This window comes from Corvus moneduloides, chromosome 5 (genome assembly GCF_009650955.1).
Source record: "Corvus moneduloides isolate bCorMon1 chromosome 5, bCorMon1.pri, whole genome shotgun sequence".
Classification (NCBI taxonomy): domain Eukaryota; kingdom Metazoa; phylum Chordata; class Aves; order Passeriformes; family Corvidae; genus Corvus; species Corvus moneduloides.
In genome coordinates, this window is record NC_045480.1 from 5,256,614 (window position 1) to 5,361,847 (window position 105,234).

General features: G+C 45.8%; 3 protein-coding genes across 4 annotated transcripts; 1 reads left to right on the forward strand and 2 right to left on the reverse strand.

Annotated features, from left to right (window-relative positions):
* Window positions 1-3,943: 3,943 nt before the first annotated feature.
* Window positions 3,944-21,633, reverse strand: RPIA (ribose 5-phosphate isomerase A). The gene is made up of 9 exons (XM_032109393.1): window positions 21,386-21,633; window positions 15,577-15,637; window positions 13,468-13,523; window positions 9,606-9,665; window positions 8,671-8,735; window positions 8,269-8,337; window positions 7,627-7,768; window positions 7,031-7,130; window positions 3,944-5,147 (listed from the first exon to the last, which is right to left on the reverse strand). The coding sequence occupies exons 1-9, from the start codon at window positions 21,566-21,568 to the stop codon at window positions 5,050-5,052; spliced, it is 834 nt and encodes a 277-aa protein (XP_031965284.1). The 5' UTR covers window positions 21,569-21,633; the 3' UTR covers window positions 3,944-5,049.
* A 6,734-nt stretch (window positions 21,634-28,367) lies between these two features.
* EIF2AK3 (eukaryotic translation initiation factor 2 alpha kinase 3) lies at window positions 28,368-78,169 on the forward strand. The gene is made up of 17 exons (XM_032109143.1): window positions 28,368-28,725; window positions 35,463-35,592; window positions 57,389-57,583; window positions 59,227-59,357; window positions 61,059-61,293; window positions 61,548-61,710; window positions 62,592-62,729; window positions 63,224-63,346; window positions 63,897-64,117; window positions 64,446-64,558; window positions 65,596-65,718; window positions 66,944-67,093; window positions 68,114-68,882; window positions 72,843-73,010; window positions 73,542-73,643; window positions 75,841-75,903; window positions 76,981-78,169. Exons 1-17 carry the CDS (start codon window positions 28,463-28,465, stop codon window positions 77,155-77,157), a joined length of 3,264 nt encoding a protein of 1,087 aa, XP_031965034.1. The 5' UTR covers window positions 28,368-28,462; the 3' UTR covers window positions 77,158-78,169.
* Window positions 77,391-92,534, reverse strand: LOC116444079 (octopamine receptor-like). 2 transcript variants are annotated; one of them, XM_032109144.1, is made up of 7 exons: window positions 92,231-92,534; window positions 91,286-91,548; window positions 86,225-86,346; window positions 85,835-86,108; window positions 82,535-82,711; window positions 79,535-81,341; window positions 77,391-77,484 (listed from the first exon to the last, which is right to left on the reverse strand). In XM_032109144.1, the coding sequence occupies exons 3-6, from the start codon at window positions 86,241-86,243 to the stop codon at window positions 80,669-80,671; spliced, it is 1,143 nt and encodes a 380-aa protein (XP_031965035.1). In that variant the 5' UTR covers window positions 86,244-86,346; window positions 91,286-91,548; window positions 92,231-92,534; the 3' UTR covers window positions 77,391-77,484; window positions 79,535-80,668. The 2 variants fall into 2 exon arrangements, with proteins under 2 accessions (XP_031965035.1, XP_031965036.1); XM_032109145.1 differs by lacking the exon at window positions 86,225-86,346.
* Between the last annotated feature and the right edge of the window lie 12,700 nt (window positions 92,535-105,234).

Consider the following 105,234-nt stretch of genomic DNA (forward strand, 5'->3'; position numbering starts at 1 on the left):
GGCAGCAAATCCACAGGAAAAACATAGAGCCCGAGCAAAAACACTCAGCACAGCCCCAAAGCCCCAGCCAGGGTCAGCAGGTGTTGCTTCAGCTCTCGAATAAGGATGAAAGAAACATTTCATAAATGATAAACCACAGCTCACAGCTGACCTGCAGAGAAACCTGCAAATACTCTGTCAGAACAGTGGTGGTCTGTGGCAAAGAGGCTGAGTTTTCCCAAGGTGCTCATATACAGCAGATCAGACCCTGAAAGCCATCTCAGCAAACAGAAACTGGGACTATCTGCTTGCTCTTCGATTAGACAAGATTTTGGCACATTACTTATGAGCTGTACTTACGGATTTGACTCTTCACTGATGTGGTCCAGCTCTCACTAAGTTTTGTATAAAAGTAAAGGAAAGAATGATAATCTCCTCTTCTAATACTCTTTTAAGGGTTACAGGAAGGCAGGACTGTCTTTTCCTTTCCAGCAATAAATTAAGATAGTAATAAAAGCATCCCAGTGTACCATCTAGATTTACAGCAGGGTTTTTCAATTTCATTTGCCATTGCCAAATACATTACATTGGGATTAAACTGTACAGGTTATTAAATACTGATTACAAGAAGACAGTGTGCTGTGGCAGGCAAATAACTTGCAAGTTACTGAAATTAAGGCTTTGAAAATGTTTTAAGGGAATTAATGTTTAATTAGAGGTTTTGATCTATAAGGAATTCTAGCAATAGCTTCAGTAAGAGATTACACAAACCTGTGAGACATTTATAAGTAGAAAGGATACTTGATGTAGTATTTTCTTTAATTAATCCTGCACTGAAAGACCACCACGAGGGAATTTAGAGTTTGGTGCACAATAAAAAAGATCATTCCAGTTAGCAGGCACTTCAGCTTCTTTGGGGCTTTTTTTGCATGATCAAATTCATGTGCATGTATTTTTAACAATATGGCATGAGATGAACTTTGAATTTAGTGTGATAAAAAATATTTCTAATTCAATATCCCTGAGTGAACTTGAATATTGAATATTGAATCTTGGGAGGTTTACAGATCTGAGGTATTTGGCTCAATAGCCGCTTTTGTTCTTCTGCTGAATTTCATCTTTCTGTTACTGACTTCCAGAAACAACATAAATCAGCAGAAGCATTTTGCTTTCCAGCATGATTGATGGTTTTATCTTTCACTCACACATTCTCGTACAAAGTCTCCTCTTTTCACTAAAAAAATAGTTTATGTAATTTCCTGTAGTCAAACCAAGCCACTGCTCCTTTACTGTTTTGCTCACTACATTTACTCTCAATGATCTGACATGATTTTCACAAGACTAGAAGTGTCATTAAGGAAGTGTAAGAGGTGTTTGTATTGGTAGGTGTAAAAATACAAACTGAAAAGTCTCATGCTCTGAAAAAACCCCCCCTGGTCTCAGCTACCAGAGTTATGGAGTTACAGGGATGATAAAACTCCTGTTAAAGTTACTGGAAGGGGAAATGAATAAACTTCACAAGTTCTCAGTACAAAAACCTGGCAGTTTTAGGTCTTTTAAGTTCATCTTCAGTCTGAAATGCATCACCTTTCTGCTGATGTACTGAGTGAAATAAAACTGCAAAGACATTTTTTGAGGATTCAAAAGGCTGGATAAATTTGAAAAATCACTTTGAAAATTAGGACATCTTTCCTTTTCCTCCATTCCTGGTGCAGCTGGACCAAAGACACTGTCATTACACAATTTTTTGTTAAATCCACACAGATAAAAAATTAATCTGGCTTTATGTTTAAAAGATATTAATACATATTACAGCTTACTAATATTCCTCACAGCTAATTTTTATCACTGGTGATGCTATGCTGATTTTTTCCTCATCACTTTAGCTGTAATAGTTTGGTTTAATACCCAGAGCACACATCTTCTATGCTGCCTGCTTAATTATTTTCACCTCTTTTTATGTCACATTTCTCAGATCAGTAATTATGTCAGAACATAAATCCCATCCTACACTGACTATAATAACTTGACAGATAGTAATATTTTCTATATAACATGGAACAAGGTGAGTTGGTTTAACAAAACACAATTTCTTTCTAGTTAGTTTAATTAATTCATCTTAATTATTTAACCTATTAACCACAGGTTAATTAAATTGAATCTGATGCACTCTCTTACTATATTTATATTGCTTTTTTTTTTTTCTGAATGGGACTAGTGTTTTATTACCTCTGTTGCTCATTAATTTTAGCGCTGCTGTTGCTCTTTCATGAAACGTTTGTTTCCTCCAGGGCCAAGTTAATCCATAATTCAGTGCTAATGGTAAATCTCTGTGCATTACCCACTCTGCACAACCTGAAAGGCAACGTGGTGGGGCTGGACCACAGCAGGTAACAGAACCCACTGCAGGAATGCACCCTAAATAGCCACAACCAGCCTGCCTTGGGTGTAAAAGGACACCTCCTTCCACCTGTTTTTGATAGCATTTTTTTCCCAATGCCATTTCTAAAAATATATCCCTGCTTTTCTTCCCAAGGTGGAAGGGAGAAGCATGGAATAGACCTGGCAGCCCCCTCTCTAAAGGCTTCCAAAGGCTCTTTAAAGAGCCCTTTGAACAGTGAAACCAGCCAAGGTGGTAAAATCAAGTTCAACAAACAAGCCCAGGAGCTCTTGGGAGCTGCTTCTACCCCAGGAAGTGACAGGGAGCTGCAATGCCTGCCCTCAGCTGGAGATCTACCATGGCATGATCATCTATAAACTGTTACCTCTCCAAAAATACATGTAATAATGGTGATAGCCTAGAAAAGCAAGGACCAGGGATTAGAAATACCCCTGCTGCCTGTACACTTCACTTTCTTCAAACAAGCTCGTGACAAGGCAGCTGAGCATCAGTGTAAGCGGGCAGTGTTGGTGGCAGGGCAGGGCCAGGGCACAAAGCCACCCCAGGAAGGGATGGACTCCCTGCACCACACCTGAACGTGCTGGCAGATGAAGATGAGGGTGGTCATGACAGATGAGGGAGCCTGGCAGCCTCCAAGGGAAAGGACATGACCATTCCTAGGAGCCCCTTCAGTCAAACCCCGTCTACTGGCTCAGCAAATGTGAGCTGGGGGAGCTTGCACAAGGGTTCAGACACCACATTTTCTCCAGCATTTCAGGGATTTTAATTCCACACAGACATTTTAATTCCAGCTGTGTGGTACAGTGCACACTGTGCCCAAGACCCACTCAAAGTCCCACCCCAGCAGGGGAATCTGCTGCAAAAGCCCCCATGAGATCAACCTGCACCCCAAGTACTCAGAGCAGCTCCGGAATCAGACCTGCCCATCTTCAGGCTTAGACCTAAGGAGCCCCTGCTAAGCACAGAGCTGAATGAGATCACAGCTGGTCCAGGGCCAGAAAGTAATGGTGCAGTAATGGGTTTATTGGCTTTTTGAGAAGGAGCTGTTTGATTTCAGACAGAGGAGAGTCAACAGAAGCACTCGCTCCCGCTAATCTCATTTCCAGCAGCACGCTGAGTGAGAAGGCACTTGGGCACAAAGCTGTGCTCGATTGCTCTCTGTTTATCCAGGATTACATTAGGAGCCCAAAAGCATCTGAAAACAGCCCCTGGCCAGGGCTAGGGCTTTGCAAATGGCTTCTGCAACACCAGGCTTGCGGGAAAAGAAATCCCAGTGTTTCCAGCAAGCTGCTGGCGGTTTGCTCAGTACAAGAGCTGGATTTAGATGCACAGGTTTTAGACATGCAAATTGAAGACAGTGTCTGTTGAGGAAAGCACTGCAGATAAGTGTTGACCAGACAATCTGGTTAATTTTAAATAAGCAAAAAGAAATCAAATGCAGAAAGGTGGATTTGGCCTGAGTGAGGGATTTTTGCAAGAGGGAAATTAGCAGAAGTTGGTCTGACCATGATCTGCCCCATTATCCACAAAATAAGTTACTTTGAGAACAAAATTACCACCAAGTCTGGTATAACAGCTCTTTATTTCAGAGTCTAAAACACAAGGAGAGGGCTTGCATTTCGACATCAGAACCATGCAAAGCACCTATACACCAAAAATGAGATGTTAAACGAGTGTCTCTCTCCTGCTACACGTGAAAAATTTAGGCAGGAAGACTCCATTTTCCTGTGCGTTCTGCTCTATCCTTCCACAAATCAACCAGCCGTGAGGGGCGATAATTAACCTTCATTCCAAATCAGATCATTTGCCACTGAACACTATTCCATACTGCCCTAAGCTGCTAAAATATGCTCCTGTAAACTTCATCAAGCACCCAGTTCTGCTCTTGGTCTACAAGGACAAAGTCCCAAACATCTCCAGCTACAGGATAGACTTTAATCAGAGGTACTGAATTAACTGAGAGCAGAGTTTGGCTCAAAGGATTAATGTCTCCTCCATACAGAAGCCCAGAAAAGGCCTTTATTAGTGTCCCAGAGAGGGGGATGTAGAGACCACCCTAGGCTCAGAGAATTGTCATGTGCACAGAGGACAACCAGACATCCTGAACTATTAAAAAACAGTGGTATAGAAAAATAAAAGGCATAAAATACTGAACCAAAAAGGTTCCAAATAAGGCATCAGCAGGTCCCAACTGGATGTGCTCCTGTGACATACATCACCCTCCCAGCCAGGACAGTTAGGAATGATGCATTAGGATTGTATTTCTGACCTCCATCGTTAAGCACTATGAGCAACCAGAAGGGTTCAAGTTCTCTTCAAGAAAAAGAAAAAAACCTTCCAAACACAAAACCAGGGAGTACTGTTTCTGGTAAGTATTTCTTAGAAAACAAAATAAAAACGTTAAAGCAATTCATTGAAACGACTCATTAAAAAAAGACAACATTCCTGTAAAGTAAAAATATATATATAGAAATAGAATCTATTTTTTTTTGTTTGTTTGTTCATTTGTTTGTTTTTGTTTTTTGTTTTTTTTAAAAAAAGACATTCAGTATCACGTCAGCGGATTCGGATGGGCTTTCCCGCGGGTCTCCTGCGACAGCCGCTGCTCCTTAAGGCAAAACATCAGGTTGGCACCATCACAACAGCTGAGTCCCCGTGGCAGGGCCCTGTCAGCAGGGCTGCTTCTCCCGCATGCTGACGGAGCCGTCCTCCATCCCAAAATACACCACCTCAGCCATGTCGACGAACAGCCCCGTCTCCACCACGCCTGCGGAACGAGAGGTCACTGGTTACTGCCAGAGCCACCCCTGCGCTCGTGTCCTCTGCTCTGCCTGTGGTTTTGCTCAATAAAAACCACCAGTGCCTCCATCACAGGTTTGGAGAAGTGTCCAACCTGTATCAGCCAAACTCGGAGCTTCTGGGAAGTCTTTGCCATGCAGCCACTCCCAGCAAAAACTCTCCAGAGACTGAGAAACAACTCCCAAAGCTCCCGCGACGTTCATGCTGCCCCAGCCACCACTATTGCACCAACACAATCATGAGAAAAGCATTTTCTACCATCTGATGACCCATGGGAGCAGGAGGAAGCTACAGACACCCACAGGATTAGGGACTACTTCCTTTGCCTTTAAACTCATCTAAAAGACTATCCTGTAAGAGATCACCTGGATAACACTTGTTCAAATGTTAAGATTCAGCAGCTCTGGTACTGCCTCTGCAATTTGTAGCCCTTTTGCATATGTACTTTTGGCTGCATTTAATTATGGGGTGCTCCTAACTTCACAGTGATCACTGAGACACAGCCAGAGGCCAGGAAGGCGGATAGAAATGGAGGACAAGGGCTACCACAAGCACAAGGTGGCCAAAACCCTTCTACTGGTACTGCATTTAGGCTTTAACAGCCTCACATTTAGGCTCATCCACTTCTGGGTGGGGAAGAAGCTCTTCTTCCCTGAGCAGATCCATTTCTGAGCAGCAAACAGTGCTGGGACCACGCCCACAGGATGGAACAGGTCCCATCATTTACCATTCCTTTCTAAACCAAAAACAATGCAGGGAAGAAGTTCCTGGTGTGCAGAGTAACCAGGCACTGTCTGCCTCTTGCACAGAAGCAGCTCCAATAATAGAGACATTTGTACAGCCAAGGGCAGCAAGTGGATTAGGATATGGAGCACTGCACCAGGGGCAGCCCAGACCAGCAGTGGTCACCAGAGATCCCTTGCAACCCCAACAATTCTGTGATTCTGTGATAAGAACTACAGAGGGAAGCAAAACCACTGACCAGAAACAACTAGAAGTTCCTGGTGACTCTTCACCCAGCCTCTGCCTGGTCTGGTGTTTCAGTTGTGGAGCCAGGACAATATATGGCTGCTTTGTGGGGACATTGGGGTTTGTGCAACAAGATCCCAACCTGTTCCTGCATGCTCTGGCAACACATGAGCAGTCAGTGAAGGCAGCTGTGTTATGGACTCCACGGGCAGGCTTTGCCAAGACAACCAGAGAGACATCCAGATGCTGCTTCCCTGAAGTTCAGAGAGATCCAGTGACCCTGGGCAGACCTGGATGGTCCAGAGGCAGCTCTGGCCTGGGCAGCAGGTCTCATGCAAGGCAGGAGTCCTAACTCATTCAGCAGAGTCCTTGCAGAGAGGCTGCTTTGTTTGCAAATAGAGCACTCAGCACTGCTACTCGAGGCCAGCAAGAGCTTGGGTACTTTATCCTCACAGCAAGGTGAACATGGAGGGCCTCCCAATGGGAATGGAATGCAGGGCTGTAAGCACCTTCTGGAAAATACCACAGCACAGTGCAAACCCTCCCTCCACCAGTGTTTCCACTAAAAGTCACTCTATAAATGAGCACAAGGAGAGTAAGGAAGAGGACAGGACTGTTGTGTCTAATGGAAAGCAGTGTCAACATCAACCAGGATCACCCCAGGTTTTCACCGCCATATGAAAAAGCCACATGGGCACAGTTGTACCAATTGAGCTGACTTATCTCTTGAGTAGAAACAAATGTAGGGACCTGCAGGAGGAGAGCAAATACACACACACTACATTTCCTCATCTCTAGGGGAGAGCTGCCACAGTCCAGGTTACTTGTCACACACCAAGCCTTAGCCAGCTTTTGTGGTTTTTAAAAAATCACAGACATCACCTGGTATCATTTTTATAGCGCTGTTCACTTCACGCCACTCATGAACCTTGTCAAACTTCCAGTCCAGGATGAAGTTCCCATTGTCTGTCACCACAGGGCCCTGGAAGCAAACCCAGTTGTCATGACATAAGCCCCATGTCTCCTGATCCCAGCCAGGGATTGGCACAGCCCTCACTGGGACCAGCTGTCCCTGCTGCAGTGGTTTAGAGTCATCCTTCAAGTAAATTGGGGCAGTCCCCACAATAAACCTGTCAGTGAAACCATCATCCCTACCTCGGGCCCTGTTTGGCACCACAGACTGCCCTGCAGCCCCCCAACAGCCCCAAGAGCAGCAGGTCAGACCCAGGCTGGCAATCCCTCTGCTCCCTGCTCCGGGATGTTTCTTCAGGGGTCATGGCCAGAGAGGCTTTCAATGAGCAGCAGCCTGAACCCCTAAATACCCAACTGAGTAACTGTAGTAAGGAGGAGTTACACAAGATGCCACTCATGGGAGTGAAAGCCCAGATTTCACTAGATGAAGGGCCAGACCTCTGGTGCTCCCTTTGCCCACGTTCAGACGGTTCCTCAGGGGAAGCAGGCCTGCCAGGGACACTCACTGCTTTGTTAACAGCCATCCGCAGCTCCACAACACCGCCGAATTTTTTGGTCAGGGCTCTGGTGACAGGGACATAAGCCATGGGGATGACCTCGATGGGAACCCCCTTCTTCCACTGCTCCCCAAGGTTGTCAGATTTTTTCCTGAGGGCACAGTTTGAGGTGGGATTAGTGTTGGACATTACACTGCTGACACCACTGACGTCACCCCAGGCCCTTTGAAAACCCCTCAGGCACAAGGCTCAGGAGGACACAGGGTCAGTCCATGTGTGCCCATTGCAGCAAGAGCCATACACGATGCTCTATCCAGTCACAAGCCCTGTTTTGACATGTTTTGGACAAGCAGAACAAGAGTTGTTTTTTCCACAGCCCCATGGCTGGAAAATTTATCCCATGCTGACACTCACTGAGCTCAAAGAGCAGAACTGCCACTGCCCCACAAGCTCTGCTGACTCCCAAGCAGGCCTGCTGAGTTAAAAATTAAGCAAAAAAGATAAATTGAATTGCTGGAGTACTGGGAGCCAGGCTCATTTCCACCCATTCCTGCTCTCCTGTAACCATTGGAATGACAATAATGGCCTAACACAGCACTATCTGAAACCTCCCATGGAGGAAAAAGGTATAATGAACAGTAATATCTTCACCTGTAATCAGCAATAACAATGAAGCACTTTGCAAATCCTGCAACTATCTTCTCCTGTGTCAAGCAGCCACTGCAAGGGGGAAAAAATAAAGACAAAACCAGAAAACATCAGACTGCTCCCCACTGTGCCTAATGGCCTTGAAGTCCAGTCCTCTCCATCATGTTCTTGCTGGTTTTGGTGCTGGCATTGCCCCACACCTTATCCTCCTTATCCTCACCCCTCACTTTGTGCCCCTTGTCCCTGGCAGCCTTGGCCAGGAGCCATCTCCCCTTGTGGGTGCACACACAGCCCTGCACAGGATCCTCTCCAGCTCACCCCAGAGACACCCACAGCCACACAAGGATGCTCAGAGCCCCCACCACCAGCTCTGGGACAGACAGACAGACAGACAGCAAGGCTCACCCGCCACCTTTGATAAGGTTGAGGTCAGAGTCCACCTCATCTGCTCCATCGATGGCAACATCAAGCTGTGGGAAGAGGAGAAAATTGGTGTGGAAACCCCTCCTGTGCAGCATCCAGGCCCTGCTCCTGGTGCAGCTCCAGGGGTGGTGGGTCCCAAGCAGCAGTCACAAATGTCACCAGAGCAGGGAGCACCTTGGTGCCAGCCTGAGCAGAGCGTCTGATGGGCCACCCAAGGATACCCTGAGACCACCCAAGCCCCTCTAAAAACCACAGGCATGTGAAAGCAGGAGGAAGAGAAACCCAAACCAACTGCTGGCCTGAAAGGCACATCTCCTTTATCCTCTGGTGTCATTTAAGGACCAGCGTGCAGGGTTTTCCTAGGAAAAATCTTTGACAGTTCAGCAATATCCCTGCCTCAGGCCTCATCTTGGAAGAGATGCCAAGCACCTGGAGGCAACAAAACCAAGCAGCCTTCTTGCCATCTAAAAGGACAAGAACTAGGAGAGAACTTGGGGGAAAAATAAACTAAACCTGTTAAAATCATAGAATCATTAAGGTTAGAAAAGGCCTCTAAGATCATTGAGTCCAACCACTCAACAAACCCTGCCAGGTCCCCACTAAACCATGTCCCTAAGCATCACATCTACATGTTTTTTGAACACTTCCAGGGATGCTGATTCCACCACTGCCCTGGGCAGCCTGTTCCAGTGCTTGACCAACCTTTCAGTGAAGAAATTTTTCCTAATATCCAATCTAAACCTCCTGTAGCAAAACTTGAGGCCATTTCCTGTTGTCCTAACTCAAATTCTCACTCCTGTTCTGCAGTGTGGCTGCCCAAACTCAGCCTCAGGGGAGGACAAAGGAGCCTGGACACTTTCTGAATGACCAGCTGAGAGGAAGGTCAGGTGAGGTCTCAGCTCCATGGTCCCACTTACCTCTGGATTTCGGTCCAAGTCACTCAGTGTTAAGCCGTTCTGCAGGATCAGCTGACGGGCCTGTGCACCAAGAAGACAACAAACACCAGTTACCAGTGGCAGGAAAGGAAAACAGACTCATGGTGTCACTCTCTAGCTGCAGCAAGGACGGAGCCTCCCTGGGAGAGCTCCACTGCTCCACTCTGAGCTGGTGGAGAGGCTGCAGTGGGAACACACAGCAAGGAGAAATTGATGTTTCCAGAGCAGAGCAGTTTAATCAAAAGGAAATCCTGCTGCTGATTTAAACTAAAATGCTCAGACGGTGCAACAGGACTCCTGGGTTTGGGTCTCTCCATACTAAATAGCAGGAGGCCTCATCAGCTTGGTGGGAATCACTTGCATCAAGCAGATATGGAATTTTAAATCCTACATTGTTTCAGCTTGGACATCATTCTCCCTCACACCCATCCAGCCCTTCTTATCTCCTTCAGTTGAAAAATGGGACCAAGAAAATTAAATATTTACACCACAGCAATGCGGAACTAACAAAGAAAATATTTTTCATATTGGAAGTAAGCTAAAAAATAAACAAACAAAAGCATAACTCGTGGGAAAAGTGTGGGAAGCTGCTGAAACAGCTACTTGGTGGCTCCGATCTACATTTCCTGCAGTGGCCGTGTTTCCCTCTAGTGGTAACGCAACACAGGGCACCCAGAGCTGCCCTTGGCTCAGTCCCTCAGCTTAAACAGGGAGTCACAGAATCGTCTAGGCAGATTTAGTAACATGAAGTCCAGCCATTAACCCAGCACTGCCCAGGCCACCAGGTCCCCAAGTGCCACATGTCTTTTACATCCCTGCAGGGATGGTGACTCCACCACTGCCCTGGGCAGCCTGTTCAGTGCTCGAACACCTTCTCAGTTTCCTTAATATCCAATCTAAACCTCTCCTGGCACAACTTGGGGCCATTTCCTCTTGTCCTGTTATTTGCTGCTTGGAAGAAGAGACCAACCCCCACGTGGCTGCACCCTCCTGTCAGGGAGTTGTAGAGAGCAATAAGGTTCCCCCTGAGCCTCCTCTCCTCCAGGCTGAGCCCCCCCAGCTCCTCATCACACCTGTGCTCCAGACCCTTCCCCAGCTCTGCTCCCTTCTCTGGACACACTCCAGACCCTCAGTGGCTCTCTTGTCCTGAGGGGCCCAGAACTGGACACAGCACTCAAGGTGTGACCTCACCAGTGCCCAGCACAAGGGGACAATCACTGCCCTGGTCCTGCAGCCACACTATTGCTGACACAGGCAGGGGCCGATGGCCTTGCCCACCTGGGCACATCTTGCTTGGCTCATGTTCAGCCACTATTGATCAGCACCCCCAGGTCCTTTTCTGCTTGGCCACTTTTCAGCCACTCAGCCACAGCCTGGAGTTCTGCAGGAGGCTGTTGTGCCCAAAGTGCAGACCCAGCACTTGTCCTTGTTGAACCTCAGAACCACTGGCCCTGGTCCATCCATCCAGCCTGTCCAGATCCCCTGCAGAGCCTTCCGGCCCTCCAGCAAATCAACACTCCCACCCAGCTTGGTGTCATCTGCAGAATCTCTAACTGGTTGAATTTTCTATGTTACAAATCATCATTTGAGCGATATTCCCTCCTTGTACAGACTCTGCTCGAGTCCAAACTTGCTACCAGGCTGCAGCTAGACCAAGAAACCCCAGTGCAATAGCCTGGATCAGCTGATTCCCCTGAATTCTACCCACTAACACTAACACAGTGCATCAGCCACAGGTATTGGCAGCCCAGAAACATTAGAATTAGCAGGTGGCACTCCTGGCAATGAGATATGACTTGAATAGTTTATCATGGCATTTCATAGCATGCAGTTTTAACACCCATGGGCTGTGGGGCCCTAAGGACCCACAAAATGTAAGGAATAAAAATCAGTGGGCTGGCATTCATCACATGGTGCCCACGTAAGGCGATTTCAGGGATCTGGGAAATGGAAAGCATTGAGAAACACTGTGCTGCACATGCAGGCCAGACCCTGAACAGGCTTAGAGTCAGCGGTGTGGCAACGAGGTGGCTTGGCTCTCTCCAGGCTCTGCTTGCAAGGCAATGGGAGCAGTGGGAACCAAAAGCAGATCTCCCATAACTGAGGGAAAAGTGGTGGTAACTGCACAGCACTTGGCAGGAACAGCCCCACTCCGTGGGACTCTCAGCACATGGCCTGGTGAAAAGAGACAACGCAAACGCCAGGGGACAGATACTTACCCTGATCTAGCTTTACTCATGGTGTTGGATTAATGACCTGACAACAGGGAAGGGAGGAGTATAAAAGCCCACTGAAACCAACTCTTCCTTGCCAGTGACCTCAGGCAGCCATCTACACCTGTGCATAGTGAAAATAAAATGCTGTTTTGCTGGCCTGGGAACACGCCACTCAGAACTGGTTGAGGTCTAAGAGACTGCAAAAGATACAAGGCAGCCCTGTGTTGGGAATTTTGGCTCCTGCAAGTGTATGATCTCTCTCTTCCCTTTAACAGCAACCTTTTTGTTTTACTGGTAAGAAACTCGGTGATGTTAAATGAACTATGACAACATTTCAGGGCAGGACAGGCTCCAGCCCATGCTCACTACAAGAGCTTCATCAATATTTTCTTTAAGAACTAATGACTGAACTCAGAGCACTTCTCCTAGATTCAAAGGGGACATGGCATTTCAGGATGGGAACCATTTTAGACTTTAGATCAAAGACAGACTCTCACCACAGTCTATATAAGCAATGGAAGTACTGATATAGGTTAATTTTTTATCTTTTTTCACTTTCTGGCCTTTGCAGCACCTTGCATTGTACCCCAGCTGGCCACTGGCTGTTTGCAACAGCTAGGAAGAGAGAGCCCTGTCACCCCCACACTTAAACAACTGCAGGGCAAGAGGATGTTAAGTTTTCCTAAGATTTTAGGATAATTCAGGTTGGTCTCTATCCAACCTCCAGGTCAAAGCAGGGTCAGCTCCAAGGTTGCTCAGGGCTTTACCCACCCAGTCCCTGAAAACCTCACAGGACAGGCTCTGCCCCTCCTGCCATGCTGCCTGACTGTCCTCATGGTGACAAGGTTGTGACAAAAGTACAGTCCCCAGGTCCACACCAGGACCATGAGAAGAACACATGCCCAATTCAGTATTGCCACCCAGCCTTGAAAAACCCTCAGGTGATCCCCATCACGTCACCTCTCCCTGCCCAGAGGGAGGGAACAGAGGCAAAGAGACCAAAGCCAATTGCCAAAGGCATGGGAGATGCTCAGAAGCTTCCCCAGCAGCTCTGTATTCCACCACCAAGCCAGGTTCTCCCTCTCCCTCCAGCCTCCTCAGCATCTAGCTTGGTATGAACCAATTCCTTCAAAGGCTGCACAGCAAACAAGAGGTTAAGCCAATTTCTCTTCTGCAATTTCTTATCGAATCCAGCTGATGCACTTGAAGTTCCCTCTGAAAACACAAGAGCTTGCTATTATTCTTTACAGCTGTCAGGGCTGATACAGACTCCAAGGAGACAAAGTGTCTCCAGTGAGCTTTGCATTATGAGTCTGGTTCACCACTAAGCAGCATTTTCCCACAACTGGGATCCAGAGAAAGCCCCACACCAACCCTGATACAACCAGCCTTACCACACTGGCTCAAAATATACTTCCCAGCCCTGAGCTCAGGTAAGGCTAACACAGCACCATCACCTTCTTTGTGAGGTCTATCTGCAGGGCTGCACCACGTCTGCTTTCACTGGTGGTTTTGGTTAATTCACACCACTGTGAACCACAGAGAGGCAAGGTGGCCTCCCACAGCCCAGGGAAGATCCCCTGCAGGAGTGTCTGGACTGGCAGGAAGCAAAGGAGGAAAGCACTTACCTGAAAGGATGTAGGGATGCAGACAATTGCCAGGTTCTCCTCCTTAACTCGCTCAGCTGCAGGAAAAAAGCAGAAGCCGTGGTTTGTTCATTGCACAAGGTAAAAACACAGCAACTTTCACTTTAAAAAAACCTCAGTTCAGAGCAGCCCCTCTGATTCACTGCAATTACTTGCTTGGCTTGCAAATAACTCAGTCACGCTCGAAATGCAAACAGGTGTCACTCTCCATAGGCTGAGGCTCAGTTTCAACAGTCAGAAATGTTTAAACACCCACTCCGGCCCAGCCCAAGCCACCATGAGCCATTAACCTTTACGTCTCCAGCAGCAGAGGAGCCCATCAGCAAATCCTCACCTGGGAAATCGGCCCCATCCCCTCTCTCACTCCATTAGACAGGATTTTGCTGCTCTCCATGTAAACACAGAGCTCCAGCAGCTGTCTGAAAGGTTTGCTGGTTTGTTGCCCTGGGGACATCACATTAATTTATTATAGAACATTTAAATATATGGCAGGGAAAGGACTAATAAAGTACAGTATTCCATTAAATGGAAGGAAATATTTCCTCCCCCAGGCTAACCTCAAATGACTAAGATCTCTTACTAAGGTATCATTATGGACAAAATGTTATTTTAGTAATTACAATACTCAGGCACAAGCCAACAGCCCAAGAGTCAGCAAGAGCTCCTGCACCAGAGCAAGCACATGAGCTACATGCTGCAAGGTAGCGCTGCTGCTGGAAGGATGGAACATGCAATCCATGAGGCTGGATGTTGTTACAAGCCACATCCCAGTTCTAAAGCAGTCAGGAGACATGAAAAGCCAGAATTTGCAGCCTGGAACAGCCACTCCTCTTCAAATACAATAGCCATTTATTTAGAGGCTGATTCTGTGCTCAAGGAGGGAGTGGTTGCAGTGCTGAGCCAAGCCCAGAAGGCTGAACAGCAGCTCCCAGACAATGAAGTGCATCACACACACAGTGTGGGGCCAGATGGGTGCCAAGGGGCAGCCCCAGCCCTGCCATGTCCCTGCACAGCGAAGGGCTGGGCTGTGATCAGAACTCAGCCTGCTCTGGGCTGCAGGACAGCTTTGCCTGAGGGAGCTAGAGGTCACCAGGGGACTCCCCAGACAGGCAGAGCCACCCAGGCAGGACACACTGAACTGTGCTGCCCAGGGAAGTGGTGGAATCTTCATACCTGGAAGTGCAGACGTAGCACTTGGGGTGTGGTTTGGTGGTGAACATGATGGTGCTGCATCGGATTTGAGGATCCTGGAAGTCTTTTCCAACCTTAATGATTCTGTGATTCCTCCTCTGTATCCAAGCAAGGCCCCCAAGGACAACAGGGCTGATCCTGCACTCCCAACCTACCATGGCCCCCACAGCTGCTCTGCATGCAAGGACATTCAAAGTTCAGCACCTCCACACACAGATCTAGGGCTGAGAGTGCCCTGCAAAGGAACTTTAAACTTCTGCACCCTCTGTAATGAGGCGTGACAATAATTACCCTCACACTCACTTTGCAAGACCGCATTTGCCTCACTCGAATATTTTGCTGAAATTTTCTCAATCACGCCCTGAGCAAATCCCTGCACCTGGAGCGAGCAGGTAAACCTGGCTGTGGGGTACATAAATAAAATCCAGCAGGATTTCACATTCCTCATTTTCATTACACCTCAGCAGGGCCCTCAGTGTGAATCACGTGGATGTGTGGAGCAAAAGGAGCCACAGGCAAACGGGTTAAAGGAAGCAGAGCAGCTGCATGGCCCCGAGCCACACAGCAAGTCAGCACTGGGCAGAGCTGGGCAAAGCTGGAACCAGACCAAGGAGCTCAGCTCCAGTTTGTGGTGGGTGCCAGTGGAGTGCTTTTCCTGGCTGTGTGGGGAGAACAGGTGGCAAATCATTACCTCCTCAGGACTCTCAGGCAATAAGTTTGGAGCCCAACACCCAGTTTTAACCCTCAGCTTCAAACAGGACATAGCAGTCAGTGAATAGACCTGAGGCACCAGCTTTAAGTCAGCATGCAGGTGATGTAGGGTGTTTTTTAAGTAGTTGGGGCAGATGGAAAAAGGGACTTTTTGTGGTGGAAGGGACAGGAAGGGGATTAGGACCGTACCTAATCGTTGCACCGCATGTACAATCGTAGATCCGCTTCCGATCCCAAGAACTTGATTGTTCTGCAAATCAAAGAGAGACAGAGCAATGCTGTTACTGGAGCCTCCAGATTGTCCACTTTCCCCAGTAAAATTGGCATTATAAACACATGCAAGAGGAGCCTTGTCCAGGGATGCACGTGGACACAAAATCTCAGCACTCCACAGGCAAGGAAGGGAACACACTGTGCCAGCGAGGGCATGGCCATGGTGTGCAGCCAAGGGATTTTAATCAACTCTCCCTCTCATTAAGGGACATGTGCTTACTAATTACCAGCACGGTCCGATCTCAGGGTGTTCCAAACACACTCACTGGTGGTTGCTGGCATTCCATGAAAGCTCTCCTGCCGGAAAGCTGTGAATTTCAGACAATACCACAGAGGAAGAAGGGGAAACAGCCTCAAGATAAAATCTCCCAAGGAAGCCACACAGTAAAAGGCTGGGTTTGCTGCCAACCATATCGTTAGTAAACAGCACAGATGCACCAGCAGCCAAAGCAGAGAGCACAGCAGCTGTTCCTGTGAATAATAAAAAATGTTTTCCAAAACAGAGTGTAAAACTGCCTATAGGAGAGTCCAGCAAAACTTGGAAGGTGGGTGAGCCTGGCAGCATGTGCTGAAGAGGATGAAATTTTAACCACAGCTCCATCCTGACCTTTCTTTGCATATTGTCTGGCTTAAGAAGGATGACTACCCTGTCACCCACAACACAGATACACTCCTAAAAGGTGCTGCAGGCTGGGGGTGGATGGGTGCACTTGTGTTACTTCTGCAAGACATCTTCTCTGCCATGTCAGTCTCTGTTTATCATCAACTCAGTTTCCCACCCCCTGTAAGTGACCTGCAGCCTTCTGCACTCCCCATTTTCAGTGTACTTCATTTTCTTTGGATGGGATCCAAAGCTTAAATTGACTTAAAGAGGCCCAGTATCACCACAGAGACTTCAGATGAGGAAGACTTGAAGACAACCAGAGATGCAGGCACGGAGCTTTTGCGCATTATCTCTTGGATATTAGACAGATCTGGAGCTCTTTCCTCATGTGCAGCAAATCCAGAGTTCAGCAGCTGTGGAAAAAGCCACACCTGCAGCACTTCAACCAGCTAAAATCTTGCTGTCACGCAAGTTCACCTGGAAAGGTGCAGCTGAAGACATGTCACACTCCGCTGGGATTAGTCATTTCTCTTGCTTCTGCAGGTTAAAAGCTTAAAGAAAACAGAAGTTCTCCAAAACCAGAGGCTCAGCTTACATCCCAGCCCTCACTAACCACGGTGACTCTGCAAAAGCTGGGGAGACCAACAGGTCACTGCTGCACACCTGCAACGTGGCCAGCAGAAACCCAACAGCTCCTGAGGTTTCTCAGTGTCACCCACCCAGCAGGCAGAGCCAGGCAAGGCCAGCCAAGGAAGGGGCAAGCAAAGCTGTGCAGAGGCTGGCAGGACATGGGCAGTACCAGTGTTCCCAAAAGACTTGTTTCAACCCGGGAAGAGGCAGTTTCGTCTCTTTGCCCTCATTTCTGTAGGGTGGGACACTTTCTTGGAGCAGCTGGGTACCCTAAAGGGATGGGGAAAGCCTCAGCATCAGCCACTTCACTATAATGAAGCAGAAAGAGCTCACAAGGGTCCCAGCCCATCCGTTTATCAGTGATTAGAGGTGAAGTAGCACTTTAAGTCAGTCTAAACTGGTGTTGTCACAGCCCCTGCCTTACCATGGCTCCCACCTCTCCCTCCTCAGCTCCAACCCCAGCCAGACCAGGGGCAAAACCAACCATAAAACATCCACTTTTAAAAACAGGGGCAGGGCAAACACTGGTAAGAAGCAGAGCACTGAGGAGCGGCACCTCATACAAAAAAAATTACGTTTCAGGTTGTTTACCAAAAGCCCACCAAACAAAACCAAGGCACTGAGCAACAGCACAGCTGAGGACCCACGTATGGGTGAAGTGGGCAGTGACCACAGCACTTTCTCAGCCAACCCAAGGGCCTAAAGACACTGCCCAGCATTACAGAAGCCAACATGGCAGCACACATGGAGCAGTATCAGCAGCACACAGCGACTGGCCAGTCCAACCTAAGTTTACAAGGTTACAGAGCAAAGAGCTCCAGCTAAAAGTAGTAAATAAATACAGAGCAAAGCCCAAAGTTTGCTCAGTCCTCTCTGGGGCAGCAGGACATAGCGCTCCCACCTGTATTTTCATTGCTAACAGAGACGCTCACAGGGCCCGCCTTCAGAGGTGTTGTATAAACGCAAAGCCAGCTCTCCCCAAGCAGCTTACAGCTCTAAAACCCCAAGCCCTGTGCCAGCCCCGCTGCCCCAAGCTGTCACAGCCCCACAGTGCACGGCCTCTGAGGTTGGTCACCTCAGTGTCCACTCCAGGACTGGGGAACTCTGCTTCTGCAGCTGCCTGGGGACAAGTGCTGTGGGTAAACACACCAATCTAGCTTTAAATAAAAAAAAAAAAAAGAAAAAAAAAAGGGAGAAACAAGTTCTCCTCTCCTAATCCCCCCTCCCACCTGTAGGTGTGCATCTGCCACACAAGGAGCTCCTGTGCTGGCACAGGCAGGGGTGGGTGTGAAGGAGGACGCCAAGCGAGGAGCCTCACCCAGTACCAGTCCCAAGCCCCCAGTGCCATGGATTTATGGCAGAGTTAAGCAAAAGCGATTTGTCCAGCAGAACCAACCCCTGAAGCCAGTGGTGTCTCCCACACATCCCTGCTGTGCAAGGGAAGCCTTAGCTTAGCTTTTAGAGATAACCCTCCTTCCTCCTGAGAGCTCTAACGAGCAAACAAGAACGTATCCATTACAAACAGCAGCTGCCCCCCGACAGTACAAACTGACAGCTGAGAACATTCAGCTCTTGGGCAGTGACTCTGAGCTGCTTCTTGTTCCTTGAAGCCAACTTGCACGAGCATAATACCCCAGACACTGCCTAATTTATTTAAACAGCATCACAAGCTGGACATTGAACTTTAGTCAGCTGGGACACAGCCAGAAACATTATCCTAAGTTTGCCTGGCCACAAAATAGCATAAAAGCCAGCTATTTCACTATAAAAGTCCAAAAGTACTGATTTTACCCCAAATCAAAGGAGCAGCCAGTTATGGTAACTCACAGTAACAGTGGTGTCTTGGCTCTACACCTTGTGAGACAAGTCCTTCCTCCCACAAACCCTCAATGCACAGTTTTGGGCTTGACTTGGGTAAGAAAGAGGATTTTTATGGAACTGCCAGAGCCCCCAGGCTCCCCCATCTCACAGACTTTTGGTCGTGGTGGCCAGGCAGGGGGTGGGTCTCAGGCAGGTACAGACTGCTCCTAGGAAAGGGGCTGCAAAACAAGCCAAACTTTCATGGGACATAAGGGAAGCCATCAGCAACCGAACATCAAAACACTAACCCAGCAAGGGGGGAGCAGGAAGGGAAAGGGATTTTTTTTTCTCCCCTAACTGCTAATATCTACTTTCTTAACAGCAACTTCTCACCCCGATTTCACCACTGCTGTTGCGAAAGGGCTGGCACAGCAAACACTGCGATAAACCCCTGCGTGACTGTAACCGTTGCTCTTCCAAATGCTTGTGATCAGGCTGTGCCAAACTTCAAGCAGCTCCAACCCTATCTGACACTGAAAGGGTTGATTCAAGCCCCTGGCTGCATTTCCCCCCCTGCAGAGGACAAGACAGAACCCCTGGTCAGGGGCTGTTGTTCCTTGCTTGGGTGGTCAGAAATAGGGTGCAGCAGCAGCAGCACATCCCGGACTTGGAGAAAGGAGCAGGACATGGCATTAGCCTGAACTCCCACCACAGCCCAGCTCACAGCAGGGTGCACAGTGGAAGTTTGGAGGTGCAAGACATTACCCCAGATTCGGCGTACACAGTGCTGAGCTGAACGAGGCATGGAGCTGCTGCCAGGGAGGTACACACTGGGGAAGGAAAAGCAGTTTTCTTCCTTCTCCCCAGCTAAAGGAGTGAAGTCCAAAGTGAAGGAGAAAGAGGCTCAGCAGGACCCATCTGTGCACCCAGGGTCCCTCTTTGCACCCAGAACTGTCTGTGCTCCGAGTGGAGGGTGTATTCTCAGTGCCCCCCACTGCAGCCATGAACCTCGGGGCTGCTCCATGCACTGCAGAAGTCCGTGCCACCTGAAGCCCATCACGCCCTGGAAAGTTCCATACAACCCATGGCCATTCCATGCACTTGGGAGTCCTGGCACCCCACAGCCTGTCCCTGCACCTGGAGCTGCCTCACACACCCCTGGGTCTGTCTGTGCACTGGAAGGCTCCGTGCACCCCTTGGCCGCTGTGTTTTGTGGGGTCCCGGCACTTTAGAGTTGCTCCGTGCACCCCAGGGTCCGTCCATGTACCCGGGATTCCGTGTATCCCATGGCCCCTCTGTGCATTGCAGGTTCCCAGCACCCCAAATCCTGTCCCTGCACCCGGAGCTGCTCCATGAACCGCAGGGTCCATCCGTGCCCTGGGAGAGTCCGCGGCCGCTCTGTGCTTTAAGGTGTCCCTGCACCCCAGAATCGCTCCATGCATCCCAGGGTTCGTCCATGCACCGGGGGACTCTGCACACCCCGTGGCAGAAGCGGCCACGGGGAGTCCCGGCACCCCAGAGCCACTCTGTGTGCTGGAGGATCCGTGCTTCCCGGATCCTGTCCATGCCCTGGGAAGCTCCGTGTACTTCACTGCCACTCCGTGTACTGGGGGGTCCCGGCACCCCAGAGCCTGTCCCTGCAATCCAGAGCCGCTCCGCGCACCCCGAGCTCCGTCCGTGCCCCGGGAGACTCCGTGCACACCGTGGCCGCTCCCCTAAATTAGGGCGTCCCTGCAACCCCAGGTCGCTCTGTGCTTTGTGGAATCCCGACACCCCGGAGTCGCTCCGTGCACACCAGGGTCGTCCGTGCACCGGGGGACTCCGTGCAACTCACGGCTACCTCGTGCACTCAGAGTCCCAGCACCCCAGAGCCCGTCCGTGCGCCCGGAGCCGCTCCACGCAGCCCGGGACCCGTCCGTGCCTCTGGAGACTCCGCGCACCGTGTGTCCGCTCCGTGCATTAGGGGGGTCTCTGCACCCCAGAGTTGCCCCGTGCACCCCAAGTTCCGTCCGGGGATTAGGGGGTCTCTGCACCCCGACCTCCGTCCGTACACCGGGGAATTCCACGCACCCCGTGGCCCCTCGTGCACTGGAGGGTCCGGGCACCCCACGAGCCTGTCCCTGCACTCCGGGATCTCTCTGGGTACTGGAGGTTCCGTGCACTCCAGAGCCGCTCCATGCGCTGGGAAGCTCCGTGCACCCCACGGCCGCTCCGTGTACTGGGGGGTCCCGGCACTCCACAGCCTGTCCCGGCACCCCGGAGCCGCTCCGTGTACTGGGGTTTCCCGGCACCCCAGAGCCTGTCCCGGCACCCCGGAGCCGCTCCCGTGTACTGGGGTCTCCCGGCACTCCACAGCCTGTCCCGGCACCCCGGAGCCGCTCCGTGCACTTGGATGCTCCGTGCACTCCATGGCCACTGCATGCATTGGGGGACCCCAGCACCCTGCAGCCGCTCTACGCTTTGGGAGGTCCCTGCACCCGGAGCTTCTCTGTGCTTTGGGGGGTCCCTGCACCCCGGAGCTTCTCTGTGCTTTGGGGCGTCCCTGCACCCCGGAGCCCCTCCGCGCACTCCGGGTCCGTCCGTGCTCCCGGAGGCTCCGCGCACCCCGCGGCCGCTCCGCGCACCCCGCGGCCGCTCCGCGCACCTGGGCTCAGAGCCCCCCGCGCCCCGCAGCACCCCGGGCTGCCTCACCTGGACGTGCTTGTCCACGGCGGCGAAGGCGGCCCGTTTCTTGGCCTCCTCTGCCATGGTGCCGCCGAGCCGCCCGCGGGAGAAGCCGCGCCGCGCCGCCGCCCGCCCCGTTCGGACCCTCCCCGGCGGCCGGGCAGCCAGGGGCGTGCTGCGGAGCAGGGCGAGCCGGCCGGGGAGCCGCATGCCGGCGCGGCCCGCCCCCGGGGGGCTTTTCCTCACGGGCTGCAGGCCTGGGCCGTGCCGGCTCCCTCTCCTCCTCCGCCTCCGCCTCCTCCTCCTTCTCCTCCGCCGGAAGGCTGGGACTTGTAGTGCTGCGAGCGGCGAACTACAGCTCCCACAATGCCCGACAGTCCCCGGAGCAACTTGTTGCATCAATGTATATACATGTATAAGTACCGAGAGATCGGGTTTGCCAGGGCTGGAAGGGTGGAAGCATTTCCGCAAAGAGCAGAGGGATGCGCGGTGTCCCGCCTGGAAGTGCTGGGGGAAGAGGGAGGATGGCGGGGGGAGCCCCTGGAGGAGGCCAGGCAATGCACTGAGCTCGGGGAGTTACTGTAACTCTGGCCGGGCTGCCGCAGGTTTTGAGGAAGAGCCTTTCTTGGACTTTCACTCAAACTGTGTAGCACGATCTCCCTCGAAAGTAGCAACATGGACATGAAATATGCCACGGGTTCTCTGAGCGCATCGTATCAACTAGCACTTAGTCCTTACCCCACCCTGCAGGAAGGTCGGGACAAAACCCCATGGAGGTCTCCCGTCCTGAAGCACGTGCCTTTTTCTATTTGCCATAGTTTTTCCCTCTACCTTGAGTTGATTTCAGTTGTTTCTGAAACAAATTAGAGAGACAGAACAACCTTGAAGTCCCCCTACATGGGCATTTTCACTCCTGTGAGACACATTAGGACCATTCACAGGTAACTCAGCTTCTCTCCAGGCTGCAATCCCACAAAGGTGGATGAGAACTGCAGGTGCTTGCTCCAAGGTCACGCCACAATTCGTAGAGAATAATCTTTGTATTTGCACAACAGAAAAGCTGCCGCTGACTTCTCTTTTTAAATTCTGTTTATGACTGGCTTGCTTTGCTGCCAACCTCTGCGATTCTGCTGTGATTTTCAAGGACTAGAAACATTCCCCTTTGTTTTCCCTGGGCCGGCACATCAGTCCTTGAACAATGGGGTGGGATTTCAACAAAGACTCTATTATCATTGCCCGGGCTTATCTCAGCGCGGTAAGGCCTTACCTTTCTGTACAGAGCAGGTGACTCGATGTTTAGAGCAGCACGTGGTTCTATGCAGTGGTTCAGTGGTTTCTGCCAGCTGACAACGATTTTTCCTGCAAGTTACCCATTTTGAACTGTAAATACATACGTCTAGTGGGATGTATATTCAGAGAGAATCAGACCAAAGCACTGTGTTCCTCCATGATGCAAGAAGGGTAAAACTGAAGGAACAGCTGACTGATTGTGGGGAGACATTACAAGAGCTTGTAGTGACAGGACAAGGGGGAATGGCTTCAAACTGAGAGTAGGTTGAGATTAAATATTAGGAAAAATAATTTGCTGTAAGGGTGGTGAACTGGAACAGGTTACCCAGAGAAGCTGTGGCTGCCCCATCCCTAGAAGAGTTGGAACGAGCTCCGGGCAACCTGGTCTAGTGGAAGGTGTCCCTGCCCATGGCAGGGGGTTGAAACAAGATGATCTTTAAGGTCTCTTCCAACCCAGGCCACTCTATGATTCTATGATTATTCTGTTCAGTATCCTAAGTATTTGACTGATACCTGAAATGAGGAACAGTCACTAGGGTTTTATGTTGACTCAGGAAGCCCACCCTGGGCTTCTCTCAAATCCCACTCCCAAAAGTGGGGAGTGTTAGCACAGAAGTGTGGGGTGATAAACCTGTTGTACTCTTACAGCAACGGCTGATAGCTTTGGCTTGAAACACATCTTGCAGTGCCTGGGGAAACACAAACATTCCCACTTCTAGATAATGACCTTTCTGTCAGCAATTTACCTGGATCTGTTGGTGTGTTACAGCTCCAGCGAAAGCAGGAAATCTTTCATTTATGGTGCGCTGAACCTTGCCTGTGCACAAAAAAACTGGTATTGGACATTTTAGAAACTGATCTGAGAATTTCAGCAGCAACCAGCTCTGTTTGCAAACAGCTCAAAGTCCTTTTGTACAAGCCTGGTTTTGTCCCATGTCAAAGCTTCTCCAGAAGCCAGCTCTCACCCTCTGTGCTTCAGTCCAAGGAGGTGTTTGAACCTGCTTTGAACAGACATTCTGCCTGTCAAACGGTGGTAACTGCGAGGTGTTAACCCAAACAAAAACCACGCTGAGGAACAGAGCAGCTCAGCCCTTTCAGGCCGTCAGGGCAACTGAGTGACTTCGGGTGCTGAATTCTGCATCTGAGGCTGAAATTACATGGTAGGAAAATTACATGGTAGCTGAGATAACAGCTTGCTTTTGACAAAAAGGGAAGAGCCTGCTTTTCACTCTCTTCAGCCACCATCCACTCAGCCTGGGTACAGAGTTTATGCATTCCCATGACCCTGTGCTGATTCGCCTTGCCACACAGGCAAGAAAAGGCAGTTTGTTCTTGCCAGGTGAGCGAGGTTGAACTGGGTCAGCCCAACTTAATATATCTCTCTGAAAGGGAGTTTCATAACTGGCTTAAGCTGCCCTGGTCTAAAACAGAAAAAAAAAAATAAAAAAAAGGACCATTCCCATCTTATGATCCATCTCTTGCCAAGTTTTCCTGCTACTTCCGTGTGTTGGCAGAGAGCTGTTGTTTCGGAAAGGTAAAGCAGCCAAAAAAATCAAGCTCAGTTTTCCTTGACCTTCCCTGAGGAAGGCAGCAAGATCAGTCAGTTGAGAGAAGGAAGGCTGTGGGACCATCTTCCATGGCAGACTTAACTCAGCCTAAACCAGCTAGAAAACCAACCTGAGTGAAATCCTGGCAAAGGCACAGCCCCTCTGGGTGTCAGATGTATTGATCCAATTAACTGTACTAATCTCTCATTTCATTAGGCATGAAACAGCTAAAATCCAAGACCCATGAAAGTAAAACTTCACCAACACACTGGAGAAACCAAGTGGAAGACTGAGAATTTCCCAGACAAACTCCCTTTCTGGTTGGCAGCAGCACTCCAAGCCTGTCACATCCCTGCAATTTACATTCCCGCGACCTAAATTTTTATCCTGCAAACTCCAGTTCGGTGACATTTCCTCTGAATAACACCTGCCTCCCTGCTTGTCTCTGGTTTGATCTGTCGGGTAAAGAATTACTTGGTTTTGTTCTGCTTGTGAGAAGGCATCAGCAGGGGTGCCGGTATGCTTATTACAACCTATGCAGCTTTTGGAAGGTCTGGATTCTCCTGGAAAAGGGAGGCGCTAGGAACGGCCCTGGGCACGGGGCAGCCACGAGGTGGCACGCTGGGCTTTTCACTGCCGCGCCTCCCTCTTCCAGGAGCAAGTTATTCGGGAAAAGCAGGCAGATCTTCAGTGGAGTTATGTAAAACACCATTCCTGTTAGCATCCATCCATCCTGCAAGAACAGGCTTTGATTTCCACATAAGTGGCTAGTCAGATTCAAAGTTATTGTCATATGACTGAAATAGATCTCTTATGTCAGTCAGTCAAAACAGAATGGAGGATGTGAGTCATGCTTTGCAAAAAGCAGGAAGTTTGGTTTTGTTGGCACAAATTTTTATTACTGAGAGAAAATTACAGAGCTGTATTGCCACGTTTGTCATAAGGATTCGAGAATAACGTTGTCCGTCCCTTGGAGAAATGTTTCCAAAACAAGAGAAATAAGAGCTTTTACGTTCTGATTACTATTCATTATTCCTCAGTACCACGGAACCTAGGAGGAGTCTAGAAGATAACGTGTACCCTGGTGAAAACTGCCAGATCCTCCCCAAAATAAAAGGCTGCAATTGGAAGGCTGATAATCTGGGGCGGGGTGTGGGAGGGAACTCGAGAAAATGAGGTCATGCTCATGGGTGTGAGAGGGACACTTGCACGAGGTGGTTGTTTTGCCTTAAGGGTAATAAACCTTCACGAACCAGCACAAAGGTAAAAGCGCAAGACTAGTCGTGACACATCTCGATATTCTGGAACTTTCTGAGGTGTGTGGTTACTGTGTATCTGTCTCCGAGTCCCTCAAATAACTGGTGGGACAAGAGATAAGTTACTGTAAAAAGCGTGGTGAGGAATTAGCTTTTCTTCATAGTCTAGAAATATAACGGAGTTTTATAATTTAACTAAATTTTCCCTTCAACGTGACTGTTCAAAACATCACCATGCAAGAAAAATGAATTTTAATGGAGACAGGTGCAGGGGAGGGCAAGTTAGAGCAGACAGCCAAATATGTAAGGGAAGAATAAAAGCCTTTGGCTTGGTTTGCCTAGAGAAACAAGGAATTTGATTACTCTTTATAAACATATGAATGGGTAGACACTCAAGAGAGAGGAGTTATCTAAATAAAGAAAATAGTAGCACAAGACCATATGGGTACAGTAATAAAATGTCATTTAAGTTACTAAAAACGACATCCACCATTTGGCATGTGGCACAAGGTAAATTCTTTTGGACTTTGTTATAACGAAGGAAGTAAAAAAACCCAAACAAAGATCCCTGGATTGCAATTCAGTGTTTGGCTGGGGAGCAGTTCATGACCTGAGTTTGCATACATCTGTTGCTCTAAGAGAGCTGTATTTCCAACTCATCAGAAAATAAAGAGTGCGAGCAGAAAGAAAAAATATAGGTAGATGTCTAAAAATGACAATTATGAGCTCTTTTTAAAGAATTCATTGGGCGATCAAAGAGCAATAGCTTCAAAATCAAGAGAGAAAAAAACATTGACAACTCTTGTTTTATTAGTGGGCTGGAAAGTGTGAGTAAAATTTAAAAAGAAATAGCCAAAATGGATAAAGCAGGAAATAAGAAAGTGTTGGTATAAATGAGAAGCTGTGAGAAGCAGAGTAGTTATTGGAAGTGAAGCACATCAAAGGAAATCCATAGCTGGCAAGGCTAAATCCCAGAAAACCCTAGTAGTGAATGGTACAGGCCCATTACTAGATGGACATGATTAAAATGTCAATAACACTGCAGAAGTGTTCATTGAACATTTATGACCTATGTTTGTAAAGAAGCAGGAAGATATGTGGGGGGAAGGTCACTTAACAGTGATGTGATTAATTTCAGTGCATTAGTGACCAATGGAGCTCTTGTGTTCCAGGGGTGACTGTGGCCCAGGAGGTTGGAAACAGCTGACTGCAGAGACCCCTTGTCTGTTGGCATTCTTCTTCAGTGAACCTTGATAGACCAGGGCAATTCTAGGAGGCTAAAATAGTGCCAGGTTGGTGCCTGCCTTCAGGAAAGGCAGCTGCATGATATGTAGTAAATGTAGATTTAATAACATTAGATCTATGGATAATGTTCTGGATAAATACCAAAAAAGGGCGTTATGTCACTCATTAAAGAATTAGTAACGCCGGTCAGAGGTCTAATAGAAATCTCATTTCATGCTTCTAAAAGACAACAAATAATTCAATTTCCTCCAAAAGGTGTAATAAACTTTTAAAAGCATTTTTACTTAGAACTGCACAATATTTTAATTAAACAGAATAATGAAGCATTAGTGAAGAATACATTAAACACTGGTCACAGAGTTTATTTTTTTATAAGTGGTTATACATCACTGTTGAATAAGGCTACTTCTAACAGGACCCTTCAGGATCATGTGTGCTGCACTACACACATACGTAATCAATATTTTCATTAGTCATTTGGAAGTAAATATAAAATCAGCCCTAATCCAATTTGCAGATGACATCCTCCTCAGTCGGGTGGTACCATCAGGATGACAAGGACCGTTGCTCAAAATATGGTAAACCGGGTCTGGAAAAAACTGGCGGAAAACTAACCCTGAAGGGAGCAATGATATATCATATGTATCATTTATATAATATGTATCATTTATATCAAGTATACCATAAACAGAGACTCACAGAATGACTCGGGTTGGAAGGGACCTTAAAGACCATCTCGTTCCAGCCGCTGCCATGGGCAGGGACACCTTCCATTAGACCAGGTTGCTCAGGACCCCATCCAACCTGGCCTGGAACACTTCCAGGGACGGGACATTCACAATTTCCCTGGACAAATCCGCGAGTACACGGAGGGAATGAGTTTAATGTACCACAGACGGCTTCTGGGGCTGCCACGACACCTGGCCGAAGTGCTGGGGCTGCCGGTCATGGGGCTGTGTGTGCTGGGGTGGGTGGGCACAGGTGTGGGGTCACCTGGGGTGAGGTCCCTTGGGGTAAGCACCGGGCTGATTTTGGTATCAGGGGCTGGGTTACCTGTACCGCCCAAAACAGCCCGGGGGGCACCACCGAATGACAGAACCAATTCTGCTGGACAAGACCCCTGAGCTGAGTCCCCTCTCTGTCCGAACACCGCCAGGACACTCATCCCACGTCCACTCTTCCCTCACTGCCCCGGGCGCTCACGCCCTCACCTCCCGGTTCCCGCCCGACGAGCCCATTCCGCTCCGGGCTGGGGGGAGCCACTTCCCGCCCCCCTCCCCAGTGGTGCGCGCCCCTAGCCCCGCCCTGCCGGCGCCGAGGAACAGCCACGTCTCCAGCCCGGCCGAGGAAGGGGCGGGGCCGCACCACCCGCGCGCCAGCTGACAGCCAATCGGCGAGCGGCCCGGTGAATCATGCGCTCGGCGATTGGCCGGCGCGGCGGTAGAGGAGGGGGAGAGAGCGGCGTGGCTCCGATTGGCCCGGCGGGCTCTGTTGACAAACACCCGGCTCCTCCCCGCCCCTCGCCGCCGGGCGCGCCAATCAGAAGGAAGCGGCGGGCTGAGCGGCGTGGCGGCGAACCAATGGGATGCGTGTCCGCCTCGCAGGGGCGGGTGCGCGCGGGGTGCCGGTACGTGGCGGGCGGGCGTGGCGCGGCGGGCAGGGCTGCGCGCGCGGCGGGCGCCCATTCTGTGGCGGCGACAGCGGCGACAGCGACAGCGGCGTTCATGTCCTAACGGGTGGCGGCGGCGGGCGAGCCGGGCCCCTCCATGCGGGGGCCGCGGGGCCGCAGCGCTCTGGCCGCCTTCGCGTTTTTGGTGCTGCTGAGGGTGGTGGCGGGCGGCCCGGAGCCGCCGCCGAGCGATGCCGCGGCTGTGGAGGCCGCGTTCGGGCTGGGGGCGGCCGCCGCTCCCGCCGCTTTGCCCGCTGGTTCCGCGGACGTGACAGTGGAGGACGATGAGGGCGGTGTGGCCCCCGCGGCGCCCGGAGAGCAGGAGACTGAGGGCAGCGGAGAGGCCCGGACCGGCAGCAGGTGAGCGGGGCAAGGCGGTGACTGGGGTGGGGATCAGTGCCTGGGTGAGAGGGGGGGGTCGGTGTCTGGGGTGAAGGTCATGCCTGGGCTGGCTGGGGAGAGTGTCGGTGACTGGGATGGCTGTCGGGGACTGGCGCTCCTCAGGGGTGTCTGTGGCTGGGTGGGGGTCAGTGACTGATTGGGATGTCGGTGTGGGGCGGCTGAGGTGGGGTCAGCCCCTGGGGAGGCTGAGGGGTGTTGGGGATCAGTGTTTGGGTCTGGTTAGGGGGGAGTATCAGTGGTTGGGATGGGGGTCAGTGTCTGGGACTGTTGAAGGGTGTCCGTGACTGGGGTGGGGGTCAGTGGTCTGAGCGTGGAGATGCTGGGGAGGGGGCTGGAGTCCGGTGTGGGGGTGCTGGGCGAGGGTCAGTGCCTCAGGGGAGAAGGGTGCAGTGTCCAGGGTCGTTGTCTGGGGGTGCTGGGGGGGGACACCACTGTGTCTAGGCTGGGAATCAGCAGCTGCGGGTGTTGGGGAGGGGGGCAGTGCGTGGGAAAAGGGCTGCAGGGTCCCGGGGGTCGTGTGTGGGGAAGGGACCGTGCGGGAGTGGGCTTGGACGGGAATAGCGGTGGGATGGGTCGGGAGTGTTGGAGTGGGAAGAGTGGAGAGGGGAGGAGGCAGAGTTGCGCTGTAGGGTTATCGTAGATAGACTGGTGCTTGGGAAAGGGGTGAAATAAGGGTGTTGCACGCTGGTGCGTGGGGCTGGACTGCGGGACACGCAGGGAAGTGTCCCAGGACCGGAGCAGAGGTGCAGGGAGAAGGGGTGGAAGAGATGAGTCCCGTGATGGGGCTGGAGTAGCGCTACAGGGATGGACAGGCTGGACCGAGGGGGAGGCAGTGACAATGAGGAAAGGGAACTTCGGGACCTCACCAGCGCTGAGGTGCTTGTTCTTTACGCGGTTGTTAGCAAGGAGAAAGGGCGTCTTAGTTCTTAGACAAACAAGCTGCCGGATGTCACGCTATGTGACATCTGGCCCGTCTGCTTACCCTGGTAATACCACGTCTCGATCCCTTCCCTGCCTTGGTCCCAGGTGGCAGTTCTGTGCCTGCGGGAAGGAGACCCTAAAGCACTGCATCTATAGTCTAAACTCTTCCCAACACCTGCAGTTCACAGTTGTTCAGAGCACTTTGTCCTTTCTGTCATCTTTTTGTTTTAAAGAAAATGCAGTTCCCCCGTGTACTTAACTGTCTGTTCAGCACAGACACTGGGGTGTGCCTGAGGGGAAGCCAAACATGCAAGACAAATTGATGAACAAGTTTCAGAATATAACAAGGGGAAATAAAATACTTAATAACTGTGTGTGGCAAAAGGAAGACTTAGATGAATGACTCAAGTGCAGAAATGTTACTGAGCTGATTCCAGTCTGTTTCTGAATTGGCTGAGAATGATGAGGTGATAAACCACAGAGAGTTTAAAGGAAGAACAGCATGACTAAATGCCTGCTGTATTTGAAAACCTGAAAATGAATATCCCAAAGCTTGTTATTAATATGCCCAAGCATTCACTTAAAACAAGAAACTGGCTGATAACTTGGCATCCTGTTTTCTTTGAAGGCAGTCTCACCAGTTAGCAACAGGATCATTCCTTTGTGTATCAGGTGATCAAAATACCACCTGGTTTATTGCAATTCTACTGTATTCAAATTTTAATAGGACCCTCATTTATTTAGCCTTCCAAATTTTTAAAAATACATTTTCTGTTTGCATTCTAGAGCTAAGTAGAATACACTAAAGATGTTCAATGTAGTAAATTAAGCCTGAGATTAAATGTAGCTTCTCTGTAATTGATTAGTATGTAGGAACAGATTTGCTGTCATCAAATAAAAATAGAATGGCTGCCTGGCCATAGTGTTTGCCTGCATTTCTTTATTTTTTAATCTGTGTTTCTGAGAGCTCTACTCATTGCAGCTAATTGTTCTTCAGCAATACCCATGCAATATAGAGGTCAATATAATATGGAAAAAAAAGAACAAAACCAAAACCCCAACTGTCTTTGCTGTAGGCAAATGAATATAATCATCTTGGTTTGAAGGTTTTTTTTTGTTGTTTTCCTAGAGGAAAATAGGAGGGTTGGTGATTTACTGTGCTCTTTGCCTATAAACATGCAGGGTTTGCTGTTGGAATAGCTGCTTAGAGTTCAAGTTTAACAAACAGCTGTATTTGCAATATCCCAGGTGGCTTTTGAGGGTTGAAGGTATTAGTTTTGGTGGCTCTTTTAAACTAAAACAGGAATGGTGGTAAATGTTCAAAGATGATGATAAGTTCTGCTTTGTTTTTCTAACAAAAACTACTTATTTGAATAAATGCAAAGTTTTGGTGCAGTGAAAGGGTGTAGATGACCTAAAGAAGTGTTCTTCCTCTGTCCTGTTTGCAACTTCCCTTGCTGTCTTAGCCCTTTTGTTTGTAGGTAAATCATACTTTCACTTCTGTAAGGTGCAACAGAGCTATGCTCAGGCCTCTTGGTCTCAGAAAGTGGGCTGTGTTCATTATGGGATACTAACAAAGGTCTTAAGGCCCAGGACTGGCCTTTTGTCAATGCATATGGAAGTTTGCAGTAGATATTTTGCATAATTTCAAGGGGGAACATTATCACTGCCCTTGAATAACAAGTTCCTGTCTGTGAGCAAAAGAGGGTAGGAACTGGTAAGAAAACATTTTCATTCAGCCATAGAGACTGTTTGTAGGTGGTTGGGGTCAGGGAAGTGTGTCCAGATGTGTTTTTGTGGTGACAAAGTGCAAATAAAATCTGACTATACAACATTAGCTTGTTCTCTGCCAGCTGCTCTGATTACTGATGTCTGTGTATGCTCCATGAACTGGCCCCTTGCTTTAGTCCCGCTGTTGGCCATCTGTAAGGGCCCAGAAGGGATTTTCTTCTCCTCCATCCTTTGGTTCACAATATATTGTGGACCAGCAGCTCCAAGCAAGAAGTGCAGGTCTTTGTTTTACCAATGTTCATTTCTCAGGTGCCTGGGTGATGGATCCTGGGATTTAAGTGACCGCCTAATTTTGAGTAATTTGTTTTTGTATCTTTTTTTTGTTCTGGTCCAGGCTAGTGGAGACTAACGAATTATGATTTTGTGGTGTTGATCGTTGAGGGGTTTTTTTTTCCTTCTTTAGTATCTCTGTGATGTGATTCACTCCCTAGTATAGTCTGTGGTTTACTGTCAACAGGTATTGACACAGCCTTTATGCTGTTTGTCTCTATCCTCCTCACTTCCTTGGTGTTATAGTTGTGACTTTTGACCTTGAGATGGGTAATATTTTGTGTTTTCCCTTCTCAGAGGGGAATCTGGTTTGGTAGTGTTCTCAGAAAACTCGTGTGTTCCTGGAGGCTGGCTTCTTCGGTTGACGTAGTCTTTCAGCTTTACCCCAATCAGGAAGGGATGTTGGTAAAACCAGTGAAAAGGTGTTGTTTTTCAGAGAATAAAAGAGTTTGTCAGGCCTAACCAAAACAGAAACTGAGTCAGGAATTCCGTTTTGTTTCGGTTCGTCAATCAGTTGGCCCAAAGATGCATCAAAAATATTGTTTTTTCAGTATAATGTGATGGAATCACAGGAATTGAAGCCCTGACATCTTGAGCCAGGAAAGGCTGGCAAACAGGTGGCTGAAAGGACTCTCTCTTTTCTAGAACCATGGCTGTATTCTGCTGGTGTTTCTAAGAATTTGATGTAAGAATGGCATAATACACTGCAGTAAACCCACAGTGGCATTATGGGCTGACAAAAAGCAAGTCTCCTGTCTGTTTGTTTTTAAGCTCTGAAATATTTTCTTGAAGTAGTTGCCTAAATTGCCTTTATCCTAATGTGTTAATTTAGTGCTTGATTAGACTACCTGAGCAATGGAAAGATCTCTTGTCACCACTTCATGCTCTCAGTACACAAAGCTGCCAGCACTGGAATCTCACAGAGAAAGGGAGTGGAAAATCTGATGGTGGGAAAGTATAGCACTATTGAGGGTTTTGGGCACAAATTTCAGATCTTACACCAATTAGAGTTCAAGTGATGGGGTTTTAATTCACTGGAGTCCATCAGAGAAGAGGAGAACAGGTATTAAGATTTTAATTCACAGACAAATAGAGTAGGTAATGAAGGATTTTATCAGAAGAGTAAGGAATTTTAACTCTGTTTTTCTGATGTGTGGTATTATTGCTGAAGAGCAAAATGAAGTTTGAACCATTAATGTGGCTATTTAGTTGAAAATTAATCACTTATTAAAAAAGCAGAGAGAAATGGATGTTTTTTGTACACCTGGTTCCAGTTCTAAAGGTAGCCACATGTAAGATTTAGATATAGCTGGGCTGGTCCTGTTCCTCTGTCTCATGGAAGTGTTTGCTCAGTGAGTGAAACAAAGTCCATTCTACAGCCGTGGATGAACCAAGGGGACAAACCCAGAGTGCCACTGCACCCAGGAAAAGCCAGGATTTTTACAGTGTGCAGAAGTGGCTGGTTAAACCAGCTTCTCCAAGTGTGTGCTGCTGGCACAAAGGTTCCCCACACTCCCCTCCTCTTTCCTAAGCAGCTGTACTTGAACCTGAAGTGCGGTTACAGCACGATTTGCGTGACTGGAGGTCAGGGTGCAGGTACAGATTCCAAAACCGCTGTCTTGAGTGGCGGTGGAGAGGCTTAAATAATGAGGTAACTCCTAAGGAAGACTGAGGTTTGCATCTGCTGGGGAAAGATAATACAGAAATGTAAGATACAGAGGCATGAAACGTTTGTTACTTGAGGGAGAAGTCAAACAGGAGGAATTAGATAAAGGAAAACAATGGGAGTACATGGGAAGAAAACATTTCACAGTGCGATTTTAGGATTTGTCTTCTCTGCAGTATTGCTGCCAAAATTCCCTTCATTCTAGCTGCATTTCTACCTCTTTTTATAACCTAGTTGTCAGGAGGATCAACATAAAATTTAAGTAGACCCACTTGGAATAATATTTTGTTATGCAATGCTAGAGGGTTTCAGATAAATTGCTTTACCATAAAGCAAACAGATTGTGTTAAATATGTGTCCAAGGCCTTTAGTGTGTGAGCACTTGTTTACAGTATTGAGAATAGTCAATCTCCTGCAATCTGGTTTATTATTAACCCAGTCTTCATTTCTGTACAGTTGGAAAAAGTGTTTGTACTCAGCTTATAAAAACTTATGTCTTCTGCTGTGCAAATATTTGCACAATTGGTATTTTTCCAACAGTTTCTTAAACTTAGCTTTTGGAGGAATGTGATGCTTGGCCACCTTCAGAAGCAGGAGCTGCTATGGCATTTTTGGAACAGGTTAAAGATATCTTTATTTTTCTTTTTATTAGTAGTGTAGTGCTATAAGCATTATAAAATCCTATAAATTGTGTGGGTTACTTTTACATGTAAAACTGCCATGTTTTACATGACCTTTGTTAGAGGTGATGTAATGAGCCACCCTCCCTCAACATGTTTTTAGATCATGATTTCAGTTTTTCCCTCCTTAAAGCAAACTAATAACCCCATCCTTTCCTCCATGTTACTACACTGTTAACTTTGGACAAGTGAATATATTTGCCTTGAGTTCTACACAATAATTTATTGTCCCTTATTATTTAAAGTAAATTAATATACATGTGTGTGTGTGCATTACCAGCCCCCTGCCCTTTCACCTTCACCTGAAACTGGTTAATCTCCCCATCAGTTTATTTGCACAGTTCCTTATTCTCATTGAAACCAGTCACTATAAAGGTCCTTCTGGGTCACTAGATTCAACCCCCCTCAGTGCAAGCAGCCTGTAAAGTGATTCAAGTTCTACTCCCTCTGCCTTTGAAGATTGGTGAGCTGCTGCAAGCCAAACTGACAACACAATCCCAGCTTTTTCAGGTCAGAGAGAAACAATCTTCAAGGAAAAAAAAAGGCCCTTCAGAAATGCCTTGTCAGTGCTTTGTCTCTGATGTGTTGTTTATTTTATTTGTTTGTTTATTTTAATGCTGGAGCTCTAGCCCAACCAGAAATGTTTATTCTACTTGTACAGCTCTGTAAGAAACAAGATTTACTGAAATTGAGGCACTTCAGGCACTGTAGAAATCAGCAGCCAGCCTGCCATGGCCCTGTGTCCCCAGACATCAGGCTACTTAAAGCCTAAGCTGCAAAACCCAGTTTCCTTGCTTTGTGGTCTGCAGGTGTTGGAGGTTGTTTCTAGTTCCCTGTGTATGCCTTTGGAGGGACTTGTTTTATTCAGAGACTTACAAAATATCCCAGGAGTTTCATCCAAAGTCATTGAAAACTTAGTTGCAACGTAATATTTCTTACGTCCCGATTGGCTGGGTTAATAGTTTCGGGTTTAGGTTGTTTTGAAGGGATGTATTAACGATCAGTTTGGAGGGGACTGGAAGAAGTGGGATCCATACTGTTTGTATAAATATCTCAAAAAAGATTATCTCATTCAGTGTTGTAGTGGTAACATCTGCATGTGGGAGCAAAAAGTCAATTGCCTTCCCCTGAATCTGAACTCTGAAAGTGTCTTACAACATGGAAATCAGTTTATGACATCCAGCCAGAGACTTCAGGTCTTCTACTCTGTTGTTGGTCTGGGTAGAGCTACCCAGCTGAATTGCTGTTCTGCAGAATATAAGAGAGAGACTTAAGGGTTGGAGTTGTATTTTACTAAATATAAAAGGCAGCTAATAGGTGAAGTCCATCCTGCTGTACTTTTGACTGTGAATGTTTCCAACTTGCAGATCTCTGGTCATTATCAGCACTTTGGATGGACGAATTGCTGCTCTGGATCCAGAAAACAGTGGGAGAAAACAGTGGGATCTGGATGTGGGATCAGGTTCTCTTGTGTCATCCAGCCTCAGTAAACCAGAGGTAAGGCTTAATTTTTTTCCTGACTAAATCTTTAAAAATGGAGTTATCTGTAATAAAATGAATGCAGATTCCTCTGTGTTGGTAGATGTTCAGTAATGGAGCAAACACCTACAAAACTTTGTCAGTACTATTCTCAAACTTTTTTTTTTTTTTTTTTTTTTTGAGTGCTTACATCATGTTGCCATTTCAAACTGGAGTGTGTCAGCATTTTAGCCTTGGGATTGATGTATTTGATAACTATCAAACCAGATGATGTAACTGAGTTGGGAAATTGTATGTACTTGCTGATTGAAAACAAGTTACTTGTAATTTCAAGCAAATGAAAGGATCATCTGCTTTGTATTACTAGACTATGTCTTGGCAAGTACTGGCTTTTTTTTTTTCCCTCAAGAAAAGCAAAAGTCCTTGTGACTTAATAAATGAACAAAGGATTGTTTTGGGTGTTTTATACTAGATAAGCAGGCTGCCTGTGAAACAGAATGTGTTAGCAATTAAACAGAGTGCTGAAGGTCACCCTGAAGTACTGAGTGGTAAAGGGTTGCATCACTTCTTGCTGATGAACTGTAAGAAGAAGAAAATCTCGAGTTCAAGTTCTTGTTTGGTGCTATTGGTCACCATCAGTTTCAATAAACCTAGGCTAAAAATTAAAATGAAGTTTTTTTCCTTTTTTGTCTTTTCCTGCACTGGGGAGTTCTCCAACTCATTCTCTCTTAGGATTAGGAGGAATAAAAACACCGCCAAAGAGGTAATTTTTGGCGATAACACACCACAGAAGTACACCGTCCTTCCCTGTCAGGGATGGTTGGATTTGATGACCAGTCCTGCATCATGCTTTTGCACAATGAGCATCAGAGAATGAAAGTTGAGTTCAGGATTATTCAAACTGCATGGCTTTCTTGCTTGTGGTTCGTTGTTGCTGTCTATGGACATAACCTCTGTTTTGGTGTAAAGAATTCTAAGGAAAGAGTTGGTTTGTTGCTGTGGTAGTGTGAGAGCTGCTAATGAGTATCTCAGGTTGCAGAAGTAATGTGAATGCTAACTCATGTTCCTTTGTTTCTGAGAGAGAATTTTATTTGTGGATGCAGCTTTTTGAGATTTGTTCAGGTGTATTTTTGTGGTTTAGAAGAAACACTGTAGGAAAGAAAAATTCCCCCCCCCCCCCCAAAATATATTTAAGAGCAGAATTGGAAAGAATACAGAAGCTATGGAGAGAACTGTAAAGAGCTCTGTTAGGTGGAAGGTGTCGGTGATAGTGTGATCCTTCACAAAGGTTTCAATACTAGATACTTAAAATACTGGTCTGGTACCTGTTGCTGCAAATAGTTTCTGATGGCTAAATGAAAATAGAACCACCAGTTATGAAAAGCACACATTTGAATATAAACTTTTTATTTTCTTCATTACAAGTTTAGTCACAAGCCCAGATTTTTAAAGGTTTTGGAATTAAAGCATTTCCAACTACAGAAGTTGTTTTTTTGCAGATGAAGATTTTGTCACTCAACTGGTCTGTCCAGAGTTTTGATATTTTTTCAATGTGGTATGACTGTAGAAATGAAAGGTTGGGGTTTAGACAACAAAAATTGTAATTTGTCCATGTGATATTTAATTCCCTTCTGTGACAAGTCAGTAGGTTGTGGTGGTCACAACACCACACGTTTATTATGGATAGAAGAAGTTGGACTTTCAGATGGGCTTTCAAATGGTTTCATTTCTACAGCTGTGGCCAAAGACACTGAGGGTTTTTGGCAGTTAAGATGCAGAGCCTATGAGATAACTAATTTTGGAAGGAAAACGTCATTTTGGCCTTTTAGAAGCTGTTAAGCGTTATGAATATGGGCCTTTTTAGACTTACTGTCATGTAAACAAATGCTGTTAAGATAAGACAGAATTTAACAAGAAACATGATGAAAAGTGATGAACACTCTGAATAAACTGCATTTAAATATTTAAATGTTTAATCTGCTGTCAGTAATCAGCTGAAAGACTTCATGCAGTGAATCTAGATATTACTTAAGTGAGTAATTCACCTCATTAAAATTGCTGGGAAAATTCTGGTTTGGGTCAAAATACTGATGTGGGCATGTGACCTGTTTTATTTTCTCAAACTAAGTCTTGAGGCTTTTCCTTTCTCTTCCAACATTTTTGAGGTAACAAAGGTTTCTGTGCTAGCAACCACAATATTCATTATAAAACAGTAACATTATGTAAGCTGTTAAATTACATCTTGTGAGAAATGGCAGATGAGAAACTTTCTGTGTTACACTTGCAGTGATAAAGATTTGTGTTCTTTCAGAGCAAGGCAAGTGTGTGCTGCTGGGTCTTAATTGTTTTGATGAGCGTTTTTTTAACTTTCTCAAGTGTGAGTATAATGAACTGTAGTTCCAGGTCCTGGTGCAAAAGCATGAATTTAATTTCCAAGTGCCTTTTAAGAATAGACATTAGATCTTCAAACTTTCAGTGTTTAACAGAACTGTAGTTAACTTCCATTGCCTAACTGTAAAATGTCAACCTGGCTGTCTGGAGCTCGTGTGTTAATTAGGAAAGTGAGGCAGTGAAATTTCAAATGTTCCAGCAGCTCTGTCAAACACTTCAGATCTTGAAACTACTGCTTAAGACACTGACAAGTGAGATGTTCATCATTTGTCATGTGAACAGATCAATTAGAACGGAAAGGCTGCTGAAGTACTAATTGTGTGTCTGGGTAACTAAAATGCTAAAATTCTTTCCTTGGCTCTAAGCTCCAACATAAACAAATCATGGTCAGGATGCCAATGCTGAAAAGTTGGCTCTGCAGTTTGGGCTTGTGCATGGGAATTTAAAAACTCTGTTTCCCCATCCATTGTTTTAAAATGGAAAACCCTTCTCTATAAAAGCTGTATGGTTACAACTTCAAGTTTTCTTGTTACCTGCATGTAAAGATTGCCTGACGAAGTTCACAGTAAAGTCATTGAATCACAACTGTTCTAAAATGGAGCTTAATTTTAATAATAACACTTTGCTCTTTAAAATTTGGGTTTGTAATTAATGCGTTGTCCCTACTTAGAAAAGAATACTTTTGGGAGAATCAGCCTGTTGAAATAATGATGCTTAATTATACTGAAGGTGGAGAACTGCTTCTGAAGCAGTGGGAATGGTCCATAGCACATCATTTACTGATGAGGATGATGCATTCTTTTACCTGCATAGCTTTATACTAAATCACTTAATGGGCACCAGTCAGAGTTGTTTCAGTGCTCTGGGCAGAGGCTACACTGGGATGGACTCGATAAAAGTACCTGGTATGCTCGGGATTGGGCTGTTACAGACTAATCCCTAAGTAAGCATCTTATTTCCTTATTTGAGACATTGAAGATCATGGGACAAAATCAGTTTCAGCCCACAAGGCTGACATTTATAGCAGTCAGAGTAAACATACCACCGTATCCTGGAAAAATGGAATAATTGGATTATGCCATGTCACCAAATCCTTATTCCAATAAAGACTCTCATGACTTTTGTATTGTGTGTATGTGTATATATATAAAAATATATCTTAATCTTTTAACATGATAGCCACATAAAATTAACTTTTCTACAAACTTAGATACCTGCGTCATCTTTTTAATAGACATAGAACTGGAGTATTTTTATGGAATAGCCTAGTATTACCTTTTTTCTCAGAGAAATATGGAGAGGTGAAGAAGTTTTATACTGAAGTCACCTGAAAACTCACTGCATTGTTGGTGAAGCAAACCCGTAGAGACTTTTAGCAGATTGTTCCTTTTTTGCTTAGAGCAGTGAGATGGGAAAGGATTTTGAAATCTCAGAAAACTCCACTAGTGACTGGATTTAATGCACAGTATGAATGTATCTTCTTTCTTTTTCCTTCCCTTTATCTGCATCATAAACCCTTCCAAATTTTCGGTGCTTTGCTTTCCCAAAAGACATACAGAATTCTGCTGTGAAGTGTCCAGACACCTGGGACTCACTTTGAGGTACTGACTTGCCTGCACTTTCCTGCACTTTGGATAAGGCAACTTCTGTACCCACACAAGCCAGAGCAGAGCCAAAATCTGCCTTGAGTTGCTTTGGGAACACAGGAAGGAACTCGGCAATTCCCATCTTTTGACCTCTTACACTCTGGAATAGAAGAAAATGCAAAATCCACACTGAAATGGGTCAGGGGAAGGCAAGAGGTCAAAATGCCCTTTGAGGGGCTTGAATTGTGAATTCTGTTATGTGCCCTCCCAGAGGTTCAGAGAGGATAAATAATTTAACAGCCTCTTTGAAAGAAATAGGAAAGTCTCACCCACCACTTAGGGTACCCCTGCAGCAGCATTTTATTAGTTTGAATAAAAATTAGGTGTTTGTTTGGTTCATGGCTTTCTACTATGGTTATTTTTCAGGTGAGTCACTGTCTGTAAATATCATCCAAGGAAAAGCTGGTAGTGTTTGCCTTGGATATGGGTGGGGAACACTTAAGACCATCAAACACTTGAGTATTTTCACTTAAAAGGTTATTATAGCAGCTGTTAAATGCAGTGATGAATATTAGGAATTTATATTAATCCTGCATAAAACTGTTCTGACTCTGCTAACACTCACTGGCCAAACAAAAAGGAGGTTTGTTTCAAACTACACAAACATTCTGAGAAAATGTCTTTGTTCTGAATTCTGCTTAAAAATGAATGGCTCTGTCTAGCTCGCTGTTGGTAATTTTCATATTGTGTGCATCTTAAAACATCTGGAATGGGACATCCCAGCAACAGAAACAATCTTCCCTGCTTAGCACTTGGAAGAGTCTGTGTGCTCCATCCAGGCAGCTCGCAGTAGGGTCAGACTTTCAAATCCAGAGAATAGCAAGTTGGTTCTCTGAGGCGTTTGAGTGTGTCCAAAGTTTTTTAAAGGACCGTTTAACTCAACAAAGAATAAAATTTTTTAAAATCTATTCACATTGTAAAATTACTTTCCAGCTGTAATATGCTATGAGCAGACGTAAAGCACTGAATTGCCACTCTGTTCAAGCAGGCAGAGTGTAAAACGGTGGTCTGGTGTCTCGGTTTTGAAAGACAGGTGTCTGCTAAGGAAGGCAGAGGCCCCCCTTGAAGTGGCAGATATAACCCCTTTTCCCTCCAAGTTATTATATTTTGAAATCAAGAGCCTTTAGGCGAAGATGTGGGAAATAGGAATAACAGTTCTTTACTATATATATATATATGTATATAACCAGTCAAACAAAACAACAACAACTCTGGCAGTAACAGCAATCACAAACCCAGTGCCAGCCTTCTCGGCTGTCGGGCCCTTTCCCCTCGGGTGCAGTTCCGCTCGCAGCCGGCAGGGGCGCTGGCGGCTCCCGGTGAGCAGGGCAGGTGCGATGGTTCCCCCGCGGCTGCAGGGGGCGCTCCGGAGCGAGCTCGGGAAACCCGCGGCTCTGGTGCCCTGGGATCCCGGGAAGGGATGGAACAAAGGCTTCACAAACCGCTGGGCAGTTGATCCCGGGCTCTCAGGGACAGCAGGCTGGAACGGCAGGGACGAACGCAAATCCCGGGTGGCAGACGAGATGTATCCAGATGGGAAAAACCCACGGAGGCCCAGGCAGGCAGGGCGAGCAGGGCTACAGCGTAGCGAAAGCTCGAAGCAGCAGCGGAGCAGGGCAGCCACAGCTCGGTCTCCAGCAGGGCAGGGAAAGCGGCTTTTGGGGTCCCGGCGTTGTTTCCAGCAGGAAGAAAGAACGGCCAAAAAGAAAGAAGCAGCAGCTCCTTTCTCTGCAGCTTCTCTCCCCGGACGCTCAGAGCGAACTGACCCCACACCCAGGTGTAGACAAAGGAGTAGCCAGGTCCGCCCCACTCCCCTTTTGTCTTTCTTAAGTACAGCTATTTGTCCCCTAGCAACATGCATATGGGAGAAAATTCCTTTAACAGAGAAAAAACAGACTAAACTAAAACCCCAACATTATCCACCCCGAATTTTTTCCCATACTAACATGTTACATGAAACTTAACTTTTTTAACCATATAAATCTATGCATTACCCAAATTATATACAAATATACATGCTGATACTGATACAAGTACAGAGCCATGGGTAGTTCACCCTAAAACAAGGTCCCCTTGAGGTAAGCATCGGGTCTCTCCATCCTTTTGCATCACCCACCAGGTGCAGCCTGGTCCCTGAGCAAAAACAACCCCACGGATGGGTTTGTCTTTGCTCAAGGCAGACTTTACCCAAACAGTTTTTCCAAGCATACCTCTCATGTGCACCACTGGAACCTTATCCCCGTCTGTTGTTTGTAGGGGTTCAGATTGGGCAGGGCCTGCTCGGCTGGTGGAACCTCGAGTGTTAACTAACCAGGTGGCTCTTGCTAAATGCATCTCCCAGTTTTTGAAAGTCCCCCCACCCAGTGCCTTCAAGGTGGTTTTAAGCAGTCCATTACACCGCTCAACCTTCCCAGCTGCTGGTGCATGGTAAGGGATGTGGTACACCCACTCTATGCCATGTTCTCTAGCCCAGGTGTTTATAAGGCTGTTCTTGAAATGAGTCCCATTGTCAGACTCGATTCTCTCAGGGGTGCCATGCCTCCAAAGGACTTGCTTTTCCAGGCCCAGGATGGTGTTCCGGGCAGTAGCGTGAGGCACAGGGTAGGTCTCCAGCCACCCAGTGGTGGCTTCTACCATTGTGAGCACATAGCGCTTGCCTTGCCGGGTTTGAGGCAGTGTGATGTAATCAATCTGCCAGGCCTCCCCATACTTGTATTTGGACCATCGCCCGCCATACCACAGAGGCTTCACCCGCTTGGCCTGCTTGATCGCAGCGCATGTCTCACAATCATGGATAACCTGGGAGATACTGTCCATAGTTAGATCCACCCCTCGGTCTCGTGCCCACTTATAGGTGGCATCTCTGCCCTGATGACCTGAGGCATCATGGGCCCATCGAGCTAGGAACAGTTCTCCTTTATGTTGCCAATCCAAGTCTATCTGGGACACCTCTATTTTCGCAGCCTGATCTACCTGTTTGTTGTTACGATGTTCTTCATTAGCCCGGCTCTTGGGGATGTGAGCATCTACATGACGGACCTTCACGGATAGCTTCTCTACCCGAGTGGCAATGTCTTTCCACTCTTCAGCAGCCCAGATTGGTTTTCCTCTGCGCTGCCAGTTTGCCTTATTCCACCTTTCCAGCCAACCCCACAGAGCATTGGCTACCATCCATGAATCAGTGTAGAGGTAGAGCTTTGGCCACTTCTCTCTTTCAGCTATGTCCAGAGCTAATTGGACAGCTTTGAGCTCAGCAAATTGGCTCGATCCACCTTCTCCTTCAGTAGCCTGTGCAACTTGTCGTGTGGGGCTCCATACAGCGGCTTTCCATTTCCGGCTAGCGCCTACAATTCGGCAGGAACCATCGGTGAAGAGGGCGTATTGTCTTTCACTCTCTGGTAGCTCGTTATATGGTGGGGCTTCTTCGGCACGTGTCACCTGCTCCTCTTCTTCTTCAGAAGATAACCCAAAAGTCTCACCTTCCGGCCAGTTCGTAATTATTTCCAAGATCCCAGGGCGACTTGGGTTTCCAATTCGGGCGCGCTGCGTGATGAGGGCAATCCATTTGCTCCAAGTAGCGTCGGTGGCGTGATGCGTGGAGGGAATCTTTCCTTTGAACATCCACCCCAGCACCGGTAGTCGGGGTGCCAGGAGGAGTTGTGCCTCTGTGCCGATTACTTCTGAGGCAGCCTGGACTCCTTCATAAGCTGCCAGGATTTCCTTCTCTGTGGGAGTGTAGTTGGCTTCAGATCCTCTGTAGCTTCGGCTCCAGAATCCCAGTGGTCGGCCCCGAGTCTCACCAGGCACCTTCTGCCAGAGGCTCCAGGACAGACCCTTGTTCCCGGCTGCAGAGTAGAGCACGTTCTTCACCTCTGGTCCTGTCCTGACTGGGCCAAGGGCTACGGCGTGAGCAATTTCCTGTTTGATCTGGGCGAAGGCCTGCTGCTGTTCAGGGCCCCAGTGGAAATCATTCTTCTTGCGGGTAACCAGGTAGAGAGGACTCACGATCTGGCTGTACTCGGGAATGTGCATCCTCCAGAAACCTATAGCACCTAGGAAAGCTTGTGTTTCCTTCTTGTTGGTCGGCGGAGACATTGCTGTGATCTTATTGATGACCTCAATGGGAATCTGACGTCGTCCATCTTGCCACTTTACTCCCAGGAACTGGATCTCTCGGGCAGGTCCCTTGACCTTGCTCTTCTTGATGGCAAAACCAGCTTGCAGGAGAATTTGAATTATTCTCTCTCCTTTCTCAAACACTTCGGTTGCGGTGTTCCCCCACACAATGATGTCATCAATGTACTGCAGATGTTCTGGAGCCTCACCCTTTTCTAGTGCAGTCTGGATCAGTCCATGACAGATGGTGGGACTGTGCTTCCACCCCTGGGGCAGTCGATTCCAGGTGTACTGCACGCCCCTCCAGGTGAAGGCAAACTGAGGCCTGCACTCTGCTGCCAGAGGAATGGAGAAGAATGCATTGGCAATGTCAATAGTGGCGTACCACTTTGCTGCTTTGGACTCCAGCTCGTACTGGAGCTCCAACATGTCTGGCACGGCAGCGCTCAACGGTGGAGTCACTTCATTCAGGGCACGATAGTCCACAGTCAATCTCCATTCCCCGTCAGACTTGCGCACAGGCCAGATGGGGCTGTTGAAGGGTGAGTGGGTCTTGCTGACCACCCCTTGACTCTCCAGCTCGCGGATCATCTTGTGGATGGGGATCACAGCATCTCGATTTGTCCGATACTGCCGGCGGTGCACTGTCGAGGTGGCAATTGGCACTCGTTGCTCTTCCACTTTCAGGAGCCCAACTGCAGAAGGATTCTCAGATAGTCCAGGCAAGGTGTTCAATTGCCTAATGCCCTCTACCTCCACAGCAGCAATCCCAAATGCCCATCTGAGTCCTTTTGGATCTTTGTAGTAGCCATTCCGGAGGAAGTCTATGCCCAGAATACACGGGGCCTCTGGGCCGGTCACAATCGGATGCTTTTGCCACTCCTTCCCAGTCAGGCTCACCTCAGCTTCCAAAAGGGTCAACTGCTGTGATCCCCCAGTCACCCCAGCGATGGATACAGGTTCTGCCCCCACATGTCCCGATGGCATTAAAGTACACTGTGCCCCAGTATCAACCAATGCATCATATTTTTGTGGCTCTGATGTGCCAGGCCATCGGATCCACACCGTCCAGAAAACTCGGTTCTCCCGTGCCTCTTCCTGGCTAGAGGCAGGGCCCCTCTAGCCCTGGTTATCATTCTTTCCCTGGGTGTACATGCTCGAGGTACCTTCAAGGGGATCCGACATATCATCCTCCCTTCTGTAATGCCTGGCAGCTCGGTCACGGGAGGCTGGGGCTACTTTCACCTTAGCGGAACCCCCTCGGTTAGTGCCTCCCTCCTTGAGTTCACGCACCCGCGCTGCCAGGGCAGAGGTGGGTTTCCCATCCCACCTTCTCATGTCTTCCCCATGCTCACACAGGAAAAACCACAGCTCAGCTCGTGGGGTGTACCCTCTCTCTCTAGCAGGGGGACGACGGGCTCTGACTTGGGGGCCTGTGACTCGCACTGGTGCCACACTGACCCTCCTCATCTCCTCCCTCATCTCCTCCATCTTCTCCTTCATCTCCTCTTTGAGGTCCTGGACCACAGCAGAGACATGAGCTTTTAGCGGGCCATTGATCATGCTGTCATAATGCCTGAGCCTGTTGGCAACAGAGCCCACTGTTTCTCGGGTATTGTCAGCATCAATCGTTGCAATGAAGGTGGTGTATTGTGATGGCCCTAGCCTTGCCAGGTTCCACATCATCTGTCCTGTGCACCTGACCTTATCGGGGTCATTATCATGCTGTCCATCCTTCCCAAAGAGTACCTCTAATATTGCCACCTCTCTTAGCTGTTGGATCCCTTGCTCGAGTGTCTTCCACTGCATTCTATGATGATACTCCTGCATTCTTTCTTTGTGAATGAACCTTTCTCTCACACTCATTAAGAGCCGCTCCCAAAGAGAGAGAGGCCCTGGCTCCCTCACAAATATCTGGTCCACACCTGGGTCCTGGGTCAACGATCCCAGATACCTTGCCTCACCACTATCCAGTTGCACACTTGTGCCCATAAGGTCCCAAACCCGAAGCAGCCAGGTGGTATAAGGCTCACGCCCCCTTCGCACAATGTCGTTTCGCATAGCACGGAGACTGTCGTGCGACAGGGACTCAGTGATGACTTCTGGCTCTGGCTCTCCTGCTGGTTGTGAGGGCCCTGGTTGCCCATCATCATTAACTGGTCGTACTGATTTGGTCTTATACTTCCTCCTTTGCACAGGGGCGACTGCTGCTGGCTGTGGTTGTCCTTGTGGTTCAGCTGAAGCCTGGATGGTTGTAACATCCGTGGGTTCCACTGCTGCACCATCGGACTCACCCTCTTTGGGGCAGGGAGAGGGTTTTTCACTAGCTGAGGAGGTGTATTCCCTTAGCAATTGGCATATCTCCTGGCGCACCTGGCCCATCTCCTGGCACATCTCCTTGCGCACCTGGCCCATCTCCTGGCATATCTCCTGGCGCACCTGACCCATCTCCTGGCATATCCCCTGGCGCACCTGACCCATCTCTTGGCACATCTCCTGCATCCCTTTTGCCAGTACCCCCACCCAGTTTGGGTAGTCCATTTCTGAGGTGGACTGTTGGGCAGTATCAATCTGTGGGGCGGGATCTCTAGTGTCTGGGGCTGTGGCAGGCTCTGGCTCTGGGGTAGGATCTCTAGTGTCTGGGGCCGTGTCAGGCTCTGGGGCAGGATCAGGCTCTGGGGTAGGAACTCTACTCTCTGGGGCCATGTCAGGCTCTGGGGCAGGATCAGGCTCTGGGGTAGGATCTCTAGTCTCTGGGGCTGGTGTCCGGGTAGATATCCAAGCCAATCTCAACTTATCCTTGAATGCTAAATAGAGTAGGCCTATCAGCAGCAGATGGTTAGTATTCAGAGGGAATTTAAACCCTTCGAAAATTGATGGGGTGGGCCCAAAGAACTGGTTGAGGGGTTGGGAGAAAACTTCTCCTGGTGTCATTTCCTCACAGAAGGTACCATTGTTAACATAACCCCAAAAACATGTGCTCAGTGTGTGATAGCTGTTTATCCATGTGCCCACATTCCGGAGGAAGTTAAAAACCCATGAATTCCTCACCTTCTCGACCCATAACGCAAGCTGGATAACAGCAATGGTAGCCTTAGTCAGAGGACCCATATTCAAGTAAGGAGCTGCAAAGGGGAAGAATATAGCCACGGCTACATGCCACCCGAACCAGGGTAAACTAGACCACATAGTGCTGCCTAACAAGGTTCCAATATCCAGCACACAAAATAAAGTTATCGAGGAACTGTTATTCCTTTTTCACCTCTATCTCTTAATGCCCTTAGGCCCCACGTTGGGCGCCAAGATCTGTCTCGGTTTTGAAAGACAGGTGTCTGCTAAGGAAGGCAGAGGCCCCCCTTGAAGTGGCAGATATAACCCCTTTTCCCTCCAAGTTATTATATTTTGAAATCAAGAGCCTTTAGGCGAAGATGTGGGAAATAGGAATAACAGTTCTTTACTATATATATATATATGTATATAACCAGTCAAACAAAACAACAACAACTCTGGCAGTAACAGCAATCACAAACCCAGTGCCAGCCTTCTCGGCTGTCGGGCCCTTTCCCCTCGGGTGCAGTTCCGCTCGCAGCCGGCAGGGGCGCTGGCGGCTCCCGGTGAGCAGGGCAGGTGCGATGGTTCCCCCGCGGCTGCAGGGGGCGCTCCGGAGCGAGCTCGGGAAACCCGCGGCTCTGGTGCCCTGGGATCCCAGGAAGGGATGGAACAAAGGCTTCACAAACCGCTGGGCAGTTGATCCCGGGCTCTCAGGGACAGCAGGCTGGAACGGCAGGGACGAACGCAAATCCCGGGTGGCAGACGAGATGTATCCAGATGGGAAAAACCCACGGAGGCCCAGGCAGGCAGGGCGAGCAGGGCTACAGCGTAGCGAAAGCTCGAAGCAGCAGCGGAGCAGGGCAGCCACAGCTCGGTCTCCAGCAGGGCAGGGAAAGCGGCTTTTGGGGTCCCGGCGTTGTTTCCAGCAGGAAGAAAGAACGGCCAAAAAGAAAGAAGCAGCAGCTCCTTTCTCTGCAGCTTCTCTCCCCGGACGCTCAGAGCGAACTGACCCCACACCCAGGTGTAGACAAAGGAGTAGCCAGGTCCGCCCCACTCCCCTTTTGTCTTTCTTAAGTACAGCTATTTGTCCCCTAGCAACATGCATATGGGAGAAAATTCCTTTAACAGAGAAAAAACAGACTAAACTAAAACCCCAACATCTGGTTATGGAGGTGACTAATCTGGGGAAAATACATTTCCTTGTAGGTAAACTGGTATAATTGTAGTTATCTGAAAGAGTTTTCTACTGTCCTGCAGTGACCTTTATTTTTGTGTACTACTGAGACATGTAGAACCACCAGATGCTTAGATAGTTGGAGGTGTCATTCCTGTAGAGAAAGACTGGCGCATCAGCTGATTCTCAGTTGTACAGGTTTTCTATAATAGACATAAAATTAAACTGTGCTAAATGAAATACAAGATATGGGGATTGATAACAGTAGTTTTGCTGTTGAAGGTTGGAGATGACCAGTTTAAAACTGAGAAAACTGTGTACTAAGAGATCCCGTGACAGATTATCAGCTGCCATCTCCATTCCACTGCAGGGGAAGGAAATGTGATTCTGTGTTGCCTGCGGGTAAAGAGAGAGAGATAGATTAGTGTCTTAAATGGTCCTGGAAAAGCTCATAATGAATAAGAAGTGAGTGTCCAGAATTGTACTTCAAAGGAAGATAAATTCTAATTGCAATTGAGGCAGAGAAGGCTTATTAGGGCTTTCAAGGGGAGCGGAGCCTGTGTTTTGTAGGAAGAGAATGGATGTGACTACTCTAACTACATGGATGTGTTAGGATTCCTCGTGGCACAAGTGGTTCTTTTCAATTCTGTTGCTGGAAACACACACATGTGGGCATGAAGAGGTGACAGCCTTGGGAAACTTCACTAGGGAGAGACCTGTGTATTTCTGAGTACAGATTTTTGCTGCTTTCTTGGTGAAACTAAAATATATAATTTACAATTCTCCTGAAAATAAACTTCTAATGTTGTTTAGTGGACAAAATGCCATCAGCAAAAGACTAATTGTTTTAAAGTACCCTGATAGCTGGAAGCTGTGCTTTTCTAGGAAACGCAACCAGTTCTTTTAGTGGGAAGTGGTGAACTTGAGGACAAGGGGAATTGCTGAGGGATGCCTGAGCTGAGCTGGTATTAGTGTGATGCAGCACCATCATACCATCATCACAAATAGGGCTGTTGCTTAGGCGAGTGGTGTTACGTATTTATCGAAACTGCACATCTTCAGTCATCTTAGTTCAGTGTCTTGTTCAATTAAAAAACCCAAAAGACTTCCTGTAGCTGCAGCCTTGCTGACACTTGTAGTTAGCACCGATAAAGCCCTGAGGAAGTGCTGACAGGTGTCCTTTCACTGTGCTTTAAGGATGTTTCAGGGATGACAACTTCTGTTAGGGGGCACATGGGCAGCTATAGAACAGGATATTGCGGCTTGTATGATACCAAAGCTCTCAGCACCAGTCCTCAGGTGATGCTCTGCCTTGAACAAAGCCAGGAAAGTTTCTCAGAGTCGCTTTGTTTATGACCAGCTTTCAATCTCATGCTCACAGCCATAGCAAAATGCTCCAACTATTGGAAACGCTTTTTACCATCCCATTGTCTCTGTTTTTTAGTTCTCTTTATAGTAGAATAACAGAATGGTTTAGGTTGGGATAGACGTCTAAGATTACAGAGTCCAAGTGTTACCCCTACACTCCCAAGCCACCACTAAACCACATCCTTAAGTGGCACATCCACAAGGCTTTTACATCTGCCCAGGGATGGTGACTCCACCACTGCCCTGAGCAGCCTGTTCCAATGCCTGACCACCTTTTCAGTGAAGAAAGCTTTCCTTGTAGCCAATCTAAACCTTTCCTGATGGAGCTTGAGGCCATTCCTTGTCCTATTGTTTGCTTCTTGGGTAAAGAGATTGACTCTTCCCACCTGGTTAAAACCAGTCAGGTAGTTGTAGAGAGCAATAAGGTCTTCCCTGAGCCTCCTTTGTTTCCAGGCTACATAACCCCAGCTCCCTCAGCCATTTCTTGCAGGTTTTGTCTGGACCCTACACCTCCTGGGTCGAGATAAGGGCAGGCAGAGAGCTTGTAATCTAATTGCATATGGCCCACTGCATGTTTTGTATTGGCTGTTTAGCAGTTCTGATGTTTACAGATACTAAAATGGATCACCTCTAGTACCTAGGCAAATACCAGTTTCAGATAATGTATAACTTGTAGTTGGAGTTCAGTTGCCCAATACACAAAAAAGTAATTTATTCTGCTTTAGAGCCTTTTTAAACTTCCAGCCTATATCTTTATCTGTATAAAGAAGGGCCCATTTCAAGGGTTAAGCATTTTAGACAGTTTAGCAAATCATTCCTCTAGCAGCACAGCCACTGACATCTAATTTCCGAATTTCTTCTGGACTGTGTGCTCCATAAGGAGGTAACTGTTAATCTTTGTCAGACTCGCTGCATGTTTTGTGCACTCTTTCTTTGCACCCTTGAAAGAGGAGACTGTGATTTGCTGTGTTCTGTCCTCCTCCTGTATTGGGCTCTTTTCCTATAGGAGTTGCTCTGTAATTTTTCATGTGGACTCTGTGTCCTTATCTGCAAAAGCATCCTGTCCATGCAGGGCCAGGGGAAGAAACACAGGGTCCAGCAGAGATCAGTTGGAATCCTGGTCTCCTGAAGTGCCACGAGCTTCTGCTATTGCCCATGCATGGATGCCAGGTGCCCACCAGAGCCACTCTGTGACTCCCCTCCTCATCTGGGCAGGGCGGAGAAAATATATTGAAAAGGCTCGTGGGTCAAGATGAGGGCAGGGAGAGGCACCATCACAGGCAAAGCAAACTCAAATCAGGGAAACCAGTTTTATTACAAATCAAACCAGAGTAGGATAAGGAGAAATAAAACCAAATCTGAAGAACACCTTCCTCCCACCCCTCCCTTCCTCCTGAACTTCACCCTGATTTTCTCTCCCTCCACCCCCAGAGTGGCGTAGGGGGATGGGGAGCAGGGACTGCAGTAAGTTTATCACACATTGTCACTTCTTCCTCCTCAGGGGAGGACTCCTCTCACTCTTCCCCTGCTTCAGTGTGGGGTTCTTCCTCTACAAGCACAAATTTTGCCATGGTGGCTGATGAGCTTCTGTGTAGGGTCTGTTTCTGGAGAGGCAAGGCTTTGGATAATTTTTTTTTTCCACTAATCCACTCCCTTATGTGCTGTTAGTTTCAAGGAGCTCAGTGATGGGCTCAGTAGCAGCAGCACCAGTTTGTCTCAGAAAGCACTGCTCTTAAGTTTCAGAAGACTTGCAGTCTTATTAATAAAACTTACCATGTAAAAGAGGGGGATGGAATAATGTCAAAATAAAGTCTTTCTTAAAGCACCGTGCAGTTGGGGTTTTTTATTATTATTAAGGAGAACAGTTTTTAAAAGTCTGTTACCATGGCAGCAGAGCAGGCTGGCATCTCTGTATCTCAAAACCCCAAGTCTTGTTTGACTATGATTAAAGTAATGGTGATATTTCAGTTTGCTTGTCTTCGGAGGAAGGGTCTGTTTGATTGCACAGCAAACAGTATTGGGTTGGGTTCCTGATCTCTTTTGAAGCTGGGGTGGTCTAGTTAACACACTGCAGTTCCTCAGATTCCCTGTATGGCCCTTCAGGGGAGGGCAGAGTAGGAATAATTCTTTTAAGGGCAGACTCAAGCTGAACAAGGTACTGTGCCCCTGATGTTGGAGAGTCTAACTCTGAAGCTGCTGTGCTGCTGTCATCTGTTGGTTTTGGACACTGTGTAAAAGACAGTTTTGTTGGGACCCTGGCACTTACACCCGATCAGATTTTAAGATCTGAAGTGTAGAATCATGAGAGAGATACCAGCTCTAGTCTTTTATTAAAAGTTGTCAGGAGGATGTTGCAGGTGTTGCTTTGAAGAGAGAGAAGAAAGGAGTTTTGAAATGAGTTGTCTAGTACTCATCCAGGCACAGGGTTATAGCATCACTTCACACACTCATACAGGCCCACGAAAGTTGAATTTATTACTTTTTTCCATGTATACTTGAAAAATGAAATAGAAACTACCAGCTTGTGGAGTATGGGGGATGGTGGAAGGAGAAGACTGTAACAGATACAAACTTGTGTCATAAGGTACTTCATGTAGGCAGGAGTCAGGGACCAGGTTTGGTCACTTGATAGATGCTGTGAACTGTTGCCGGGTGAGCCGTACAGCCTGATGGTAAAAATCAGCTTGAGCTTTGAGAAACATCTCCGCTCACTGTTGCTGTGCAGACCTGGTGTGCTTTTTCAGGCTGTCACACCCCAGCTGAGATAAAACCTATTTCCATGGCTTCTCTGATGTGCCGCCCTGGCACAGGCTGGCTCTCACCTCTGCAGAGGAGGAAGGCCACCTAATCCCACTTTTGTAAACAGCGCAATAAAATACTGACTTATCAATGTCCAGGTGCAGCCTTTCCCACGGTCCTGGTCTTGAAAATGGTTTGGGCATGTTCAGACAGGCACAGGAGGTGGTCAGGACAGGTATGCACTTTGTAAACAAGTGTAGTGCTGAGATCAGAAGTAATGGTTCTCACAGGAAGGAAAATTTTCTAGACAACACCCTGTCTGTTGGTATTTCCTGCCTCAGCTTCCTCATTGCCCTTGAACATGTCTCAGGTTGGTTTACTGATGTAAATCATGGACTCCCCTTTTGCAGTCAGTTTTCTTTTTCCTGGCTGGTTGAACAGCACTGTATGTTTTGAAGAATATTTTGCTCTTTTAGCAGTGCTTTAGGCAGTAGAATATCTCAACAGCCTTTGTTTTTCAAAAGATTGTACTCATGTCTGGGTCTTTGTTCTCTTAAGGAAGTGGGGATGTTGTAGGCCTTGCAGAAGTTCGAACACTCTGGTTGGCCCCTTCATCCCAGTGTGCTGCTGTTTGATTAGGGTTTGCCTGTTCATAACAGTACACTGTCATCCTTGTAGTGCCCTGTGCTTCAGGATTTCTGCAGGTAGCTGGAGGCAAAACAGATGAATCAGCATCCTGAAATCTAAGGTGAAGAGGAGAAATAACCTCTTCTATTGGAAGGTAGTCATAAACCCGTGGATCTGTGCAGATAACCTTCCTGCATGCATAGCAAAAAAGAGTAGACAATAAATCAGTTCCAGACCAGCCCAAACTAGGGACATCTCAAAAATTGTGTGTGCATGTATCTATATATATATCTATATCACCTGAAAAATCTGTAAACATTTACAGTAGGGAGATACCTGTGTTACTGTCTGTGGGTTTGTGTTTTTAATTTGTTTGGTTTTTTTTTAATGTGGAGCATACCAGCTTGCTTTTCTCTTTCCCAGATTTCTTTGTGCAGACTCTTGTTTCTATCCTTCAGAATAAAGCTGCCATATGTGACTTTTAATATGTTGCCTAGATTAATTTTAAAGAGGCTTAAAAGACATAGTTCTCAGTGAGAAGTAGCTTTATAAGAGCGTGCTTGATGTTGGCTTTGATCCTGTTTGTTACAGTGATCCTATTGTAGGGATAATTATAGAGAGAAAAAAACTGGTACCCTTATCATTTAAGATCATGTAGGTTAGTCTTAGTTAATTAGTAACTGGAATGAAGCTCTTGCATCTTATAGTAACAGTAAGGTTTGAAAACTACAAGCAGAAGTGTTAGAAAAACATAAAGACATAAAATCCTATTTTAAGAAAAATATTTCACTTGTGCTTGGTTATTTCCTTGGAGTTAGTAGATAGTCCAGCCCATCTGTAAACAATAATATTGACTGTTTTGGCACCAGACTTGGCTCAGATGTGTCTGCACGTGAGCAAGCTTGATTTTTGCTTTAGATGATAAAGAGTGTTAGGAACGGGGTAGAATGTCACACTTGCTGTTAAACAGCTCCTGGAAGCTTTAGTACTTCAGCTTGTTTTGATCTCTGTTTACACAATTTTTCCCTTTCTTTTTCTCTTCTCTCCACCGCTATAAATCAGCGGCTTCCTGCGCCGATCAACCTGCCGTGGCACCTGCCGTACGGTGCCCTCCTTTCCAGTAAAGAGTCTAGACAGCAAATTCCCTGGAAGCGTATGCCATTCCGGATCGTTATGCCTTTTTGCTTTTTTGTGGAGGCTTTTTAGAAACTGCATTACCTCACCCGTCGGCCTGGAGATTGCGCAGCCCGCGCCGCTGATAGGGCTGCAGCACCCCGCGCAGAGCCAATGGAGAACTTGGGCTGCAAACTCTTAATGAGCAAAAGAGCAGCGGCTCGTTTAGGGCTCCATAGTTAATGTGGGGGCTTTTTTTAAGTGTTACTCCTGAAAGACGAGCCACTTAACAATTATGTGCCATATTGCTGACCAGTGAAGCCGAACAAATAGCTATTTACGTTGACAGATCAGAGGAATGTGTAAGTGCATCGTGGTAACCTACATTTTCTGTGCCAAGAGATTTGCAGCTGACTGCCTGGGTGACTCACTCCTTGGATTAGGAGATGAGGTAATGCTTTTGAGATACAGGGTGATGTCATTCCTTTACCTGAGCTGCATGCCGATGCTAGTTGCTAGTACTTTCAAGGAAAGTCCCTTTTCTGCTTCTGATGTACTAGAGAATGAGCTGCATAATTCAGACAGTTGTTGTTATTAATGACCTTCCTAAGCCTCTGGGTGAGCTGCTCTTTTGAAAACAGATGTCACCACAAGTGGCCACAAATGCCTTTTGTTACACATGTATTCGGGCACCTGCAAGGGGCACATTTGCATACCCGCCCCATTCTTCAAATACAGCTATTTTGTTAAAAGAAGACCTTCGTGGTAATCAGGTGCTGTCTCTTGTCAGCACCGTGTCATGTAATTCACTTATAGATAGAGTCATCTTAAAATAAGGTGATTTTTTTTCCTGTTCTGTTTCTCTAGTGAAATAACCTCATTTGTGATGGTTAGTAACCCAAATGTCTCACTTGCACTTAGGGTCAGTTTAACCTTATGCACTCCTACTCTGGCATTGTCCATCACTGCAGCAGCCCTTCCTGCTGCCTGTGCTCCCTTTCCTGATGTGTTCATGGACAGCAGTTGTGTCTTTTCTCAGCTTTCCCCTCCCAATGTCGCCCAGGACGTGCTGTTCCTGTGGATGCCCTCAAGGTTGGGAGCATGGACAGGTGATCAGCAGAGCTGACCAAGTGGCATCTGTCCTCTGCAGCTTATGGGGACTGAGGTTTTAACAGTCAAGCAGGCAGTGACCCACTGTCAGGGAATTTTCAAAGCCATGACCTGATTTGATCCATATATTGGGAGTATACAGGTCTGTGTTGCTGAGTCAGCTTCATGCATCTTGGAAATTTCGGTGTGGTTCTTAGAAATGGCCAATGTGTGTGTGTTGTTTTGCTGGTGGAAAATTTCCTACTCAGGCCCTGGAGCAAGAGCTTTGGGACAGGGCAGGCACTTAAGGTGATGTGTGTCATGCTGTTCCCAGAGCTTGCAGTTGCCCACAGAGAGTCTTCCTTGCTCAGCAGCAATTCCTGGGCAGTTTACACCACTGTCTCTTTTCTTCACAAACTGTGGGTGGTCTCCAACCCTTGTAGCAGAACATCTCATACTGGCATGGGCCTTCACACTACTTGCATGTATATGGATCATGTGCAGATCCATTCAGAGGATTTGTTAATGCAAAGTAACAGCTGCACAGGTGAAAAGTTGTCATCAGAATTATTACGGGCTTCTGAAAGAATATATTACAGAAGTATTCTGTGGTATTACTCCTCTGTGTTGAATGTTTTAACAAGGTACTTCCACCATGGTTACAGCTGCAACTTCGGCACTGGCATTTTGGTTTTAAAAAGTTCTTTTCCAAATCTTCCCGGCCTTTTGTTTCTCAAGACCACAAGGTTGCTCTTGAATATAAATGTTTATATAAACCTTATTTATTTGCTTTATTTGTCCACCGATCAGGTGATCTCTACAAATGACACCCCACACTGGAATATTTTTTTTTTGTTGGTTTATTTCTCTTTGTGTGTTTATTTTTCCTCCCCAATAGGAGGCCATAATGCAACATTTATGTATCACATGCAATGTCTTTTCCAGGATGTTTGGCCTTTATTGCCATAAGGTAAATATCTGAGAGGGAAAGAACACACCTAGTTTTGCTTTGTAAAGAGCTTCACAGCTAATCTCAGGGGTTTATTTTTATCATCTCTTCAATTACACATTGTGCTCCTGAGAGGAGTTTTTATTTTAGTTGTCTGTCATCATGAGGCTTTTCAAAGCTGGAAAGCATTGGTATTGGATCCTTTAGGGATCTTAAATACCAGCATTGTTGGGTAACTCACTTGAATTTTCTGTTTGAATGAGGTCTGTCGAACAGTGTAAGAGGAGATATTAGTCATGACATGCACACATCTACAACATCTGTCTCTCCTTCCCTGTTTAGGTGAATCCCAACTTTGCTTAATGCTGTTTGCTTGACTGTGACCCAGTTAGAGGAATAAAAAGTCCCATGATGTATGGAATTTGAATCATGCAGAAGATGTGGTTTCAGATCTTCACAGTGGCTCCAGAAATAAAAACAACCAGAAACCTTCTGCATATTTTGTATTACTTTGTAATACACATCTGTGCCTTGCCTTGCAGTCTGAGCAGGAATATTTTTCTCAAAGTGACTAATACACATGTACCAGAAGCAGTCTTTAATTCCTAATGTGTCAAGTATCCAAATTTAATGTAATTGTGTTGTAGGATACTGCCCAAATGGATAGGGGTTCTGAAAACGCACTAAAATCTCCCATGTTAATCCATATCCTCAGAAGCTAAGATTATGTGGATTACAGTTTCTCACTGTTCTTGATGGGCACAGCCACTGTGGCTCCACAGCATTAGTTATGGTCCATCATGCTGATAATGAGTTTCTTAATAAGTCCCTTAGTACTCGTTGACAATGACTCATACTTCCGAACTAGGATCTCCGTGAAAATCTCAGTGTAATGGATGAAATATTGTATCCAGTGAAGATTTTTTTTTTTTTTTTTACTTGTGTGTTTAGGGAAAAGCCAGGCAATTTTGAAGGAACAGTGTGCTTAAAGATAAGAAATTCTGAGGAGAAGTCAGATTTAACTGTCTGGAGAGGCAAAGGTGAAATGTGAGCTTTGATCTCCGTGATAATTGCTCCCTCTGCTTTACAGAAAGTTGGATGTTGGATATTCTGGAATAGTCATTAATTGTGAAAACAGCCTCAGTTGTTCTTTTAAAATTCCACTATCTTGAAACTATCACAAGTAATCTGCAAAACTTTACTTTGCACTTTAACCAGTGCCTGTCTCTTTGAGAATGCTTCAACCCACATCATATTTTCTGCAGTTTTGGATGAAACCTGTCAACTCATCGAGCTTTCAAATGTTTTGAAGAAGTGTCACACACTGAACTGTTTTTTAACTAAGAATAGTGAAATATGGATTTGATTTGAATGCCTGAAGTTTTCTGTCTTCAGTATAACTTTGAAAAATAGGACTCTGAAATACAGAACCATTAGGACACTGGAGGATAATGCACTGGACTTGCTTATACAGCATTTCTGTTTCCATTTGTGGTCTGTGTGTTTTGATAAAATTATGGTTAAATCATAGCTAACCTTCAATTATTTTAGGTGTTTGGAAATAAGATGATTATCCCTTCCTTGGATGGGGACCTCTTCCAGTGGGATCGGGATCGAGAGAGCATGGAAGCCGTTCCTTTCACGGTTGAATCTCTTCTTGAGTCATCCTACAAATTCGGCGAGGACGTTGTCTTAGTTGGGGGAAAGTCTTTGACCACCTATGGGCTGAGCTCCTATTCAGGGAAGGTAAGAACCTGAAAAGGTGCTTTGTGTCTGTGTGTTTCGAGCAAACATGTAGCTCCTGAGGTTTAAACTGTGCTGCAGCCTCAAGTGTACAACTGCAGGGCACCAAGGGGCAGAACCTGAGCTTCTTGGGCTGCAGATGCAGTGGGCTGGAGTGGGTGGCATGGATGAGCCCCTCACTGCAATCTCCTCCTGCCTAGGAGCTCCTGCTCTATCCCTTGTGCTGGCTTTAACCCTTGTCTCACCATTTGCTTGCCCAGAAGAGCACTGTTCACTTTTTATTGGATTAGTTTTGTGCTGGGTTAGCTGTAGCAAGGGGTTGGGGAGTGCCAGAGCCAGCACAAGGAACCGGCAGGGGGTTTGTCACCAGAGCTGAGTGAGAGGATAAGAAGGATGACCCCTTTCTGTAGGAGAGGAGTTCAGCTTTATCATCTGGCTCTGCTTGAAGTAGACTTTGCAGTTCAGCTCACTGTGTATCAATTAATGCTTTAGGTGACACTTTTTTTACAGCTAATTTCAGATTTTTCAGAACTAATGAGAAAAGAAAAAATTCAACATATGCAAAAGTTAAGGACTTTCAGTTGTTGTCAGTGTGTTACTATCAGAAGAAGTTCTTATATTTTAAAGTCATTTGTAAAAGTTCAGTTAAATGTCAGATAACATTGAAGTGTTTGTTGATACTCTGTGTAGTGACGAACAGACATTTACTGGTTCAGAAACGTTGTTGCATTTTAAAACAAGTTAAGAAATAGATTCAGTTAAAAACCTTTAAAGTTCCCAATGTTTGTTTTCAACAAAATCAGGGCGGGGTGTTTTTTCATTTTCGCCATACATTTTAATGCAGAACACTTCTATGGTCTGGTGTAGTCATCACTAATGATAAAGAGCAAACCAGAGTTCATTAATTCCTTTTGATTTCCTGACTGGTAGCAGAGGGCTCTGTGCACCAATAGGCTCCTCCTCCTGCAGTGCTCAGAAGAGGAAATTTTCATTTCTGTTTTGATTCCTGGCTTATACTCACAGTAGCAAAGCTGCTTCTTAGAGGAAATAGTGCCTGACTCTTCCTTCTTAAAAGTTTGGGCAGTTTCATCTCTCTGTCATTGCCCATATAATGCAAATTCTGTTTGAGATTGGGACTGTTGGCAAGTCTGTATGACTGTGAGAGTTCATTAAGGTTTTCTTTTCCTTTTAATAGCTGACAAGGCAAAGGGGAAAGGCTTTGTGATATTTTATATAAATCAATAGTACTTCATTTGAAGCTGATAGTTATGCTGAGGCAAATATGACATGAAAGCAGAATTATGCTGTGGGTCTTGTAGGAATGTTCTTTTGATGTCCATAGAAATAGTGGGAAAAGAGAGAGCTCAGATTTCTTTCTGTTAGAAGTACATGCAAAATATAGTCAAATGGTAGTTAAAATACCACAGCGTGTAAACTTTCTAGAATCCTTTGAAAGTTTTAGTTCTGAAAAGCCGTTATCTCTTAAACCAGGCTTTTCAACATCCCTCCAGTCAAACATCTAAAGTCACTTAGTTCCGAATTGCCTTCGAGCCAAGAGCAGGCTGTGAGGATTGTTAGCTTTGAATATTGCTGTTGATTACATTTGTTTTGAAGTTGCACATGTGAGCGTCTGCCTTGTCCGGCAGGTGAAGTACATCTGCTCAGCCGTGGGCTGCCGCCGCTGGGACGACGAGGAGACGGAGCAGGAGGAGACGCTCCTGCTGCATCGAACACAGAAAACCGTCCGAGCTGTGGGGCCACGCAGTGGCAATGAGAAGTGAGTCTGAGAACTGTTCAGGAATGGTCCCACAGAGATGGTGAGACAGAAAAGACAGAAATCAAATGACAGCCGCTTCCCTTGTCCTTGCTCACCTCAGAAGAGTTTGTCGCTGCTCTAGTGCACAAGGCAAATGGCACTATAATGTTCGTTCTAGCTGTTGCTTTTGTACAAGAGGAGATAGTTCAAAAGTCTTCTTAAAGCCTACTCACTTTTAAGTTCTTTACCTACTAATGGTAACTGTCACTGGGAGAGAGGGGGTTTATACTTGATGTCTTAAGCTTTCATTTTAAGTTGATCTTTTAAATCATTCCTAAATTTATGTTGTTCATTCCATAATGTAGATGGTCTGTTCTTTCCAAGCTGTAGAAACTGATTCAATCTGTGATTTTCCTAATGCTGTCACGTTGAAGTTTTAATACATGAAGATTTTTGTAAAATTACAGACATGTATTCTACTGGAAAAAAAGCCCCAAACACACTTCATAAAATACAGACTTAAAAGCTGGGTTCTATACATAGATACAGTAACTGCCCAGCAACTTAATGGAGAACGAGTTATTCCCTGTTCCCCTGCTCCCTCTTCTGTTTGCAGCAGGATGTGACAGGTTGTGAATTTGTAGCCTATCAGAGAGAATCTAATGAGAACTCAGTAGATTAACAGATCAGATGTCTGAGAGGATAAATGTTGGATTCTGTGTTTCTTGGAGACAGATATTAGCCAGGAGAGGTATGTCAAAACCATAGTATTTAGTCTTGTGTACCAGAATCCTCCTGTCTTTGTGGTGAGAAACAGAGATGCTATCCTGGTGACATGGATTGGATAGGATACATCTGGGGTTTTAATCCAGAGAAAGAAACATTTTTAATAAATAGACTGAGTATATAAAATATGCCAAACTTTTACCATAAGGGTGTAAATTCTTTAAGGAGCCAGTTTGGGCTCCTGGTGGTTGCCAGACTGATAAGAAACTTTGGGTACCCAAATATATTGTTGAAGAAATATTTACCCTTTCATGCTGTCCAATACACAAACTTGCCGTGCTTTTCCTGTCTGTATCTTTGGTGGTTTACAAGAATTGAAGAGTTTTTTGCTGTGCAAGAAAGCTGTGCTGCTTACACATTTCATTATACACTTGTCTTTTATTGGTGTTAACCTATGGGACATGAGCAGTCCTGGTTTCATGAAGTACCTGTCGAGGGATCTGTGTTACGTTATATGCAGGATTAAACAAAAGAAGCATTTTCCCTTTCTCAGTTTGAAAAATCTCATGTTTCTAATTAAATCCACTTTATTAGTGAAGAGAAATATATCTTAGAATGCTGCTTCCTAAAAGCTTTGTACTTACTGCTTTCATGAGCTACCGAATGTTTTCCTATTAAGCAGACTCAACTGTAGTACTTGATGATTTTAATTTCCCTCTTCATACACTAAACCTTTAGTGCCATTGGCCCTACTTCACCAGCTTTTTTCTCAGTTCACCCGTCATGTTGGGCAAGATTTCTCAGCTTGTTTGGTTTGTGTTCTGGATTAGCACTCCCCTCCTGGTACAGTTTTGTTCATTTGACAGTCTGAGAGTTTACTGTGAAAATATGAGCCAAATATAGGTAATTCACTTTAGAAATCTTCTGCACAGAGGACTTGGGACTACCTTGGAATATAAAAGTTGTTTCTGCAAAGGTTTTTTCTTTTTCTTTGAGGTGGAATTTCAGTGTTGGTCACTTTGAGCTGCGCTATGTCCCAGATATTGAAACTAGAGCCGGATACATTGAGAGCAATTTTAAATCAACTGTGAACAAAGAAGAAACAAAAATTATTTCAGATGTGGAGGAGCAGGAAGCTATGATGAAAGACACAGTGATAAAGGTCTCGGTGGCTGATTGGAAGGTGATGGCTTTTAACAGACGAGGAGGACATCTGGAATGGGAATACCAGGTAAGGAAAAAGACAGAATATTAAATACCACAAAAGCAGAAGTTTTGAAGATGTCTTTCATCTTTGGTTTCAGGCACTGTCTTTGTAAAGGAGCACACATCTGCTTGTAATTTTTAAACTAAAGTTCTGACTTTGAGCTGCTGCATCTGTTACAAAAATTTAAACAAGGAATTTAAGCACATTGTTTTCCATTTTTCTTATTTAATAGCTCGTTAATAAAACATTAATTTTCCAATTGTCTCTCTCCCCTTCAGTTTTGCACTCCAATTGCTTCTGCATGGCTACTTAAGGATGGCAAAGTAATTCCAATCAGTCTGTTTGATGACACGAGTTACACAGCAAATAATGAGGTGCTGGAAGATGAAGAAGATCTTGTGGAAGCTGCCAGAGGGGCCACAGAATCCAGTGTCTATTTGGGTGAGACACCAACTGCAGCATTTTCTGCAGTACACATTATTAATTCCTCTGTTGAGGTTGTACTAAAGCAGATCTTTTTGTACTGGTAGATTTCAAACCCATAAATCTTTTCCATTTTGGTTCTGAAATGTCCACTGCTTTATAGTTTCAGTACAGCGGAGATGACTGAAAGTCTTGAAACTGGAAAGGACAGGTTTACAGCTAACAAGGCAGTTTAATTGCCCATTAATTTGTACACTGATTGCAGTAACTTACTGTGAAGAAAATTCAGATAAGATTTTTCATGGCTTAGTTTTCATCCAGCTGTCAGAATTCATTGGATATGGTTTGTGACAATTTGAAATAGAGTGGCTCAAGGTCCTTCTCCTCAGCTGTCTGTCTCTGGGAGGCAAATGTGCTTTGGTTTTCTAAGACTAGGTTTGCCTTAGCCTTCTTCTCTAAGTCCTTACATCTTGTAACTTTCCAGTTAGTGGTTAGAGTAACAGATAGAGAATAACATCAGGAAGAAGCCAGGTTGTTCCAGCCTTCCTGGTAATGGCTGTTTTGTGCAGCATTAACCAGAGTAGGAAGCTTGGAAGAGGTCTTACCTATGCAAATCCCAAACTGCTTTGTAGCTCTTAAAAATTTCTGGCATTTTCCTGTAGCACCAGCACTCCAGCAGTAAAAATGAGATGTCCTGAACACCTGCTTTCCTAGAACAGAGGGAAGATATTACTTGAATTCATCCAGCTTACCAATCAGAGTCAGTATCTCAAGTTCTCAGAATATGAAGGAATATTTTCAGAAATGCTTTTAACCATGTATTTTGACTAAGCAGTTTTTTTCCAGGGGTGAAGAGAACCAAATCTAAAGACTAATATGCTTCCTTGTTTATTACTTAGGTATGTTCAGGGGCCAGCTGTATCTTCAATCATCAGTCAGAATTTCTGAGAAATTCCCAACCAACCCAAAGGCTCTGGAATCCAGGAACGATAATGCAATTATTCCTCTTCCCAAAATCAAATGGAAACCTTTAATCCGTAAGTAACAATTCAGAGTTTCATTGATTACCTTAGCTCAGAAAAGACAGGACATCTTTCTGATTTCCAGTATGTTTCAAACTAGTCTAATGCCTCCAGCTGTAAACTACTTCAGGAGCTCTCTCTGTGCTTTATTAAGTGTTTATTTTTTTCTAATTAAATGCTTAATGTCTGTTTTCTTTTCTGATGGATTTGACAGGGTCTTTTTTCATAATGAAATGTTGGATCTTCTCAATCAAATTTTTCAACAAAAGGAGGAAGTTTTTTGCAGTGATGTGAATATTAGTGAATTGACTTGTCAAGGGGGGGAATTGTTAAGTAACTGTTACCTTAAAGTACCTTTCTTAATGTTTCCTTCTATGAAGTTTGCTTCTCATGGTCTGATCCAAGATGCATTTTGTAAGATGATGCAATTGGAGTTCTCTTTAAATTAATATGAGAACAGAATTTTACAGACAATTGAGCTTGGAAAATTGTGTCTTTTCTATGCTTAGATTCCCCTTCCAGGACTCCAGTGTTGGTGGGCTCTGATGAGTTTGATAAGTGTCTCAGCAATGACAAGTATTCTCATGAGGAATACAGCAATGGAGCACTGTCAGTGCTGCAGTACCCATATGGTAGGTGAAGTTCCAAACTTTGAAGTGTTTCAAATAGCCAGGTTTACCCATTTATTACCTGTGAAATTCAGTAAATGACCATTTGTTTGACCTTAAATATGTGGAGTTTTCTAACATTTAATGAAATAGGAAATTATTGCCCAAACTAGGATTTCCAGATTGCAATGTAGGTACAATTATTGCCACATGATGCACAACAAAGTGCCAGGAGCTGCTACTGCAGAGCTGTTGTGTGTGCTGCCATTGCCACTGAGAGTTGTTTGGAGAGGAATTGGGAATTACTTTTTTCAGAATTTACTAACAGTACTGGAGACTCAGGATGGTTATCAAAAGTTTTCCATATGGAATCTATTCTCGTTTAAAGCTAGGGAGACCTAGTTGCTGTTTGCAGCCTTGATTAACTGAATTTGCTTGTGTGCCATTTAAAGTCATGGGGTGTGGAAAAAAAAACAGCCCATGTCTGTTGAGGAGACCTATTAATGAGAAGCCAGAATTGTTTTGTAGATACCTACAAGCAAATCTGTGTTCTCTTTGTGTGTTTTATACACAGATAATGGTTATTACTTACCCTACTACAAGAGGGAGAGAAATAAACGTAGCAACCAGATCACGGTTCGATTTTTTGATGACACAAATTACAAGAACATTCGCAAAAAGGATCCTGTTCTTCTGCTTCACTGGTGGAAAGAAATTGTTGGCACCATTGTATTTTGTATCGTGGCCACAACTTTTATCGTACGCAAGCTCTTCCATCCCCACCCTTACAGCAGAGTAAGTATTTTTTTCTGAATACCAAATACAGAATATATTATTTTAGCTGTTTCTTTCAGTCTGGAGTCTGCAATGAGTAATATTAATAAGTTAATAACTAATGAGATCACAAAATCAAAAGCCTAAATTTATTGTTTAATCTGTGTGAAGGCTGCCAGCTGCCGCATACAATTTGCTTAACTGCTTCAGCAAGCAGATTAGACTGCTTCTGACGTGTCTGGAGATATTTATTTAATGCCAGATCTAGGGTACAAACCAGTCTCAGACACTCAAGGAGCTGATTTTGTTTATTTGTTTGTTTTGTTCTTGTTTTGGAAACCCTTGTTAGCTGCGGAAGGAGTCTGAAACACAGTGTCAGACTGATTGTAAGTATGAGCCCACTGGTGGAGACATTAAAGACAAGAGCTGGAGTGATGCCAAGAACTCTGGATATGTGTCAAGGTGAGATCTGTTCAACACAACATGAACAGGGTGTTTAATCAGTGTGGCTACTAATAGTATCTGGAGATAGAAGGAGTAGGTGTTCACCTGTTCTTACCTAGGAACTCCCAGTCCTCTGACTTTGCAGGATAATCAGTAACTGGCACAAAGGACTCTGTGACCCCATTACTCACGGGTTATTGCAGTTATGATTAGTCTCAGAAATTCCAGAGAGTCAACAGACTCTATATGTGATCAAAAATATTGTTCTCATACTTCTTGCTGATATGCAAAATGGGAGATTGATCCTCGTAGGTCTTAATCAGTGTTTACTCCATCTGTTCCTGTGTTTATGGTGTAAGGCAGAAAAAGGCGGTTGCAGATGGAAACAGATGACATTTTATATACTCTGCAGAATAAGCAATCTATACTTGAAATAAAACCTTTATTAGTTTTACAGAGGAGTTGGTTAAGACAGAAGGCTTAATAGGGGTGTGTCATTATGCTCCAGAGTAAATGTGACCATTTCCTGTACATTTGTAACTCAATGAAAGTAAAAACTGGAGTGTTTAAAATGAGGAGGAGTAAGAAAAGCAATGATATTTAGAAACAGTGATGTTTTGGATGGGATGTTTAGAAGGACTGGTTGCAGAAACAGTTACTTGGGGTAGGGTTAAAGGCAAATCATGATTTCAAAAGTACTCAGCTATAGAAACGTGGGCTATATCCTCCTGATCCAGTAGGCAAGCAACCTGGTATTCTGAAAAACCTCTTCAGTTGTTCAGTGCATGCAGAATGAATCCTGCTGGCCTGTGATAGACTCTGCATAAATACGTAATCAGCAACTGGCCATTTCATAGATAGGGAGCCATCTGACTGCCGCAGTGGGTGAGAGGGAAAAATAAGAAAATCTTCAAGTCCTTCAACATGTTTTGCCTGCACAGAACTACTTCAGTCATGGTCATAAATGGCTTTATTTTTCTGTCTATACTAATTCATTTTCCCCCTCCATCCTCCGTCCATTCTTCTATCCCTCCCTTACATCCCTCTGTTCCCAGATATCTGACAGATTTTGAACCAATTCAGTGTCTGGGTCGAGGAGGTTTTGGAGTGGTTTTTGAAGCCAGAAATAAAGTAGATGACTGCAACTATGCCATCAAAAGGATCCGACTGCCCAACAGGTGATGAATGGGTTTGCTGGGACACAGAAGTAATGAATGAATGATGAGATCCCATCCTACATGGAACCATCTGCTCCTGAACTGATTTCCCAGATATTTCATTAGGATGAATGACATACTTTTTAATTGGGGGGCTGTCTGAGTTTTGGCACAGAGAATTTGGCATATGCAATCCCAGCAGAGGTGACCTGCTTGGCTAAAACACTTGCATAGCAGATCTTGTGAGGATGCTGCTCCGTGGGGATTCCCTTGATTTCCTTGATGAATAGAGCCTTTGCTAGCAGGACCAGTTATTGTAGTGCTGTTAATGTGCTTCTCTCCTTCCTTTCCTTGCCTTTCCTACTCCACCTCCTCTTTCTTTTCTCTCTCCTTCACCTACTTTTTTGACTCCATTTGCCCCTTTGTTTAATTTTCTGGTCCCACAACCCCTACCTTTTCTCTCAGTCATAGGTGGTCAAGCCATGCTGCTGAATTGCCCTACCCAGAGCTTGCAGCACTTCCTTTTAGTGGGAGATGGGAGACACTGCTTCTGGAAATCTCAAGTTAGAACAGCAAGAGGGAGGGGGTAAAGCTATGAAATCTAGAATTACTGTTTTTTTGAATGTGTTAAATAAGCATGACTATTTAAGATTAAAGGTTTTGTTCAGAAATTTAAGGTAGCCTAAATTCTATTTCCAAGCATATTCAAAGCCATAAATAAAACCTTCAGACTTTATTTGATCCAGTTATAGTCTTATAAAGAGAGATAAATTCCTTCAGCAAGACAGGAGGCTGCCTGCTTTCCTGTCCACAGAACAGAACTAGTCCTTATGCAATCTCCTTACCTATTGGCAATTAAAAAACAAGTACTCTGGTGTTGCTGTCTTTTGTGTCAGTGTCTTCTACATCCCTGTAGAATACTGCTGTTTAGTAATCTTTTTTTCTATCCTTGAGAACAGTTGAGAGGAAGATGAACTTTTTCTTCTTGTTTTTGCTGCCTATAATTGTGTGAAAAAGGGAAGACTAAATATTGACCCATTATGAGCACATACTGCTCCTCCACACTTCTGAGATAAAGGAGTTACTCTGGGGAATTTAAGACGTATTTTTGGTTTTACGTGAAAAGCAATGCTGCTGGCCTGGTGTATACTGGGCCAGCTTTGATTAAATTCCTTTGCAGAAATTTTTGTGTTGTGCTGTTGCTTTTTGTGACTGTGTTTCTTGTTCTCCTCACCCCAAACCATAGAGAGCTGGCTCGTGAAAAGGTGATGAGGGAAGTCAAGGCTTTGGCTAAGCTTGAGCATCCAGGAATTGTTCGGTATTTCAACGCATGGCTGGAAGCTCCTCCTGAGAGATGGCAGGAGAAGATGGATGAGCAGTGGTTAAAAGATGAAAGGTAACTCGTGGGGGTCTTTTTAACAATTGAATTTGAGATTGTATGTCAAGAGAGCTGGAACACTGGTAGAGGATCCAGGAAGATGGAGAGACTATGTAGGAAAGAGATGGTTGTTAACTTGGCCTGTCAAATTTTCAATTGAACAAAGTACAAATAAATCACCCTTCTGCACAGTGTCTCTCAGTTTATGTGGGCTCTCTTGTTTTAAGGTCCTTCTTTCAGCTTAGGAGACATCACGTGGTTCTTAGTTGAACTTGTGTAACTGAATCTTTCGGTGGTTAGAAAGTTGGAGCATTGCTGCTGTGATTCAGTTTCAAACTTCGGCATCTCTGCCTTCTTTGTTCCTTTCTACTGCTTTCTTCCTCTTCATTGTCTTGGGTTAGATGGACCTGATACAGTACTCCAAGGCTTCAATGAATTTATTTCAGCAGAAATGCATGAGGGATAGTCAGTGACGATTTGTGAAGCTTGGTAGAAGTAGGTTAAAAATGGAAAATTAGATGAAGGAGTTAGAGAATGTGAAGAGAGAGGAAAAAGTGGGTGTATGTTGGCATTTATAGAATAAGGCCTAATACAAGGCTGTTGGGTGGTTTCATAATAACCTCTTAACATGCCTTGCAGATTTTAGAATACAGCAACCTTTATATTTCAGGCATCAAATTAACATTTCACAGCTGTAATTCTTCCAAGGCACTTTAAATAGTCCTTGCAATGCGTGTTCCAAAGGGCTGGATTTTTTCAAACTGAAGATGAGCCTGATTGCACATTGGGAATCCAGGCAGTAGAGCTTGTTAAATATTCCTTTATCAACGCTTTTGTCTCAATGAGAAAACATCCTTGCTAAGACACAGATGCTAAATGCTGGTTATTAGTGATTCCCACACTTGGGCAGTCATTCCCTGTTGTGGTATGACACAGGTCTCAGGGGTAGCAGTTATTAAAATCTGGGTGCATTTCTAGTGAAATGATTGGAATTTACTACAATTTCTCTAGTTCTGATCTCTCAACTTTGTCTTCCAGCACTGATTGGCCACTCAGTTCTCCCAGCCCGATGGATGTCCCATCATTTAAGATCAGAACAGAGCCATTTTCAACAGAGGAACACATTGAAGTTACTGCAGCTTCATCAGAGAGGGTGAGGTCTGTGGGGATACCCTGTGGTCAGTCAGATTCATCTGGAAGTCAGTTTTCTCCTCTGGAATTTTCTGACACAGACAACAGGGACTTGCAGCATTCAGAAGATCCACTGTTAAACCTTCAGGACAGTGTCCTTACGGGCTGTGATGTAGAAGACAGTACTATCAACAGTAATGAGCTGGGACACTCATTGGAAATTTGTTCTTCAGCTGTTCCTGTTGTACATCTGAAGGAAGGGACCTCCTCCTCTATTGTGTTTGAGGATTCTGGCTGTGGAAATGCTTCTAGTAAGGAAGATAAAGTTGATGCTTCACATAATGAGAGTCCTTCTGAGGATAAAGGGAAGAGTACAAAGGAATCTGATAACAAGAAATCTGCTTCAGGAAGTCCCCTCTCGGTTTCTCCTCCAAGGCCAACAAGTTTAAGCCTGGACCTTTCTAAAAACACTGCAGAAAAAGTCAAACCCACCTCTCCAAAGGTGTATCTGTACATCCAGATGCAGCTCTGCCGGAAAGAGAACCTGAAAGACTGGATGAGCAGAAGATGTGCCATAGAGGAGAGGGAAAGGACAGAGTGCCTGCAGATCTTTCTGCAGATTGCTGAAGCTGTTGAGTTTCTGCATAGCAAAGGATTAATGCACAGGGATCTCAAGGTTTGTATCCATAGGTTGCTGTGTGTGGGAGGAATGTGGCACTGGAGACAAAGCCTGCTAAAATAGCTGACTCCTCTCAGTAACCTAAGCACGGGTGTTAGAAAAGCTGAATTAATGTCTGTACAATAATCTGGAGGTGCAGTGCTCCAGGAAATAAACATTCATCGCTTGTTATTGCAATTAAAGTCTTTCTTACAGCAAGACTTCTTGTACCTGGCACAGATCAGTGGCATTTGTTCTATGGTATTTTTAATTCATGTTCTTTGTACAGGGTTATTCAGTGCTGAGCTGTGTGACAAAGCTGTTTTGGATCCTGTTCTACTATTTCAAGTGAAGCAGATAATTGGCAGTGTGGAGCTTGCACTTGGACTTGATCTTAAAAGTCTTTTCCAACCTAAATAATTCTGTGATTCTAATTCTGGTATTTTCATTCTTTCTAAAGCAATACAGCCTAAAAGGAGCAGTGTTACTCTTGGTCAGAGAAAGTAAAAATTAAGTGTTACTGCTCTGGGATTGAAATGTAAAGTGTCCTGCAGCTGAATTCTGAGTCAGTGCCAGCTATCACAGTGCAGCTTTCTGAAGGATTCACAGTACTTTTAATGTCTGATAGCATCCACACAGTGAGGACTGGGAAAGGTGGTTTGAACCTCTGGTACTTAGTGTAACTGAAGTCAGGAGTAACTTGCACCTTTTCTTTCATTCTGTTCGTGATCCTCCTATGATAGTGCCTAATTTTGCTGTGATTCAAAGCACTGGCTGGAAGTGTCAGTATGTGTTACCAAATACACAAATTTAATTGAAGAGCCCAACTGAAGTTAGTTTTATTAGGCCAAGCTCTGAGAAATGGATCCCTTTTGCCAAATGTGGAGAGGCAGTTCTGTTTCTATTTGCTGACTTGAGGAGGCATTAATACCTACCTTCAGTGGTGTAATTACTGAAATGACTGTAATGGTAATTTGGTATACGCAGAAGGAAAAGCTAAAAAATGTCATCTCAGATGTGGCAGTAAAAGGTTCAAATTCAATAATCCTGAAAGGATATGTCAGAGTTAGAAAAACTCATGAACCCTTCCAAGTATTTTCTTTTCCCATCAGCCCTGGCAATTACCTTGAACCAGTTATCTGACAAATCTTTAGTGCTTGAGAAACTGACCATAAAAGTAATTAAATCCCTGTACTAATATGTTGCTAGGCATGTTAATTAATAACCTTTCTTAAGAATACTGTCAGCTGTAGCCCTCTGCAGTCTTCACTGAGCTCGCTGTTCAGTAAACCTTATGTAGATCTTCACTTAAAACTGTATTAGTCTTAATCAGCAGGTGTGGAGTGTTTTGTTGGAACATCTTAAAAGTTCAATGCTGGCAGCAGTTTGAACAAGAGATTTAATTTTGTTTACTTGGTATAACCAGCTTGGAAACATTCTCCTTGGATGAACAACTTCTTCCTTCAGGAAACTTTCTATGCTTGTATAGATGTTATTCTTGGATCCCAAAGTTTATTTATTTGTCTGTTATGTGTTAATTTGGTCAAAACAACAGCCAGTGTATTTAATTATTTTCTATACTTTTCAGAAGCTCCTAGGAAGAGATCTCATCTATTGTTGTAATTTGTCCAAGAGATTGGTCATGCAGCCCTGAGCTGGTGCCAGCACTAACAAGTGAAAAACCTGCAAAGCTGCTTTGGCTTAGCTACAGGCAGAGCTCAGTGACAGCAGAGGCCAGTTCTTGCTCCCATTGGCACCAACAAAAGCTGGTAGATCTGTGTGAAAATAAATTTCTATGTGGGCATATTAAAAGATCCAAGAAGTAATCTGAATATTTAAATTAACAGTGCACATTAAAATGCATTAATTGGGCTCCTGCTAATCAGAGATACTGTAATGACAAGATGGCAGGAATTTATGTGGGCAAGTGAAGAGGTCAGAGTTCAAATTCTTTTGAAGAAAATGAAGTGCAGAAACAAAAGTCTGTCTGTCAAGTGAATTTACTGTTATTCCCAGGATAAGCTGTCGGTCATGCTTGGCAGCTCAAGAGAAATTATCAGTTTCACAGAACTGCAAGAACAGTCTTGGATACATTTTACAGCATTAATTGAATTAAACAGAGCCTTTCATATGTGTGAGAAGCTTATTCATGTCTGTGAAAAAATGAGAATTCTTACTGTGACTGAAGAATATGGAGAGAAATCTCTTTGTGCAGGTGGCAAGATAACTAAACTAGAGGGTGGTTATATTTGATTGTACTCTTCTGATGATTTAAATCAAAACTATGTGCATCTGCCTTAGGCTTCTTCCCTAATGTGATCTTGATGGTTTATTTTTGCTGGTATTTTGCAATAACAGAAAGTCCATTCCTCTTACTTGTAGAAAGTATGTGCCAGCCTGTTCAGAGACAGTCTGTGTCTGGCCAGAGAAGAATTGAAATAAACTTTCTGTTACGAAGAGTTTTTCCCCAGGAAGCAAGACAAATCTTGACTTGTATGTTTGGTGGAGCAGGAGAATGGAGATCAAGGCAATGGGATACAAACTCCTAGTGGAGATGTTTGTTCCCTGAACATTAAAATTCTGACATCAAGTCTTTTGAACATGTGGGTGTGCACTGAGGGGGGTGGGTACTCTGTAAATGCTTCAGCAAGAGCCTGGAGATGCTGTGGGTTTACAGGGCAGTGGCTTTTGTGCCCTGAATGCACTGTGACTCCAAAGGTTTGGACATTCATTACAGGGAAATACAGTGGGAGCTAAGACCTGGCTCAGGAAGCAGTTTCAGAGGCAGGATGTGGGCACTGTGGAACTGTTTCTGTAGTGCTTATCTCAGAGCTGGACATTGCCTTAAAAAAAAAAAACAAGAAGCCTTTTCTCTGTCTGGTTTCTTGTGGGTGCAGTGGGTTTGTCTTTAACTGAGGAAGTCAGATGGACTTTGAAATAGGTCAGCTTTGTAGTCCTTTATCTTGTGGGAAAATACTGCCTTCTATCTGCCTGCCTACTCGTTGCAGGGTTTATGTCAGCAAAGCATAGACCATGTTCTCCCAGCCTCAAAGGTCCAGGAGCTCTGAGAGGAGCTTACCCAGCACCACCTTCCCCTTCACCACAGCTTGGCCCTGTACAGCATCCTGCTGCTTCCTTCCCCTTGCAGGATCAGGCTGTTCTTCCCCCAAAACTCTGTGTCTGTATTTGTAACCCAGCTGGAGTGGTTATATTTCAAATAAATAATCATCCTTTTGGTGGGTGCTCTTCTGTCAGCCAGGAAGCAAATTTCTTGAAGAACTAACTGGCATGTGCACCATGAGCAAAGGCACATCTCTGTTCCATCTCTTTTATCAATAGGCTAAGCAAGGATGGTGGTGTGTGACAAACAGGCTAAAGGAGAGTTATGCCACATCATCACTGTTGCTGCCTTTATGAATTGCAAAGTTCTTAAGCTTCTATCAAAAATAAACTTTTAATTCTGTTGTGCAAACAGCTGTTCCCACGTTAAACTGCGCAGTTACACCGAAAAGCAGACCTTGTTCCCATCGTATCTATAATTTAACACTAAGATGATGCCCTATGTGCTGGTTAATAATACAGCAAACTACTTTAGCACTTAGAGATTAAAATAAAAAAAGCCCAGGAGTTGGAACTGCAGCATGTGGTATGAAAATGCCATGTGATGGGGAGCTGGATAACTTATCTGTGCTGTTCCCAGCAGTGTCAACTCTGTGTATGTTCTTCAGCAAACCTGTGTGCTGCTGGTAAACCTCTTCTGAATGACGAGAAATGAGCAGTCTGAGTTTCAGGAAGAGGCAGTGGTTAATGTAGAAGTAATTCCTTTTTTCTGAGTAGTTACAATTTCTAACTGTTATCCTTCAGCAGTGCACTGAGTGTTTTTAACCCTGACAGCTTCTGAGTGTTGTAATGACTGAAACACAGACAACTTATTTGTTACTTACTTTTTCTTTTCTTTTCACCTCTTTGTTTTCTCAGCCTTCCAATATATTTTTCACAATGGATGACATAGTAAAGGTTGGGGATTTTGGACTGGTGACTGCTATGGACCAAGATGAGGAGGAGGAATCAGTACTGACCCCAATGCCGGCTTATGCCAGGCACACAGGACAAGTAGGGACCAAACTCTACATGAGCCCGGAACAGGTTTGTGCTCTCTTCTCCAAAGCTGTGTTTGGCAGTGCCTGGAAGAGCCCTGAATTCCTGGGAACTCTTAAGATCAGGCACTCCTAGTAAACTGTTGCAATCAAGTTACTTAAATTCTTTCTCATCAAAATAGAGTTTTGAGCTAAATTGAATTCTAAAATGAGTATTTAAATATATGTATTTGTTATAGCAAAAAAAAAGTGGCTGATTATTCAGACTGGATGCATTAATTTTTCTTGCTTTTAATGCAGTATAGGAGGGTAAAAGATTCCACTTAACTGAGGAAGGACACACTGTTGTGCATGAGATTTAAGTAAGGTGAAACATTCTGCTTTGCAGCGCAGAGGTGCTGAGGATCAGGACCTCGCTCCCTGGTGCTCACTGGAATTTGCCAAGGTGCCTGTGCTGTAGCTTTCAGCTCTGCACAGGGCTGGTCACTTCCACAGGTGGATTTGCAAGAGTTGTTTACTTTGTACGTCGTTGCATCCAGTGAGTAGCTTGATTGCCCTGACCCTGATTTTGCCTTCTCAGATCTGTGGCAACACCTATTCGCACAAGGTGGATATCTTTTCTTTGGGACTGATTCTCTTTGAGCTGCTGTACCCTTTCAGCACACAGATGGAGAGGGTCAAGGTATGTATGGTGTTGGGTTATCCTCAGTTTGAGTATTTGTTTAAAATAGCTATTTGCTTGGTGAACACTGGCAAGAGGTTCCTGTCCTGTTTCCTTTGGAGAAAAGCTTTGCAGCTTGGAGCACAACTTCTTTATCAGCCTTGTACAGACCCCCTGAATCACTGAAAATAAACTGCAGTCTTCCTAATGTGTGCAGTTGAATTGAGGCTTTAATTTCTTTACAAAGCTTCTCTGTTGCCAAGCCAAGTAAGAGAAACTATTGAACTCCGATATCCAAGAACTCAAGCAACAAATGTAGCTTGTGACTTTAAGCCTACCAGCTTGGTTTTCATTCAGAAATTAGAACCATGCTGTGCATTTTTATTATTTCTTCCTTTGTTTGCATCTGCAGTACTTTTTCACCCAGAGCACTTGGTGAAAAATAGCCATTCCTTTTCCTATAGTGAGTCTTAGCTGGGAGTCTTGCTCAGCTTCAAGCACCATCTTCCTATAAACTGATGACCTTCATTGCACCAGATGTCAATTTGGGATGTTTGATGGTGCATTACAGCTCTTGCTGTTAAAATGTGTGAGATCCATCTTGCTCAGGAACAAGTTCGTGGAGAACAGGGGCTGCAGCCAGAAAGGTCTGTCCTCTGTGGCAAGCTGTGCAGGAAAGAGAGAGTCGTTAAAGCTTGTATTTATCATTTAAATGTGCTTGTGGTGGTTATATTCTCAGGTGAAGATGGAGTGGGTTTAGCAGAGACAAAGAAACAGCTTGAACAGGAGCCTGACCAAGTGCTTCACCTGCTGCATTCTGTTGATTAAAATACTGTGGCTTTTCATGGCACAAAATGGCAGTCAAGAGGAGGAACTAGTGTTTAATTTGAACCCCTTGCACTGAAACCAATTTCAGTTTTCCTGAATGAGATTTACGGAAACAAAATACCCAGGAAAGAGCCATCCTGGATTCTCAGATCTCTCACAGCAGTGACTACAGGCTTTGCCCTTCCGGTTTCTCTCCTAAGAATAGAAGCAAAGCAAGTAATCAGAATGAAACCTAAATTCCATCTGATTTTAGTGTTGTACTTCAAAAGAGTGTTAAAAGAGTGCCCTGACTTTCCAGGATTTTCACTGGCACTTCACTCTTTTTTTCCTAAAAAGAAACCCGTGCCCTTTCATTGCCAAGTTCTGGAGTTTGGCTACTCAGTAGTTATTTCTGAGTTGTTGCACTGAGGTTTTCATTGGCATTAGCCAAGCATTAGCACTGCTTGCTGAAGCAAAACATGCTCTGCCTGACCAAGTAACCCAGCAAATTCTAGGAATTTGTGACAACTGGCTGGAAAAATCCCCAGAGGTGGAGCATGAGAGCTGCTCCTGTCTCAAGCTGTGAGCAGTTAGTCAGTAGCAGTGCAATTTATTTCCAAATCAGATGCTGGAAAAAAGATCACTAAATGCAGACTGAACTGGCAGAAAAGGAGGAAAGTTTTCTGATGCATTTTAATGTCATCAAACTCAGTTCTCTTGAAGAGGAGTTGGACTGTTGTCCATCATTATTAACTGGTCACTTTATACTTTCAGGGGAATAGTAGTGAAATGAATTTTGATTTAACTTTAGAACTCTTGTATTTTGTGCTCAAACTTTTGTAAAAGAGGAGATCCTTCCAAAAAAAAGGAAGTGCTAAATACTGTGCTTCTGGCTGAACATGGGAAAAATACTGTCACTAGATGGAGCCAGTGGCCTTTGTATGGAAGAAACACAGAAATACCCAACACAACTGTTTTCCAAACTGCTGATAAATCTGCTCGTTCTCCTTAAATGTTAAACAAAGACTGGTGCTTACGTTGTTAAGGCAGAGACAGTCATTTCATGGGTCTTAATACTGGTGTAGGCCATCGTGGGGGTTTATGGGTGGTGCACAGATTTGTTGGTTTTGTTGAGCTAAAGTGAGGAAGTACAAGTTTATCTATCTGGCTGATACAAAACTGCAGAGATCACAGTTCTTGTAGCACAATTCCTGTTGCAGGCTCTATTCCTAGGGAAGCAGCAACTTACCTGTTCAACTGTTGTGATTTTTAACCACTAAAGCAGCACTTTAAAACAAAGGGGTTTATTCCAGCAGGCTGATTTGTTTGCATAATTTGCATATTTTTGAAGGATAGGGTAATATTACTGAAGAATTGGAAAAGTTACATGTTGTTCTTCATATTTTTGCAGACCTTAAGTGATGTTAGAAATTTGAACTTTCCACCATTGTTCACTCAGAAGTATGCCCAAGAGGTGGGTACATCTGATGCTATTACTTGTAGCCTTTTCATTAATAATTGTAGCTTTTTTCTTTGTTTTTCAGTTGCTTTGCAGGTAAAAATGGAGAAACCAGGTTGCTTTCATGTTATTAAGGTGCATTTCTCTATCCCTGTACTTCTCTACGTTTGAAAGCTATAACATTGCAGTAATGGGCACCATGACACTTTTGTCAGTTTTCCTCCAGGAATACATTTCTGCCTGGCTTCCCTTTATCACTTGCAGTCATCCATTTCACATACATCCTGTCATGATTTCCTGCAACAAACCCATATCCCCAAAGAGAAAGTGCAGATTTCCTGACAGGTAAAGGGGAGGCTCTAAGTAGCACCATGACTGTATGGGATCCCCTCCAGAACTGGACCTCCCAAGAGGGAAATCACATGAGCAAATTGTGCTGTGTTCTCATTAGTCAGGTGTGTAAAGTGATGTGGCTGCAGGTAAAGAGGAGGTGATGTACAAAACCTCCCCAGCAGAAAGCTGAGGTGCTCTCAGGTGTTCAAGGTAGCTTCAGACCAGTGGCCAAATGAGACCAGCCTTTCCTGCTCTACAGCTCAAGGTTGCCTGGGAGAAGGGGCTATGCTGTGCTCAGCTGGAGCAGGACACTAATTCTGATCAAATTTGAACCAGATATTCAAACTACCTGTATATTTAAAGAAAAATTCTAATTTGCCACAAGGAAAATTCGGTGTGGCTTAATATGTGATGGCTTAAGCATGAAGCTAAAAATTACTTATAAATTATGTATCATATATTTAATTTTGATTGCAAATAATGTGGAGTTTTATAGCTATTAAACCTTGAGTCAGAGTTGGTTTGCCAAATTGTTTTTTAGTTCTTGACAGTAAAGACACTTTAACAGATGCACAGTGATACATTTTAAAATATTTAATGCACTTCTAACTACTGAGCCAAAGCACTAGCACCCAAATAACTCAGAAAGCAGCTGGGGGTATTTTCCACTTATTCACACAGCCACAGTTGAAGCCAGGACATTAAATAAGGAAGAATTTATGGCTTGGTTCATGTGATACATGTTGTGTTTTCTTCCAGTACACCATGGTGAAGGACATGCTCTCTCCAAGTCCCACTGAACGACCAGAGGCTGCAGCAATCATAGAAAATCCTGTCTTTGAAGACTTGGAGCTCCCACCCAAACCCGTGCTCAGGCAGAGGTCACGGACAATGAGTCTATCAGGAAATAAACATTCCAGACAACCAAGCAAATAACTATCCTCAGGATCACTTCTTCTACTCAGCAGGTTTCACAGGGATTGTTCAGCAGAAGGATCCTATGATGCAGAATGTTTATCTTGGGAATAGTTTACTTCAGCTTTTTTTGCCATGTTTAATGTATAAGACGTGTTGGACAGATTTTCGTTTACTTTGAAGCCCAGTAACCAAACCTTTCACATTCCATTTTCCTTACCTTTGCTCTCCTAGGTGGACGGGTCCAGCTGCTGTGCTTGCCAATGTTGTGCTCCATTATCCTTTTTTGGGGGGTTTATTGGGTTTTTTGAAGCTTGTAAATGTCAGCTTGCTGGGTGAGTGAGAGATCTGTAACATGTAAATAGAATTAAAATACTGTATTTTTATAGAGCAAATTACAGTCTCTAAGCCTAGTGAGTGTCTATCTGGATCACTTGCTCTTTGGTGAAATGAAGATGATTTTGAAATGAACTTTGACTCAATTTTTGTCCCTGGTGGGTAAACTGGGAATCTGCACTATTTTTAAAGCAAAAAAGTACCACAGTTGTACATATTGTCACTGTCCATAGCCTGTCATTAGAGAAAATCATTTCATACTTCTGCACTACTGTAGATCTTAGGGAATGCATCTTACACAGATGAAGCTGTAGAGAAGGAAAAGGAGCTTTTTGCCATTAAATGGGGGGGTTTATAGGCAGTGGTTGGAAGAGCCATAGTAAAAATTATGTACAAAAATGTTGTGATTCTGAAAATTTAAACCTAATGAAGTCATACGTGTCGTATGTAATCTTGTAGATTTGTACTTTTTAAAAAAAATCAACTGGTAGGCATTTGTGTAATCTGCTACTTTAACTGCCTAATGCCATGCTTTTATTTCTCACTGTAAATATGTTAATTTTTATTTATAAAATACGGAATCAATCCATTTGGGTTGGTGGTGTACAGGATGCACTTGCTGTAATTGTTGAGTGCATTGATTATTGTGACTTCTTTCAAGTCTGAATGATTTAATAAACTTTTTTTATTTATAAGACAAAATAGTAGTTGCTTCTGTTGGAAGCCTGCATCCGTGTGTGCTGCAGATGGCAGCCCTGTGCAGTGGGAACAGGATGGGCTCTGCATTCCTGAAACTTCCTTAGCTTCCCTGTCTCACACTGGCCACCACGTGTGTGATGACGCAAAACTGGACGTGCTGCTTGGAAGTGAGATAGGATCTGGAGAAGGAAAGGAACTGAGCTCTAAACTGGGTGGATTATGGGGGCAGTCGCTCACCAGAGAGGGGAGAAGGGATAATTCTTACGCTGTTAGAACTGTTCTTGTACAATGGTATTTTTCTCTTTTACAGACTCAAATTTGTTAAAGTCTCTGAAATCAGTTTCCTAAAAGAGTACTGGATTCAAATCCTTCTGGGGATCACTGCACTGTGGTGTGACAATGTGACCAGCAGTTAAACCAGCTGACACCCTGCAGCTTTATGATAAGGCAAAAGTAGATTACAATGATTGTCTTTCTTTTGCTCTTGGATGACTCTTCTAGATACTGGCTTGTCCAGGTGAAGCCAGAATGCTGCAGTGAATATCTGATCAGGAGCAGAATTTGTGTTTAGCTGGGTTAGAGCAGGAGAATTAAGCGTGTCCTCTTGCCTTGGATTTCCCTGTTTGCATCAGCTACGAGTGCACAGTGAAATGGCCACACATGGAGCCTCTTTGCCTTCCCTGCCAGCTCAGTGATTACAGGTGGAGCACAGGAAATGAGGAAAAAGGTATTTTTAACTTGCTGTATATCTGCATGTGGGTAGCAACCTATTCCAAGGGCCCTGCAGCATTTCAGTACCAAAACTGGCATATGTGTTCACACCACGTGTGTCTGCATATTCTGGGATGTCACACTTGCCCCCAAAGGCGTGGACAAATCCTCCCCTGTGTGGGAGGTCCCTGCCCAGCCACAGAAGTATCTGGCCACGTTCAGCTCTGATCAGTCTTTGCTTCTCTAAGCACTGGAGTGTGTTGTCCCTGTCTTTGCCCCTTGCTCCTCCTCCAAGGTTTGACTGAGAAAGGCTGTTCTCTAAGCAGAGAGATTTTCCTCTGAATGGTGTGTGCTTCCCTGCCAGCTGTTTTGTGGAAAAACACCCAAAGTGGAATAGCTGTGAGCTCACAGCCCTGCAAAAGGGGCTTTGGCCTGGGGCTCTGCTGTGCTGTGCAGTATCGGGGTCCTGTCCCATTCTTGCACAGGATGTTGTCTATCCCTCAGCTCCCTTCCTCCCCCATAGCTCTTGGGAATGAAACTGCATTCCTTGTCCTGTTTTATCAAAATGACCTGGGTGGCAGCAGCAGGATTCCTGCCCTGTCCACCTTTGTGCCCATGGGATGCTTCCCCCAGAATAAGGTGTAGTACTTACCACTTCCATGTTGTTACTGGAGTCATAGGATCTGGGACACGGGACCCTTTCCATGGAGAGTCATTTGGCAGGAGAACCAGTGCTGAACCCCAGGGCAGGGCTGGTTTTTCTACCAGGCTCTTGAGAGAGAACTCCTGACCCTTGTGCTGGTGTCTTCAGTGGCTGAGCTGCTCCAGGCAGGTCCTACTGCATTTTGCTACCTCTGAGGACAGTACAGTCCCCTGGTACGTTTTCAGAGTAACCCTTCAGTGAGGCACTTTTGTCTTTCCTGCAAGGAGCCAGTGCTGTTGGAAATCCAGACAAGCACTTGGAAGTGATAAAAATAATCATTCCCATTTATCTTTATGTCTCTCTGGTAGATACCACAGTGTACACACAGTAATTCCTATTCACATCCCATCTTTAAATGGTGTTGGCCGCCTGTAGCTCCCTTTGAAACCCTTGGGCACTCCATGCTCCTGTTGGTGCAGCAAATCTTTCTCATCTCCTGGGGTCTGCCACATGGGAATTCCCCTTCCGGAATTAACAAGGAAATTCACAGATAATTCACAGAAAGCCATGGAAAGCTCTGAATATCCAGATGTTGCAGAAGCCAGTGAGCTGAACCCTAAGCACAGCCCAGGCTGCAGAGTGGTGCCTCTTTAAGAAGTGAGCTCTGCTCTTCGGCCACATCCCTCCCCTAATTCCCAGACACGGACTGACACACATGGAGTTATCAAAACTGGTCAAATCTGTAATGAAGCTGCAAGATGAGAGCTACAGTGGCTTAATTGATAAGAAACAGTGTCCCACCTGACACAGATCACCAGTAATATGCACGAAGATAAGGTCACATTATGTCATGCTGGTTTTTTCTTTTACCCAATGCAAAGGCTGGATTTGTCTTAGGAAATGCTCATTAGAAAAATAGTTATCCAGGAATGAATTATCTCCATTAATGTAACAAATTGCCCCTAAAATTTCCAAGTTCCTCATTATTGAAACTGTGGAAGGTGAAGAAATGCATCTTTGTTGTATTGTCCCCAGCTGTAATATTCCAGCCCCTTCTTCCCCTATTTTCCTACTCCTTGTTTCCCATTCGGATGTGCTCCAGCACTTTCTGTATCACCACCTCCAGTGACTGATCCTGAATCCCTATGACTTGGGTTTGCCCTTCAGGGCACCGTTGGGCACTGTCACACTGTATTCCAGGTCTGGAGCAGTCTTGGAAAACGTGGCTATGGAAACCATGTCTTCCCCAACGTCCACCTGAGACCTGTGCCTGCAAATGATCAGCTTCTTCAGAGCACGCTGGAAGTCCCTGTTGAGGAAGGCGTAGAGCAGGGGGTTGATGGTGGAGTTGCAGTACCCCAGCCAGGTGATGATCTTGAAGGTGCCGACCAGCACCGTGCTGGTGGAGTCGGTGCCTCTGGCCGCCAGCCAAACATTCAGCACGAAGTAGGGCAGCCAGCAGAGCACGAACACGGAGATGATGATGCTGATGGTCCTCGTGGCCTTGTTCTCCAGCTGCAGGTGGTTCTGCCGCTTGCTGTTGGGGTGGTAGTGGATCTCCAGCGTCTGGGACATGATGCGGGTGGCCTTGAGGCGGGAGGCGCGGTAGATGAAGAAATACATGCTGCACATGACCATGAAGGGAAGGAAAAACGCCAGGGCGGAGGCCACGATGGCAAAAACCCAGTTGGTGACGAAGATGCATTCTCTGCCCGCATCAAAGTCCACCCCGGGGATCTCATTCCAGCCTTGCATGACGGGAAGGAAGGAAATGAGGGAAGAATATACCCAGACCATGCAGGTCATCACAATGCATCTGCAAAAGGAGAGAGAGGCGGAGGGGAGAGAGGGTCTGAGTAATTTTGAGTTGAGAACATCCAGTACGATTCAATCCCCATGGTAACCTGTGTGGGATATTGCTGCTGAGCAGTCCAGCAGGGCTTGGAGAAGGGAAAAAGCTGGGGTGTAGCAAGTCCAGATGTGAATATCTCTAACAATTAGGTAATTGGTTTGTAGTTGACAGAATTGGGGCCACTGTAAGGAGTGCTTAGAGCTGGCTGAGAAAAGATGAGGAAAGGTTTTGCAGAAGATGTTAGCATTTGAAACTACAGCGTCTAGATTTTTTTGGTTTCAGCTTTACTAGCTGTCCATTCTCTCACCTTCTGGGGTGTGATGGTGGAGCTGAGGGACACCAGATCACAGAATCTGTGACAGGGGGGCCACAGAGCCCCCTCCTCACTTTGCCTGTGATCCACAAATCAGACACAGCAAGAGTGACAGTGGGAAAAACGTGCCTAGAAGAGCCTGAACCAACCCTCTAAAGCACCCCACTGCTGCATTGTCCTCTCTGCCCACCCTCATGACTTTCCCCACCCTGCAGTCCTCATTTCAGCCTTTTGCATGAAACCCTCATAGGAGCTTAGAAACTCTCCCTTTTTTCCCTGAATATCACTTCAGAAAAGATGGTGAGTTTAAGAGAGGGAAGACTACTGCTACATGCATCCTTCTGGGTCCCCTTTCACCTAGTCCTTAGAAGTTCTTCAAAGTCCTTCCCCATTCCTGAAAGTGTTAAGGCCAGGGCTTGAGCAACCTGGTCTAGTGGAAGGTGTCCCTGCTCACAGCAGGGGGATAAACAAGATGATCTTTAAGGTCCCTTCCAACCCAAGCCTTTCTGTGATTCTGTGAAATGCCCATGAAATGACTTCAGAGAGAAAAGGCTGTAGGTCCAACTCAGCCCATATCACTGGTTTCTACCCCGCTTTGCAACCCATCCATAGCTCAAAAAATACTCTCCCAGGAGCACCATCCATCCCCTCAGCAGCATCTTCCTTGTCCTCTCCTGCACCACATTAAGCATTTTCTGCAGTTTTAAATGGTGCAAAGTTCCTTTCACGACATGTCCCTGCTTCTGGGCAGCACCTGTCAACAGCTCTTTAAGCCCCAGGTCAATGTAGGCCATGGCCAAGTGACAACCTGAAGGGACCCAAAGTGAGGAGCAACTGCACTCACCTGCCACGGGACATCCTTCTGGAGTAGTGGTAGGGGGTGACCACGGAGCAGTACCTGTCCAGGCTGATGAAGCACAGCGTGACAATGGATGCCGTGCAGAACATGACATCGAAGGAGATCCAGACTTTGCAGAACAGCTTCCCAAACAGCCACACCCCCGTCACCTCGTAAATGATGCTGCCAGAAAAAACGGGGGGAAGTCAGAGCTGGAAGGGCTGAGTTTGTGCAGTCCCTGGAGGTGTTTATGGCCAGGCTGGATGAGGCTCTGAGCAACCTGGTCTAGTGGAAGGTGCTCCTGCCCAGGGCTGAACAAGATGATCTTTAAGGTGCCTTCCAACCCAAACCATTCTGTGACTCTTTCTTTATGACTGCGCTGAGGTAATGCCATATTTTATCACACAGGTACTAAAGATGGGCACACAGCTCAGACAGCAGGGATTCATTCTCAAACCACAACCCAAGAAAGGAGCACCCCACGGCTGGAGCATGGCTGAAGAACAGCAAACCTGTGCTTCTCGTAGCCTAAATGCCTTGAGAGAGCTGCTTTGCCCCACAAAGCTCCCCAGATTTACATCTACACAGCTTCGTTTATCACAGCATTTTCCCAGTGCCCTACTCAGCACAGACTTTTATGATTTCTCCCCAGTTCCTGGGGCATGGGAGATCGCCAAGAAACTCACTTCACATCTGATCTTATGCTTCAAAACCAGAAAGGACTTCCACTTCGGTTAAAAAAAAAAAAAACAAAACAACATCCTAGGAGGAAGCCTATGCAGATTGTACATTATGTAGCTCATAAATGCCTCAGCAAGGTAAACACACCAGCAAAAAGCAGACATGGTTCCGAAAATATTTCTAACGAAATCAAGAGGGCCCTGTGAGAAGTGAGCAGTGAAGGAAGGAACATATGGCAGCTGTAGGAAGGCTGATGCATGTTTCTATAGCATTCAATGAGATGCCATTTGCTTCTCCTTCCTTTCGCCAGCTTTCTGCAGCTCCTGGGGTGCTGCTGAAATCACCATTGTGAGTGAATTCGATGAGTAACTCCCTAGCCCTGCAAAGCTGTAATTATCCTGTAACTTCCCAGCTTGCTGGTTAAATACGGTGAGATCAGGGCTGCTGAGCTGCAGTGCTCAGGTGTCCAGCAAGAGCAGAAAGATTCAACTTGGTGTCAGAAAGCAATGCTTGATCTACATCTCATTAGCACCAATTCATTAAAACGACTTATGAAGGTTGTTCCAGAGCACAGCAACTGCTGTAGGTGGGTGCAGCGCTGCTGAAGGGTCCCAGCCCTTGGCAGCTCTTTGTTATGTGAGATTCCAGACAAAAACCCAAGCAAACATTAACCTACAGCAGAGCCCGTCCTTCCACTGTGGTGGCCTCCACACGGGCAGCATGGAGGATCCCACAGCACACACATGGAAAAGTTACATGGCTCTTTTACAGAAGGGAAATGAGGCATTAGAATTGAAGCACAGCTTCAGTACTGGACTTGGGTGCCATTTTGCCTTTCCTCAGAGTCCTCCTTATCCCCAGAGATGCTGCAGAGCCTGTGGTGTGCCCTGGTCTCCCAGAAGGAGTCATGCTGCTGTCAGGGCACCCTTGCACACAGCTGCCAGCTGAGCAGGTGCCCAGCTCTCACCTGCACACATCTGGTGGGATGCAGACACCTGACCCCTCTTCTCTGAGGTAAAAGATCTCTGCAGCTTGGCAATGATGCTGATAAGAAGGCGTAGTAGAAGCCCAAAGAAACACATGATGAGGTCACCTCTGCCGTGCACTTTTGCTAGCAGAGGAAAAGAATAGCTGGAGCTATTCAGCCTGGAAATGACAGACTGGCTGGAGTACTCAGACAACGAGCTAAGCTCAGCTGAACTGCTCCTGCAAACCAGCCAAGCCAGGGACAAAACACAAGTCTTACTCTTATGAAATTAAGACACCAAGTGACAAATTTGTCATTCCTTTCTGTCATATTTTCTTGAGCCAAACTGCCTCCTAAGATCATTTCTTTTCTTTCCCTTTGGCACATAATAACCTGCCAACTGAGGAGCAAACTGAAATCCAAAAGAGCAGCAGAGATGTGAAGCCAGAACAGTGGGAAGGTGCGAAACAACAGCCACTGTGTTGGCAGGGCTGGACAATGCTGATGGAGCCAACAGGGTCCATTCCCCACCACATGGCCACCAAGAGCTGGTAGGTCTCCCCACCAGGCAACACCAGGAGGGGCACAAAGGACCATCCATGCTCTGATCTTTGCTCCCCTTTATAGTTTTTGTTGTTTAAGTAAAACATCACTAAAAGCAGATACAAAATAGAGAGGAGGAAGAAATTTTTTGAGGTTGTGAGAGGAGTGAGGTTGCCCAGGGAAGCTGTGGCTGCCCCATCCCTGAAGTGTTCAAAGCCAGGTTGGATGGGGCTCTGAACAACCTGGCCCAGGTGCCTGTGTCCCTGCTCACTGCAGAGGTTGGACTAGATAACCCCTAAAGTTCCCTGCCTACCCAAATCAGTCTATGGTTCTATGATAATTTCAGAACCTGAATTTAAAGTTCACCGAGATTAATGTTGAAATTAGCAATAATTTTTTTTTTAAGAGTATCATTAACTGCTTTTTTTACCTGATACCATGAACTTTTAACTCAGTTTGTAATTTCTTGTTGGGACAATATTTTTCAGTGCCAAATTCAAAGGAATAGGCAGCCCCATGAGAACTGAAGCATAGAACCTGAAAAGAGTTCAGCTTCCTCATATTGCCCCAGGAACTCAAAATAGGGTGCAGCTCCCTGATTTACCCAAACCTAGGGCTGCTTTGCAGGACAAGACAGCCAGGACAAGACAGCTGCTTTCTGTGTTGGTTTCACTGTTTTAGCCAGGTGAAGCTCTCCTAAGTATAAACCTCATGCAGGGACACCTGCCCTCTCCAGTGCCCCTTCCACCAAGAAATATAGGAGAAGCCTAAACTACTCTGCTTATACTGAATAAATTCCTTACATTCCATACTCAGGGCTAGTCCTGGAAGAGGGGGCTCAACAACTGGAGCCCCACGTGCAAAGCTGGAAATCAAATTCAGATCAGTAGCCAGGGGCCCTATGTGGCCAACAGGAAAAATACCCTTGGGAATTGTGTCTCCTTGCATTATAAGGGGATCCATAACACAGAGCAGAGCCGGGGAAGCACATACAGCCACCAACCCACGGTTCAGCCCAGCCCTGAGCCCAGCGGGTGAATCCCAGCCCTGCTCCAAGAGCAGATGCAGAAAGGACACTTGTACTTCTCTGCTCCTGCCCCACGGATGCTCCTCACCTGAAGGGCATCACCAGACAGGCCACGAGGAAGTCTGCCATGGCCAAGGACATGATGAACATGTAGGTGACAGTGCGCAGCCTCCTCTCCACCACCGGGCAGAGGAACACGGTGGTGTTTCCCAGGAGTGTGACCACGTCGATGAGGGTGAGGATGAGCCCAACGAGCGCTTCCTGGAGCCCGACCCCTCCCCTCGCAAAGGAGGAGGCAGCAGAGGAGAAATTAGAGAGCCAAGTTTCATTCCTGTCCATCAGCATCTTCCCACCGTTAAAATCTGAGCGAGACAAAAGGGGAGAACCAGAATTACTTTAATGCACGACTTGTAGGTGTGTGAAAGGAAGGACAGAAGTAGTGTTTTTGTTTCATTTATTCCAGGAAAAATCCACACACCCTGCTGTGCCTGTGCCATCACTGTCCTGGGGTTAGCAGCCCATTAGAAGTGCCTGAAATCCTGCGGGTGAGGATAAATGTGCAGCATTGACTGAAGTCCTTCACAGCAATTAAAAGACCTCCTGTGAATGAAAATGCATCATCAGATGAAGCATGAAACCAGAAAAAATAAAAAAGAAAAATAGAAATGTACTGAGAGCAGAGAGAGGACAAGAAAACAACTGAAATGAAAAATTAAAGCAGCTGGGCTAAATCCCACTGAACAGCATGCCAAGTCCACAAAATGTGGGGGCTGGAAGTAGATGATCTTTAAGGTCCCTTCCAACCTAAACCATTCTGTGGTTCTATATTCTCATTATTGTCTTTGCCACCCCCAGAGCAGCTGAGGCTGCTTGCCCAGGCTGGCTGCTTCCATAACCCCACTGCTCAGTCCGTGCTCCTGCTGCTTTTCAAGCTCTGAAGTCAAGAGTTTTTTTACTACCACGGTGGGCAGCTCCATCCTCCAGTCTGAATGGCCAAGCAGGGCTGCCAGCAGCTACACAGGGAGCAGAATCATGGAATCATGGAACCACAGAGAGATTTGGGTTGGAAGGGACCTTAAGGATCATCAGATTGAGGTGTCTCAGGGGCAGTCGTGACCCCAGACCCATGTTCCCTCTGTGCCCAGATGGGAGATGATGCTCCCAACTCTGTAATGGGGGATTTTTCCATTGAGGAAATCCACGTGCTTGTGTCCCCAGCTCAGTTCCCAGACTTTGGCCAAGTGGTGTCACAGGTACCTGGGAAGGTGGGAATGATGCTCTGGATAAACTCCAGCAGTTCAAAGCTCACTGATGTAGCTGAGGGAACACGAAGACAAAACTTGTGGGGAAAAGAGAATTATAGAAATATTTCCAGATGTGAAATGGTTGTATTTAAATATCAGCACTTCTACTGTGACCAGGATCTGCTTCCATAGTGCCTTCAGGTCAATCCCACATCTCCAGGGCATCCTACTGAGTGCAGCGTGCGGATGGGCCTGGATAACAGCCCTGTAGCCCAACATGCCTCATCTCACAGGAACCAAACTTTGCCTCAGGAGGAGTGTAAGAACAAAGCAGCAAAATGTTCCCAACATCTCTTTGTCCTTCCTCCAGCCTATGATCCACAATTACATCGAAAGATGGCTTCAGTGACTTGTGAATCATGAAGTTGTCCTGCTTCCCTTCTGGCCCAGAAAGCTTTTAGCATTCATGACCTCCTGTAGCAACAACTTCACAGCTCAGCCCTGTACCTCTTTTTGCTTGTTCTGATCCTGCCACCAGCCAGCTTCATTCGCTGCCCTCCGGTCCTTGCATTGGAAGAGACGTCACAAAACCCATCCCCGTCCGCTCCCTCAGTGCCACTGGTGGGCTCTTTAACCTCTCTCACACCCCCCCCAGCCCCCTCCTCATCTGCCAACTTGCTCATTCCTCACAGGGAAGCAATGGAGGATTCCTGGCCATCCCTTCTGCTCTTCTGAGCCTCTGAGAAGGACCAAACCTCCAAACAATTTCCTAGAGGTAAATGCTCTGTGGATTTACCTAAGGGCGTGATCTCTCTTTTGTCCTGCTCCCCTTTCACAACCATCCCTGACACGGTTTGCAGTGGCACTGAGCACTGAGCTGGCCTTTCCACTGGGCTGTGGCCATCCAAAGGCTTGTTCCTGGGCAGCAACAAGAGCTCAGAGCCTGATGCTTTAGATGAGAAAATAGGATGAAATTAGGAAATTAAGTTCTCTCCATCTTCTCCAAACTCCATCACTTCACAGCTGAATTCTTTCTTCTATTTTAATGCTCAGCGAGCCTCACAAAACCTTTTTTTTCAGTTCATTAAGTCAGACATTATCCTTCATGCCCTGATTAAACTTTCTTTCGCCTGCAAATATCACCACTTCATGATTCACAATTTTTCCAGTTGGAGATGGATAGAATCCCACGTATCCCAGCCCCTATCCCTGCAAAGAGCATCACTGACCTCTCTGTAACTCACCATCCACTTCCCCCCTGCATTTCACCTTCCAGACAAGTGTTTATTCACACAAGGAACTTCCTTCTTAACTCAGGGCTACTTCATTTCCTTAAAAGCCCCCACCATGAGGGACCATATTGAAAACCTCTCAGAATTCCAAGCAGCCTACACCACCTAGCTGCTTCTTTTCCACCTGCTGACTTCTTCCAAGCATTCCAATACAACTCTGAAGCTGCTTTTTTCTAAAAGCAGTAGTGACCTTGTCCTTAGGTGTAATTGTGTATTCATGCACCTACTCGTCCTTCAAGATCCTCAGCTCCGTCCCCTGACTTCTGTTTATTTGCTGGATTTAGTGGTTTCCTTTCTTTCAAGTTAAAAATTAGAAGTGAAAAACAAAATCAAGAAATAGCTCAAGCTGTCTAGGAAAAAAAATAAAGAAGGAAAGCTCTTCCTCACTGGAGCTGGGAGTTACTGACTGAGACCTGAAGCTCTCCTACTGCTCCACCACTGAGAACAAGCAGGTTTTTTGGGCATCATCTCAGGCAGCCCCCAAGTCAGCACTGCAAAAAGTCTGCAGGGTGTCTTAAGTACCTCAGTCCTAATGAAAATATTCCTTGGACAACATTCCACATCCTAGTAACACCCCATAAAAATAAAATAAAAAAATACAGTCTCCAGCTCTCCCATACTTGTCAGAAAAGAGGATAATCTGTGCCATTCTTTCTAACAGCTCCACTGAGGATGTCATCAGACTGGATGAGCTCCTGTGGAACAGTTGGATTTCAATGCAGCCACATTTCCTGGCAGAAAAAAATTGTTCAGCCTGTTCTCCTCCCTGCATATTCCACACAGACAGCTCAGGGACAGCCGGCTGGGGAAACCACATGGACACAGCACACGGCCACATGGGAGCCAGGCTGAGAACCTGCCTCTGCAAGGGCCATTCCAGGCTCCACAGCCATCTCCCAGCTCATCTCCCACACCTGCTGGTGTCCTCACACCGCTGGTACCTCTACAAGATCTGAAAGCTGCTCTCTGATCCACACCTCAAGCTGACCCCTAACCAGTTTAAACACTTGAGCACCACCCAGTGAGCCCCAGGTTCTCCTGGGAGAGCACACAGCATTGGGAAAGTCTCCTAAGACATGAACAGCAAAAAATCAGGTTTGATGAAAAATCGATGGTTTAAAAAAAAACCCAACACCAAATTGTAAAGTTTAAAACATCAGGTCTTAAGGTTTTAAAAAATCACTGTCAAATTTCTTTTCATAAGTAGATGAGAATGATAGAGGAAAATTCTGAATTAATTATTTGGTTTTTTAGATGTAACACTGAGACAAGAAGGTTTTGAAGTCACACCTTCCTGCAAACAATGACTGTTCCCACACAGCCATTAAGTTTGTGTCAGTGTTAGAACAACTCTAATTAAAGCAGATCATTACTTTCACTGCTCTGCGAACAAACACTCAAACTTTGAGCAGAATTAGGACACGGTTATTAGAATTCCTCTTTGCAAGCTGTCTGTGCTCCTCAAGTACCATCTCAGCCACCAGCCTGGGTTAAAAGGTCTCAACTGAAAAACTCACAGCAGGCTCCTTAATGCAGGATACATCCAGGAGTATGGCAGCACACAAAAACAGCAGACAGATGTGCCCACACTCTCAAAACACTAGAGAAGCACTCTTTTGTCTCTTTGGTTTTTTTAATCAACACAAAGGCTGAGGGACTGGAAATAAGGCTGTCTTTATTTGACATCCATTACTCCAACAACAAGAACAAGGGATGATGGATGTTTGAAACTTCAGGTTTGAACCTTGAAGTCTAATTCAGGGTGCAGACTACAGGATCCTGCTGCTCTTGATCCGTTTTAAGGATCCCCAGGCAGAGACCCTGGAAGCTCATCCACAGTCCCTGCCACAGCCAAGCAGATCAGGGTGGATGTCTGGATCCCTTTATGCCTTTGGCTGAGAAGCCAATCCTTACCCTAAGTGTGCTAAATTAAGTAACTTAACTAAGAAGTGCTGCTCTCAAACCACTTGGAGAATTGCTGACACAGAAAAGCAGGGGGATGACACCATTTTAACTTCTCTGTGGAAATTATTGGGACAAAGCAGGCTATGCCATCCTTCCCAGGGATGCACTTCCTCAGCTTAAAATACTGGAGCTTTTAAATTCCCCCATGACCCACAGCAACCGATGTGGTTATGCTGCTGAGATAGCTCAGTCTTTTTACAGCATCAGTCTCTCAGTCTTTCCTGTAAAATCAAAGGGAAAAATGCCCCATTGCACCATGATGTGGGATCTTCCCAAGTTTCCTGGGGATCGCAGATGCCTTAAGGTTTGCATTGTTCTTATTTGGACATTATAGTTCTGCTTCTCTTCAAGAAACTGATGGGTTGGATTCTGCTTTGAGGCTCTCTGAGCAAGGCAACTCCACCGTTTCAGTTCCCCTTTAATATCCAGAAAGTTTGACCTAATTTATTCAGCAGACAAATCTCAAGCTAAAGGTTAATTTCATCGGTAAAAGGCATATTTTGATGGCAAGGGAGGAAAAAAAAACACTCTTCAATCTCAAGGCTGACTGCACTTTAAAATCTTAGAGGAATGATGAAAACTGGAAATATATTCCTGGGAATACATTTGCTGCCAGGCTCTGCTTCTCTGCTGAATCAGGTAGAAACCAGCACATGGCAGCAGAGGACAACATCTGCCCCAGGACCTCACACACCTTTCCCTCCTCCTCCCCATGAGAAAACTGCAACAGATCAGTAATTGTTGAACAGTGCAAGCAATCTGTTGAACCATGCAAGGCTGTGGGTGGTGATAAAGGAGGGGGAGAATCCCTAGGGATGCTCCCACCGGCACAGCAGGCACCCAAGGAGGCCATGCAGCGAGTGAGCCTCTGCACTGTCTTTCCTTCTCTCTCTCTCTTCCTCTATCCAACTTTCCCATTGGAAGGGCAGCATTTCTCAGGGCACGATTTCTTTCCACCCCCAAATCAGAACAGAAGAATTCCTACAGCCTCTCTGACAGCCCCGGGGCTGGAAACACAGCAAAACACAACATTCTTACCTTCGAAAGTGACGGCTGAAGCAGCTCAGCAGCGTCCCTGAGCCTGGAGCGCGGTGCTTTCCCACCTGCAGGGTGCCAGGGACTCGGGCCAGCTCTCAGGGATCCTGGATCCTTCCCCACGGAGCTGCTCCCAGCCTGGCTGCGTGAAGCTGATGGTTCAGGACACGCAATCCTCATTCACAGCGGGCACAGCGCTTTGGGATCGCCTCTCGGCAGACGAGGAGGCTCCTCCGCAGCCAGAGAAAGTCTCTGGCAGCCACTGCCTGCTCCGGGAAGAGAAGAGAGAGCGGAGAGACATCCCAGCAGTGAAACTCAAGGCAAAGTTACACCCGCGCTGCGAGCACTGGGGTGCTCGTTGGCATTAGGAGCTGAGCCGGGGTGCCAACCAAACCCTGGGGAGGCAAAACCCTCACCCTCTGGGGAGCAAAAACCCCAAAACCTGGAGAGCAAAAACCCCAGCTCCTGGGCTGCAAAAGCACCAAAGCCTCGAGTACAAAGACACTCCCCCTGGGGTGCGAATCCACAGCCTCGGGGTGCCAAATCCACCCTTCCTGGGGTCAAACCCGCCAAACCTCTTGGGGCAAAAGCGCCAACCCCCAGGACAGCAAAACCACCACCCCAGGCAGGGCAAAAGGCCGAGGATGCAGTGGAGCACATCTGCCCCCGCATCAGCCCGGGGAGGGGCTGGGGGTCCTGCCCGCCGAGGGGATCTGTCTTGGAGGTGGGGAAGAGCGGGGGGAGCCCTTCCCGGGGGGCAGACAGTGCTTGAAGGGGGTGTCCTTCGGGCAGAGGGTACAGGACGTGCCTGGGGGAGCCTGCGATAGAGGGGGTCCCACCCGGAGCGGGGAGCAGCAGCGGCAGCCGCGCCCGCGGGGAGCCCTGCCCGGGAAGGGGTGTCAGGATCCGCCCGGGGATGGGGATGGGGATTCCGCTGGGAGCACTTACCGAGGCAGGCGGGGGAGCCGCCCGGCTCGCTCCTCCGCCCCGCTCCTCCCCGCTCCAGCCGGGAAACCTTCCTCCCCTCCGGGAAACGGGGCTCCCCGTGGAAACGGAGCTCTTTATTTTTTTCTGCTTTCGAACCAGCCCTTCCCACTCCCCCTCGGCAACTACAGGGACACGGCGACCTGACGCGTGAAAACAACAATAAAAAATAAGAGGCGTGCCGTGGGTTTGGCTCCCCTGTTGCCAAACAGGGTGTTTTATTCAATAACTAAACAGAAACGCCGAAAAATCCCGGGCTGGAAGAGGAACGTGTGGCATGAGGTTGGTGGGATGCCACCTGCCCAGCCCCTCTCTGCCTTGTCCCCGAGTGTGGGTGGGCTGGGAGGGATGGGATGGGATGGTGGGTGACGGATTTTGGAAACTGGGCAGCGGGTTCTTTAGGCGTGTCCCCCGGGAAGCCTGGCTACATCGGCTGCCTGGAAAGGACAGCTCCTCTTCCCAGCTGCAGGTCCGGGCTTCAGGGGGTGCCTGGCACCTCTCGGGCTCCTGGGGGAGCTGACTCAGCTGGCAGAAAAAGAGCAAGGCAAGAAAATGTGTAAAAATCTGGTTCTTTGAATGCTTGGGCGAGGGTCACACACGGAGATGGGCGTGTGTAATCCTCGTCCATAGCTCCTGTCCTAAAACAAACCCCAAATCACACTCAAATGCGTCAGCTTTTCACACTGAATTGCTCTCATCGGCATGTCAGTCTCCTTTCCCACTTGTTTTCCGAAGGCTGCTGCAGAGGTTTTGAACTGTGGCTTCACCCAGCTCCAAAAATGACCCTGGAGAATTTTCTCAGTGAGTCCGTAGAGGAAATCTCTTGATCAGGGTCGGTGGGAAATAAAGAACCCAAATGTACTGATCTCTGCCTGGAATAGCCCAGCTCATTGGCCCCGGGTTTGTCTTTGACACTAACAACCAAACTGTGATGGAAGAGCATGTTTGGATCATTTTGTGTCGTATTTGTTGCTTCAGAAATAGTAGATTGCCCTTTGAACACAATACAATCTACTTTAAATTATGGATTTTCACTGCAGGGAAGGAAGGGAGAGAGAAAGAAAGAGAGAAAGAGAGAAAGAAAATGACATCACACCCAAACACAACCTCATCTCTGTATTTCCTTTGATAAGAATAAAATGTTTTCTATAAAGCTGGAGAAATAAGTAATGCATGGATCAGATTGGTTCCATTACTTTAGTCAACATAAACTTCTGTGTGTTTCTGAAAAAATCAGCTTTGACAACTTCAATGTAAAATACTTTAAATTATTGTGTTTAAAGTTATCTTCTAATTAACATTTAATTTTAAAAAGTTTTTATAAAACTTGAAATTTGAGCAAAATATTTTATTTCTGATCAAAAAGAACAATTTTCAAACCTGAAGGAAAGGTTCACCAGCCTCTTTGCTAGCTGAGCTCTTGAAGCCACCTTCTGATCTCCTTCATCACTCCATTAATGCCACAGAACCAAACAGGAGCATTTGACCAGGGAGAATAAACAAAAGGGTAGAAGTTTTTTTTTTAAAAGCTTGTACCAAGCTCTTTTATTTCTCCATTTGCTGACAAATGAACATCAATAAATAGAATTAAATTATATATATACTTTACACATACTATATGAATTATATTTAGTAACATATTAATATATTAAAAGCATAATAAATATATTAAATTGCAGAAACAAGAGTAATCTTGTAATTTTAAACAATGGCTAGTTTATGGTGGTTTGTTTGTTTTGGCAGAACCTTCCTAAAACTTAGTTTTTCATAGACTCATAGAATCACAGAATGGATTGGGTTGGAAGGCACCTTTCAAGGTCATGCAGTTCCAATCCCCCTGCCATGGAGAGGGGCCCCCAAATTCTTCTTGTCAGGGCTGCTCTCGGTCTGTTCTTCCCCCAGCCTGGGCTGATAACGGGGTTGCACCCACCCAGGTTCAGCACTCAGCCTTACCAAACCCCCTTCTCCTCCTCCATCTCCCTTGAATTCATAGTGCAAAAATAGTAAAAAGGAAGCTGCCTCTTTCCCTAATTAGCGTTAATTGCCCCATCCTGGGGGGTGGGAGGGGCCTGTGCCACTGTCTGCGGTACCAGAGGGTCGCACAGCTGGGTCCTGGCTTTCCTTTTGCTGGGCCCTTCTTTGTCGTCCTGGATTCCAGGCAGGCTGTCGGACTCCAATAATTGAGTTTTTATGGAGTAGAGAATAATAGCAAAGGTCTGCAGCTCTTCCAAAGCACCAATCTCAAAAGAAATGACAAAGGAGAGAGATAACAGCAAGAAGAAGTAGTCTGGACAGTGTGCTGCAAATGCTGTGTCAGCCACTCATATTAATGTCATCTGTGATCAATCCACCTGTCAGCACATCACAAACCATCCAAAAAACCATGATACAATTTAAAATTTACTGGAAATTCAAGCAGGAATTCCTGGGATGTTGTCTCATGGGTTGCTGGGATTCTGGTTTTACCTCAAATTTTCAGAGCTACCTGGAAAGGGAGGAATGAGGGGAAAATAGACTTTATTTAGCTTTCTGATCTTTACAACAAGAAGAGTAATAGGAAACGTACATTTCAGAGCCTTTTGCATATCAGAAGCAGCTTGATCTTAAAAAATTTGAGATGTAGTAGAGCTGCTTATGCAGACACCGAGGTACAGCTCCTTAAACTGGCAAATAAGATGGTGCAGGGGCTGGAATACCCAGCAATGGTTTGAGGCCTCATTGACACTTGGTAGCCACTTGGAAAGCATTGTTAAATCCCTTGGGAAGGAGGGAAGGAGCTCAGACCAGTGTGTTGTGTTGCTAAGTGCAAGATACAAGGAAACTTGGTGGGTTTTAGACCTCATGGTTCAGCAGTGGGGACGTTGCTGTGGCAAATGATAACCCCACCACACCCGGAGATTTACGAAATGCACACAGAAAAATGAATAAAAAAGGCCTGTAAATCACATGGCATGGGGCAAACAGGCCTGTAGGAGTGGCAGGTTTGTTTTGGAGTTTGCCTCTTGCGAGGGAGCCTGTCCTGATAGCACTGCCTCTTCTCCAGCCCCTTCTTAAGAAGGAAGAAAGGAGCACTTGCTTTCTAGTCTGTCTTGATTTACCCAGGTGTGCAACTGTACAAACAGCTGTCTGGGCTGTTAAACAACTCTTTACTAACCCTGCTGATTGACAGGGTTTCTGAGCAGAAGCCTCTGGAGGTGCTTCTAACCCCTTTTGTGGCAGCCCCACGGCCCGGAGGCAGCTGCCTGCGAGCTGTGCTCTGTGCCAGGCTGCACTTGATCCCTGTGGAAGTGCTTTAGTCATCAGCCCAGGCAGTGGAGTTCCTGTGACACACGATCCCTGCTGTGATCCCTGATAGTGCTTTTCCAGTATCTCATGTGCTGGAGCGCCTGAGGCATTTCTTGTGCTTGATGAATCCTACCTGGTAATTTCTCTCTCAATTTTCCCTCATCAGGCCCTCTATATTTGTATTTTCTGTTTCATGTGGGATTTGTAATCTTTCTTCTTCGACATAATCCCTCCTAAAATGAGGGATTGCTCCTGTTGCCTGTGGCAGGTACTCAGCTGTTCTGTGCTGCTTTCACTTGCCCCTCAGACCCCAAAAGTGGTCTCCCTTCTTTCCAACAGATATGTAGGGCATGTACACTGATAATTTTTTCTGTCTTAAGTGTATGCAATTTATATTCTGGAAATAAATAGTACAGGTGTTCCCACTACCTTCCAGCAATGTTTCTGCTGATACACTTTTAACCCTGCAAATACCTCCATGTCTCTGAGTGTGCCTCAGCTGAACTGCAGCCTGTGTCACTGTTGAAAAACCAGGATCCTCCCCATTTTCAAGAGAACTAGAGAGACCCAAAATATTCTTGGTAAAATCCATGGGCATTACTGGAGCCTGAAATAGCTTATTAGACATTTATTATCACATCACCCATTAATTCAAGGTAGTAAGGTGGATATACAGTTATGGAATTACAGAAAAAATAAAAGAAAAACAATCCTCAAATTTTATCCTGGCCATGAGAGCTGGTGTTTGCAAATACCAGGAATTTTGTATGGATATGCTCAATGGTTCTGGATTTAAGGGCAATTTGGTGTCGTTGGATAAATCCCACTTGAAGAGGAAGAAGAGCAATCACACTTCAAATCTTCAAAACCCAAACCCTAAAATGCTGTAGGCATCTCCCATCCAAGTGTGGATTCAGCCCGGACTTTCCTGGTGTTCAGGATGCAGATGTGATCTCTGGCACAGAGCAGGGCTGGCCAGATGTGACAGAGATCAGGGCCATGCACAGGGCTGGTCTGCAGGGCACTGCTGAGGAACAGTCTGTGACTCCTTTGAAGCTGCTTGATGATGAAATGAGTTTCAAAATCTTTTTTCTGTCATTCTCCATGAGTTTCCTGTTGGTACAAACCAGCCATGTGTGTTTACCAGAGGGAGCTCTGGTCACTGTCCCCAGAAATCTGCTCACAACCCTTCAACTGCAAGGCTGTAGGTACTGAACTTAATTAGTTAATTAGTATGTGAAGTTTTGGGTGCAAATTCTGCTCTTTTATGGATTTTCCCTTACGCTAGAGAAGAGTTTGAGGCTCATAAATCTGTAAAAGCACGTTCAGACAAAGAAATGGCCCAGCTCTACCCTGTGGCTTGCAACGGCAACAGATCCTGAGGGTTCCCGAATGTTCGAGTTGTTCATTGTGGCTTCACTTCAGCCACACTCTGGTGTCACTCCACACAGGAGAGAGCAATTCCAGCTGAACCTTCCTCGCTGCTTGGGGAGACCTTGGGCATTTCATCCCACAGAGGGATAATAGATCTGATACTGCCAGATCACCATCCTCTCACACTGGCTGATAATCCAACAGAGAGAAATCCTGAATTCAGGTAGAGGCATCCAAGGCTGGCAGGGAACTGTCCCTGAGTTTACTTGAAAGCAATAATGATTTTTACAGTAGGATCAGCTGTTAGACATCAGGAGGCCCTCTGGGAACTTCGGATAGCTTGCACTGAGCTGTGCACACATCTGCTACGTGTTCTCATGGAATTGCTTGCTCACATCTCTGAAGTGGCTTGTTTATCTCCCTGTAGCTGCTGGGCAGATGACTTTTATTTGTGTGGGAGATCTCCCCAGAAATTTGATGGCACTTCTAAGCAAAATGTTTTTCCCTGCACAGGGCATGTCCCAGTTATCAGATGGTCAGGGTTTCAGGATGGGCACGCTCCTTGCCCGTGTTTACACCGCGGCACTTTCACCTGAGGATTGCTGTGTTGTGCAAACAGAAGCCCTTTGTCCAGAAGGAACCTTGGTATTTTTACCCTTAAACTGAAACCCAGTGAGTAACATTCCCCAGAGTGCTCTCTAATTAGGGGCTCCTCCATTCCTAAGCATCCAGATTGGGCTGGGTTTGCAGCAGGGTTGTACAACTCAGCTTGGTGTGTGCTTTGAGTTCTCAAAGACCATCAGAAAATTCAAGCCCAAGAGGTACGAAGACGCTCAGAGTCACCAGACATGAGTGGACATTTTCTAATCCTTCACTGCCTGCCAAAAGCTGCACAATGACTCAACGTCGTGGTCGGAAGCAAAACCCCTGGTTCTGTGTGTTATCTATCAGATGTGTTGGATGTGAGGGATGGAAAAAATTATAAATCTAGTCAGAAATCCCACTGCATAAACACCAGAGATCTGTTTCAGAGACCACCAAGGGGAGTTGCAAAGGCTTTTGTTGATCTTGGAAGGAAAGACACCAATGATACACAAAACAATGTCCGTCAGGAGAGCACTAAACACCCACAGACAAAACCACTGGAGGAAAAAAGTCAGGATATCCTACACACTGTATCAGGACACAGAATCTATTTGAATAGCTGCCATATTTTAATTGCTTCCAACAATGCTGTTCCTTGGCTCTGTTGTGTATTTCTAGCAACTAAAATAATTGTATAACTCTGAGGAAAAAAAAAAATAAACTTATCATTGAAACCACTTGTCAGGCTGAAAAAAGTTGCCAAAGAAAATTTTCTTTTCCCTTTTTATTGTTCTCCTGACAAGCTGGACAGGGGCTGTTTTCTCTTGTGCTGCAAAATCTAATTATATACATACATAAAAAATAGACAGCACTAGCCATTTGTCTCGCATGACTCACCACTGCCTTTCCAAATGTCATAAATGCTGGCAAGCAAACTACAATCACAGAACACATTAGTGTCTCACAAGGCTGCTTGGCTTGATTACAGGCTGGCAAGGATTAGGCTGAGTAATTGGGAGAAGATGGGAGGAAGATTTCACTGGACATCTGGGATTGTTGTGCGCTGGAAGCATCACAAGACACAAACCACTAAAAGACAATCCAGTGCCTTCAGTGGCAATCCCCGTGGCAGGGTGATACCATTTGTACAGCCCAGAAGAGATGAAGAAACAGAGCCTTCATTTTAAACCAAGGGCTGTGAAACCCTGTATTCATTTATCACTTGGGCCTCCTGCTTTAATGAAAGAAAGGGGATCCCTCTCTGGAATACATCTTCATGGCCACCTCCTGTGCAGGAGCAAGGCTGGTGCCTGAAAGCCCTGGACCAGGTGGTGGGAGGAGTGTTTCTACTACACCAGGGTGAGACCCTGGACACCTTCACCAAGGGGCACAGCAAATGTATTTTACTTCCTCACAAACCTCACTGGAAGACCAGGGCCCTTCTGGGTGCTACAGCACCTCTTCCTCTCTGCCCTGGGGCTACACCAGGTCTTGAGACCCCACCTGCAGTGCTGTGTCCAGCTCTGGGACATCCAGCAGGGCATGGACCTGTTGGAGCGAGTCCAGAGGAGGCCAGGAAGATGCTCAGAGGGCTGGAGCACCTCTGCTATGGAGTCAGGCTGGGAGAGCTGGGCATGGTCAGCCTGGAGAGGAGAAGGCTCCAGGAAGACCTCAGAACCTCTTCCAGTACCTAAAGGGCTACAAGAGAGCTGGAGAGGGAGTTTTGACAAGACACGGAGTGACAGGACAAGGGAAAATGGCTTGAAACTGACAGAGGGTGGGGTTAGACTGGATATCAGGAAGAAATTTTTTATTGTGAGGGCAGTGAGGCCATGACACAGGTTTACTGGAGAAGCTGTGGCTGCCCCAACACTGGAAGTGTTCAAGACCAGGCTGGGTGGGGCTCTGAGCAAGCTGGTTTAGTGGAAGGTGTCCCTGCCCATGGCAGGAAGTTGGCACTGGCTGATCTTTAAGGTCCCTTGCAACCCAAACCATTTTATGGTTCTATGATTCTAAGCATGTCAGGGCAGACCAGAGCTACAGAGGAGTGCCCTGGGCTGAGCAGAAGGTGGGATGACAAGAGTAAGTCTCAGTCTCAGAACATCAGACATGGAGAACTCTGAAGAAGCTCATCCTTTCACAGTGAGATGGGCAGGCTATTTCTGAAACACTGGCATTTCTTAAACGCTCTTCCTCAACTTCCATGGCAGCAATGCCAGGACCTGTCCCAACAAGAGCCTGTCGCTTTTCAATTTTACAATCCCGTTTGGAAATGCATCCCCTCGCTGTTTAATCCCTGAAGCACAGGACTCAGTCCCACTCACCTGCATGGCATTTCCTGGAGTGGCTGGGCCAGGGACAGCTCCTGAGCTGTGAAATGTTTGAAATATGTGAAATGTGTGAAATGTGTGAAGTGTGTGAAATGAACTGTGTGCACGTCCCAGCTAGATGTGCCTGGAGCACAGATTTTCTCTCGCTAGGTGATATCAGGACAGTGCTGCCTGATCTCTGGAGAAGTTTCACAGCAGAAAATGACAAATCATGAAGAAATACTCGTGTGGACAGGGAGATTTTGGACAGGAAAAGAACTAGGCTCCGGCTGTTTAAACCTGAGACCGTCCTACGTTGTGCTGCGAAATTACGCTCTTCTCCACAAAAAGCTGCGCTGTGTTTTTGTCATTTGACAAATATATCTGTGGTTTATTTTTAGCTTTAATTAAGTGTGTCCTTTCAAATCTTATCACTACTCACCCAGAGCAAGTGGAGTGGCATGAATACAAATACAACATAGACTGCCTTATGCTGAAGAGCACAGCAACAGAAAATTAATAATCTTTTCTTTTTCCCAGGCATCTCATCTTGAATCCAGGAGAGACTTGTTCACTGATGTGATTCATTAGTTGAAGAATAAAATGTTGTATTGTGTGGCAAGGTTAATATTTCATGTTTTAATATGGATTTTCACTTGAGGATCTAAAAATTATTTACAAGCCTTAAAGTTTGAACTAAACACAATATTTTTGCAGCAAACTGTGGCTGCCCCATCCCTAGCAGTGCTCAAGGCCAGGTTGGATGGGGCCTTGTGCAACCTGGTCTAGTGGAAGATGTTTTGTTTTTTTTAAGAAGATGATTTCCCCTCTCCATCCTCATTAGTTTAGCAATCAAAAATTTTACATATAAAATCATAAATACAGTTACAAAATATTTTAGAGCTGTATAACAAAACATCCCCTGCCACTGTACTTTTACTAACGTGAGCAATGTGCATTTGCATGTAAAAAACATCCCATCACTTGTCTTTTTAAGCTTAACTAAAGCTGCAAAATACTTCACAGCTCCATGGGTGGAAAGCTGATCAGAGCAGCCAAAGCCTTGCTGTTCCACCGGGAATGGTGGGATAATTGCCCATGGTTGTGCTGAGTACACGCCTGATCTGAATGTCTATGGAAGTGTTTGTAGAAACGAGGATGTGTTTGAACCAGCAGGATGAGGAACATGCTGCTCCTCTGTGATGGGAAATCACTCTCTGGAAATGGTGCTTTGCTCCGAAGATAAGTAAACCCCAGGGAGATTAAAGAAGCATGTGTTGGAAATTAGGTGTTACTCTCCAAGGATTTTTCTTTTTGCATGATGTGTGACTATTACTTGGTCATTAAATCTGGATGGCAAGAGAAGGGGTGGAATATAAATGGAAGGCGGGGGAAGGCAGATGAATAACTGGAACTGTTTGGGGGGCAGCAAAAATCATTGCACATGTTGGCAGCTTGCTAAGGGCACGTGTTCATGCTGGCAGCTCTGCTGGGGATGCCCAGCTGTGTCTTCTGCCGCCCCAAAACTGCATCTGCTGGGTCTCAGAAGGAGCAGGAGAGAGGGAAGCTCATTTGGTAGGTTATGATACAGAAGAGGCTGAATAGAGGAAAATACATCTTGTCTGCTAAGATGATGAACTACTTTGAGCTGGATTACACAGCTCTCCAGGTGAAGGACAAAAATCCTTCTTGCCAAAACCTGATCTTTTCCAGGAACTGTTATGAAGAAAGTGGGGAAGGGAATGAAAATCCTCATCATTGATGAGGACAACAGAAATTGGGGTGGGGGGTGAGAGGGTGTGCACATTGCTCTGCCAGGCAACCATGCCCACCCAGCAGATCTCTGTATCATCTCACTGCTTTCTCATATTTACTTTTTCCCCTTTTCCCCTGATCTCCCAGCTCAGTAACTCTTTCCCAGGAATTCACATAAAACAGTGCACCAGGTGCTGTCCCTAGCCAACAGCTTAGGAACAAAATCCGAAAGTGTATTTCTGCTGACAGCTGTGTCAGACTGACTCCTAAGGACCCCCAAAACCCTCCTTTCCCAATAATAATCTGTCTGCTTTCCACTGCCTACTCTGTAAAACTAAAACTCATTTTTGATTGTTCTGTTTTTCATGTCTGGCCTCATACAAGCCTGGCTGTGTTTGTTTATTTGACGCTGACTTGTGCTAGATAAATATGACCTATGCCAGCTAAATATAGGTTGCACTGAAAGAATTGCTATCCAGGCTGTTTATGTTAACAGCTTGACTGAGTCAGTTTTAACCAAGGTAAAGGAATAAAATCTGAATATAGGAAAGGAACCAGGTATAAACAAGAACACAGGTTGTAAGTTGCTTTCATATATTTTCTTCTCTTTGCAAAACTGTATTTTTCTGACCTTTATGATGAAGTTGGCACACACTCCCTTTAGATCTGACACCATCCATGGCCACAAAGCTGGCATTTCCCAAATCAGGGACATCCACAAAAACAGATGAAGGTCAGAGTGACCTTCAGGCTCACCATGACCCCGTGGGGAGGCACTTTCATGTTTGGGCCTGACTGTGAGCAGCACCTGGAGCAAAGCTTTGCTCTCTGCTTCAGATCACTCAGGTTGTGCAGCTCTCCCCTTCCAAAATCAGGAGAGCCAGCCCAAAGAAATCACAGCTGGCACAGCATCTCCGGGAGTCTTTGGGCTATGACCTGGAAGTGGCTGCATTTTACAGAAACTCATAGTCAAAAATTAGTGTTTATCTATTAAAACTGTGGCTGAAGCAGAGTTCTTTGGCTCTGAAGACTGAATGCCACGGTATTCCAGGAATAAAGTGAGCAAAATAACCCAAGCTGAAGCCATCATCACAGCCAGCAAAGACTTCCCAAGCAGCATAACCAGGTGCTGCCAGTTTCAGGTCTGATGCTGTCAGTGATGGGCTCATCCCAGGGAGGATCTGGGCTCTGCTTGTGGGAGACTCAATTTAAAGCATTTCACATTCTCTGCTACATTAACTCTGAGGGATGAGTACCTTCCTGCAGCCTGGGGATGAGTCTGCAGAGGCAGACAAGGTGATGGGTGATGTGTGAAGGCAGGGACACCTTCCATTAGACCAGGTTGCTCCAACACCCATCCAACCTGGCCTTGGACACTTCCAGAGATGGGGCAGCCACAACTCTGAACAAAAAAGCTCCATCTTGGGAAAGAGGTCCCTTTGATGGGTCATCAGATCTTATGTAGACTCATCAGATTTTATGGAAATTATTGCAGAAGATGAAGATGCACATGAAGATGGTTTTTTCTGATAATTTGTTTTTTTTCCTTTTTTTTTCTTTTTTTTTAATATATAGTTCATGTTGCACAGAGCGTTGATGGAGAGTACTGTCTGCTGTCCCTTTGTTAATGAACACCCACGACGTGCCAAAAGGCTGCTCTGCTTAGAGATATTTTAGTGCTTTCCAGTGAGGTGACTGCTTGGGAAATGCTACTCTATTAAATAGAACAAAAAACATCACATAGAACCCCCACCCACCCCCAAAAAACTGCAAACAAAGCAAAAAAAAACAATTGGTGGGGAACAGGAAACAAAAGAGTTTCTGGCAAGAGAAAAAACCCCCATGTAATGTCAGGTTCCTCACTGCTGCCCACTTCAGACTTTGGGCTGCTGGTGCTACTTGGTGCTCTGTTAAAAGCTTTTATTTTTTGGTAAAAGGAAATCCTGTTTTTCTGGCTTGTGCTTGTCACAGTGGCCCCAAGGGAGTTTTAAATATTCATTTACTTTACCACAGTTCAGAAATACTTAGCTCAAACCAATTAAGTTTTTAATTAAAATGCATTAGAAGGAGAATCTTGCATATTAAATTTCTCCTTTTTCTTTTTTTTTTAACAGACACAGCAATCAGTAGAGTTTGGCAGCCCCTGCATTACAACAAATTGAAGCCCAAGAACATTTTTAACCTTCGCCTGTGAATTGCATGAGTCACAAAATTGAAGCTCTCAGAGCAGAACCTTGCAACTCCATTTCTTTTTCCCCAACGTGCTGATTTATGTATTGACCATATTCCCCAGGTTCCTCTGACAGAAATGCTGTCATTTTAAAAATAAGCAGCGTTTCATCTGTGGGCATCGTGCTTCTGTGGGTTGCAAGGCCAATATCTGCAGTTCTGTTAATGCAGGAGCGGCTGCAGTAATTGATCTGCGCCAGCACCCGCCGCCACCTGAATGATAAATCCATGTTTTAAACAAACCAGTCTGAAAAACTACAGTGAGCCCAGCAAAAAATGCCTGGAGAGAGCCAGTAAAGAAAGATATGATAAAACAAACTGTTACAGAGCCTCCTCTCTGCAATGCCTTGGTAGGGGGCTTAGGTATGGGGTGTCTAGAAGAGGTGACTGATGATGTTCATTTTAAAAAAGCCAAATCTTCAGTGTTCTTTTTGTTTTGTGCTTGCCCAAAACACACACAGTCCCATACCATTGGGACAGCAGGATACAGAAAATATTGCCATTAGCAGGATGAGTCTGAAATCCAGTTTATCATGCTTGTTATCAGGGATAGAAAAACTTATTTGTAGTCTTCGTAAACTTGATTGCATGTAGGGCTGCTGATGTATTTTGATAGAAAATTTAAAATCCCACTAAAACACGAAAATACTTCTAGTTTGGATGGAAAACAAATTGTGTACAGAGATAAACAACCCTCTCCAAAGTAAAGACAGGAATATTTTGTAAAGATCCATTAATCTCAGGTGAAATTGCTTTTCTGTAAGGCCAAAACTAAAAGGATAACAATAAAGGGAAAATTCGGGGCTCATATATTCTCAAAGGAGAAAAATGTCTGTATTTGAACATTTTCCAGACTCCTCAGATGGATGCACCTGGCAGCACCTCTTCACTGGCTCATGGTGTAACACAAAATACTGAAAATACGTTACTGCAGAGGCAGAAGTGGGTCCTCAGAGGTGGGGAATTATCAGCAGAGCCAATGCCCACCCAAAACGTGACCCCAAGGGGCCCAGGAAAGCCTGTGAACTTCCATCAAACAGAAAATGTATTGATTGGCTTTGAGTCTAGGATTGAACAAGCAGCAGTTCTCCGTGTATAATTTGTAGGTTACCAGTGACAGTGTCACACTTGGCTGTTCCTTCTGAAGTGACATCCTTCTCCCGTGATTCACCCTACCAGGGATAAATGTGGAATAAAAAATCTGTGACGAGAGGCAATCTCTATTTTTCATCTCAAACTTTGACACATGAAAAATGGCCTGTTTCAGCTTAGTGCTGGGGTTTTAAATTTGCCCTTCCAGCTCCGTGTTTAAGCAAAAAAAGCCTATTTGCTTTTAAAATGTTTCATTTCCTGTTGTTCACCATCCCTTATCCCTTTAAATGGGGGCCCATTGGTACCTTTTTCCAGTTGCCAAGAACACTGGGAAACAGA

What these genes read in the sequence shown, in the direction of transcription:
- EIF2AK3 (XM_032109143.1), top strand. Translation starts at nt 28,463, where the DNA reads ATGCGGGGGCCGCGGGGCCGCAGCGCTCTGGCCGCCTTCGCGTTTTTG. An exon ending in AGGATCCGACTGCCCAACAG is followed by an intron (nt 65,719 to 66,943) that starts GTGATGAATGGG and finishes CCCAAACCATAG; the next exon opens with AGAGCTGGCTCGTGAAAAGG. An exon ending in CAGTGGTTAAAAGATGAAAG is followed by an intron (nt 67,094 to 68,113) that starts GTAACTCGTGGG and finishes TTTGTCTTCCAG; the next exon opens with CACTGATTGGCCACTCAGTT.
- RPIA (XM_032109393.1), bottom strand. Translation starts at nt 21,568, where the DNA reads ATGCGGCTCCCCGGCCGGCTCGCCCTGCTCCGCAGCACGCCCCTGGCT. An exon ending in ACATGCGGTGCAACGATTAG is followed by an intron (nt 13,524 to 15,576) that starts GTACGGTCCTAA and finishes TTTTTCCTGCAG; the next exon opens with CTGAGCGAGTTAAGGAGGAG. An exon ending in GCATCCCTACATCCTTTCAG is followed by an intron (nt 9,666 to 13,467) that starts GTAAGTGCTTTC and finishes CTTGGTGCACAG; the next exon opens with GCCCGTCAGCTGATCCTGCA.
- LOC116444079 (XM_032109144.1), bottom strand. An exon ending in TGTCTGGTGATGCCCTTCAG is followed by an intron (nt 82,712 to 85,834) that starts GTGAGGAGCATC and finishes TTTTTCTGGCAG; the next exon opens with CATCATTTACGAGGTGACGG. An exon ending in AGAAGGATGTCCCGTGGCAG is followed by an intron (nt 81,342 to 82,534) that starts GTGAGTGCAGTT and finishes CTCCTTTTGCAG; the next exon opens with ATGCATTGTGATGACCTGCA.